This window comes from Capra hircus, chromosome 13, assembly GCF_001704415.2.
Source record: "Capra hircus breed San Clemente chromosome 13, ASM170441v1, whole genome shotgun sequence".
NCBI classification, from domain to species: domain Eukaryota; kingdom Metazoa; phylum Chordata; class Mammalia; order Artiodactyla; family Bovidae; genus Capra; species Capra hircus.
Genome location: NC_030820.1, coordinates 50,726,009 through 50,840,324, shown reverse-complemented (window position 1 = coordinate 50,840,324; position 114,316 = coordinate 50,726,009). Strand labels below are relative to the sequence as shown.

The 114,316-nt window shown below is 49.6% G+C and overlaps 6 protein-coding genes across 11 annotated transcripts; 3 read left to right on the top strand and 3 right to left on the bottom strand.

The window, feature by feature from the left end:
- Window positions 23,494–40,485, top strand: HSPA12B (heat shock protein family A (Hsp70) member 12B). 2 transcript variants are annotated; one of them, XM_005688200.3, is made up of 13 exons: window positions 23,494–23,645; window positions 27,849–27,908; window positions 29,663–29,760; window positions 30,740–30,864; window positions 33,079–33,265; window positions 33,585–33,689; window positions 33,993–34,109; window positions 35,970–36,144; window positions 36,658–36,744; window positions 37,166–37,270; window positions 37,377–37,635; window positions 38,330–38,433; window positions 39,029–40,485. In XM_005688200.3, exons 2-13 carry the CDS (start codon window positions 27,866–27,868, stop codon window positions 39,682–39,684), a joined length of 2,061 nt encoding a protein of 686 aa, XP_005688257.2. In that variant the 5' UTR covers window positions 23,494–23,645; window positions 27,849–27,865; the 3' UTR covers window positions 39,685–40,485. The 2 variants fall into 2 exon arrangements, with proteins under 2 accessions (XP_005688257.2, XP_017912887.1); XM_018057398.1 differs by lacking the exon at window positions 23,494–23,645 and adding an exon at window positions 23,849–23,869 and having other exon boundaries at window positions 39,029–39,786.
- C13H20orf27 (chromosome 13 C20orf27 homolog) lies at window positions 40,872–54,722 on the bottom strand. The gene is made up of 6 exons (XM_018057399.1): window positions 53,845–54,722; window positions 46,680–46,796; window positions 45,243–45,385; window positions 42,754–42,892; window positions 41,769–41,891; window positions 40,872–41,531 (listed from the first exon to the last, which is right to left on the bottom strand). The coding sequence occupies exons 2-6, from the start codon at window positions 46,696–46,698 to the stop codon at window positions 41,431–41,433; spliced, it is 525 nt and encodes a 174-aa protein (XP_017912888.1). The 5' UTR covers window positions 46,699–46,796; window positions 53,845–54,722; the 3' UTR covers window positions 40,872–41,430.
- SPEF1 (sperm flagellar 1) lies at window positions 59,115–65,219 on the bottom strand. Its single transcript, XM_005688196.3, has 7 exons — window positions 62,415–65,219; window positions 61,249–61,360; window positions 60,744–60,900; window positions 60,526–60,565; window positions 60,318–60,378; window positions 59,983–60,106; window positions 59,115–59,884 (listed from the first exon to the last, which is right to left on the bottom strand). The coding sequence occupies exons 1-7, from the start codon at window positions 62,521–62,523 to the stop codon at window positions 59,777–59,779; spliced, it is 711 nt and encodes a 236-aa protein (XP_005688253.2). The 5' UTR covers window positions 62,524–65,219; the 3' UTR covers window positions 59,115–59,776.
- CENPB (centromere protein B) lies at window positions 65,306–68,133 on the bottom strand. The gene has a single exon (XM_018057397.1). The coding sequence runs from the start codon at window positions 67,930–67,932 to the stop codon at window positions 66,130–66,132; it is 1,803 nt and encodes a 600-aa protein (XP_017912886.1). The 5' UTR covers window positions 67,933–68,133; the 3' UTR covers window positions 65,306–66,129.
- CDC25B (cell division cycle 25B) lies at window positions 79,315–89,309 on the top strand. 4 transcript variants are annotated; one of them, XM_018057396.1, is made up of 16 exons: window positions 79,315–79,333; window positions 80,903–81,009; window positions 81,655–81,706; window positions 83,469–83,510; window positions 83,666–83,702; window positions 83,967–84,089; window positions 84,193–84,315; window positions 84,514–84,648; window positions 85,091–85,171; window positions 85,290–85,469; window positions 85,648–85,743; window positions 86,446–86,508; window positions 86,651–86,749; window positions 86,940–87,073; window positions 87,774–87,885; window positions 88,041–88,269. In XM_018057396.1, the coding sequence occupies exons 3-16, from the start codon at window positions 81,663–81,665 to the stop codon at window positions 88,179–88,181; spliced, it is 1,410 nt and encodes a 469-aa protein (XP_017912885.1). In that variant the 5' UTR covers window positions 79,315–79,333; window positions 80,903–81,009; window positions 81,655–81,662; the 3' UTR covers window positions 88,182–88,269. The 4 variants fall into 4 exon arrangements, with proteins under 4 accessions (XP_017912885.1, XP_017912882.1, XP_017912883.1 ...); XM_005688191.3 differs by lacking the exon at window positions 79,315–79,333 and adding an exon at window positions 79,734–80,107 and having other exon boundaries at window positions 88,041–89,309; XM_018057394.1 differs by lacking the exons at window positions 79,315–79,333; window positions 80,903–81,009 and adding an exon at window positions 79,688–80,107 and having other exon boundaries at window positions 88,041–88,181.
- Window positions 102,031–105,892, top strand: AP5S1 (adaptor related protein complex 5 sigma 1 subunit). 2 transcript variants are annotated; one of them, XM_005688190.3, is made up of 3 exons: window positions 102,031–102,316; window positions 103,319–103,495; window positions 104,808–105,892. In XM_005688190.3, exons 1-3 carry the CDS (start codon window positions 102,195–102,197, stop codon window positions 105,235–105,237), a joined length of 729 nt encoding a protein of 242 aa, XP_005688247.2. In that variant the 5' UTR covers window positions 102,031–102,194; the 3' UTR covers window positions 105,238–105,892. The 2 variants fall into 2 exon arrangements, with proteins under 2 accessions (XP_005688247.2, XP_005688246.2); XM_005688189.3 differs by lacking the exon at window positions 102,031–102,316 and adding an exon at window positions 102,425–102,569.

The window sequence follows — 114,316 nt, the reverse complement described above, 5'->3', positions numbered from 1 at the left end:
ATCTGCAGTGATTTTGGAGCCCCCCAAAATAAATTCTGACACTGTTTCCACTGTTTCCCCATCTATTTCCCATGAAATAGATGGGCTCGATAAAGGACAGAAATGGTATGGACCTAACAGAAGCAGAAGATATTAAGAAGAGGTGGCAAGAATACACAGAAGAACTGTACAAAAAAGATCTTCACATTTTTGTACAAAAAAGATATTTCAAATCCTGGAAGATGATGCTGTGAAAGTGCTGCATTCAATATGCCAGCAAATTTGGAAAACTCAGCAGTGGCCACAGGACTGGAAAAGGTCAGTTTTCATTCCAGTCTCAAAGAAAGGCAATGCCAAAGAATGCTCAAACTACTGCACAGTTGCACTCATCTCACACACTAGTAAAGTAATGCTCAAAATTCTCCAAACCAGGCTTCAGCAATACATGAACCATGAACTTCCAGATGTTCAAGCTGGTTTTAGAAAAGGCAGAGGAACCAGAGATCAAATTGCCAACATCCGCTGGATCATGGAAAAAGCAAGAGAGTTCCAGAAAAACATCTATTTCTGCTTTATTGACTATGCCAAAGCCTTTGACTGTGTGGATCACAATAAACTGGAAAATTCTGAAAGAGATGGGAATACCAGAGCACCTGACCTGTCTCTTGAGAAACCTATATGCAGGTCAGGAAGCAACAGTTAGAACTGGACATGGAACAACAGACTGGTTCCAAATAGGAAAAGGAGTACATCAAGGCTGTATATTGTCACCCTGCTTATTTAACTTCTATGCAGAGTGCATCATGAGAAACGCTGGGCTGAAGGAAGCACAAGCTGGAACCAAGATTGCCGGGAAAAATATCAATAACCTCAGATATGCAGATGACACCACCCTTATGGCAGAAAGTGAAGAGGAACTAAAGAGCCTCTTGATGAAAGTGAAAGAAGAGAGTGAAAAAGTTGGCTTAAAGCTCAACATTCAGAAAATGAAGATCAGTAGTCATTAGGGAAAGGCAAATCAAAACCACAATGAGCTACCACTTCACACTGTAAAAAAACAAACAAAACCAGAAAATAACAAATATTGACAAGGCTGTGGAGAAACTGGAAGACTCATGTACCATTAGTAGAAATGTGAAATGGTGCAGCCCTTTTGGAAAGTTTTGTGTTTCCTCAAAAAGTCAGACACAGATTACCATATGACCCAGCAACTTCACCCCTAGGTATATACCCAAAAGAATCAAAAATAGGGCCTTAAATAGATATTTGCACACATATTCACAGCAGCGTTATTCATAATAGCCAAAAAGTAGAAGCAACCCAAGTGTCCATCAACAGATGAATGTGATATATCCATACAACAGAATAATATTCAGCCATAGGAAGGAATGAAATTCTGACACATGAAACAAGCTAAGCACAAAAGGACAAATATTATATGAGTCCACTTTTATGAGATACGTAGAATAGGCAAGTGAGTAGAAGGTAGGATAGAAGTTACCAAGGCCTGGGGATGAAGGAGTTAATGTTTAATAGGTACAAAGTCTCTATTTTGGATGATGAAAAAGTTCTGGAAATAGACAGTGATGATGGCTACACAGTAGTATGAACGTACTTAATGCCACTGAATCGCATACTTAAAAAATTGTTAAAACAGTAAACTTTACCACATACACAAACAAAACCCATATTGTCAACTTTGCAGTCTTCCTTGGCCCTAAATGCTGACCCTGCAGAGTCAGGGGAAGGGCCTGGGGAACCTGGAAGTGGGGACAGGAAACTCATGATATCTTCCGGTCCCAAGCCCATCTGTCTCAGGGATGGGGCCCAGCTGATTCTGGTGGCTACCAGAGGACACTCCTGGGGAGAGGCTGAACAGAGCCTGGAGAGGCGCTGAATTGCCTGTGAGGATGACTAGCCAAGTGCGAAGAGAGGAGGGATGTCCTTAGAGGGAACACAGCGCAGGCAAAACTGTGGAAAGAACAGGCAGAGCCCTGTTCCTCGGGAGACTGGGGCCCCTGGCTAGGCCGCTCCTGCAGAGAGGTCTGGTCATTTGCTGGGGCCCTGTGGCCTGTCCTCAGTCTTTGGGGCAGTCCTACTGCTGGTCCTCTCCATGGAAGATGTACCCACACCCTCCACACCTGGTCCTTGGCTCATGCTGGCCCAGGCTGGGCCACATGACCTGGGTGCAGTGTCCTGGAAGTTGGACTGAACAGCAGCCTGCTGGCTATGTTTGGGGGCAGATGTGGCCCTGGGCCACACTGAGCATCAGGATCGGCTCCTCTACAGCTGGGACACCACCAATGTTCACATTGTCCCTAGCTCCCCTGCTCTTCCCATCTGGGGCCCTGGAAAGAGGAACACTGAAGCTACAGGAGGAACGGTGGGATTTTAGACACACTGACCCCAGAATGGAGCAGGGGTTTTTGAGAGGACCCTTTATAGAACCACCCAAAGTCACACCTGTAGATGTCACCTATACTTAGCCCAGTCCCAATAACCAAGGGGTCAGTCCCATCAGAGTCCAGCTTATTGGCTCAGCTTGTTCTACCCCAAAGACCAGCCTCAGCCCCGAGAACTTTCCTGGAAAAAAAGGAAGGGCATGAAGAACTCCAGGAAGGTAGCTCCTGTCCCAGTGAAAAGTCTGGTGTTGACAGGGAGGTGCCCCTAGGGCTCGGGCTGAGTGGGGTGTCCTGCTGGGCACCTAGCACCTCCTGATGGTAGACAGATGATTGCAGTTCCTGGGAAGACAGTGGCTATACTGGGGACAGGAAGCACTGTAGCCCTCAGGCAATGACCATTTGGGAGAGCACAGTTCCAGGGTTCATCCTGGAATCTCCAAACCTTGGACCTTCTGAAGACAGGGTTTAAACCCCACTCCTCTGAACTGATAGACGCTGCCTCAGCACTGGGTTGGGGTGTATGGCATATGGGGGACACCCATATTTGCTCTCTGTGTTAGAGCAAGTGAGTGGGTAAATATAAGACCAAGTGTCCCAGGACATCTGGGAGGGCGACTAGGGCCACAAGTCCCTGATTTCTGATCCCAGAGGTCAAGTTTGGCCTGGGGAAGAAAGGGCAAATGCAGTTTCACTGTAGGCAGCTGTGCTTGGGTTCAGGATTCAGTTTCTATTTCCCAGTACCAGAGCTTCTCCCAACTTCCCTATTCAAGTTGGAGAAGGAGGGAAAGGGGGCTACCAAGCCAGCTTCAGCACTCTGCTCAACAGGTCAGAAAGCAGGTTCAGATGGGCGATTTCAGGGATACATTATCTTCATAATAATAGAAAGTCCCAAACATAGGCCATTTAACTCGGAAAACCACATTATCCATGAATGAGGTCTATCAGCTTTAAATGGGTAGCAGAGTGTCACATTTCTTTCCTTAATCTGGCTGCAAATGCTCTCAGCCCGAATGCCCATTCCACCAAGCTCTGCTGGACGGTGCAGGGGGCCTTCGCTCTGATGAATGAAGTGGTAATAAATGAAGAGAACTGAGGGGAAGGTGAGGGTCGGACTGCAGTTGGTTTGGGGTGAAAGTGATGGTTAGGCTGTGTTTTGGAATGGAATTAGTGTTGGTGTGGAGGAGAGAGTGATGGGGTTGGGTGAGGGTGCTGGTCAGGCCTGGGGCTAGATGGAGATGATGGTTACTAAATGGTTGGGGATGGGATGCAATAGAGGGTGAGGTAGGGGTAGAATAAGTACCAAGGCTGGGAGGGGCAGGAGTCAGGGTTAGATGGGGGTTGGGATGTGAGTTGGGGAAACTTTGGACTTGTGCAAGGTTTTGGGTTATGAGCGTATCTTTGTCTTGGGCTTGGACACCCAGGTGTCCTCCCCAGAATCCCAATCCAGCCCTGCTGCCAAGCCTCAGCTCATCCTCTAGGCCCGGGGATGAGAGTACCTGCTCCACAGAGGGAGGGGGCTGCAGGGCTGGTGAACCGCGTGTGAGGAGGATGTGGGGAGGGCCAGGAGCTCGAAGTGCCGCTGTCTCTCTGGGAAAGGAGACCCAGCTCGGGGTTCCTTCCTCTTTTTCCAAAGCCTCAGCTCCACTGCCTGCCCTGGAAGCTAGTCAGGGAGGAAGGCCAGTCTTGCACAACGTCAAGGCCGGAAAGACCTCTCAGGCAGGGGAAGGCTGCGGCAAGGCCTGCGACTCTGGGACTTGGGCGAGCAGACATGGGACTCTGGGCCCCTTTGCCTGAGAGGGGGCCTCCTCTCAGGCGAAGTGGGAACTTGGGGGTCCTGGTCACCAGCCATGGCCATGCTCCTCTCTTTGGGGACCCCTTGGCCTTTTTAGGGAATCTGAGAGGAGGAAGGGAGCATTCTGCACAGTTTTCCTCCTGACAACAGAGGAGACAAGTCCATCCTGGGATAGGGAGCGTGACAAGGCACCCAGACCACGGTGTTGATTTGCCAAGTCCTTTGGGACCTTCCCAGTACCCCCTTGCACCTGGCTACTCTGGAGACAACCTCTGTGAAGCAGGCTCTAGATGTGAGGGACACAGAGGCCCCAGTCTCAAGACAGAAGAGTATCTCTAATCCCTCTTCCCTTCCCCACTGTCCCTCCCCCCATGGGATTTCAGCAGCACCCCCACCCCTGCTAAAGCAGAAGAGGGAAGATCTTGCCATGGTTGTGATACTGTCATGATACTAGAGCCCGTTTTATTGAGCATCCACTATGTGCCAGGGCTTCCCTGGTAGCTAAGCTGGTAAAGAACCCGCCTGCAATGCAGGAGACCCTGGTTCAATTCCTGGGTTGGGAAGATCTGCTACAGAAGGGAAGGGCTACCCATTCCAATATTCTCAGGCTTCCCTGTTGGCTCATATGGTGAAGAATCTGCCTGTAATGCGGGAGACCTGGGTTGGGAAGATCCCCTGGAGAAGGGAACGGCTACCCACTCCAGTACGCTTGCCTGGAGAATCCCATGGACAGAGGAGCCTGGAGGGCTACAGTCTATGGGGTTGCAAAGAGTCAGACACAACTGAGTGACTTTCACTTCACTTTACTTCATGTGTCAGGCACTTAGGGTATAGGGCAAATGTTAATTGCTCCAAACAATCTTGGATACAAGTGACAATGCATTTCTGTTTCACAACTCAAATGTAATTCAGCTCAACCCTAGCCTATCTGTAGTGGTGGGGAGCCCAGCCAGATCAGGCTGTCTATACCCTGTGGGCAAACCCACACATGCAGATCAAAAGCGACATGAAACCTTGAATCAGGAGGGACCTAGGATCTCAGGTCTCAGTGGCCCAAAACAGACGTCTCCTGACATTCTACCCCAAAATCCTCAGGCCCAGAGAGACTGAACTCTATCACTCCATCCTCTTTGTAGTCCTTGTGTACCCCTTTAAAAAATGTATCTGTTTATTTGGCTGCACCATGTCTTAGCAGGTCGGATCTTTGATCTTTGTTGCAGCATGTGGATTCTAGCTTCCTGACCAAGGATTAAACCCAGGCCCCCTGATTTGGTAGCTTGGAGTCTTAACCACTGGACCACCAGGGAAGTCCTGGTCATTTCCTGTTTTTGACATTTTTTGAAGCAATCTCATTGCTTCCTTCTCCAACACCAACATAAGACTTGTGGGCCCAGAGACCCCCTAACTCTAGGACTGTGTGAGTGTGGCTTATCAGCCCCAATCCCTCAGTCCATTCTAGACTACACATATCTATCCCACAGCGCCATGGTGGGTAAAGCATTCTCCTTCACCCCTTGATTTTGGACTTAGCCATGTAACTCTAGCCGATAGATGTGAGTGAACACAACACAAACTGTAATGAAGTGTACTTGCATAGCTGGCCTTGCTGTCTTAGATTTCTGCCATTGCCAAGCAAAAGCTCCAGCTAACCTGCGAGTCCAAAGAGGATGAGAGACATGTGGAACAGACCTGAACCAAACCCACAGCCCGCGCATCCAGCCAGACCTCAGCCAACCTGCTCAGATCTGTGTATTTATTGCTGGGATCCACTGAGAATCCTGTGGTTGCGCGTTAGCTACAAGAATAAACTGATACAAGGCTTAAGTCTCAACAGCACAGATTACCTTTCCTTAGGGTAAGGAGAACAAAGACTTGTCTGCTTTGCCTGGTCAAGGAACATTGCCTTTCTGTGTTTTCCAAGTCAATCGTTGCCAAAACAAATTTTAAAATAAAAAATTCTTTGGTAATTTCTCAATAGGTCTCACTGTTACACATATTTTTAACTTTCACAAACACTCTGTGAGGTAGGCACTATTATTCTCATTCCAGATGTGAGAATCAAGACATGGGGATGTTGTATATTTGTCCAAGATATAATTTTTTGGCTACAAAAAAATAAGACCTCACCAAAGAGATAAACTTCTCTTTGTATAAAAATATAAGACCTCATCAAAGAGATATATTTCTCTTTGTATAAAGGGCTTCCCTATAGCTCAGATGGTAAAGAATCTGCCTGCAATTCAGGAGACCTGGGTTCGATTCCTGAGTCGGGAAGATCCCCTGGAGAAGGGAATTGCAACCCACACCAGTATTCTTGCCTGGAGAATCCCATGGACAGAGGAGCCTGGTGGGCTACAGTCCATGGGGTTGCAAAGGGTCGGACATGACTGAGTGACTAACACTACTACTACTAAGGAGATACATGGGCTTCCCAGGTGGCGCTAGTGGTAAAAAAGCTTCCTGTGATGCAGGAGTCCTGGGTTCCATCCCTGGGTTGGGAAGATCCCCTGGAGAAGGAAATGGCTACCCACTCCAGTATTCTTGCCTTAAGAATTCTGTGGACAGAGGACCTTGGCAGGCTACAGTCCATGGAGTTGCAAAAACAGCTGGGCAACTAACAAAGAGATATACAGATGGAAAATAAGCACATGAAAAGATGCTCCACATCAATGTCATCAGAGAAATGGAGATTAAAGCAAGAATGATGGGACTTCCCTGCTGGGCCACTGGTTAGGACTTTGCACTTTCACTGCCAAGGGCTAAGGTTCATTCTCTGGCCAGGAAACTGAGACCCCACAGACCATGTGTCTCCACCAAAAACAAACAAATTAACAAACAAAGACTCCCACAATGGGATACAACTGTTCTGTTCTGTTCTATCACTAATTCGTGTCTGACTCTTTGAACCCCTGGACCGTAGCATGCCAGGTTTCCCTGTCCTTCACTATCTCCCAGAGTTTGCTCAAACTTATGTCCTTTGAGTCAGTGATGCTATCCAACCATCTCATTCTCCATTGCCCCCCTCTCTTCCTGCCCTCAATCTTTCCCAGCATCAGGATCTTTTCCAATGAATCAGCTCTTTACATCAGGTGGCCAAAGTATTGGAGCTTCAGCATTAGTCCTTCCAATGAATACTTAGGGTTGATTTCTTTAGGATTGACTGGTTTGAACTCCTTGCAGTCCAAGAGCCTCTCTGAGTCTTCCCTAGCATCACAATTCGAAAGCATCAATTCTTTGGCACTTCGCCTTTTCCATGGTGCAACTCTCATATCCATACATGACTATTGGAAAAATCTTAGCTTTGACTAGATGGACATTTATCTGCAAAGTGCTGCCTCTGCTTTTTAACATGCTATCTAGGTTTGTCATAGCTCTCCTTCCAAGGAGCAAGCGTGTTTTTTTTTTTTTTTTTAATTTCATGGTTGCAGTCACCATCTGCAGTGATTTTAGAACCCAAGAAAATAAAATCTCTCACAGTTTGTACTTTTTCCCCTACAATTTCCCATGAAGTGATGGGACTGAATGCCATAGTCTTTGTTTTTTGAATGTTAAGTTTTAAGCCAGCTTTTTCACTCTCCTCTTTTACCCTCATCAAGAGGCTCTTTAGTTCCTCTTCATTTTCTGCCATTAGAGTGGTATCATCTGCACATCTGAGGTTATTGATATTTCTCCCAGCAATCTTGATTCCAGCTTGTGATTCATCCAGCCTGGCATTTTGCATGCTGTACTCTGCATTTTACATGAAGTTAAATAAGCTGAGTGACAATATCAAGCCTTATTGTATTCCTTTCCCAGTTGTGAACCAGTCAGTTGTTTCGTGTCTGGTTCTAACTGTTGCTTCTTGACCTGCATACATGTTTCTCAGGAGAGAGTTAAGGTAGTTTGGTGTTCCCATCTCTTGAGAATTTTCCACGGTTCATTGTGACCCACATAGTCCAAGGCTTTGTTGTTGTTGTTCAGTAGTTTAGCTGGGTCTGATTCTTTGAGATACCATGGACTGCAGCACCCTTTCGTGGATCACAGCCTTGTCATGGCAAAGGGACTTGCAATAACTCATTGTAGCCATGAGCCATGCTGTGCAGGGCCACCCAAGATGGACAGTCATAGTGGAGAGTCCTGGCAAAACATGGTCCACTGGAGGAGGGAATGACAAACCACACCAGCATTCTTGTCTCGAGAATCCCATGAACAGTATGAAAAGCCAGAAAGAGAGACCACTACATACCTATTAAAATGGACAAAATTCAGGACACTGACGACACCAGGTACTGGTAAAGATATGGAACAACAGAACTCTCATGCGTTACTGGTGGGAATGCACAATGGTCCCTACCACAGCCATTTTGGAAGACAGTTTGGCAGTTTCTTATAAAACAAAGCATACCCTTACCATACAATCCAGCAGTTGTGCCCCTTGGAACTTATAGAACTGAACTGAAACCTGCACACAGATATCTTTAGAAGTGTTATCCATAACTGTCCAAAGTTAGTAGCAACCAGAATATCCTTCAGTAGATGAATGGATAAATAAACTATAGCACATCAGACCATGCAATTTTCTTTGGAGAAATGAATTATCTATCAAGCCATGAAAAGACATAAAGTAATCTTAAAAATTCCACTTCATAACTAAACATATCACATCACAGACTATCCTAAGAATGGTAGATTCTAAAACAACAGAACACACCAGAATTGGGAAAGAACACAAGTAAAGACACCAAACAGTGTTTTTTCAGTGGCAATACTTGAGATATAAAATCTTGAATATGAAATTAAATTCTATTCAAAAATCCATTTATTCATAAACAAATGGCTATTAAGTGAATTCATTTCATGGCTTATGCTGCAGGCTTAGTAAAATTTTGATAATGCATTTTACTTTTGTTCTGGCATGAACAAGCTTAATTTTCTAAGTGAAAAGAAAAAAGCTTGGCTAAAAGTACAGAAAACGGAAAGTAACAGTGATTTAAATAAAATAGAAGCGTATCTCCCTCTCCTTCAAGTAAAGTGCTAGCATCCAAGGCTGATAGGGCAACTTCGTGATCATTCTGAAATTAGGTGGCTCAGATGATAAAGAGTCTGCCTACAATGGGGGAGACCCAGGTTCGATTCCTGGGTCGGGAAGATCCTCTGGAGAAGGAAATGGCAACCCACTCTAGTACTGGAAAATCCCATGGATGGATGAGCCTGGTAGGCTACAGTCCGTGGGGTCACAAAGAGTTGGAAAGGACTGAGTGACTTCACTTTCTTTCTTATGTTTTACTCTGCCCTCTTCAGTGGTTTGTTTTCACTCTTGGTTCAAAATGGCTGCTTGAGCTCATCATTATATCTGTATTCCAGGAAGTAGCTTGGAGGAAGGAACAAGGCAGGTCATGCCCCTTCATTTAAAGCTAATTTCTTACATTGTGCACTTCATTTCTGCTTGTGTTGCACTAGCCAGAAATTAGACACATAGCCTTATGTTTTTATTTCTATAGATGATGTGCCCAGGTAAATACTGGGGGCTCTTTACTAAGGAGTTGGGGAGGTAAAGTCCTGCTCTCATATAGAACAATCAGTACCCTAATTCAATCATTTATTTCGTGGACCTAGTTGGATCCCAAGCCCAGGCCCCTGACCACCTCCACTGCTGCAACTCTGCAGAGTCTCCTATCTCCCCCAGAGGGTGTCAGAGCTCTCTGCTTCCTTGCTTTTCTCCTTTGAGACCCAACTGCAACATCTGAGGTGTGGACAGCTCAGCCCAAGTGACCCATGAGAGATCCTTCAGACCTTGCTCTGGTCAGCTTTGGGGCAGATGGCAGTCATGTAACCCAGTAGTTGGGATCCAGGGCCCTGTGTGGATCTGAGTTCAAATCCATAACATATCCTTCAGCAGCTATGCAATCATGGAGAAGTCACTCAAACCACTCAGAATCCAGAGCCTCCCAAGAGCTTGTAGGAAAAGCTTCTGACAGGGCCTGGACTGTCGGAAGAGCTCTGTGAGTGCAGAGTAGGAGTGACTGAAGGCTGTGCTCCACTCCCCCAAGATGCCTTCCACTCTAATCATACACCCTGGACTTTCTTTCAGTCTTTTAAGCACCCCTCCAAGTCTGTTGTCTGTCCCTCTGGCTCTCCTCCCCAGTACATGCACCTTGTACTCACTCACTTCTATTCCCTGAGAGTTTGAAGTCTCTGGAGTTCTTAGGGAAACTGAAGGGCCACATTCCCTCCCCAAGCAGCCACAGGTCTGAGAGTCTGGCTTGGAGGTCAATAGGCCCATAGAGGCTTCACAAGAAAATTAGGAGACCCAAGTTATCTCTCCCTTTTTCCTTCCTGTGCAGGGTCTGGACATCCAGTGTGAATAATTGCAGGCCCCTAAGGACCCTATATGTTTAGAGTTGGATGGAGTTAGAAACATTTAAACTACTATACCAACTTCCAGTTCAAGATGGTGGGCTGAGAACACGTCCCTACCACTCTTAGTCCTTCAAATACAATCAAAAGCAGAGTGAGAAAGGGAAAAGGAAGCAAATCCATCAAAGGCCTGAGGACTGGTGGCTGGAAGTGGGAGATCAACTGTCTAGGGATTTTTATTTACTTCTGGAAGATAGAAGGGTAGATTGCAATAAGGCACAGATGGGGGCAGAGGAAAGTATAGTCAAAGCCTTTCTGAGAGAAAGCTGCCCCAAAGGAACAAGCAGGCACAGAAGCAGGAGTGGACCCACCATGGGAGACCTCATCCCTTAAAGGGATGGTGAGTGGCAAACGGATCACTCCCCATCACCCTGCCCACTGCTTATGCACCAGAGCAGGGGAAATACCCTACATCAATGCCAATACCGATCAGCTCTGCCCTTCGGTCATAAAGATGCACTGTATTACCAAGTATTACCAGACAACTGAGAAAAACCAACAAAAGGAGAAGGATTAACGAAGAATAGCACTGGGCAAAGAGCCCATTTTGAGCATGTATAATTTTAAGGTCTTGCACCGTCCCAAACCCTTATCCAGATATGGGCCATATATAAATATATGTATCCACTATATTTATCTACACATATACCCATCTTAATGAACTTGCAACTGGATCATTCAGTTCAGTTCAGTTCAGTCACTCAGTCGTGTGTGAGTCTTTGCGACCCCGTGAATTGCAGCACGCCAGGCCTCCCTGTCCATCACCAACTCCCAGACTTCATTCAAACTCATGTCCATCGAGTCGGTGATACCATCCAGCCATCTCATCCTCTGTCGTCCCCTTCTCCTCCTGCCCCCAATCCCTCCCAGCATCAGAGTCTTTTCCAATGAGTCAACCCTTCGCATGAGGTGGCCAAAGTACTAGAGTTTCAGCTTTAGCATCATTCCTTCCAAAGAACACCCAGGACTGATCTCCTTTAGGATGGACTGGTTGGATCTCCTTGCAGTCCAAGGGACTCTCAGGAGTCTTCTCCAACACCGCAGTTCAAAAGCATCAATTCTTTGGCACTCAGCCTTCTTCACAGTCCAACTCTCACATCTATACATGACTACTGGAAAAATCATAGCCTTGACTAGATGGACCTTTTTTGGCAAAGTAATGTCTCTGCTTTTGAATATGCTATCTAGGTTGGTCAAAACTTTCCTTCCAAGGAGTAAGCGTCTTTTAATTTCATGGCTGCAATCACCATCTGCAGTGATTTTGGACCCCCCAAAGATAAAGTCTGACACTGTTTCTACTGTTTCCCCATCTATTTCCCATGAAGTGATGGGACCGGATGCCTTGATCTTCGTTTTCCGAATGTTGAGCTTTAAGCCAACTTTTTCACTCTCCTCTTTCACTTTCATCAAGAGGCTTTTTAGTTCCTCTTCACTTTCTGCCATAAAGGTGGTGTCATCTGCATATCTGAGGTTATTGATATTTCTCCTGGTAGTCTTGATTCCAGCTTGTGCTTCTTCCAGCCCAGCGTTTCTCATGATGTACTTTGCATATAAGTTAAATAAGCAAGGTGACAATATATGGTCATAAAATGGACACATATCTGGGTGGAACCAACTGAATGTATTCTGTACTACCTGGCAGTTGTCATAAAAATATCAATAAGAGGGAGCAGAAGTGTATTTGACTGGAAGAAGAATTCTTGTTTCCTTGTCATTATTCTTAGTGAAAGGAGATGATGGTGGGGAGGGAAACAAAGAGAGATAAAGAAAAGAATAGTAAATACCTTTTCAGGGTTTATTGTGGACCTGTCCATGGTCTAAGCATTTTACATTTAGTATGCATGTAATGAGGCCTCCCAGGCAGCGCTAGTGGTAAAAAAACCCGCCAATGGAGATGGAAGAAAAACAGGTTCAATTCCTGGCCTGTGTTGGGAAGATTCCCTGGAGGAGAGCATGACAGTACACTCTAATATTCTTGCCTGGAGAACCCCATGGACAGAGGAGCCTGGCGGGCTGCAGTTCATATGGTCGCAAAGAGTTGGACAGGACTGAATCAACTTAGCATGCATGCATGCATGCAACTCATGTAACAACCCTCTGAGTTAGGTGCTATTATCACTTTCTGGGAAACTGAGTCACAAAAAGGCAATATAACTTGACTGAGGCTTACCTAGCTAGTAAAGGGCAGAGAGATAGAATCTGAATCCAGGCAGCCAGTTTCTTGCACTATACTCTGAATCATTCAACTGTTCTGCCTCTTTAATAAATTAAATAAAAGGTGAAAAACTGATCCCAGAGGAAATAGATAAGGAACAGAAGAAAATTTATAAAAAGATTCTAATGCTATTACATTTATAAACCAAAAAGGGGAAGCTGTGAAAATAAAGCAAGAAATAATAGTTGGAAATTTAAGCTAGAATCACTGAAATAAAAAGAAATTCAATCAAAAGAGTGTGAACATCTGTGGTTTGAGTGTACAAAATGAATTCATTCTCTTTTTGATTAAAAAACAAAAAAATACTGATTTCCCACCTGTATTCTCAAGTTCTGTGAATTGGATGAGATTGACTCCCCAACCCCCACATTCGCTACATGAGATAAACATGTTGCTCCTGGCAGACCACCTGGGAGCCAGGGAATGGCGAAAACATGAGAGCAGAAGAAAGATATACAGTGACTCTGGGCCCTTAATGACATCATTAGAGTTCCTGGGTCAAGCCCTACCTGAAGCTAAAGGGGTGAGTGCCTCTCATTCTCAATAGCCACTGACCAAGTTCCATTGGACTCCAGTTATTGTCACATTAGTTGTGTGTTCAACCCTCATCAGTCACCATAAAGGTGAACTGCCAGGCATTGGGTACAGCCCACCCTTGAAGGTACTGCAATTGGGGAAAAAACTCCAAGTCACACCATTGGAGTGGGGAGCAGCAGTTCACCAAAAGAAAGGAGAGGTGAATGGAATGCTGGATAAACTCAACAACAGCTACCACATCTCACTACCCAGATGAAGGATCTGGCATGGGACAGTGATTATGGCCAGTAGACTGTGGTAACGTAATGGAGACAACATCTGTTTCTTCCCTCAGAAAGAGAGAGAGAGGGAAAAAAAAGGCAATTAGAAAAACAGAAACAACAAAATCTATTCCAGGAATAAAATATGAAGCAAACGCATCTGAGGCATGATTTGAGGCAGCAAATATTCTGCTTCAAGCAGCAGAGGGTGGAGGAAATGGCAATACATTTCCTTCTCAGCAGAGTTATCTTATTACTTAAATCTGCAGTAAATAATGCTTATATAATCATAAAATTGGTTGGTTTTCAATTTAAGAATAAACAGTGGAAGATTTAGGTATAATTATAATACAGAATAGAAGTATTATAAACTTTGGCCATGGAAATGCAAAGACAAAACCGCGAGAAATTAGAAGGAGGCGGGAAGGAAGATGGCAGATGGCTTAGAGGGCAAGGCTCAAGAAATTCTGTCCGAAGTTGATGAGAAAGGAAATAAGTTTTAAACACAGAGTATTTAAAACTTGAATAATACAAAAAATAAGACTGCAGTAATAATATAGCTAACACAATTGAGAAAGCAGACATGGATAGATGAGAGATCAGTTCAGTTCAGTTGCTCAGTAGTGTCTGACTCTTTGCGACCCAATGAATCGCAGCACGCCAGGCCTCCCTGTCCATCACCAATTCCCGGAGTTCACTCAGACTCAGATGAGAGATAGTGTGATTTAAATTCTTGCTTTAATGATGAGGCATTATTAGATGTTCTCTGAGTTGCTAAACTGAGAAACCAAGGTAAAGTATACTATTTAAAACTATGATGTTAAAACTCTGGAATATCTAAAAATAGAAAAAGTTCTGAGGATTGGAACTGATTGTGGGAAATTTTGCTGTTCGATTTCTCCTATATCGGATCAGTTTCTTTACCTACAATTACTGCACCATAGCAGCAACCTGCCAACCACCCACCAGGCTCTATTTCCTGTATTTATGTGGAGGGTTCCCACTCTCCTCCCACCTCCTTCTGGTTTATTTTCCTGTACTGAAGAGGAAAGGCTAGAAAACTAAAGTTATATTTCTCAGATCCCCTTCCAGCTACCTTAAAGTCACCACACCATCCAGCCATAATTAATTTTCCACTTCACCAAACTGGTCAAATAACAGTCTCTCCCAAAAATCTGGAACTGGGACTAAGAGACACTATTTGGCACCTGCTTGTAGCTGAATTGAAGGCAAATAAATTCAGGAGCTGTGGAATGATCATATGCATGAAGGAAAAAAAGACATAAAGAAAAGGCAATCCATTGAGAGAATGAAAAGATAAGCACAGATACAGATATGTTTTATCAGATATGTTTGCAAAACATATCTGATAAAAGGTTGTATTTAAATACAAAAAGAACTCTTAAAACTCAACAATAAGAAATCAAACAGCTTCCCTGGTGGCCCATTGGTAAAGAATCTGCCTTGCAGTACAGGAGACACCTGTAGATCCCTGGTCTGGGACGAACTACACGCCCTGGAGCAACTAAGCCAGTGCTCCACATCTGCTGAGCCAGTGCTCCAGTCTGTGAGCCACAACTACTGAGCTCACGTCTTGCAACTGCTGAAGCTCGTGTGCCAACCACCGCAGTGAGAAACCCGCCACACATCGCAACTAGAGAAAGCCTGCATTCAGCAACAAAGACCCACCACAGCCAAAAACACAAAAATCATGAATAAATCCTTTAAAAAAAGGAAGAAATCAAACAACTCCATTTAGAAATGGGCAGAGAATTCTCTGGTGGTCCAGTGGTTAAGACTTCGGGCTCCCAATGCAGGTGGCCTGGGTTTGATCCCTGGCCAGGGAAATAAGACCCCGTGTTCTGTGAGGCATAGCCCCAAAAATAAAAATTAAAAAATTAATAAATAAAAATGGGCAAAACATCTGAACAGATACTTCACCAAAGAAGACATAGATGGCAAATAAGCATATGAAAAGATGTCGAACATCACATTTCATTGTGGTATTGTAAATTAAAACAACATGTGTGGTATTGCAAATTAAAACAACGAGATACCACTACACAACTATTAGAATGGTGAAAATCCAGAACACTGACAACGCCAAATGCTGACAAAGATGTGGAGCAACAACAACTCCCACGCACTGCTGGTGGGAATGCAAAAATGGTAGAGCCACTTTGGAATATAGTTTGGTGGCTTCTTACAAAGCTAAACATAGTCTTACCATATGATCTATAGTCACACTTCTAGATATATCCCCAATTAAGTTAAAAACTTATGTCTACACAAACCCCAGTACACAAATGTTTATAGACGCTTTATTTATAATTGCCAAAGCAACCAAGCTGCCCTTCAGTGGGTGAATGGATAAATAAACTGTGTTACATACGTAAAATGGAATAACATTATTCAGTACAAAAAAGAAATGAGCTGTCAATCCATGAAAAAACATGAAGGACTCTTAAATACATATTACTAAGTGAAAGAAGCCTAGTACTTGACATTCTGAAAGAGGCAAAACTATAGATAGGAAAAAGATCAGTGGTCACGAGGTGTTCAGCAGAAGAACAGGTAAAGCACAGGAAATTTTTAGGGCAGTGAAACTACTCTGCATGAAACTGTAATGGTGAATATGTGATATTACGTATTTGGCAAACCCCACAGATGCACAAGACAAAAAGTGAAATTTAATGTAAACTATGAACTGTAACAAATATATCACACTAATCCAAGATTTTATTAATAGAGGAAATTGTGTGAGAGAGGGGATAGATGGAAACTACCTACTATCTGATCAGTATTTTTATGAATCTCAAACTGGTTTTGAAAATGAAATCTACTAAACTGTTTTAAAGGACAGTCTGCTGCAAGGGAAGAATTGAGCAGATATACAGGGAGCAGCAGAAGGAGGAAAGTGGCCAGGGCGATAGCTCTCTGCTGCTGGCTTATTTCCAGTTCCTTGTTCCAGGCCCTTGTGGAGCCCAGCTGCACTCCTCTGCCCCCAGATTCTATAATATACAACCCCCCGTGTCTGTGATGTGAGCTTCTCCTTTACTTACACCACTTTAATGGACTTCTATTACTTGGGTGGCACTTCTTAAGCCATCATCCAGGTGGACCAGTCTCAGGTGATGCTATAACAGATGAGGTCCAGTCTAGCAACCAAAAAGTAATTTCAACACATTTCAAGTTGTGTGTTTCCTTGAACACCACAGAAGGGGTTTTTACAACAACACATTATAAGACTGCTTTTTTTCCTTCTCCAATCCACTTTGCCCCACACACCATAGCTGCTCTTTAAATTATCTCTCCAAAAACTCTTCAAAACAATTTCCCCTAATCCTAGTTCATACATTTCTTGTCTTCCCTCAGCCTCCTGCCATCCAGATTCTGTGTCATAAAAGCCAAGAAATCTGCTGAGGAGGCAGAACCCTCCTCATGCAGTGACATCTGTGTTGGAAGAGGGTGGGTGAAACTGAGCAACAGAGCCAGGACAGTCATTCTGGGCAAGAAGGGGGCGGACTGCTTCCTGGGAAGGCCTCGTTGGCTCTTCCACACAGCATACTTCTGCCTGGGTGATCTCATTACTCTGGTGGCTTCAATTCATAGCTCCATGAGAATGACTGCCAAATTTCTACCCTCAACTCCAGACTCTGCTTGTGCTTCAGATCCATTATCCACTGCCTAGTCAACATTTTTCCTTGGGGTCAAATCAGATAGGATTACATGCTGCTATGAGTAACAGAGGTTGAAAATCAGTTCAGTTCAGTCACTCAGTCATGTCTGACTCTTTGCTACCCCATGGACGGCAGCACGCCAGGCCTCCCTGTCCATCACCAACTCCTGGAACTTGCTCAGACTCATGTCCATTGAGTTGGTGATGCCATTCAACCATCTCATCCTCTGTCATCCCCTTCTCTTGCCTTCAATCTTTCCAGCATCAGGGTCTTTTCCAATGAGTCAGGTCTTCGCACCAGGTGGCCAAAGTATTGGAGCTTCAGCTTGAGCACTAGTCCTTCCAATGAATATTCAGGACTGATTTCCTTTAGGATGGACTGGTTTGATCTCCTTGCAGTCCAAGGGACTCTCAAGAGTCTTCTCCAACAGCACAGTTCAAAAGCATCAATTCTTCGGCGTTCAGCTTTCTTTATAGACCAGCTCTATAGACTGAAAATACAAGGTCCTAAACAAAAGAGTTTATTTCTTTCACCCTGAAACGTCTGCAGGTACACAGCCCTGGATGGGCACGGCCTACTGTTGAGTGCCAGTCTCCTTGCCAGTTGTTTTCTGCTATCACTGGGGTGTGACTCTCAACCTTACAGTCCAACGTGATGGTTAGAGCTCCATCATCCCATCAACATTCCAGGCAAGATGCAGAAAAGCGGGATAAAGAACATGGACAGTGGGGAGCCAACAGCAATGTTTAAAGGCTGGAAGGTGCCATGGAACATGTCTGCTTTTATCTCGTTAGTAAAAACTCAGTCACAAGGCCACATCTAGCAGCAAGAAAGGCTGGGAGATATATTCTTAATGCTGGGGCATGCGCATAGCTGAAAAAAGAAGATTCTATTATGAAGAAAAGGAGACTAGGTAATAGGGTAAGGGCCTCCAGCACTGCCTATGGCCTTCCCTCCAACTTGACATGGCTAAAATGAAAGTATTATCTCTCCCTCAACATCTTTTTTTCCCTTAGAGTCTTTGTCCTTTTCTATACCCCTATACTCTAGCAGAGAGGCTATTCTATGGGGCAGGGGTCGACAAGGGGAGGTGTCACTCAAGGAAAGTGAAGGGGTGAGCAGAGAAAGCTGAAGTTTGAACTCCCAGTGGTCAAAGATTCCAAACAGAGGATGTCCAAGTGGAGCAAGCGGGGTTGAGGTTCCTGAGCGAAGAACAAAGGTGCCTGCTGGGAAAGGAGACAAGGGAAGTCTCTCTGTACTTGAAAGCACCAGGGACACACACACCCAGCCCCATCCAGTGCTGAATCTGTTGATCCCCTTCTGTCTCCTGCTCACTCCACCCTCCATGCTTTCGTTTGCAGTTTCCTCCCCCTTGGAAGGCCCTTCCTGCTTCTCCACATCAAGAACTCTCTCAGTCATCCTTCAGGACACAGACCACCTCCAAGAAGTCTTTCCAAGGTCCCCGTTTGGAGCCCTAATGACATCACGCTGGAGAAGGGGCTGCAAATTGAGCCATGTCAGTGCAGAGTTCTGGGAGACCAGGCCCATTCTGGTGCTTTGGGGGTCATTTAGGGCAGGGTATTAGGGAGGCTCAGCATGAAGGGAGGACCCCAGGGCTCTCTTTTTATGTAGGAGAAAGTGCCAGCTGCCCATGCAACAGCAGAGGCCGAGCGCCACCAGGACTGAGATAGGAACACACTGGGCCTCCCATGCTCCCATTTCCAAAAAGGGAAATGATGCAGACGGAGGCAGCGGGCCACAGAGAGGAAGTCCAGCTGGGTGGGGCAGGCAAAGTCATTCCTGGAAGGAAGCTCACACCTCAGGAATCTTGTAGAGGAACACTCCAGAGCCCTCTGTCCCAGGAGCCACCCACCTTCCATCCCCAGGGAGGGGCAGGCAGGACTGGACAACTATTCAGGAAGCCTGACTCTGAGTGTCCAGATACGATCTTTCCTTCATCAGTCTCTTGCAACATGTGGCACTGGCAAGAGCACGAACTCTGAGACAGCCCACTGAATCAATCTGTGCCCTGAATCAACAGGGTTCTGAATTGGACAATGTCCTGTTTTCTCTAAGCCTCAGCTTTCTCCTCTGTAGAATGAGGATGGAGAGCCCTTCCCTACCAACGGTGTTGTGGCAGCATAAATGGCAGGTAGCACCAGCATACCACGAGGTGCAGTTAACAGGGTACTGGAGAAAAAAAAAAAAAAAAAAAAACCTCTGCCCACCTTCTACTCCCAAGGCAGGAACACCTTCCTTCCCCCTGGTATATGTGGTAAGTGCCGTGTCTGCATGTGTGTGTGTGGTGTGTCTGTCTGCCTTGCTCTGGGGTGGAGCAAGCAGCCAGACTTGGGCAAAAGGGAGGAGAGACAGAAGTTCTCTCCACAGCCCCTCAGTACACATAAGCTTAGGTGGGGAATGACATGTCCTAAAGACAGGCAGACATGCCCTCTGCCCTAAAACTGCCTGCTGGTTTGCATGTCAGACACCAGACAAGAGGAGCCTTGCTCTTGTCTTCCAAACCCAGAGAGTTTTCCTAAAAACCACTTGGTATTGAGGCAGAAGGTAGATGGGCCCCCCACCAGGATAAAGCAATTGGAGATTCCTTCCCTATTGACTGAAAGTCCAAAGGACAGTTAAAGGAGGAGACTGGCGCCTTCTTGGGCCCTCTCTGGTGGTGGCTCAGACGGTAAAGAACCTGCCTGCAATGCAGGAGACCCCGGGTTCAACTCCTGGGTTGGGAAGATTCCCTGGAGAAGAGAATGGCTACCCACTCCAGTATTCTTGCCTGGAGATTTTCACAGATAGAGGAGCCTAGAGGGCTAAGTCCATGGGTTTGCAAAGAGTCAGACGTGACTGAACGACTTTCACTTCACTGGGTCCTGCCCAGACCACATATTTCTCATTCTCAAAGTCAGGAGACCTCCTCGACTATACATACACAGAAAAGCTCCTTGGAGGTCAAAGGGGAATAATGCTAACTAATGCCAGGGTACCATACGTCTTTTCAGTAAAATCCATCTAGGCTAAGAGATGAGTGGGCACACATGGGAGGATCCTGAGATATCCCAAATATGGACTGTGAACCAGGTAAATCAACATGATTGGCCAAAGGGAACTGGGAAGAAATACCCCATAAAAGTAATTCAAACTATCACAAGAGCACAACTCAGGGATTCTCCCTTTAAGTCTGCCTGTGAATCTCTCCACACGTACTGTACTCTTTTTTCTCTTAATAAATACTTTACTTGCTTTGTTACTTTCTGTCTTTGTGGGAATTCTTTTCTGCAAAGCTGAAGGGCCAGGGCCCTTGTCACTGGCCACTGACCTAGTGGCTAGGAACTGGTGCATTCATTGCTGCAACCCAGCCCGATCTCTTGCTGGGAACCTAAGCCCTGTTTCAAGCCATTGCAGGCCAAGGCCACCCGAGATCGGTGTGGCCACGGCTGGGGGCTCTTTGAGCAGACACATGACCCACAAAAGTTTCCCAGGGGCCAGTTCTTCCCAAAGAGCCCAAGGGAGGAAGAGTGCTGCCTGCCGAGCACAGCAGGCTGGGGCTTGGCCCAGGTTTGGAAGCAGAGAAGGCAAGCTGGGCTTGAAGGGCAGCAGATGGGGTTGAACTTTAGGGCTGGAAAGGGAGCTCGAGAGGTCAGCCAACGGCAGTCCAAGCCTTGGATCACTGGCTCTTCTTCTGTAGGTAAGGGACGGTGTAGGAATGGTGAGGCACTGGAATCAGATTTGCACTTTTGAAAGTCTCCTCCAGTTGCAAGAAAGAGATGAACTGGAGGAGCAGGGCCGGGAACAGAATGGATAGAGGTGGAGAGAGGGAGATCCTGAGTGCAGGCCAGAGGAGGGAGGCAAGGCCTGGAGAGGGGCTGCTCCTGAGCGGATCCTTCCCCACTCCTCCCCAACCAGGGAGAAGCAGGAAGCCAGTGAGGTTACTGGGTGCATCTCCATGGCACTGGAGGGGAGAGGAGGGAATGCAAGGGCTCAGAGAGGTCCCTTGGGGGCTCTGTGGGACCCTCATTGATGCCTGCTGCTGCTGCTGCTAAGTCGCTTCAGTCGTGTCCGACTCTGTGCGACCCCATAGACAGCAGCCCACTAGGCTCCTCTGTCCCTGGGATTCTCCAGGCAAGAATACTGGAGTGGGTTGCCATTTCCTTCTCCAATGCATGAAAGTGAAAAGTGAAAGGGAAGTCGCTCAGTCGTGCCCGACTCTTAGCGACCCCATGGACTGCCGCCTACCAGGCTCCTCCGTCCATGGGATTTTCCAGGCAAGAGTACTGGAGTGGGGTGCCGTTGCCTTCTCGATTCCTATCTTGGTCCAAATCTTCTGGTGGCAATTGAATTGAATCTCCCAGTGGGCAAGGATTCACTGCGACTGTTTGCTGTCCTTCTCTTGTGTCTGACTGGAAGCTGCCCAAGGGTGACTGCAATAACTGAGGGGCCTAAAATAGAGGGGAACAGAAGACTGCTAAGCAGAAGGGCACCAGGAGCTAGCGACCCCCCACCCACGATTCTCCACTCCTGCTCAAAGCCTGCTGCCATGGCCCTTAGGAATGAGCCAGCCTGTGAAGCTGGGGGTGAGGGTGGAGGAACATCTAGAGCGGAGGAAAAAAAAAACCACGAAGCAGGTTGTTTAAGGGGCTAGACCCTGTGCCCCTTCCCACTAATGCACAGCCACACTTCAACCCTCCCTGGCTTTTCTCAGCCTCTGCAATGAGATGAAGGCCTGCCAGCCCCCATCACATACTTGTCACACACTCACAAACAGACAAATATGACAAATACATACACAAAAAGACGTAAGACACAGACATGCCCATATATAATACATACAGACACACAGGCATAGACACAGTCACACAGACATCCCAAGAGACATATGGACACATATATATATATACACACTCACAGACACACAAAGACACACTCATACACATAGACACACACACAGAGACACACCAACAGATACACACACTCTTACACATCTGGAGCAGCCAGTGGAGGCTGCTGATTGAATACCTTGCTGGCTTACTGGCCCAGTGCTAACATCAAAAACTGGTGCTGTACACCCCTCACCCCCAACCTCACTGCAGGGAGCCCTCTAGAGCAGTGGCCCTGACAATAGGGCCAAAAGTTTAGAAGAGATGATACCTTAGCTGAGGAGCCTTTCAGATGGACGGAGAGGAGGAAAGAAAGTATTCCAGGGAGAGAAAATAGGCCATGTCAAGGTTTGGGGTGGGTGGTGGCAACTGATACCTAAAGAACTATGGAAGCCTTCTTTGAGGAGGGGACTAAGGGAACAGACAAGAGGCCAGCGCCCCTAGCACAGAGAGACAAGCTAAGAAGCAACTCTTGGCCCTACTCCACCCACGCCAGCCTAAGCCTCTGTGGGGACACACTGGGCAGAAGGAAATGGGTCAGGCCCAGGTTCTACCAGAACCAGGAGGTGTGGGGGGTAGGGCATGGGAAGTTAGCTGCCTTAGAAGGGCCTAGCAACCAGATCTCCACTCTCAATCTTCTGTTTGGAGGCCAGGTCCCCAAACCCTCACGAAAGCATGGGCTAGGACAGAAGGCTAGCTTAGAAAGAAGGCCACCAGCCCTCACAGGAAAGGGGCCATGTGCTCCTTGTTGAAGCAGAATGAGTTCTGAGTGCTCCCTTTGCTAGGAGGGCGGACACAGATTGTGAGAATGCTTCCCTCTCTGCCCCAGACTTCAGCAGGGAAAGACCTAGGGCCTGGTCTGGGCTGGAAGGCCTGTGCTCATCCTCAGGTTGGCTTCTTTTCTCTGATCCTTGGAGACCAAGCTAGGGATCTTGGTGGGGATGTGGTGCGGGGGTAGGTGTCTGGGTGAACGGGCTCTGAGGGTATGGGGCAGGGCCCTCCCTCTAGGCAGGTGGGCTTTCTAGCTGGCTCATGGTGGCCTTGAGGTGAGCAGAGGGCCCGTCCGCAGCCGGCTGCAGGAAGCCTAGGGGGGCTCTGAAATTCCTCTCTTCTACCCTCTACCTCGCCTCCTCAACCTTCTTCCCTCAAGGCCCCCCGGGTGGCTGGGAAGTGGGAGGCGCAGGAGGGGCGCGGGGAGGGGCTGTGGACTGGAGCCGGGCGGGGCCCCTCGGCGGAGGCCCGCGCTGCCGGCCCCGCCCCGGCCTCGCACATCTGGGCTGGAGCGCTGGCCCACCCGGCGGCGCGGCGGCGCGGCCATCCGGCCTGGGGGAGGGGGAGGGGAAGGGAGAGGGGTCGGGGCGTTGCAGGGCGGAGAGCGGGGCCGGGGCTGGACGCACGTCGAGGGCTGTGGCCGCCGCGGCAGGGCACGGCCACCCCACCGGCTGCGGGCCCAGCTTCCAGGCGTCTGCACAGAGGTCGAGCTGTCGGGAGGGCAGAGGTGAGTCCTGGGCAGGGCGCTGCTGGGCTCCTAGAGAGAAAGGCGCCAAGATTTGCGGTTTCATCGCGGGCTGGCGGCTGAGACCCCACCACAAACTTCCTGACCCTCGGGAACGGGACTGGCACAGAGCTGCAAGCCCCTGTCTCCAGCAGGGCTCTGGGGTTCAGGAAGGCAACTGGGGCAGCGACTGAGGGCTCCCATCCGAGCTTTGGGACCCTACACTGGTGAGGGTGGGGCTCGAGAGACTTCTGTGTCTGGGCGTCTGCTGTGGGGCTGGGGGCTGCTCCAGGGGAGCAAGTTTGTGGAGGGACGCGGTGCTTAGGCCAGAAGGTGGAGACCCTGGGGTTGAATATGTGTGTACTTTGGGGGTGCCTGCAGGGGGAGTTCCTAGGGCCTGTGGGCTCAGAAGTTCAAGAGTGGCTGGGGTGCCACAGTGCCAGACTGTGGGCTGGCCTCATGAACAGGGACCTCTGGTTTCTCTCTGTGAGGCCAGCGTGGGGATCCAGGTGGAGTGGGGTCTGGGCTCCCTGTGGGGGCTGTGGAGCCAGGAGGCAAAGCTAGCTCGTATGGGAGAGAGGGACCGGGAGGGAGGAAGCTCTAAAATATGGACTCCCTGCCAGAGTGAAGGCAGCCCTGGATCCCCAGAAGGTAAGAGAGGTGATGAGGGACCGCAGGAGAGGGTGGGAGGGGCTTAGGCCCTAGGCTCTGCGGGACAGAGGTTGTTTGTGAGCTGGCTGCTCCCTTGATGGGGACCCATGGGGGTGGGGCAGGATGTATGGAAAGAAAAGCGGAGGACAGGGAGGGGATGCAGGAGGCCTTTTCTGTCACTCCCTGCCCCAGCCCAGGAGAAGGCAGCTTCCTCACCCCGCAGCCTCCCTCTGGTCCCTCACCTTGAGGGCACCTCTCCAGAGACAGACGGGGGCAGCCCTTTGGGTGCCATTTCTGATCTGTCCCTTGGGCCCAGGTTGGCTCAGTCTCTGGTTTGGGAAAAATGCCTGTGGCTTCTCTTTGTTTGCTGAATGGCAGGATGATGAGAGAGAGCAGTGGATAGAAGAGGCAGGGTGCAGGGAAAAGGCCTGTGGGGGTATGGAGGTGAGCTGTAAAGTTGGGTGGGCTCTTTGCCTTCATGGGCAGAAGATGGGTATGTGTGGAGCCCAGCAACACCAGCAACACCACATGTCCAAGTGCTCTGGTGGGGGATGGGAAGGGACACAAGGACCCAGCCTCATCACGCCCAACTGAGGAAAAGATCGTTGGAGATTTCTCTCCATTGGACAGAAAGTCCTGGGCTTTTGTAGTCTGGGGAACACTGTGGGTTGGGAATCTCTGGTTTCAACTCCCTACTCAGCCACACCCTGTCCTAGTCCCCAGTCAGGCCTGTTGGGTCAGGGTAAAGCTGAAGATCAGAGGTCAATATGAGGCTAAGGGCTATGGGTCAGTCCATGGGTGAGGTTAAGGGACAGACCGGAGGTGGGATTAAGTGTCTGTGGGTAGGGCAGGGGTCAGGCTGGGGCCAGGGTTTAGCCTGCTCTTGTAGCCAGGAAATGGTTACTTTCTGTGTAAGCCAAACTGGCCCATTCAATTATTCTCAAACCCATAAGCATCACCAGTCTGAAATTAGTGGACCCCTGGGGCAGGGTTCTAGCTCCCCCCATTTCCAGCTGCAGACCCTGCCCAGATGTAGCTTTCGGGAGTGGAGGTTGTCCTGAGTCCCATGATCAGCATTCTCCCTACATGTTTCTGGTAAACGGGTGTGTATGCATGGTAAGGATGTCCCAAAGAAATATGGGGCATGTATGCATACTTGTATGGCTGCCACCTGCTTCTAACTCCGTCTCTCAGAGAATCAGCAGGATCCTCCTTTTTTAACACAAATTGATTCAGAGCCTCCCTCCTTCTCTAAAGAACTCAGAATGACTAAATAAAAGTCTCAATAAAACCAAAAATTCTGACAAGAAAAACTTCAGAATCCATATCATGAAGGGAAAGAACACCGCTCACATCTGCCTTTTTACCAACCACCTTCCATCCTTGGACTTGATCCTCACAAGCGCCTGCATGATCTGTTTTACAGGAAAGGGCACTGAGGCGCAGAGAGGCAACAGGATGCACTCCAGCCAGGTGTCCTTAAGGTGCCTAATAGGCCCTTGTCAGCCCTGAGTATCAGAGCACTCAGTGTATCACAGGCTCAGAGATAAGAGCTGGGGTAATTATAGACAGTGGTTTGGACAAGGAATCAACTTAGAATGACAACCCCTGAGTCTTTTTTTCTTGGTTATTCTAGATTGTTTCTGCTCCAAATACAATATCCTTGGTTGAGAAAATCCATTCATTGAGCAGTATTTCCCCAGCACTTAGTTGTAGAACCTGGCTGGAAGAAGTGTTCAATGTTTTTGCTGATGAATTGAAACGACTTATAAGTACTGCTGCCATCATCTCTCCTGTGGACTTGATCCAGCCTTTGTTGGTAAATGTTTTTCAGTCTGCTCCCCAAGAGGGAGAAAAACCTGATTTGCAGTTTGCCAACTTGTGTGGTATAATCACCACGGCTGATTTCAAACTATCAATGTGATGTCAATAAATTCAAAATTGAGAAGAGATGCACAGAATCAGCTCTTGGGAGCTGGCGGACAGAAGCTCAAGTTCCTCTCATCTTAGAAAACAAAATCCTGTCCTCCCCTCCTCAAGCTTTATTTTCTTCCAGGTAAGATGCACATCACCTCCTGATCTCAGCTGCACTAGCGGGAAGTGCTAGCTCTGTTCTCTCATCCTCTGCTCCCTCCTTGCCTACCAGACTCCCACCCCACTCCTTCATTCCACCAAAATGCCCTGGGCCTTTAAAACATTAAATCTGGTGTTTCCAGTTTCATCTAAAAATCTCTGAAGGATCTAGCTTCGCGGCCTTCTCTTATCGAGATCTTCATGAAACCATAGCAGGCATCCCTGTCTCCCTGGCCAGCCAACCTTCCTCCTGTCAACCTTTATTCAGAGCTTCTCCTCTCTTCCCTTCCCCCACGCTACTCTCCACCAAACTTCCTGTGACAATGACACCAAACACAAATCTCCACCTTGGAATTCTCCCTGACCTCTAGGTCATATGTCACCTGACTCCTTGGTCTGTTTTCCCAGCAGTTTCAAAAACTGCACCCGGAACACTGCCCCTTTCCCCCTGCCAGCTTGCACTGCTCCAGGATTCTCCATCTGACCATCCATCTCCTTGCTTGGGTCAGTCAGTCTAAGAAGAACACCTTCTTCCTAATCTCCCAAGTCCAATCCAGCCAACTTCTGTCAGGCTTGTTGATTTTAACTTCTAACGTAAATGTGTGCACTTATGTCTCAAGATACGCAGTCAGCATCTGTTGCCTGGAGCACTGTTGGCCCCTGTTTCATGTTGTCCTGCTGCAGTCCATACTTCCATGCAGCCAGGTGGGATTTTTAAAACAGATTTAGTCATGCGCCTGTCTCCACTTTGCCACTACAAACCCTGCAGGATTTGCTCGTCCTTCATATAAAACCAGGTTTAAAATTGAGTCCACCAGGATCTGTCTGCACGATAAGCCAAGCCCAACCCCTTTCTCCAGCTTTGCCATGCTACCCTTTCTGCCCTGCTTGTATCCGTCATAGCACCATTTGTAATCTCAGATTCAGGTACATGATTATCTGATTAGGAACAATTTCTCCACCATGCTATGGGCCCCCAGGACAGGAACAGTGTCCCACAGCATCTGGCAGAGAATGGGCACCTGAAAACACTTAGGAGCATCCTGCTTCCAACAAAGCAACTGTTAAAAAAAGACATTTCTGAGGGGCTTCCCTGCAGTCCCATGGTTAGGACTCTGCTTCCACTGCAGCAGGCCCTGGTTCATTCCCTGCTCGGGGAACTAAAATTCTGCAAGCCAGGTAGTGCAGCCAAAAAAAAAAAAAAAAAAAACATTTTTGAGACAAGCTAGGACTGTGGGATTGAGCACTGGATGAGATTAAGGAATTACTATTGATTTTGTTGGACATGATAGTGGTTTTGTGGCAATGTCTTTTTAAAAATCTGTATCTGTTGAAGAGACATGTTAAAGAATTTATAGGTCAAGCAACATGACGTCTGGGACTTGCTTCAAAGGACTCCAGCTGAAAGTAAATAAATAATTATTCAGTAAGGGAACAAAGGAGCAAATAAATGCCATTCTGCTTGTCCATTCTTGTTCACAGCTATAGGGCCTGCAAGGATGCTGGCTGTCCCGGAGATGGACCTACAGGGGCTGTACATTGGTAAGACCTGCCCCCTCACCTCCATCTAGGCCCATTGCCCCTGTCACCCCAGCACTCAGACCGACCCCTAGTCTGTCCACATGCCTCTCTCAGCAGAGGCTCCTGAGAGCCGTTCTGTGTGTGTGTGCACAGGGTGGGTTAGTGCAACAGGACTATGTATGTGAGTGTGTGTGTGTGTGCACACTCTGCAAGCCTGTTCATGGGACCCCCGAGTGTCTACAAGTAAGTGTATGCAGGGCAGGCCTGTGTGCACAGGGCTGTATGGGTGTGCATGTGTTTTGTGCAGGGTGTGTATATAGTATGTGTGAGTGTGTGTCCCTGCCTGTCTGCCTAAGGGCAGGTCTCTGGGCACAGGGTCTCAAGTGAGAGTGTGTGTATATCTGCACAGAACTCTGTGCATGCATGTCTGGCCTGGTCTGGGAGCAGGCTCTGGGTTTTGTGCAGGGGTGGGAGGCCAGGCAGCAGGACAGACACGCCTCAGGAAGTCCACTCACAAAGACCTGGTGGGCTGGGCCTTCCTTCCTGCCTCCCTTCCCAGGCTCAAGCCACAGCAGCTTGGCCCAAGCCTGAACCGGTTGGCTAAGAAAAAGGGCCTCTGGAAGTGTGACCACCATGTCCTTGCCCCTCCAGCACTGCAAGACAGATGCCAGCCCTGTGCAGGCACTTCCTAAAGTCCCCTTCATGCCCCGCCCCTCACATATGTTCCAAGGATACCCCAAGGCCAGGGTGGCCTGGGACTTGTCAGGGCCCCATGGCTGTGGCTGAGGGAGTCGAGGCCCCAGCCCTGGCTCAGCCTAAAGCTAGACAGGTCTGTTTGATTTTCCAGTGTGTCTAAATGCCAGACCCCACCAATCTCCCTGGCCAGCCTCCCGTCCCCACACACAGAACCCAGGGCAGCCCCAGTGCTCCACACAGGGGCCTCAGCAAAGCCCAGTGTGGTGGTGTTGAGCCATAAGCCCACACCTGGGGGATGTCCAGCCAGGCAGGCCCTCCTGCCTCCTGAACTGCCTGAGCCTCCAAGCCAGCTGCCTTCTGCGGGCTGCACTGCTTCCTCCCACCAAAGGTCCAGCTCCATCCTGGGCCTGTGAGAGGGTCTCAAGGGAGCCTCCTTACACAAATGCTGGCTTCAGGTCTGTGGGTGTTGTGGGGGACGGGAGCTTGCAATCTGCCTTCCTCCTGTGGTTAGACACCTCTCAGCTCAGGGCTGCTCAGGGCAGGGCTGGGCCTGTCCATGACCCTTGGGGGCAGAGGGTTGGTAGGAGAGGCAGTTCCCCCAGGTCCTGATTAGAACATGAGGCTGAACTTACCGGGAGAAGAGCAGCTGTCCACCTCCCACTCAGGTCTGTAGTTCCCCCACCTCTTCTGGTTTCTCCATCCTCACCCAGGAGCTCACCTACCCCTCTCTCCTGCCCTTCTATCTTTGGACTCAGTCCTTCCCACCCCCACAATGCTTCTCTATCCCTCCCCTTCCCCACCATGCCTGACGGGTGCTGAGGAAGACAGTGAGTCCCTAGGTGAAGTATGAGTCACCCTTCAGGAATAGGTCGCCTCTAACTGATAATGGGCCCTGAGCCCAAGTATCCCCCACCCCCACCTCAGTCCTGTCCTTCCTACCTTCCCTCCCTAGTCCTTCTTCCCCAGCAGGGTACTGCTCACCTTGGCCCGGCAGTGACTGATGGGGAACCCCCACATCTGGGACCTAGCCACAGCCCCTTACCCTAATTGTACCAGAGTGATTTATCCTCTCTTTGCAGGCTCCAGCCCACAGCGGTCTCCAGTGCCCAGCCCACCTGCCTCCCCAAGGACCCAGGAAAGCTGTGGCATTGCCCCTCTCACACCCTCACAGTCTCCAGTAAGCCTAGGGCAGGGCTCGGGGTGGTGGGGGCCCGGGTGGTGGGGAGGGTTGCATTGGTGTCTAGAAGAGCCCGCAGGTCTGGGCTGGGAGTATCACCATGCCTCCTGCCCCTGTACACTCATGTTCTCCCCAGATGGGTTAGCCTTAGGTGACCTTGGACTATAGGAGTGACAGGTTTACTGAGATGAGCCCCCTCCAGGATGACATCCAGGAACCGTTGCAACTAGCCTGCCTGGGCAGGTGTACTTCTGAGCAACTAGTTTGGTAGGTCCTCAGTGCACTGGGCCTCCCAGACTTGCTCCCCTCCTGTCAACCACAGCCCTACCTTATTAAAAGATATATCTAGGGAAGAGGAGACACATGGCTAAAAAATAGTTTGGTAACTGCTAGCTTGAAATATCTAAGACATAACCATCACCCCCAAATTTCCTAAGTCACCCTACCCGGGGTGGCCTCACCCTAGTGATCCAACCTGGGGACCCCATTGTTCTCAGGGAGCCCAGGCCTAGCTTGGGAGAAGGTAAGGACCACTCTGAGGCACATGCATGGGGTTCTCTTCTCTGCCACAAACCTGGACAGAGTTGGGCTATTTCACTGTGGCCACAAAGAGCAAAAGGGTCTCATATACACAGGTCCATGTGCTATGAAGCTGCTCAGAGCAGCAGAACTGCTTCCAGCTGGGCCCAGGCTGGAAATGATGTAAGATGGGGGTGGGGCTAAGGCAGCCCAGGCAGAAGGGCAGGGAGTTAGGAACTTGAGCTCAAAACTTCATGGGGCTACCTGAGAGGCCTTGGGCTTTCTGAGCAGTTAGCATCTCAAGGGCTCAGTCAGGAGCTTAGGAGGGGAGAGAAATCAGGCAGGAGGTAGGTGGGGGTGGGCCAGGGCTGGTCTGGACCACAGCCAGGGGTGGGGAGGACCTCCACACGCAGTCAGCCTAGCCCTCTGGCCGCTCCCTGACTAGCTCTTGCACTTGCAGAAGCCCGAGGCCCGAGGCCCTCAGCAGGCCCCCTTCTCCGTGGTGGTGGCTATCGACTTTGGCACCACATCCAGTGGCTATGCCTTCAGCTTTGCCAGTGACCCTGAGGCCATCCACATGATGAGGTGAGAGTGGCTGGACTGGGAGATTGGTTGCGGGGAGGTCTACACCCTGGGAGAGACCTAGTCCCGGAAGTAGTGTCACTCACGAGACATGGGGTCTTCTCAGAGAAGCTTTCCAGCCCTAGTCTGGGCTCCCTACTGGGGCAAAAGTTTGGAGGATGGGACCCAGGTCTGGGCCCTCAGCCCCAGTTGGGGCAGCCCTTTGACCTCTGCAAGAAAATGTTGGGCTTCATTTTTTATTGTAAATTTTCTATTATTTTTTTCTGGGCTAGTCATAGGGACACACATGTATGCACAAATACGTGGTTTTAAAATAAAATATACAACTTGCTTTAAGCTTTCAGCACTATTTTGTAGATGTTTCATGTGAATATGGAGAGAGCCACCATTTTCTTTACATTGTTGCATAGTATTCCACAGTTCGGATGTATCATAATGTATTCATTCTATTGATAGTTTTGAGGAAGTTTTTCCTTTTAAGTTTTCACCATTACAAAAAGTGTTGCAATGAATACTCTTCCTTGGAAACTTGTGCTGGAATTTCTATGTGGTAGGTTCCTAGAGGCAGTCCTAGGTTCAACATCTCAAATGAAATACAAGGAAATGAAGGACTAGAGAGGTTAGCTGAATTGACAAGTCACACAGTTGTCATGAAAGAGCTGTTTGAAAAAATCCATTCTGATGAAGTTTGTTGAGTTTTGTTTGAACAAAACATTTGTTTGATACCTCCCTTCAGGCCTCAAGACCCTGATCCTTTGAATGTATCTTAGTGAGACTGTAGCCGTAGGTGGAAGATGCCAAAGCTCCCAACTCAGACTGGGATGGAGGATCGGCAGGCTTCACCAGGGCCTGGGAGGCTATATGGAAAGACAGCCAAGGGTCACTGCCCCAAAGATACAGGGGACTTGACCTGCATGAATGTGGACTGTCCTTCCCCTTTCTCTGTTCCCTCCACATCCATCTGAGGCCACAAAGGCCCTAGGACCTTAGAGCTTTCTAGGAGCTGAATGGCATTCCAGCTTGTCAGCACACACAGCTGAGGCCACGCTGGGCCTGTTGCTAGGGCTGAGGACACGTGAAGGGATACTATGGAGATAACAGTCACAGGAGTGACTGGGGGACATTCTGGCCTCCTCCCAAGCCCTTTCTACTCCCACTAGCCACCAAGCCCCATCATTTCTATCTCCCTGATATCTCTGTAATACCCATCTACTTCTCTCCCCGACTCATACCCCTGAGTTCAGCCCCACCCTCTCTCACTTGAATGGCTGCAATATCCTCCCTGGTTTTCCTTCTCCACCCTCCCTCTCCTCCACTCTGTTGCTACATGGGAACCAAAGACATTTCTAAAGGCAAATGTGGTCATGCTTCTTCACTCCCTTAAAACCCACCAAGACAGAATTCTGATATGACATTTGATACTCCTTAGTTGATCTTAACATTGCTACTTTGAGCCAACTTATATCTAGTTCTCCCCACTCTTTGACACCTCTATAAACTTGCACATGCTCTTCCTTCTTCCTGGATTCCTAGTTCCTTCCCCCAAATGGATGCAGTGGTGAGCTTGGCCTAGAGTAGTCAGGGCATCAGAAAAGGCAGAGAAAGGGGAAGAAGGATTTGCCAGGCCAATGGCCTGGGCAGTGAGTTGTGGGTAGAGGTCCAGATGATGACTGCATACAGGGAAGTTTGGAATCTCAGGGTTTGGGGGCCTGTTGAAGGTGCAGTCAGCTGGGGTGTAGCTGCTGAGGTGGGCCAGACAGGAATGATCGTAGAGCTTAGCTATGTGGAACGTGGCCTAGAGGAGGACAACCAGCCAGCTGGGAGAAGGCCTCTGCCAGGGTCCTGGAGAGACTCATCAGAAGGCCAGACAAGGCAGATGGATGATGGCTTGCTGCTACTTGTTAAAAGGACAGGGAGGTGAAGTCAAATGGTGTACTTCATGGGAGGGAGCAGAAGCTGAGGATGTCGAATGGGACCCATGGCTCCATGGATAGAGATGATCCCATGAGCAACATTTATGGAGATTTAAGTGGATGCCAAGCACCATATTCACAAGAACCCTAAAAGGTAGGTACCGTTATCATTCCTGTTTTACATATGGAGCCTGGGGAAGCCAAGTGAGCTGCCCCAAGTCACACAGCTGGTCCCAGAGCCAGCACCCAACCCCATGAAGGGAAGATTACTGCGGACCACACTGACAGCCTCCTGCCTCCACAGGAAATGGGAAGGTGGGGACCCAGGTGTGGCCCACCAGAAGACCCCTACCTGCCTGCTGCTGACCCCAGAGGGTGCCTTTCACAGCTTTGGCTATACAGCCCGCGATTATTACCATGATCTGGACCCTGAGGAGGCTCGTGACTGGCTCTACTTTGAGAAGTTCAAGATGAAGATCCACAGTACCACCGTGAGTCACATTCTGGCTCAGGGCCCAGCTCCAGCCAGGAAAGCAGGGCTAGGAGGGAAAGCAGGGAGGGCGGCCTCATGGAGGGTGGGCAAAGCTGAAAGGTGAGGGGGCCCTGGAGGCGGAGTTTGCACATGAGGGATGGAGGCCTGACCACGGGGTATGATAGGGTAAGGGAAGGGCTGGGGGGAACTGACCTAAGATTAGAGCCAGAGTGGGACAGTAGCAAAGAGGGGAGCGCAGGAAATGGGGGTAAATAGAAGCGGTTGTCAGGAAATGGAGAGCTGTGGCCTCCTATAGAGTTGCCCTATGTCCCTCGCAGGATCTCACTTTGAAGACCCAGCTAGAGGCAGTAAACGGAAAGAAAATGCCTGCCCTGGAGGTGTTTGCTCATGCCTTGCGCTTCTTCAAGGAGCATGCCCTTCAGGTGTGCTGTGACCCTATCTCTGCTTACTGGGGTGGACAACCCCCAGGCCTATCCTTTCCCCTCAGCCCATCCACTGAGTAGCCACTGTCAGAAGACAGAGGTCATCTTTTCCAGTCCTCTGCCTTCCTATCTGGTAGCCCTGCGTCAGGGGTTGGGGAGGTGGTGGTGGTGGGAAAGGGGGTGTTAAGATTCTCCCAAGTCAGCTGGGAAGTTCCTCAGGCCTGATTAGCTCCTCCAGCTCCTATAAAGACACGCCCCCCAGACCAAGCCAGCCCTCCCCTTCACTGCCCCATCGTGCTCCAGGAGCTGAGGGAGCAGTGCCCGTCACTGCTGGAGGAGGACAGTGTGCGCTGGGTGTTGACCGTGCCTGCCATCTGGAAGCAACCAGCCAAGCAGTTCATGCGGGAGGCTGCCTACCTGGTGAGAACATGCAGGCAGAGCGTGGGTGTTGCTCGGAAGGGCCCCGGGCGTGGCTCCATACCCTCATTCGTACACCACCCTTGGGACCACAGAGCCCTTGTGTAAGGACTGCCAGCCCCACCCTGCTGGGTATTTTCGAGGGTTGTTGCCACCAAGAGAGGGGGTGGGCCTGTAGGAACAGAGAGCTGAGGGACAAGGGACAGCCCAGGCCCGCTTAACCACTGTCTTAATGCAGGTTTCCTAGAAGCAGAGTCCGAGATGGGAATTCTTGTGCATGTGGTGTATTGAAGAAGGACTCTCAGGTGAAAGGGGAGTGAGGAAAGCAGGACAGGAGAAACAGCTGCACGGGGATGGGTCTCATCTGGAGTCTAGCCTCAGCCTGATCCCACGGAGAGCTCTGGAGGGAGACTGTACCCTAGTGTTAGCCACAGGGAGGCAAGAGGGTTGGCTTTTTGTCCATCGTTATCAGTTTGTCATTGGTAACTGGTTGGAGTAAGCCCCGCCAAGTGAGTAGTTCTCATTCAGTTGAAGGCAGTTCTCCAGAGCAGGGGCAATGGGAAGCTGATAGCAGGTAACACTGACAGTAGCAGGGCAGGACGCCAAGAACGTCCACTTGAGCCAGCATCAGCATTTTCACCACAGCTCCAACCAGTTTAAGTTCTTGAGCAGAGGAAATAAGACTATGAAACTATGAAGGGAGGTGATTTTGGCCTATGTTTGCTGATCTTCCTACCATAAGAGAAGCCCAAAGTTCTGGAGAAAGGGAGACTGCAGCTCAGGCACCCTCCCCACCCCCCGCCCCACCCCCAGTGGAGATGGGAAGGTTGGAAAAGCAGTCTCAGGAATTCCAGTGCACCCTCCCCTGGAAGAAACCAGAACCTTCAACCCCCCAGAAACATACCTTTTCCTAGGTGTCAAATCCACAGGTGCCCTCACTTGTCTCTGGAAGGAGCTAACCCCAAGGTCAGTGGGCATCCATCCCCCTTTCAGAGACCAGAATGAAAGCATGGCCTCTCCCAGCCAAAATAAACGCCCCCACCCCAGTAGCCCCCTGCTTGTTTACCCACCCTGCTTCCTCCCACACTGTTCCCTGGCTGTCAGTTCAGAAAGGGCTGGCCCTGGGCAGGAAGTCTTGATACCCATCCATCCCCATCCCCCCACCTGGTCAGAATCTGAGGAATCCCACAAAACCATAAAGTACTTCCTATGGGGATCCCCTGTCCTGATGCAGGAAGTAACAGAAAGTGTTTTTCCCCCCTAGCTTGCTTGCCTTGGTACCTGAAATTTCTCTGTTAAAGTGTCTTTTCTTCTATATCACATTGCTTGAGAACAAAGTTCTCAAGAGAGTGGGGAAGCCCATGGCCACTGTCCATTACCAGTGAAGAAAGGGAGTTGAGTAAGCTAAAGGGGACTCCCCCACCATCCCTTCTGATTGATGGTCTGGCCATTATACCCTCTAATACACTATTCTGGAGTCTCCACTAACCCCCTCAGCCAGTGGTCAGCTGCCAACCCAGGACTTATGAAGGGGACCTTCCTGCAGCCCAGGCCACATTGGGCAGCCTGGGGCAGATCCCGGGTGCTCTAGGTTTTCACTCAGTCTAAGGTCCCTCCCTGCTGGGCAACCCCATGGCATCCTTGGCCACAGCCATCCCTCCCACCCCAAGCCTGGTCATAGGGTGGCTCTGAGACAGCTCCAAATCTGTGCAGCATGGAAGGGCCTTGAGAGGCCTAGCATGGCTGCAGTATAATGGGGAGGAGATAGGAGCCCCACAAGCCCTGGTTGCCCGCACTGAGGTGCCATTTCAGTGTGATGCCTGGTCCACGATGCTCCCCAACCCTGCCAACCACCGTCCTCAGGCTGGACTAGTGTCGAGAGAGGATGCAGAGCAATTACTCATCGCCCTGGAGCCTGAGGCTGCCTCTGTCTACTGCCGCAAGCTGCGTCTGCACCAGCTCGTGGATCTGAGTAGCCGAGCTCCAGGCAGAGGGTGCCTGGGCGAACGCCGCTCCATTGACTCCAGCTTCCGTCAGGGTGAGCCAACCCCAGGGGTGCTGCCTAGTGGTGACCTTGGAGGCAGGCACTGAAGACTATACCGTGCCCTGGAGTAGCACTGTCTGAGGATGGTAGGACTCAATCCAACCCTGAATCTGAGGTGGGGAGCAGGGGTGGGGGTGGGGCTAGGGGTGGTAGTGGGGGTGACAGCCTACCCTAGGAAGAGGTGCTGGGGTTACTGACAAAGATACTCTAAGCTGAAGGTGGAGGTCTTCAGCTTTCCCTTAAACAGCACTGAATCAGTTTTCCCTCCCCTCCTGGAATGTCAGCTGTCCCCCGACCCCCACCAGCCCCAGGCTCCTGCTGCCAGGACTAGGCACTGAGACTGCTGTGTCAACCTTCTATGATAGGGACAGGCCTCAGGATCTCCCCTCCTCCCCAGTTCCTCTAGACCTTCCTAATTCTGACTTTGCCATGGCCTGAGCCCCTCTATATTAAGGCAAGGTTTTGCAGCCTCCTGACCTGACTGTCCTGCTGTCCCTCAACACTCAGCCCGAGAGCAGCTTCGAAGATCCCGCCACAGCCGGACATTCCTGGTGGAGTCGGGTGTTGGAGAGCTGTGGGCTGATATGCAAGCAGGTGGGGGAGGGAGGGGCGATGGAGGGATATTCCTTGGGCCCTGCGGGTGCCAGATACTGAGGGTGGGAAAACAGTCCCAAAGTCAGCTCTAGCCTCTAGGAACCCTGCCCTTTCCAACTCCATCAGCTGTACCTAAGCTGGTAGTCCCCCTCACCATCACCTGCACTCCAACCCCCACTCACAGCCATGCCACCAACCCCCTTCCTCCAGGGGATTCTCTGCAGGTGAAGCTGCAGAGCCCTGGGATAATTTTCCCTCACACCTTGTGCCCCTACCCAGTGACCTGAAGCCCCTTTCAACCGTAACTCCCATAGCCCTGCGGACAGGGCTCAGGACCTGGGGCAGGGCTGAAGACTGGTTGAGTCTCCAGAGGGTCTAGAGCTAAACTGCCACAAGTGTGTGCTCATGCTTGCCCCCACAGGAGATCGCTATGTGGTGGCAGACTGTGGGGGAGGCACAGTGGACCTGACTGTGCACCAGCTGGAGCAGCCCCATGGCACCCTCAAGGAGCTCTACAAGGCATCTGGTGAGTAGCCAGGCAGTGCCCTTGGTGCCCAGAGCCCTTGCCCTGCCAATACCTCCTGGCAGCGGAATGAGCACTGTTGCCCTCTTCCTTCTCTGCTGGACACCAGGCGGCCCCTGTGGCGCGGTGGGCGTGGACCTGGCTTTCGAGCAGCTGCTGGGCCGCATCTTCGGTGAGGACTTCATCACCACCTTCAAAAGGCAACGTCCAGCAGCCTGGGTGGATCTGACTATAGCCTTCGAGGCCCGCAAACGCACTGCAGGCCCGCACCGTACAGGGGCGGTCAACATCTCCCTACCATTCTCCTTTATTGACTTCTACCGTAAGCAGGGAGGCCACAATGTGGAGACGGCCCTGCGCAAGAGCAGGTGAGCGGGGTACCGCCCCTATAGGGAAAGGTGTGGGCTCCAGGAGGCAGTAGAGGATCCACTTGATCTGGCCCAGGCACAAGTCATGCCAGCCCAGGTGGAGGCAGGGGGAGGGGCATGAGTACCCCAGCTGAAATCTGCAGCCCAAACGGAAGCAAGAGAATCTTGAGCCCCCAGGGAAAGGCCAATGCTGCTGCTGCTGCTAAGTTGCTTCAGTCGTGTCCAACTCTGTGCGACCCCATAGATGGCAGCCCACCAGGCAAGAACACTGGAGTGGGTTGCCATTGCCTTCTCCGGAAAGGCCAATATCTATCTCATATTCCCTGCAGCCATACCTACTCACACACACACACACACACACACCACACACACACACCACACACACACACACCACACACACACCACACACACACACACCACACACACACACCACACACACACACACACACAGACACACACACACAGACACACACACACACACACCCCTGCCAGCCAACCGGTCTGTATTCCTCTGCTTGAGGCAAAAGGAGGCTCCTCTCCTGGGACCTCATGTTTGGACCTGGAACAGACTTGAGTCTAAAGCCCCTAGAAGTGTGGTTGGCACAATACAGAATGTGCCCAGGTACTCTGGCCTGGAATAGAGGTAGGACCTGGACCCTGACCCATCGGCCTGTGCCTCCTTCACCATCTACAGCGTGAACTTCGTGAAGTGGTCCTCACATGGGATGCTCAGGATGTCTTGTGAGGCCATGAACGAACTCTTTCAGCCCACCGTCAGCGGGATCATCCAGCATATAGGTGAGCACCTAAGCTTGGGTCATTCATTCACCTTAGCATACACACCCATATGCGAGAGTATTTCCCCCGATTAGTACCTGGAAACCTCCCCAAATCCATACACTGGAATGTATGAGACCCAGAATCATTGGGAATACCTGGAGGATGTAGTGCCATGGGGATTAAGAAATAGGATGACGTGTAGTCTTGCCAGGTTAAAGAAACCCTAGTGGCTGACTCCCCAGGTAGTATTAGGTCCCCCCCAAACTGTTATCACAGTGACTTAAATGAGTTTAAGTATCTAGAGAGTGAACACAATGTCTTACACGCAGTAGGCATTTAATCCGTGAAAATTCACACCCTTACTCAAGCCCTCCACAGTGTAGTGGGAAAGCAAGATAGTGTTGAGGAAGCAGAGACTATGAGGATGGCAGAGTCCCTCATGAAAGTGCTCTGTGTTCTTCATCCAAGCCAGGCTAAGGTTTTATAGTGAAATGGCTAGTTGCCCCAGGGATACGGGAGGGCAGAGGGGAAGCACCACTAGCTGCGCAGCGGTAGCCTCAGTGGCCCACTCCCCGTCCGTTCTCCTTACCCGCTCCCCGACCCGTCCCCGCAGAAGCACTGCTGGACCGTCCTGAGGTGCAGGGTGTCAAGCTGTTGTTCCTGGTGGGCGGCTTCGCCGAGTCGGCTATGCTGCAGCACGCGGTGCAGGCAGCTCTGGGCACCCGTGGCCTGCGTGTGGTGGTTCCGCACGACGTAGCCCTCACCATCCTCAAAGGCGCAGTGCTTTTTGGGCAGGCGCCAGGAGTGGTTCGGGTGCGTAGATCACCGCTCACATACGGCGTGGGTGTGCTCAACCGCTTCGTGGCTGGTGTTCACCCGCCTGACAAGCTGCTGGTTCGCGACGGTCGCCGCTGGTGCACCGACGTTTTTGAGCGCTTCGTGGCCGCCGAACAATCGGTGGCCTTGGGCGAGGAGGTGCGGCGCAGCTACTGCCCAGCACGCCCAGGACAGCGGCGAGTGCTCATCAACCTGTACTGCTGCGCCGCAGAGGACGCGCGCTTCATCACCGACCCAGGAGTGCGCAAGTGTGGCGCGCTCAGCCTCGAGCTCGAGCCAGCCGAGGGAGGCCCCGACGCCGCCGGAGCACCCCCCGGCCGCCGCGAGATCCGCGCTGCCATGCAGTTTGGTGACACTGAGATTAAGGTCACCGCCATCGATGTCAGCACCAATCGCTCTGTGCGCGCCGCCATCGACTTTCTTTCCAACTGAGGGCACAGTGCCAGCACCCCCCCACCCCCAGCCCAACAGAACTCTTTGCCCAGGGCTGGGGCAGATAAATCCACCCTGTTTCCTGCCATCCTGCCCGGGGAGGTGAGGTCGCAGGAGGAATGGGTGGGGACACATCCAGAAACTCAGGCTTTGGGATTGGGCCTCAGTTCTCTGACTGAAAGGCTGAAGGGCACGTCCAAGAAGACTTAAAAGGTTTGCAAAGGCTTCCCCATAGGGAGCACGTGGTCCTGAAAGCAGACTGCATCAGAAGGCTTGACCCTTGGTCTGAAGTAGGGGCCAGGGTGGGAGTTGGGGGATGAGGGTGGGGGTACAGCTGCAGGCAGGGCAGCAAGAGCGAGGAGGTTGTGCAGGGTCTGGAGCCGAAGGGCAGAGTGCACAGACTGACTGGCTCAGCCTGTATAGGGAGCCAGGCAGGACAAGGACTGGAGCTGACAGGAGAGGGACAGAAGCAGCAGGACCTTCCTGCGTGTGGTACTGACCACCCAAGTATGAATGCTAATTGTAGAAAGGGCAGTAGCAGGCTATGAGAAGGGTACAGGCGAGGGGGATGTGGGATAACATGCTGAGGGGGGCTTTCCTTTCCATCTGAGAAGGCCCCAGGGGCAGCTTGGGAATGACCCACATATTGATCCAACCATGGAGAGGGAAGAGGGTAGGGAGGACAGAAAGAGCACTGGTCCCAGCTCTGTCATCAATTTAGTGTACCTGCCCTCCCATGACATGCAGCAGCCCCACCTGCCTGAGAACCCGAAGGTGACAATAAAACTCAAGGTGAAACCATACCCTTCTGGTACCTCACAGGGGAGACTCCAATAGTGGAGTAGTGGAAGGGTTAGGGTGGCTAGGTTCTACAAAGGGAGGTTTTCAGCTGTGCATGGGGCTGGGAACTGACTAGAAAGGAGTGCTGCTGCCTCTGGTCAAGCCTCCCAAACTGAACACCCATTCCACAAGACCTCTCTGACCTGGGTGGAAGGCCCCTCCCCGTGCAGACTCATTTTGGCAGGCCTAAAACGCCACCACCCGCACATACCTTTTTTGGGGCTAGGTGCTGTAATACCACAAAGTAGCCCTGCTTCCAAAAAGAGTAAGTAGCCAAAACTGTTCCTTGGCCCATTTGCAAGGACTGGGCATTCTCAGGGCCCTGGAGAACAAACACCCTGCTAGCCTCTGGTATCCACTGGAAGTTTTATTTCTTCAGGACTTTATCCCAACCAGTCATTTAAAAACAACACAGACCTAGGGGGTAGGGATTGGGAACTGCATCTCCCTCCTCACCGTGGACAGCAGTGGAAAAAACGGAGTAGACAAGAGAGGTGGCTAAAGCGAGACAGCAGCAGTAGTAACGGGCAGCTCCACCACAGAGCCAGCTCCCTCCTCTCCTAGGCTCTGACTGGAGCCCTTATGGCTGGGGTGGGGGTGGTACAAGCCACCCCAGGCCCTCCCCTGGCCCTCCTCAGATAGCCTCCTTGGGGGCTCAATCCATTTCTTCCAGCAGGAGGCTGAGGCACACAGGAGAAAGTGGGAGAAGAGGACGTTGGAGGGGCAGGGAGGTGGCACATTAAATGAGGTGAGAGGCGTGGGCAAGGCTCTAGCGTAGAGGCCCATGGACCCTCCGCCTGCACACCCACCCTGGGGAAGGGGGAGGAAGCCGCACCATCATGCAGCATCTGGGGGATGAGGCTGGGTTTAAGGCCGAGGGCCCTGAGGCAGGTGGCACCGAGGGCCTCAGTCGAAGCCGCGCCAGTCACTATGCTCGGAGTCGTATTCTAGCTCAGCACCCACGCACCTGACGCCGTCTAGCAGCATGGGTGTGCCGTGGTGTCGGTCTGCAAGACAGGCGACAAGTCAGTATGCCAGGGTAGACCCTGGCCCCACCTACTCCAAGGAGACTCCTCTACCTTCCCTCCCAGCTCTGCTAGAGGATGGGGAGAAAGGCACCCATCAAGGAGACTGGGAATGGGCCAAAACAAGGATCCCTTTTTCAGGCTCAAGGAGGGTGGAAACTCCTTGTAGCCAAGCTGGTGCCTCCCTCCTCTAGCCAGACCTAGGCCTCAAGCTCTCACCCATGACGCGTGCCTGCACCATCACGCGCACGCAGGTGTCGGGGCCACCTTCACAGGCTAGCAGCATCTCCTCCTTGAGGACGCCCTCCTTGTGCGCTGAGTACTCACACTTGACGCTGTAACCTGCCCGGGGCGATCAGCACCTCTGTGGCCTCCTGCCCCCCAGCACTCACTGGTTCCCCACCCACCACCAAGACCTCTAGAGGAGCAAGGATGGCCCAAACTCCCCTCCACCCCTGCCCCCAGGGCTGGGTACACAGGCCTCTGGAACTTGCCATTCTTCAATGAGCTCTACATGTAGGCCAGAAGTCAAACTCAGGCTTGCAAGAGGTGGGATTCCCCAAAAACACAGGCAGGGAGAGAGGGTGATGGGGGAGGGAGGGAGGAGCAGGGCAGGGACTGAGCAGATCAGGTGGCAAGAGGCAAAGACCTGAGGAGGCTTGCTCAACCCACTTAAGGGCAAAGTCATGAAGTGGAGGTAGGGGAGACATGAAACTGAAGCTGGGGTTTCTGTAAACGGTGAAACTGATTCGCTAGCCTTTGGGAGGAGGGGTGCTGAAGGTGGCAGGGTATGGAAAAGCAACTTCAGGTCTGGTGGGAGCTGGGAGGCAGCTGCCCAAAGTTCCTGAGGTTCCAGTAGGTTTCCCCTGGCAAAGGAAGGGCTAGAGGCCCAGAGCAGTTCCTCAGAGGGCTCCCACCATCCCCCTGAAGTAACCATCAGGCGGTGAGCAGACATAGGTCAATTGTGAACAGACATAGGTCAATTGTGTGCGCCCGTGGACTTCTGTCCAGGAGTGAGGGCTGGGGCATGGGACCTGCCAAGTTGCCACACAGCAGGCCTATAAAGAGGCATCATGTCTCCTGGTTTCTGAGCCACCCATCAGCCCTTGATAGGGGGAAGGAAGTACCCATGCTGTCACTCCTACTCACACCCAGGCTCTACTAGAGGAGGGCAAGCTTCCAGCACCCCAAGCAGGGGACGCACCTTCTGGGATGGGCATGACGCTGAGGAGCTTGAGGTGCAGGCTGGGGACAGGTGTCTCTCGGACGTCCTTGCTCAGCCTGTGCACTGGGGGTAGAGTGAAGGTAATCTCATACCTGTGCAGGATCTTCAGGAAGCCAACCTGCAGCAGGAGGGGTAGGGGATGGAGCCACCTTCACTTACAGTCTCCCCCAGGGTCCGCCCGGGTTGTACCACTGGTGATCCTGTGGGCCCTCCACTTGCGTCCTTGACAATCCCAGGGGATTCTGACTCCCTCCATCATTCTAGCTGGTTCACACCCCTGGCCTGGCAGCTCCAGGCCCTTTCCTCAAGGACCCCACCCCTATCACTTGTCCCATATCTGTCTCATGGGCCCTGAAGTTCCTTGGTGGCCCATTCTATAGATGATTAAATAGAAGCCAGGAAATGGCTGGCTGAAGGCCACAGTGTGGTTGAGCTACAGTCCTCCCTGTACCTCTTGGCTACTTCTGCCACACAGCAAGGCACCAGCCACTGCCCACAGGGAAGGCTCAAAACCCCACTACACAGGCTATCCACTTGCCCCCACCACTATCAGCATGTGCCCAGGGACACTGGTCCTCTGGTCACTCATGGTGGGGCCACCAGGCAACATAGATAGCACAAGATGCAGGGTGGGTCAGAATCATAAAAACAGACTCTAGACGAGCTTTGTCAGTCCAGGGCTGGCCCACAAGACTGGCACCAGTCATGGAACCTGGAATCCAGCCTGCCCTGCTGGGACATGAACATGGATGCCTGTCCATTCAAAGGCTCACTGTGTCCAACAGCCCTGATTCACAGCCTGGGAAACTTCTGTTGTTCATACACACAGCTCTGCCATCCTCAGAAACTCCAGTCATGTGACGGGTCACAGGCCAGGGTAGCTATTGGGCAGGTAGGCTGACTGGAGTGCCAGTCCAGGAAGGGCAATGTGGGTGCTGTATCCACAGCTCACAGGGCATACGCTCTCCTGCTCAGTTTCAGGAAATGGATGGCCCTGTCCTTTGAGGGAGCATTTAGCCTTTCAGTAGGATCAGGATGATGTCACTGTGTGATAAAGCTCAGTCCCTATGGCTCCAACACTCTGCTAAAAGAGGGCACACCTCTCAAGAGGGCTTTCTGGCTGTACTTGCTAATCACTGGCTGTACCCTGTGATCCAGCTGCACCACTTGCAGTATTTCCCTGGAGAAATACTCAGATGTAAAAAAAACAAAACAAAACTCATCACTGCCCTGTTTATAACAGTACAAAATAGAAATAACTGTTAACACCAGGAACAGGGAACCAGCTAAATCAATGATGACAGATATAGTGGAATATCAGGCAGTTGTAAAATCTCATGGAAAATTATTTACTGAAACAAACAGGAGACGGATCACAACAGAAGCAACCAAAAAACAGTGTGTACACTGGTATACCAGCTTTTCATTTTTGGAAAGAAAGCTAGAAAGGAAACTGGAATAACATAAAAATATTAACCATGGTTATTTCTTGATAGTATGATTGCAGATACTTTTAAATTTCTTTATAGTTTTCTCTATCTTCCAAATTTTCTCTACCATGGACATGAATAGATTTTGCAATGGGAGGCAGGGAGCTATTTTTGAAAGTTTGGGTTCATTCTGTTTGCTCCCTTGGGGAAACTGTCAGCTCTTGGAGAAAGAGCAAGGGTTTTAGACTTGGACAGAAATGGTTATGACTCTGGGCCCCTCCTCAGGGTGGTCCCAATAGGTCAGACACCAACCACCATGCTCACCTCCATGCCTTCTGGGGCTCAACATGGGAGCCCTGGTATACTGTCCAACCTTAAGGCCTCACTCCCTGTTTCCCTCCAATCCATCCCCTCCAGAGAATTCTTCCAGCCCCTCCCAAATGGATGTGGGATCTAACAGTGTCCCAGCAGCTGGAGGAGCCAAGGGTGTACGAGGTATGGACACTAGAAGAGAGGGAGAAGGGAAAATCACAGGGGTGATAAATACTACTGCCAAGAGCTTCAATCAGCCAGAGGTTTGGCAAAGCAGAGTAAATAAAGTCACACCATGTTATCAATATAATTAGCCTCACATACATACACCCTTCCATTTCCAGTTCTTTGGGGTGTCACTTGTCTCTACTTCAGAGAAGGAAAACCGAGGTGACCTGCCCAAGGTCACAGAGCCAAAATAGGAGGCCCAGAACTGAACCCAGCCCTGTGACACCAAAGCCTGGACATCTGCCTTCCAATTGCAATGGCTGGGGTGATGCTGATGATAACAGCAGCTCCACTCCCATTCAAGTAATATCCTAAGTGCACTCATCTCATCACAGTCTCACACTTCCCATTTTACAGATGGGGAAACCAAGGCCCAGGGAAGGACAAAGATGGAGCCAGCTTAGAGGAAATGGAAGAGGCCCAGGAAGCTGGGCAGGGCCAGGGAGAAGGTAGAGGGAATAAGGCTGATGATTATGATGAGGGGAGGTATGCACATACCTTGACCAGAAAGCTGCTGTCGCTCTCCTGGGTGACCATGACCACAGAGTCATGCAGCTTCTCATCAAAGTGGACGTGACTCTGGGAGCTTTCTGCATCGTGGCTTGCTGCGAAGCGGATACTCCGGACTCTGGACTTGCTGCCTACAAGAGAGTGGGAGAGAGCTCCCGCGGTGTTGCCTTCTCCTAGCCCCAGGAAACTACTCCACCATGTCGCTGCCCTGCCCCTGTGACTGCCCCTTCATATCAGTCAACATCCACTGCTGAGCAAGGCCACATCCTACTGGACAATGGAGATCGTAAGGCTTGAGATTCTCATCTGCCCCTGCCTGCTTAGTCTTCCCACAGAAAATGCACACCCTCAAAGAGGGTATGGGGGGATTTAGGGATTAGCTAATATGACCCTTCACTTAAAGGGAATGGGGCTGACAGGGAAGAGACAGTCCTGACGCTAACCAAACCCTGGGCAATGCAGGACTCAGCCCCAGTGCTCAGGATACCCTGCCCTCTGCTCTCCTTCACATTTCCAAGCTCCCCATCTCTCAGGCCTTCTCTTCTAGGTCTGCCAGTCCTGAGGCCCTCTGCCTGCCCCTCCTGCTAACCCCCTTGAGAGGGGAAAAGGGCAGAGACAGGAATAGGCTTGGGCTCTATGGGACCTGCCTGGGGGTGGGAGAAACAAAGAGGGTCAAAAACTACACTCAGCCCTCCTAGAAGGGGCTGCAGCTTCCTCTAAACCTCACTACTGATCATTGGCAGGTAAGAAGAACCCAGGGGAGGCTCCAGGACCCCTCCCAGAGACACCTTTCCTTCCTCCGCTTAACTCCTCACATGGAGCTGTCCCTCACTGGATCAGGTTTTCCAAGGCCAGGCAGTCAGGGAGTTAAGGCAGGCAGATTAGTGGGAGCTTGGTGAGGGCCTGGGCCAGTCCTTGCCTGGGTTTTTGCACACAGTGAAGACTCAATGGAGGCCCAAGGGGTCAACCTGGCATTTCCACATTTCCCTGCTGAGTCCCTCAGATTTAACCCTCATATCCTACCTCACCTAAAACCTTCTATGAGTCTTTCTGGACTCTGAATGAAACCCCAATTCCTTTCCACAACCTACTGTAGCCCTACCCACTTCAGAGCCTCAGTGCTTACACCAAGCCCCTTGTGCCACCAACCTCCACAGTGGAACCGGGAGACTGGGACATGGGGCCACGAGGGCAGCACACCTCCACAGGTCAGCAAACCAAGGTTCCCTGCTAGGGCCTGGGCGTCCCCAGCACAAACACTGGTGTAATTACTGATGTAATATAATTCATACCTCACATTCAGACAGACAGACAGACAGACACACACACACACAGCCAACACAGATCCCACATGCAACAATACCCCTTCCCACCAGGGTGCACTGTAAGACTCTACAAACCCCAGCAGACCAGGCAGGCACTCACCCTTGTTGGCTGCAGCCATGGACGCCCTCCCTGCCACAGGGTGAGACACGCAGCTCCTGCCGGACACCACCGGTCACACTCAGCAGCCTCCCATGCTCCAGGGACACCAGCAGGAGCCTGACAGGTGGGGAGTGCAGAAGGGAGGGCAAGGGTCAGGGCCACTGATGGGCCTGTGGCTGGTGGGAGAGCAGAGGTTTCCCTTTAGGAAGGACCCAAACCCCTGCAGCTCTCAGTAGCCCAAGTGGTACCTGTGCCCCTTACTCCTCCACCCACTCCACATTTGCCAAGAGCCCTCACCCTTGCCTGACACACTACTGACCCACAGCCCGGCCAGCATGTACTGAGCTGCAGTTTCTGGGTGTCAAAGCACGAGCCCAGAACTCTAGTGCCCAGCAGACCTGAGGCTGGTGGGAAGAGGCAGCCAGCAAAGGAAGGGGACTTCACTGGCACTTTCCAGGGGCCAGTTCTGGCACTGGTGACCCAAGAGTTGGCCCAGCCCAGACACACAGGTTGTACCATCATACATCCAGAGGTCACAGTATTCTTGCTGCACAAGTTAATCCAGGTTAGAATTAACAGTAGGTTTCGAGGGGGTGAAATACGGGGGCCTATATGCCCTGAGGGTTCAGAGGTTAAAGCAGCTGCCTGCAATGCAGGAGACCTGGGTTCAATCCCTGGGTCCGGACGATCCCCTGGAGAAGGAAATGGCAACCCAATCCAGTATTCTTGCCTGGAGAATCCCATGGACAGAGGAGCCTGGTGGGCTACAGTCCACGGGGTCACAGAGTCGGACACGACTGAGCAATTTCACTATTCACTATATAATAAGACATGTTCTTAGAGCTTTCCCTCCTGGTGATCACACAGGGCCATAAACAGAACAGGCACCTATGAGAGGGTTGCCACCCATCAGAACTCACAGTTCAGACTCTGGCTTGATTGGCAGGCCCTCCAGTTCAGCTCCCCAAGGACAGCCTCAGGGCAGAGGCAATGGCAAGTACCCCCAGGAAGCCTGTGTAAGCAGCACAGCTCTGAAACACTGGGCTGGGACCATCTCAGCATCAAAGAGAATATTAACAGATGGAACTATATAAAATCAGAGCATTCACAGTGATTATGAAAAAAGGAAGAAAGCAAAACAAATCGAAACCCTCATTTGTCACTACCGACAACAGCAACACCCTAACTCTCTGCTCTGAAAACTGGCAATCTTAAAGAGAATTAATTCAGTTTGTCTCTTGGTCTTTCTTGTAGCCAAATTGCCCTGGTGTTAAAGGATAGCTCTTCCTTAACAAAGGAATGACTGAATGCTAAATAATTCTGCAACCCCCCCAAAAACAAATGTTGGAAGCAACACCAATCAGTGGGTGCTAAGCCAGGAAGGCATGGATGCTCACAGATGCACAAGTACCACTGACAGATGACCCAGGTTAAAGGGAACAAGTGTGCCATGGAGCAAAGTGGTACTAGCCAGTCTTGCACTGGTCAGTCTCCTCTCACTCAGAATGGGACACCGGCACAAGTAAGCCTACTGAAGTGAAGTGGCACCAAGCCACAGCACCGCCTGACTGGGCAGTTCTGCCCCAAATGTCTAGCCTGCAAGCAGAACCAATTAAATGGCTCCACAAAAAAGCAAGGAGACAAACCCAGAGGGCCAGATATTCTGCAAGACAAGTGACCTAATTTTAATAAAAGAAGGAAGTTGCTTTAGATAGGAGATGGGCCAGCTGCAGCCTGTCGGGCTGCCACTGTTTCCTGTTTTTTTTGTAAAGTTTTACTGGCACACAACCAAGTGCTCATTTGTTTAATGTTGTCTAAAACTGCTTTTATTTGTTTGTTTTGCTGTGCCCTCACGGCTTACACGATCTTAATTCCCTGACCCAGGGATTAAAGCCTGGCAGTGAAAGTCCTAACCACTGGACTGCCACCTAAAATTGCTTTTGCACTAAAGCAATCCCTGGTTCAGGAAGATCTCCTGGAGGAGAAAATGGCAACCAACTCCAGTATTTTTACTTGGAAAAAAACTCCATGGACAGAGGAGTCTGGCAGGCTACAGTCCACAGGGCTGCAAAGAGTCGGACATGACTGAGCACACACATTAAAACTACTGTGAGTAGTTGCCACAGAGGCCACATAGCCTGCAAAGTCTAAAATATTTACTGTCTTGCCCTTCACAGTAGAAGTTTGCCAAATGCTCTGCTAAATTAATACACAAAGAGACTAAGAAGGCAGGATACTCAATGGGACAACTGACCTGGTTTTTCCCACCACATCAGTTTCAAAAAGAAAAATATATGTAGAAGGGCATTTCTCAGTTCAGTGCAGTTCAGTTCAATCGCTCAGTCATGAGAGATAATCGGGAAATGTTAATAAACAGGACTGGATCTTAGACGACATTAAGAAATAAGAGTTGATCAGCTAGGTGAGATAATGGAATTCGATTATGTAGAGAAGTATGTCCTTATTTCCCCTGGAGGAGGAAATGGGAGCCCACTCCAGTGTTCTTGCCTGGAGAATGCCATGGACAGAGGAGGCTGGTGGGCTACAGTCCATGGGGTCGCAAAGAGTTGGACACAACAGACTGAGCGCCCATGCACACACGTGTCCTTATCTGTCAGAGATAGACACTAAAGTAGAGATGAGTGATGCATGAATGACCTCTGCTGGTCCAGGGAATGAGGAAAAACCATTGAGTAGCCTCAGAGTTGGCGCTGGGCCTGTGGAGGGCATGACCTCAAGGCCCCTCAGGTTCTGAGCTACCCTGGCAGCAGGCCTTACCTCCCTCCCCATTTCCCAATACCAAAGCCCACCAAGGCTCAAGCCCCACCTCAAAGGCAGGGCTAACAGCTTGGGTATGAGGAGCACCCCCAACTGGAAGCCTCAGGAGGTACAGGGAAGGGCAAAGCTAGAGTCTCAGGAATGCAGGAACAGCCCCAGGCCAGCACTCTGGGTCAGTCCCAGAAGGGCAGCCCCTAAGGCTGTCTCCAGAAAGTCTGGCCCTTGGAGAGAAGCCTGCCCTACCTACCCACTCCAGCCATCCCCTGAAGCTGTGGACTCAGAGCCTGTGAAACACAGCCAAGAGCAAGGGGACCAGGCCTTCCCCTTACCTAGCACAGAGGCTGCTCCAGCCACATCTCTATACCAGAGGAAAAATGACAAGCTCCCCCCATTTCCTGGGCTTCCCAGGTGGCTCAGCGGTAGAGAATCCGCCTGCAGTGCAGGAGACACGGGAGAGGTGGGTTCAATCCCTGGATCAGGAAGATCCTCTGGAGAAGGAAATGGCAACTCCTTTGAGTATTCCTGCCTGGGAAATCCCATGGACAGAGGAACTGGTGGGCTACAGTCCATGGGGTCATACAAGAGTCGGACATGACTTAGTGACTACACAACAACAATCATGATTTTGTGGCTTCTCAGGTGGCGCAGTGGTAAAGAATCCACCTGCCAATGCAGGAGACTCAGAAGATGTGGGTTCGATTCCTGGGTTGGGAAGATCCCTGGAGTAGGAAACAGCTTCCTTCCCAGGACACTTCCTGGGAAGCCTGGATGAAACTGGCTGGTGAGCAAAGGCTCCTAGGGCTTTTATATGCAGGGTCCTGTACCTGTCTTCCTCCCCTGTCCGCTGCCTGCTGCCTGCCTGCCTGCCTTCACCCAGGCCATCTGCCTGGAATAATTCTGTTCTCCCATCCACATCTCAGCATGGGGACCCTTTTCAAGGCAGCACAACCCATTCTCAACCCTCCCATTCCAGGATAGGCCTGAAAATCTTCAAAAAGAATTCCTTCTCACTTCTGGGATCACTTAATATCTCTGTCTCCCACCTTACAAGAGTAGCGACTGTGCTTTTGCCAAACCCTGTATCCCCAGCACCCAGCCCAGCATCTGGCAGGGAGCAGCTGTGTTAGGTTTATATTCATTAAATGAATGAATGACCAAACTAAACAGAGCCCAAGAATGGGCCTCAGTGGGCCCTTTAGGCAGACGTAGCACATCAGGGCCCAGAGGTTCTCAGAAGAGCTCCCCACCCTGCTCTCTTAGCAACCCCTGCGCTGGAAGGCATTCCCCTTCCCCCATCTCAGAGTGGTGCTTCCCACAGGGCATCTTCTAGCCTGGCCACAATCAGCTGTTACCTCCCCACTGCCACCACCAACCTTGAAATGGAAGGTCACTGAGGGCAGGACCTGTGTCTCTTGCACTGCCCAGAGCCCAGTATAGAGCAAGCACTCAGGCACTGCCTTGTAACCCTTGAGCACTGAGAACAGAGAATGAGAAGGCCCAGAGAAGGCTGGAAAAGCTCCTTTCCCAGCAGAAAGACTCATTGGTTGCTGTCCCCTGTGAGCCAGACCCTGAGCTACACACAATTCTTCATCAGAATCGGCATCAGGCCTCTTCCTGCAGCAGCTGTTCCCAAAGAGAAACACCAGGCATGCTTGAAGCCCCAGGCCTCCTCTTGCGCCAGCCAAATCTTGATCGTGGCCCAAGCAGCTCAGCCCCCAAGAGGCAGCAGAGCCCCAAAGACCTGGTTTAAATTCAGGTTGCATGGCAAAGTTACTTCATGCCTCAGTGCCTCAGTTTCCTCACCTGCAGCATAGGAATAAATCAGCAATGACCTCTTCCTCCGTGGGTCTGGTGCAGCTGGTGCCTGAAGCTCTGTGACAGCACTCGCCACTCTGCCCCCACCTTTGTAGAACAAATCACCCAAAGGACTGCCTTCTGAAGCAACAGCAATTTCAGCATCAAAGAAGCACTTCAAGCCAATCCTGAACAGTCAGGAATGGCCCTCAGGGCAGGCCCGAGGCTCTAGCCTTCTTAGAAAACAGCTCAAGGGTTGAGGGGCCTCTCTCTCCCTTTCATCATCTGCCTTCCCCCTCCCCCACTCTCAGGCCAGCAAGTTCTCCAGGGATTGCCAGAGAGCAGACTGTTGGGAGCTCACTGTCCACCTCCCTCAACCGGAAGGACTTACAAAGAAAATGTGAAGAATATATATCCTGGGAAATTCCCCCCATTCCAGCAAAAAAAAAAAAAAGACACCCCCTCTTTAAATGAGCTGTCAGAGGTGGTACCACGGAGAGTCATGGGATGGGGAGGGTTGAGAAGCTGGAATAAGGGCCTTGGGGGTCTTCTTCAGCTCTCAGTTACTCTCTCAGGGACTGTTAGAACCTTCTCTCTGGGAAATAGAGAGCTCCTAGCTCAGGTCCCTCTCAGCTTTAGAGAGAAAAGCTGCTTCGAGGTTATCCTACCCAGAGTAAGGCTCAGCCAGGTCCACTGGTGCCTCTGGCATGAGGAACAGAAACAAGGAAATGGCAGCTAGGCAGAGAGACAGTTACACAGAAACTCAGCCCCCTAGATTACCGCTGTGCACACAGGGTGCTAGCTGCTACTCCAAACTGTCCCACACTTGGTGCCCAAGGCTGGAGAGGGGGCCAAAGACAGTCTGTCCACGGCAAAGTAGAGCTCCAGGACCTGCCACCCTCTTGCCCTATACACCACAGCTTCATGCTCACAGCACCTCTCTGCAGCCCCCAAGTCCCAGGCATCACAGGACCAGCCCCAGCTTGTCCTCTGCTTTGTGGTTAGGGACATGCTTCTTGGGCCCTTGTTTCTCATTCATTCTTCAATTCCCATTCTCAACCTGTTCAAGTATTTTCTGAGCCAGGAACTGTACAAGTCCTACCCTCCCCACCCCAACTCTGGGCTCAATCCTGGCTTAAGCACCCAATCCCACAGAAGCTGTTCCTCAAAGCTCAAGCATGGGGCTTCCCTGGTGGCTCAGTGGTAAAGAATCTGCCTGCCAATGCAGGAGACACAGGTTTGATTCCTGGTCAGGGAAGATCCCACTTGTTGAGGAGCAACTGTGAGGCACAACTACTGAGTCCATGCTCTATAGAGCCCAAAGGCAGCAACTACTGAGCCTTCGTGCTACAACTACTACAGCCGATGTGCCTAGAGCCTATGCTCTGCAACAAGAGAGCAGCCCCAGCTCACTAGGGCCTGCATACCTAGAACAAGGCCTGGAAAGGCAAGGCTGGAGGTCAGGAGTGGTTGTGGCAGTTTTACAGCAACTCAGTCTGGATGTGACTCCGTTTCCTCCTTCTCCAGCAGGCCAGTTGCAAGGGTTAAGTATGGGTGTTCTCTCTCTCAAAAATGGGTGGAGTGGGGCTGAACTGAGGAAAGGACCCCCACCATCTCACATCCTGTCTCCCCAAGAAATGCTGCCTTTCTCTCCCCAGCATCTCCTCCCCACAATCCCTCTAGCCTGAGAGTGCTCAGACACCTCTAGCCTCCAGACTGAATCCCCACCCAGGCAAGGCCAGGTCCAGGGGGCAACAGCTGCCTCTGACCTGCTTCAGCTCCCTGGGCAGAGAAACGCCTTACCCACACTTCCCAAAGCCAAGATTCAACAGGAAAAGCAACTGAATGTCTCCCTTTTCAGTCCACCAGGATCCCTGCTCACTAAAAGAAACACTGGTCCAGAACCTAAACGAAGGCCTCCTGCTCTGTGACAATAGGGTGGTAATCGCCAAGCTCCCAGAGACATCAGGGGCCTGGGTATATGAATCTGTATCCTCTCCACCCTCCATCCCCATCCTATCCTCATCTTCTAAGGGGACAAATGAGTCTGGACACCGCCCCCACCCCACCCACCCCAATCACATCCCTCCCGGGCTGCGAGACGGCGGCTCTGTCCCTCAGAGATAATCCTCTCTGTCCCACTATCACCTCTGCTGACGCAGTAGTTTCGCGAGCCCATACTCCCCAACATCACTGCCCTCCTCCCTGAAGGTGCCGAGCCACACGACGTCAGAGCGAGACTACTCGTCCAAGGTCACCAGCGAGGCGATGACAATGCGGGGGAGGGGTGCTGGGAGTTGCTGGCGGCGCTGACCCTACGCCCCCACCCTCACTGTGTCACACGTGCCCTCGACAGCGCCCCGCGGAAAACACTTCAACTCTACCACCCAACGGTCACCTGCGGCCCTGGGGCCTAATACCTCCCCAGCTCGGGTGCCAAGGAGCCCTCCCTGGCCCGGCCCCGACAGCAGAGCCCTCTAGCTCCAGCCGGAGGGGTCCCAGGCACCGACTACCTAGAACAGTGGCTCGATTGGGAGGGGATCTCTGTGAGCGGGATGAAACTGGGAGGTGGCAGAAGGAAGAGCAGTCTCACCGTGCGGGAAGCACCCTGAGGCCGCGACGGTCAGGGACGACCGCAGCGGCGGCAGCTCTGGAGACCGCGGCAGCTGCCGGGGCTCAACGCCGAACATGAGAGAGCCCCGCGCCGCCGCCACCCGCCACCAGGGCACGCCCCTTCCCCGCCCATTGGTCGACGGGGGGGTGGGGCGAGGGCGCTTCGAACCAATAAGCGGGCGCCAGAGAACCGCCAACGGGTGATGCGCCTCTGCGTCAGGAGGCCCTGCGGCTGCGCCGTAAGAGCCCACGCCCCAGGGGCCGAGAAGTTCTCGCGATGAGGTTAGCCCTCGAGCTCGCCGTAACCAAAGACCGGAATCGCTCAGAAGCCAGAGAAGGAAGAAGCAACTTTGAATGGGCTGAACGCGCGTCCACTCTCAGCGTTGGGGTTTGCACTTTCCGTCTCCGCCCAACTGGAAGGGGCGTCCCGCGGGTTCTGCCCCCTGGAGCGGCCATAAGGTGGGGCTCAGAGCTAGGTGGGGCACCTGAAGGTTGCCTTTTCCCCTAGGCTTCCAAGCCCGCCTGGCCGTTGATACGGGTATCGCTGGGTCCTGTCCTGGAGCGGAAGAACCCTCCATTCTCGCTCTGCGATCTCTGGTTTCGGCATCTTCCTCTTCCGTCTCATCTCCCTGCCTCGGAGGAAATGCCCCCTTGAGGATCTGAGACACATCTTGGGCGCCCGGCTGGCCCTGAAATGCATCAGAACAAAGAAGGCCTCACGGGGTGGGGGTTGGGAGAACCTCTGCAGGCGGCTGCGGGGACCACAGCCTCTGCTGTCTCTATGGAGGCAGTCGCAATGTCAGAAGGATGCGCCTAGCTCTGCGTCCCAGGGTGCGGGCCTGCACAGAACCTTCGGAGCAGAAACGTAGCCGTCGGATCTTTAAGGGTTTTAGCCACTGCTCCGCCTACAGGTCCTTGAACAAACAACCCCCCCTCCCCATTTCGCTGGCTGGATCAGGGTCCCTAAAGTACCCGAGGGGATTGAACCCTTCTAACAGCATAACTAGGAGAGAGATGGTATGGGCGGCTGAAGGCCAGCTTTTCAGAAAGACCGCGGTCACTGCCTCTGGGGAACCTCCAAGGCTCCTACCCTCTGCTGGATCCCTGTGACCCCTAACCTTTCTTCTGGTCCCTGGTTAACACATTGTTGACAGATCTTCCTGAGCTATCATTTCCAGTGAATCCTACCCTGCTTCAAAGCGCTCAGTGCTCTGGGAGTGTCCAGAAAAACCTCAAACTTCTTAGCATCATTTTGGGTGAAACGTGAACCCTCTGGTGTTTGAGATCACCGATCATCGGGAGATTTCCACATTCTGATCTCAGCCCATCTACTCTTGCCAGATGCTTTCTCTTTACCCAACCCCACCAGTCCATGTGTCCCACTTGTCCCGCCTTCAGTTGCAGTCCTATGTCTGTTCTTCAAGGTGGCAGACGATGTGTAAGCTATAGATATTTTGTTTAGTCCATATGTGCTGGTGGCGGAATGAAACACCAACACTGCAGAGTGGTTTGAATCTTTATATTTTAACACTTGCTTCTTAACAGCTGCTTTATTTTATATCCCTTGCACAACAACCTACAGGGCAAGTTGCCAAGCACTATGATTCAGAGACTATACAGTGCGCAGGCGCAGGGCGAGATAACCTTTACCTTGACTTATTTACTGCTGCTAAGACTTTGTTTTGGGGAACTTCCTTATCAACTTAGAATCCGTTTTGTCCCTGGGTCTGTTCCTTTTGAGGAATCAGAGAAACATCCTTGTGTGCAAGAAATGTTCTTTTCCCATGGGAACAAACAGGATTCTTAGCTGAACATCTCGTTTGCAAGAATGTTCAGCCCTGGTTGAGAGTCTCGTTTGCAAGCACTTCTCAACCTTCCTTATACCTAGTTCCCTACACATATGGGCTTTAAAAAATTCTAATTCAGACTTCCCTGGTGGTCCAGTGGTTAAGAACCCACCTGCCAATGCAGGGGACACAGTTCGATTCCTGGTCTGGGAAGATTCCACATGCCTCAAGGCAACTGAGCCTGGGCCACAGCTACTGAGCCTGGGTGCTGCAACTACTAAAGCCCCTACACCTAGAGCCTGTGCTGCTCCGCAACAACAGAAGCCACTGCAGTGAGAAACCCTTGCACCACTAGTAGCCCCTGCTCAGGGCAACTAAAAGCCTACACACAGGAGGGAAGACCCAATGCAGCCATACATTAATTAAAAAAAAACTAAACTCTTGAAAAAAAGTCTAATTCTTCCTCCTTCTCTGCTTCCTCTTCCTCTTATTGACTGAACAACATGGATTCAATTCTAGCCTGGCACCAAAGGCTGACACCTCGATTTACCATAGTCCTCACCAGTCCCTATTTTCTGACATTTTACCTCTGGGTCTGTGTAGACATCTGAATTTATGATCCCCTCCTTATACTACCTTCCCTCCTCTCATAGGCAAAACTACCCTCCCTTCAAGACCAGGTTAAGGCCTTCCTGTTTTATATTTTTCTAGTCAGCTTCTGAAAATCATCCCTGGTATGGACTCTTTCAGACATATAGACTAACACCTAACTGTATTATTTCTTTTCTTTCCCTTGGGACTTTTAATTGTCACCTCCTTTCAATAACTATTTACTAAGTGTATGTGACTAGCAAGTTACTGTGCAAGGCTCTGGAATTAAAGGCACTTACAGTTTAGGGTGGGAGATAAAAGACAAAAAGAACTGTGATCTCCTGTCCCTGCCAAACATTCCTCACATTCCCAGGCACTAGGCAGTCTGGCTAACTGGTCAGTTGGGAGGACCTGCAATACAGAGCTTTCCATATCTGGGGATGTTACACGCTCCCAGGGAAGGCCGCAAAACCACAGTGCAAGTGCAGACGGTTCCAGAAAGCCTCCAGGAGGAAATGAGATTCTTCATGCCAGGAGGAAGTCAGGGTAGAAGGTACCCAACTGCCCCCCCTCAAAGTCCAACAGCCTGTGTACGAAGAATAGGGTGAGCCAGCAAGGGAGGATTTATGAGCAACTCCAGGTTAGGAGAACAGATTGAGCATATGTAAAGCATCCACTCCAGCTTCAAACACATGGTTTTCTGGACTCCATTTTTTTTTTTTCCTTTTTCTTTTTTTGGCTGTACAGCCCAGCTTGTGGGATCTTGGTTCCCCCAAGCAGGGGCTGAAGCTGCACCCTTGTCAGTGAAAACCTGGAGTCCTAACCACTGGGCTGCCAGGGAATTCCTTGGACTTCATTCCTTTTAATAAAAATTAAACAATTATAACCTCATTGGAAAACTGCTTGGCAGTATCTAATAGAGCTGATAAATGCCAACCCTGTGACCCACCAATTCCACTCTTAATTACACATCAAAAGACATGTATACAGATCTTTGTGGGAGCATCATTTGTAATAGCCCCCAACTGGAAACCACCCAGTTGTCCATCAACAATAGAATAAGTCTTCTGCTTTCTCTCAGAAATAACACTATTATCGACTTTATCCTTTCATTGTTTCTTCATCTTCATGGTCACGAGCTTCTAAATAGCTCCCAGTTATCCCTGCCTCTTGATTTTCACACCTATGTGTACCTCTCCCCTTGAAAGTGGGCTGGACTTAATGAATTATTTATTTTGCTGCCTTGGATCTTAGATGCAGCCCATAGGATCTTTGTTGCAGAGTACGGGCTCTCTAGTTGTGGCACCCAGGCTTAGTTGCTCTGCAGCTTGTGGGCTCCGTCCCTGACCAGGGATTGAACCTGAGTCCCCTGCATTGAAAGGTGGATTCTTAACCACTGGACCACCAGGGAAGTCAGTCTAATGATTTTTAATAAATGGACTACCACAAATGTGATGGATGTCACTTCTGCGATTACATTAGATAAGATTATAACTTCCCTCTTGCTAACAGACTCCATTAACTCCCTTGTTGGCTTTGATAAAGTAGGCTATCATACTGGAGATGGTCACGTGGCAAGGAAATGCGGGCAGCCACCAGTCAATAGCCAGTAAAAAACAAATCCTCAGTCTGTCAGCCCACAAAGAACTTAACTGTCGACAACCAACTGAACTCAGAAGTCAATCTTTCCCCAGTTTTCAGATGAGACGGTAGCTCTGGCCAACACTTTGACTGCAGCCTTGTGAGAAACCCTGAACCAGAGGCTCCAACTAAGCCATGCCTGGACTCTTCTCTCACAGAAAATATGAGGTAATAAATGTGTGCTGTTCAAGTCACTAAGTTTGTAATGGTAGAATTAATAGGAGTTCTTTTCAGTTCTGCTATTACAAGGAGTGTTGATATGAACATCGCAGTACACATGTCACAAAACACAGGAACTTAAGTTTTCCCTGGATATGCTGAATATGCTGGATATGCTGGATATGGAGAAGACTTTTGAGAGTCCCTTGTGCTGCAAGGAGATCAAACCAGTCAATCCTAAAGGAAATCAACCCTGAATATTCATTGGGAGGACTGATGCTGAAGCTGAAGCTCCAATACTTTGGCTACCTGGTGTGAAGAACTGACTCACTGGAAAAGACCCCGATGCTGGGAAAGATTGAAGGCAGGAGGAGAAGGGGATGACAGAGGATGAGAGGTTGGATGGGATCACCGACTTGATGGACATGAGTTTGAGCAAACTCCAGGAGTTATGGATGGACAGGGAGGCCTGGTGTGCTACAGTCCATGGGGTCACAAAGAGTCGGACACGACTGAGCAACTGAACTGAAGTGATGCTGAATATATACCTAGGAATAGAATTGTGGGATCTCAGGATATTCAAATGTTCAATGTTACTGGCAGTGTAATGATCAAAGTTAAGGTCACACCAAGGCCATGGTATCTTGGTCAGGGTTGGGAGTCAAGCTTGGTCTTGGTCCACAGAACTTGGGGTCAGTCTGTGGGCAGGGTCAGAAGTCATACACATTTAGGGGTGAGTCCATAAGCAAGGTTGAGGGTGACTCTGTGGCTACATTTGGGAAGAATCGGAAGCCTGGATTTGTGCTTGGGTTTGGGCAATGTTGGAAGACAGAGTAAGTCTGGGGGTCAGTCTAAGGCCTGACTTAGTTAAGAGTTAGACTTCTAAGAGTTAGAAGTCAGGCAGTCCTAGTGCACAAAACCAACCTCCTACCAAGAAGTGGCCACTGCAGGGTCCAGCTCCCCAAGAGTTGAGCCCCAGCCTGGGCCCACAAGGCTCTTTCACTTAAGGGGTGGGGATAACACAAGGGGGACAGGAACTCACTTCCCTCAGAGAAGAGAAAGCAGGCACAGGAAGGATACCATAACTTTAATGGGAACAACTCAGCTCCACATCCCCCAAACATTCTCAACATATGCTGTGGGAGGGGAGGGCAACTGGAAGGCACAGTCTATGGCTGAGCTCACACCTCACCCCTTCCTCTTCAGCTGCTGTGTTCTCCAGCCTTCAGCTGGGTCCCAGGTGAGTGCCCAGGAAGGGCAAGGAAGCCCCTCAGCTGTCTTGGACAGCCTCCCCTTTGACCCATGGTACAGAGAACTAGCCTGGATGTAGACACTGCTGTCACCAGAGCTGGGTGGGGACCCGGTTCTAGGGGTGTGGACCAAGCTAGAGGACCACCCCCTAGGGCCCAGCACTGGGAGCACCAAGGCAGACTCCCTGGTGTCAAGCACTGATTTGGGGTGCATGCCAGGTCTCTGCATGTGGCTTCTGGGTTCTGGAAAGCGGTCCATTCTCCTGACCCAGATGGAGTGGAAGGAGTGGCTCAGTTCCTGGGCTCTGCTTGGAGGGTTCCTGTCCCACTGCCCCCCCAAGCTCACTCACACCCCAAGGGGGCGCTTGTGTCCCAGGAGGCTCACTGGAGCAGCTGGCTCCGCCCGCCCATTCGTCTGCCCTTCGAGGTGGATGCGTCAGTTGCTACATCTGGGCTCTGGCGGATAAGGGGGCATCTCTCAGGCTCACCGCTGCTTACGCTCTGCCTGCTGGAGCCTCCGGGAGAGGTCTTCTATGCGCACGTTCTTGAGCTGGAGCAAGTGCTCCAAGCGTCTCACCTTCATCTGCAGGACCTAGGCCAAGCCACACAGAAGTCAAGTCCAGTGGCCTGCTGCCCCCTGCCCATCTTCCCAGGCCTCAATTCCCCGGCTCCCTCCCAGTGCGCCTTCACCTGCACGGTCTCCTGCGAGGCCAACAGCTCCTGCTCCTTTTCAGCGATCTGGAGGACGAAGCTCGGGTCGCTCTGCAGCGCCTGGCTGTCCCCTGGAGGCCGGGGCACAGGCAGTCGGCCCTCCCTGGGGTGAGAGGCAGCTTAGCTGAGGCTTGGATCTCAGACCCCACCATCACCCTTTCAGTGTCCCTCAACCAAGCCTTCCCTCTCTCCCACTGTCCCTGAAATCCCTTCATCCCTGACTTCCCTACCTTTCCAGATGCAACCCTCACCCTCCCCTCCCAGGTAGAGAGAATATCAGGCTTGGTAAGGTCAGGAGCTCCCAGCTTCCTTACCTGAGTTGCCCCCGTCCCTGGGGGTCTGGGACACCTTCCCCTCGGGCCTTCTGGGACAAACCTGAGACAAGGCAAGTATAGGAATAACCCTGAAGGAGTCCTATTTTCCTGTCTTGCCCCTCCCCATAGTTCCACCCCTTACCCCGCAGGAAGGAAGGACAGGAGAAAAGCTCTTCCTGGAAGGGAAGGCAAGTAAAGGCTACCTTACCCATATCTATGTAGTCAGTGCCATCCTGGGGAGCCAGCTCCTGTAAGAACGGCCCAGAGTCTGCAGTGAACTTGGGCTGCCCACTCCCAAGGACATCCCTCCCGCTGTGGGCTCCCTTTAGCCAGGCACCCTTCTCCCACACTTGTCACTGAGGCAGAGCTTTCTGCTGCCTGGGAAACTCCACTAGAACAGTGCAAGAAGCTGGAGTAAGGAGGCACCTGTAAGGAGCCGATGCCCTGCTTCCTACGTCTCTGACGCTCCTCCAGGCGCTGCCTCAGTGGAATGAGCACCAGCTCCACCACACCTGGGGCACACTGTGCTATCTTGCGCATCACGTCCTCTGGTACAGAGAAATTCAGTTTGTTCAGCACCTTCCTGGGGGTAGACACAGGGATGGTGGACTGATTCCTGGGTGGATGATGTGAGGGGTTGGGGGAAGGAAGGAGATGCAGCAGTGGTAGCCCTTCAGTGCACAGCCCTGGGGGAATGGAAGGGCACCCAACCTGAGCCCAGAGCATGTATGGCTCAAGGATCCTTGTCACCTCCCCCAAAGAAGAGTCCCTTGATATTGTTACCAGATAGATTCTGTCTGCATTGTCCTCCCCACCCCAGCCACCAGCCTGGACTGTGGAGACCATAGGAGATCGAAGGGCTGGGCAACCCTTCCTCAGATCCTAGGCTAGGGGCTAGAGATCCCACTAGTGTGCCCAGGTATTCTGTTACCTGTTCAGGTGACTCCAGTTGCTCAGTTTCTGCTGGAGAGAGTTGGCAGGGACATAATTGTGCATCTCCACCATCTTGGGGAAGTAAAACTTGATGACCTCTGCTACCAGGACTGAGAGAGAGGAGGTGGGAGCAGACATGGAAGGTGTAGAGATGGGTAAGGAAGAAGGAAGAGGGAGAAGGAATGGGTGGGGTGGGAGAATCAGGGGTGGCAGAGTGGTGGGGCCAAGAGAAGAGGTAGAAATGTGGAAAGGGTAAGGATATATGGAGGGGAGGTAAGAGACCAAGAACAGTGATCAGCCAGAGACAAATTCTCCAGAGGAGCTTCATCTCTTTGCCATTAACTCAGGGCATCTGAAAACTAAGGTCTCTAGTCCCCTATTAGAGAATGAGTCTCCAAGAAAACCTTCAGGAGCCTGGGGCCTCATCCTAGGAATTGACATAAACACACACACACACACACAATGATACAGAGATGTAGAAACACACACAGACACATAGGGCCATCACCAGAGTCCCAAGAGACAGTTACCAACACATGTATACATGGAAACACAAAGTGTCACATATGCATCAATATACACACAGGGAAATGCATACTTCTGTCATTAAAATCCCAGGAGAGGGTCTTCAACACACAGACACCTAAACAATCACAAAGAAACAGGCACACAACACCCCCATTCTTACATATAGGACAGAACATATCAACTTGCATATGAACAAACACATGCTCAGACTCCCACAAGACATATAAAATTCAGGAATAAGCACGCGCACACACACACACAGATGCACAAATACACGTCTTAGTCATTAAAGTCCAGGGAAGGAGTCATAGACACATACACAGACACAACACACCCCACACACGTAAACATGAACATGAACATAAACACAGAACATGTATACATAAATATGGACATACACATGTTCACATTCCCACAGATGCACACGTCCACAATTGAAATCTCAGGAGATAGTTGGACACCCCTCTCACTAACCCACATCTAACCCCTCTGCCACAAGCACACAAACACCAAGAGACATGTATTCACATAGACCCTGTACACACGTACATACAGGACAGAAGGCGTTGACACAAAGACATGCAGGACATACCCAGGCGTGCGTGCGGACACACTTACACACGTTGGAGCACACACCTCCATCACTGAAGTCCCGGGACAGATTTCGCTTGGGCCGGGACAGAGGGATGTTGTCTACCCACAGATACAGTTGGTGCAGTGCTTCCTCATCCACGCTGCCCGCCATTGGCGCCCTCGGAAAGGTCAAGCCGTTCCAGCTGTATAGCGTCCAGGGCCAACCTCACGAGCCCTCAAGACCCTCTTCTCTCGTCACTGCTGCGACCCAGATCCGCCGCCGCGTCTCTAACCCAGACTCACGTCCCAGCTGGGAGCGGCCATATTGTTTTCTGAAACCATGGCAACCGAAACTGACTCGCCGGGGAGCAGGGACTTCTGGGAGTTGTAGTTCCCTCCCCCCCGCCCTCGCCGCTACCTCCTTTCAGGCCTCACTTTGAAAAGGCGGTTTCTCTTCCCCGCCTCCCAAGAAACCACTTCTGCCAAATGCTGACCAGACACTGGCCCACTCTGGGAACTGCCGAAGACAACCAGGCCTCCAGAATCCTTGCATCAGTGTCTTCAGAACAAGGATCCCCTTCAGGGTCCTTCAGCAGTTAGTCCCAAGTGAAGGCAGCAGCCCAGTGTTTTGTCAGCTTTATCTGGGGGTCCATTGTTAGTCACCAGCTGGTTCACATCTGGACTGTGGAAGGCTGTGTGACAGTCCTTGCCAGGTCCCTCCTTAAAGCTCTGTGCTCATAGGGCCATCTCCATACCACTGCCCCTTACACCCCCACCCCCAGTAGTGTCCTGGTGGGGCATTTAACATGTAACCCAGATTCCCAGGGAGAGAACCAGACCTCAAGATCAGTGTCTTTGCAGGTCATTTAAACCCTTAACCCTATTTCTTTCTTCATCAAATGGATATGGTTCTCATCTATTTGTCCCAAAGGAGTAATAGGGAGAATGGGAAGGATATTTACAGATCTGTATTTTGGGACTGGCGGAACAGGAGTTAGTTGTAAGAACGGGAGCTTCAGCTCCTGTAGACACTTCTACACCGTTCATCTCCAAGAGCTATTATTCTACAAGTTAGAAACTGAGTCAGTAACCAGTTCCTTTAGGAAAACAGGGCTAGGAATGTCTTAGTGAAGGGACACTTAAATCAGCCTGGGGAAGAGAGCTTGCTTCTGCCACAGACTAGTGATTTGGCTTTGGGCACTTTTCTGTACATGTTTTCTCATGGTTTTACCTACCTCATATGGGTTTCTTTTCTAAAGAATATTTTATTTATTTGGACGTGTCGGGTCTTAGTTGCAGCCTGGGGGGATCTTCTATCTTCGTTGAGGCAAGCAGGATCTTTAGTTGCAGCATGAAACTTAGTTGCAGCCTGTAGGATCTAGTTCCCTGACCAGAGACCTGCTCTCAGCCACTGGACCACCAGGGAAGTAAGTCCCCTCACAGGAGCTTTGTGAGTATTTAAAGTGTTTAGCACAGAGCCTGGCACACAGGAAGAGCCCTATTCATGTTGATTGGTGTTATCATTAAAGACATGATCTCAGTTCCAGCAAGAGGCATTCTTGTTGGCAGCAGACAAATGGAGGAATTTGCCTTGTTGGTATTTGAGGTGAGGGACTTGGATGGGCCAGTGGCACCTAGGGAGAAGGCTACTGCTCCCGCCCATTTACTCCAGAGCAGGCGAGGGGGTAGACTGGGCTTCTTTTTCTCATCCTCCAGACCTCAGATGGGGACTAGACGTGGGCCAGGGTGGGGATGAGAATCCCAGATGCTTTTTGCTCTCACTTAGTTCTGAAGCCTTCAAGGCCTGGAAGGAATCCCTGAGTGCCAGAGGTGTGGAAGGGAAAGTGTGGAACACCCCCTCCACCTTCTGGTTTAAAAAGATGATGTGGATAAGTGCCCCCCACCCCCCACATTCCAGGGTGGAGAGAGGAGGAACTGCAACGAGGTGGGGGCAGGGAAACAGAGGGGTGATGTGCCAGCCTCAGGAAAGGTGGGAAAACCGGTTTGGGGCCCAGAGCTGCCAGCCTGCTCAAGCTCAGGCCCTCCCCTCACTGGAACCACTGGGGCCTGAGGGCCTCAGTGAAGAAGGGCCTGGGAGGGGTGAGAAGAGAAAAGGCAGGTAGGATCAGCAGAGCAGGCTGTCTTACCAGTGGATGGGGGGCCCTCTAGAGGGTACCACACAGGGAGTGGTTGACATCCTCAACCTCTTCAGGGTGCAAAGTGTCCCCAGCAATTTCACCTCTACCCTGCCACTGTTCCCAAGGATAGCCACCAGGACTGGAGATGCCAAACACTGAAAGGTGCAGAGGACTCCCCTCTTAAGGCACCATACAAGGGATACCCCTGCAACTCCAACCTGTACCACAGGGGCTGCCCCCAACTTTCTTTTCTTTCTGCCCTCCTGCCCCTCTCCTGCAAGGATCTTCTTTAATGGGCCTTGATAAGCCTAGTTCCCAGGCACCTAGCTTAATTTGGCCCTCCAGGGACTGTTGGCTCCCTCCCTTCTATCCTAGCCAACTGACCCAAAGCTTCTAAGTACTGCAAGGCCCAGCTTCCTCAAACCCACCCTCAGGCATTGGTGCATTGAAGATCCCTCCTGCCCCCAAGCCTGTGCTCACTCAGTCATGTCCGCCTCTTTGTGACTCTATGGACTGCAGCATGACAGGCTCCTCTGTCCATGGGATTCTCCTGGCAAGAATACTGGAGTGGGGTGCCATTGCCTCTTCCAGGGGATCTTCTCGACCCAGGGATTGAACCCGACTCTAAGTCTCCTGCACTTAAGGAGGCAGGCAGATTAGGCAACGTTTAAATACAGATGTTGTCCCTCACCCTGGTCAGGGCCTGGGCTATAGCCACTCTCTCAACATTTGTCCCACCAGAGCAAGGATCAAACGGAACAGGGAAACGAAGTGTCCCCAAGACAGACGCAAGCCCAGACCATGAAGGATGCACCCTTGGCTGTTAAAACGTCCACTCCCACAAAAGGGGGGCAGACAGATTTATTGAATTCAGACTGGGAAAGGAGCAGCTGGATGGCTGGACTCTGGGCCCAGCCCCAGGCCCCCTGCCCAGGATAGGGCCCTGCCAGAGAGGGAGGAGAGGCATGGGGCCTGCAGCTGCCCACAAGGGAAGTGCCCATTATCACTCCTCTGGAGGGCCTCTTGAGAACCTCCAATCTGAAAGAAAATCAAGGGCCAAAGTAACATGGACTGGGCCAGAGGAAGGGGTTGGGAAGTGGGGAAGCAGGCTGAGGCAGGCCTAGGAGCCTGTGGTTAGACTGTGCTTCTCAAGGTGGCCTGGGGACAGGGATGTGGGGCTGCCAGCCTTGTGGGGTCCTAGGCTGGACTTTTCTCTGGAGCCCTTCCCAGAATGGCTTTGGGGTCCCCCCCACCACCAAAGACCTGGTGTGGATGGCAGAGGGGAGAGGCACTCTCTGGCCAGGAGCTTCCAGGGTCCATCCCTGGCTGCTACTGTGGCCTAGTCCACTGATGGCACGGTGTGGTAGCACCGGACAGCTCCCCATCCTCCCCACCTAGTCCCCCATGCCCAGGGGCAACTGGGGAGGAAAGAGGATTCTGAAAAAGAGGCAAAAAGCAGGCAGTGAGGCTGATGCCAGCCCCAGGCCCTACAGAGGTGACTGGGCCTGTCACAGGGCCAGGAGAATATCACTAAAGGATGTGGGGTTCCCCACTCTGGCTCCATCCACAGCAGCTGCCCAGAGAGTCCTCTGCCCTGGTGCTGCCACATCCAGGTCAGGGGCATGGCTAAGCTCAGTGGTTCAGCTTTGATGTCCAAGACCCCTAACTCCTGCCTGCCTGGCATGGTTCTTTCTGGTCACGTGAACCAGATCATGTTCCAAGTGGAGGATGTGGCTTTGCACACGGTCATCAATGGGGAAGGAGGTGAGGTACCTCTTGACCATAGCAAAGTAAGCCATGGCTTCCCCAAAGCTGGGTACAGGCACCTCATCATCCTCCTCCTCATCATCTTCATCATCTTCATCCTCATCATCATCTTCCTCTTCTTCCTCACTGTCTGACTCAGAGTCCTCCTCACCTTCCAGGAAATGGAGGGTAGGGCACTGGGCCTCCTCCTGGGCACCATAACCTCCGAAGCTGCCACCAGCCTCCACTACACCCTGGGCCCAGTCCTCAGCCTCCAAGCCCTCAGAGGAGCTCTCTTCCTCCTCTTCCTCTTCCTCTTCCTCACTGTCATCAACATCACCCTCCTCTTCTACCTCCTCTTCCTCCCCGAGCTCCTCTCCTTCCCCCGCTTCCTCCTCCTCCTCACCATCTTCCTCCTCCTCCTCCTCCTCCCCTTCACCCTCCTCTTCCTCTTCTTCCTCCTCCTCCTCCTCCTCTTCCTCTCCCTCACTCTTGAGGGCAGTAGTGATGGTAGCATTAGGGCCACCCCCAAAGCCAGCCTCACGAAAGCAGGCAGCTATGTCCGAAGGTTCCACAGCCTGCCAAGCCGCAGCAACGAAGTGCAGGGCCTCCATGAGGCCCAGCTGCAGGCCTGAGCGATCCTGGCCCTCTAGCGCTGCCATGGCCTTGAGCAGCATAGCCTGGCGGTAGTGGCCCTTCACCTGTTGGACCACGCCACGCTCCAGCGGCTGCACCGTGCCTGGTGGGAAGAAGGCCAGCTGCACATGCCGCAGGCCCGAGGTATCCAGGGACTGGGCAGCCAGGCGGCCAGCCAGCAGCAGGACTCGGCGAGATTCTGCAGCCATGCGGGTGTCCAGGGCCTTCAGGTACTTGGCCAGAGCCTGGGTGGTGACACCACCCTTAGAGTTGGCGGTATAGTCACAGGGCAGGCCAGCTTGGCCTGCACGGGGTTTGGCCGACTTGCCAGCCACAAGTGGGGGCAGCTTCTCACTACCATCGGCGTTGGCACACAGCAGGACACTCAGGCGCTGGGTGGCCCTGCGTGCCCGTCCATCACTGCCACACAGCCCCGCCGCTTGGTCGGGCAGGAAGTCGTACCACAGACTGGTCTCAGTGGCGCTGAACACGTCCTGGGAAGCGTAGCCCTCGGCCACCGACGGTGGCTGCTCCTCCCGAGCGCGCCAGCCCGTGGTACCCCCACCGCTGCCCTCCGAGGGCACTGCGGGAGGGCTGGCGGGCGCCGCTGGGGTCCGGGGGGCAGCGCTGCGCGACCTGGCGCGGGCCACCCCGCTGCAGGACACTACCCCGTGGCGCCGGCGGAAGCGGTCCAGCCAGCCGTTGGAGGCAGTGAAATCGTCCATGCCCAGCTCCTCGGCTATACGCAGCGCCTTCTCCTTGAGGATGATGCCCTTGACCGGCAGGCCAGCGGCGCGGATTTGCTGGAACCAGGCGATGAGCAGCCCCTCGAGCTTGTCGTAAGGGGACAGTTTGTTGGTCTTGCGACAGGTGGAGGCTACACCGTACTTGCGCTCCGACGCCAGGATGGCGCGCTTGTTCTTCAGGATGGTGCTCAACGTGGACGGTGGGATGTTGAAGCGCCGCGCGATCTCGCCCTTGCGCAGGTCCGGGTTCTCCTCTACCTCCTGGATGATCCGCGACTTCTCCCGGAACGTCAGCTGCCGCCTCTTGGGGCCCATCCCGGCGCGCCCCCCGCCCCGGGGCCCGGCGCCACCGCCGCCACCCCGGGGCGGGGGGCCCGGGCCCGCGGCGGGGGGCACCTGGCGGCCTCTCCCGCGCGCCCCGCCCGAGACAAAGCGGCTCGCGGGGCGGCGGGCGGGGCGGCGACCCGGCCTGGCCGGGGGCACCTTCGGGGGCGCCGGCGGGCGCGGCGCCGGGCGGTGGGCGGCAGGCGGCAGGCGCGGGCGCGGGCGCGGGCGGGCGGCGCGGGAGCTGAAGACAGGAAGTGTCGCGGCGCGGGGAGCGGGGAGCCGGGAGCGCGGCGAGCAGGGCGGAGCGGGCGGAGCGGGCGGAGCGGGATCTCGCGGGAAGCGCGGGGACGCCGGGCACCGCCTCCAGCCCTCCGCGCCCACCCCTCTCCCCGCCGCCCGGGACAGACCGCGCGGGGGCGCTTCGGCCTGCCGGAAAGGCCAGCGCTGTGGCGTCTGGTGACCCGTTGGCTGCAGTGAGGGCTGCGGCTGTGTGCCCGGCCTTTGCGCCGAGTGGGCAGAGATTTGCAGCTTACAAAGAATAACAACTGTATTTTGTCTTTTTTTATTTTATTAAGGTAGAAATAGCCCGCCTTTTTTTTTTTTTTTCGGAAACTGAAAAATAATGGAAACTAAAAAAGCACCTTTCATCCCAACACCTGAAGAGATGCACAGCTCACGGTTGGATACCTTTTCTTCCAGTCTTATCTCTAGGCACATGTAGTTTTCTTTTAAAAAATTTATCGCATAAAATGAATCGTAGGCATATATTGGCATCTTCTGTTGCTTTTTTGTTGTTCAGTCATTGAGTCGCTCAGCCCTTTGCGACCGCATGGACAGCACACCAGGCTTCCCTGTCCTTCACTGTTTCCCCCAAGTTTGCTCAAACTTATGTCCATCGAGTCGGTGATGCCATCCAACCATCTTCTCCTCTGTCTTCCCGCTGCTCCTGCCTTCATCTTTCCCAGCATCAGGGTCTTTTCCAATGAGTCAGCTCTTTGCATCAGGTAGCCAAAGTATTAGAGCTTCAGATTTGGCATCATTCATTTAACTTCCAATAAATATTCAGGGTTGATTTCCTTTAGGATTGACTGGTTTGATCTTGCAGTCCAAGGGACTCTCTTAAGAGTCTTCACCAAGGCCACCATACCAAAGCATCAGTTCTTTTGCACTAACCCTTCTTTATGGTCCAACTGTCACATCTGTGCATGACTACTGGAAAAAACCATAGCTTTGACTATACACATCTTTGTCAGCAAAGTCACTGCTTTTTAAGACGCTTGAAGAGTCTTTGTCTCTGCTTTTTAATACACTGTCTAGGTTTGTCATAGCTTTCCTTCCAAGGAGCAAGTGTCTTAATTTCACGGCTGCAGTCACCATCTGCAGTGATTTTGGAGCCCAAGAAAATAAAGTCTATCACTGTTCCATTGTTACCCCATCCAGTTGCCGTGAAATGATGGGACCTGATGCCATGATTTTTGTTTTTTGAATGTTGAGTGTTAAGCCAGCTTTTTTGCTCTCCTTTTATACCTTCATCAAGAGCCTCTTTAGTTCCTCTTCTCTTTCTGCCATAAGGGTAGTGTCGTCTGCATATCTGAGGTTATTGATATTTCTCCCAGAAATATTGATTCCAGCTTGTGCTTCATCCAGCCTGGCATTTCGCATGATGTACTCTGCGAAATTAAGTTATATAAGCAGGGTCTTCTTTCCCAATTTTGAACCAGTCCACTGTTCCATATTCAGTTCTAACTTGCTACTTGACCTGTGTACAGGTTTCTCAGGAAGCAGGTAAGATGGTCTGGTATTCCCATCTTCTTTAAGAATTTTCCAGTTTGTTGTGATCACACAGTCAAAGGCTTTAGCATAGTCAATGAAGCAGAAGTAGATGTTTTTCTGTAATTCTCTTGCTTTTTCTATGATCCAACAGATGGTAGCAATTTGATCTCTGGTTCTCTGCCTTTTCTAAATCCAACCTGTACATCTGGAAGTTGTTGGTTCACATACTGTTGAAGCCTAGCTTAAAGGATTTTGAACATTACCTTGCTATCATGTGAAATGAGTGCAATTGTGGTGTAGTTTGAACATTCTTTGGCATTGCCCTTCTTGGGGTTGGAATGAAAAGTGACCTTTTCCAGTCAAGTGGCCACTGCTGAATTTTCTAAATGCTTCTTTACCTGGCATCAAGTGATGAGAATTTTGCCTTATTGATAAAGTACTGCAAACTTTTTAATGGTTGTATATTGTCCCAACTATGGTTGAATATTAATCAGTGAAGCCTATTGGTACACATTTAGGTTATTTTTATAAGCAACACTATAGTTTTAAATGTTTGATGGTAATCCTACAATCCATATATAAACACTGATAACATCTCAGGGGGTCACTTTCTGTGCTGTTCCATGCATTTAGCCATAAATGTATATGTTTGCACTTACAGAAATAATGTCATGTATGTACATAAGCATACATACATATATACATACATACAAATCCCTGAAACCTCTTCCTCCACCAAATGCATAAAAATGACAAGTTCTTAAAACAATGAATTGTAGTGGGTTTTTTTTTTTTTTCAATCTTAAAGTACCATGAGGAGTAGGCAGAGAGGAAGGCTGTGACCCAGAGGGACAGGCTGAGGATCTGGAGCTCTAAGGAAATGGGTGTAGACAAAACAGAAAGGAGGACCAAAGACAGTGCCCTGGGTTCTCCAAGGTTAAGGGCTCAAGAAAGGCTAACAAGCAATTTGGTAGGAACAGCTAAAACAGTAGGAGGAAATTCACTCTTGTATGCTGTGTGTTGTTTTAGTGTGCATTTCTCTTTTCATATGTATCTTGGCCATCTGAAGCCTGAGAATTTTCTAGTCATGTCTTTTGCCTATTTTCTCTTGTATTTGTCATTTTGTTGACTTTTGGGAACTCTTCATATGCTCTGAACATAAAATCTTTTTGTATATTGAAAATACTTTCTCCCAATCTGGTGCTGTCCTTTAACTTAGCCTAAGAAATCTCACAACTGAGCCACTGAGCAACAAATAAGGAATCTCAGATATGAGAATTTAAAAAAATCTTTTCAAATAGGCAGGTCTGTCAGTTTTTTCCTTTATTGCTTCTGGATTTGATGTCTTACTTAGAGAGGGTTTCTCTCCCTGCCCCCCTCCTCCCATCTCAACATAAAAAATATCCTTCTAATTGCAAGGTCCAGAAGAAAACTTGGGAGACTTTTTCTCATAAGAGCCAGATCAGTGCTTGGCCCATAATGGGTTTGTGGTCCCTATGCAGAAGTAAATGTAGGTACACCTAGCTGAGGATGTGCGTGCTCAGTTGCTTCAGTCATGTCTGATTCTTTGCATCCCCATGGACTGTAGCTTGCCAGGTTCCTCTGTCCGTAGGATTCTCCAGGCAAGAACACTGGAGGGGATAGCAGGGATCTTCCCGACCCAGGGATTGAACCTGCATCTCTTATGTCTCCTGCATTGGCAGGTGGTTTCTTTACCACTAGCGCCACCAGCACTCTTTCCCATAAATCCTCAGGAAACCAAGTCGACATTTTGGAAGGTTCTTCCATGTGCACTTATGTCCTCCTACCCCCTCACCTATCCTGGCTTATAATCAATGGATGTTTGGGTGAAATCACTGTGGCTGAGCTTTTTTCTTATTTTCTACTTTGCTGAATTTTCCAAGTTTTCTTCAATAGCAAATACTATAGGCTCTTGAAAATGAAAATGAAAAGTTTGCTGAGAGGCACAAAGAATAGTGATGAGCTAAGAGGAATGGGTATAGGCCTGGTGGGCAACGTTGAACAGCCTGGGCCAAAAGAAAGGAAGGTGGACTGTGGACTTCCCTAAGGTGGAAAATTGGAAAGATGGCACATTTTTGTCACTTTATAAAGGAATCTCATACTCTAGCTATTATCTCCCTATCCACTCCCTATCCTTTGCCTAGCCCTAAACAACCACTCATTTACTTTCCATCTATAAATTTCCCTGTTCTGAACCTTTCATATGAATAGAATCATATAATATGTATCTTTTATGACTGGCTTCTTTCACTTAGTTTCATGTTTCAAAATTCATCCATTATGTAGCATCTATTAAGATTTCATTATTTTTTTATGGCTGAATAATATTCTGTTGTACAGATTTGTGACATTTTGCTTATCAAAATGTCAGCTTGATGGGCATTTATGTTGTTTCTACCTTTTGGCAATCATAAATAACTGCTATAAATACTTATTTGCAAGAATATATGTTTTCATTTCTCTTGGGTTATATGAGTGGTATTTCTGGGTCTCATGGTATTTCAGTTCAGTCGCTCAGGCGTGTCTGACTATTTGTGACCACATAAACTGCAGCATGCCAGGCCTCCCTGTCTATCACCAACTTCCGGAGTTCCCTCAAATTCATGTCCATTGAGTCGGTGATGCCATCCAACCATCTCATCCTCTGTCATCCCCTTCTCCTGCCCTCAATCTTTCCCAGCATCAGGGTCTTTTCAAACGAGTCAGCTCTTTGCATCAGGTGGCCAAAGTATTGGAGTTTCAGCTTCGACATCAGTCCCTCCAATGAACACCTGGGACTGATCTCCTTTAGGATGGACTGGTTGGATCTCCTTGCAGTCCAAGGGACTCTCAAGAGTCTTCTCCTACACCACAGTTCAAAAGCATCAATTCTTCGGCACTCAGTTTTCTTTATAGTCCAACTCTCATGTCCATACATGACCACTGGAAGAACCATAGCCTTGACTAGACGGACCTTAGTCGGCAAAGTAATGTCTCTGCTTTTCAATATGCTGTCTAGGTTGGTCACAACTTCCTTTCCAAGGAGTAAGCATCTTTTAATTTCATGGCTGCAATCACCATCTGCAGTGATTTTGGAGCCCAGAAAAATAAAGTCAGCCACTGTTTCCACTGTTTCCTCATCTATTTGCCATGAACTGATGGGACTGGATGCCATGATCTTAGTTTTCTGAATGTTGAGCTTTAAGCCAACTTTTTCACTCTCCTCTTTCACTTTCATCAAGAGGCTTTTTAGTTCTTCTTCCCTTTCTGCCATAAGGGTGGTGTCATCTGCATATCTGAGGTTATTGATATTTCTCCTGGCAATCTTGATTCCAAGATTGGAATCAAGCTGATTCCAGCTTGTGCTTCTTCCAGCCCAGTGTTTCTCATGATGTACTCTGCATATAAGTTAAATAAGCAGGGTGACAATATACATCCTTGACGTACTCCTTTTCCTATTTGGAACCAGTCCGTTGTTCCATGTCCAGTTCTAACTGTTGCTTCCTGACCTGCATACAGATTTCTCAAGAGGCAGGTCAGGTGGTTTGATATGCCTATCTCTTTCAGAATTTTCCACAGTTTATTGTGCTCCACACAGTCAAAAGCTTTGGCATAATCAATAAAGCAGAAGTAGATGTTTTTCTGGAACTATCTTGCTTTTTCTGTGATCCAGCAGATGTTGGCAATTTGATCTCTGGTTCCTCTGCCTTTTCTAAAACCAGCTTGAACATCTGGAAGTTCATGGTTCACGTATTGCTGAAGTCTGGCTTGGAGAATTTTAAGCATTACTATACTAGTGTGTGAGATGAGTGCAATTGTGCGGTAGTTTGAGCATTCTTTGGCATTGCCTTTCTTTGGGATTGGAATGGAATTGGAATGGAATGAAAACTGACCTTTTCCAGTCCTGTGGCCACTGCTGAGTTTTCCACATTTGCTGGCATAGTGAGTGCAGCACTTTCATAGCATCATCTTTCAGGATTTGAAATAGCTCAACTGGAATTCCATCACCTCCACTAGCTTTGTTCGTAGTGATGGTTTCTAAGGCCCACTTGACTTCACATTCCAGGATGTCTGGCCTAGGTGAGTGATCACACCATCGTGATTATCTTGGTCGTGAAGATCTTTTTTGTACAGTTCTTCTGTGTATTCTTGCCACCTCTTCTTAATATCTTCTGTTTCTGTTGGGTCCCTACCATTTCTGTCCTTTATCGAGCCCATCTTTGCATGAAATGTTCCCTTGGTATCTCTAATTTTCTTGAAGAGATCTCTAGTCTTTCCCATTCTATTGTTTTCGTATATTTCTTTGCATTGATCGCTGAGGAAGGCTTTCTTATCTCTCCTTACTATTCTTTGGAACTCTGCATTCAAATGGGTATATCTTTCCTTTTCTCCTTTTCTCATGGTAACTTTATGTTTAATCATTTGAGGAATGGCCAGATGGAGATCATGTTCTTTTCCGTTCTTTTTTGGTGGCATTGGGTCTTCCTTGTGGTGAGCAAGTTGGGCTCTTCGTTGAGGCATGTGCACTTCTGTAGCTGAGGCCTGTGAGCTCAGTAGTTGTGTTGCTGCATGTGGAATCTTCATTCCCTGAGCGGAGATTGAACCCTAATCCCCTGCATTGGAAGGCAGATTAAGTACTTCTTGATTTTTTAAAAATTTATTTGTTTATTTTTGGTTGCTGCCTGTGGGATTTCTCTAGTTGCAGCACATGGTGTCTACTCTTCATCGCAGTGCACGGGCTTCCAGTTGGGGTGGCTTCTCTTCTTGCATAGCATGAGCTTCAGTAGTTGCTGAGTGTGGGCTCTAGAGCACAGGGCCTCAGTAGTTGTGTTGTGTGGGCTTAGTTGCTCCATGGCATGTGGAATCTTCTGGGACCAGGGATAGAACCTGTGTTCCCTGTGTTGGCTGGAAGATTCTAATCCACTGTACTACCATGTTCTTTTAATTAGTCTAAAAATTATACCTGTTCTTTGGAAGATATTTTAAAATACAGAAAAATTTTAAGGTAAACCATTTAATTACCATTCATTCCACCGCTCAGAGAATACCCTTGTAGGATACTTATCTGTGCATATTGTTTTTAATGGGACCACACTTGGCATAATATTTTAGCCCATATTATAAATATTTTCTCATATCAATAAATATGTGCATCAATGAGATTCAAAATTCTTTTAGTCTAGGAACCCTTTCTGTAAGAGACTATTTTCCAAAGCCCAATGAGTAATTATTCCATAATCAGTGGAAAATTCTTAAAGAGATGGGAATACCAGACCACCTTACCTTCCTCCTAAGAAACTTGTATGCAGGGCAAGAAACAACAGAACTGGACATGGAACAACAGACTGGTTCCAAACTGAGAAAGGAGTACATCACAGCTGTATATTGTCACCCTGCTTATTTAACTTACATGGAGAGTACATCATGTGAAATGCTGGGCTGGATGAAGCGCAAGCTGTAATCAAGATTTCTGGGAGAAATATCAATAACCTCAGATATGCAGATGACACAACCCTTATGGCAGAAAGCAAAGAAGAACTGAAAAGCCTCTTGATGAAGGTAAAAGAGGAGAGTGAAAAAGCTGGCTTGACACTCAACATTTAAACAAACTAAAAACAAAGATCATGGCATCCAGTCCCATCACTTCATGGCAAATGGATAGGGTAACAATGGAAACAGTGACAGACTTTATTTTCTTGGGCTCCAAAATCACTGTGGATGGTGACTGCAGCCTTGAAATTAAAAGATGCTTGCTCCTTGGAAGAAAAGCTATGACAAACCTAGACAGCATATTAAAAAGCAGAGATGTTATTTTGCAGACAAAGGTCTGTCTAGTCAAAGCTATGATTTTTCCAGTAGTCATGTATGGATGTGAGAGTTGGACTATAAAGAAAGCTAAGCACCGAAGAACTGATACTTTGAAACGGTGGTATTGGAGAAGACTCTTGAGAGTCCCTTGGACTGCAAGGAGATCAAACCAGTCAATCCTAAAGGAAATCAACCCTGAATTTACATTGGAAGGACTGATGCTGAAGCTGAAGTTCCAATATTTTGGCTTCCTGATACAAGGAGCTGACATATTGGAAAAGACCCTGATGCTGGGAAAGATTGAAGGGAGGAGGAGAAGGGCACGACAGAGGAGGACATAGTTGGATGGCATCACCGACTCCATGGACATGAATTCCAGTGAGCTCCAGGAGATGGTGAAGGACAGGGAAGCCTAGCATGCTGCAGTCCATGGGGTCACCGAGTCAGACATGACTGAGTGACTGAACAACAAGAATTATTGGGCCTGCCAGGTTTCAAGCATCCCTACTCTCCCAATGCCTGTTCTCTTTAGATGCTTCAGGTATTGCACAGTGTACGGGAACCACCCTCATTGCCCTAGGCCCCTATTGAAGGACACTCAGCTTACTCTTCATTTTTCATTGTTATTCAATGTTATAAACATGCATCTGTATGTACTTTTATCATCTTAAAAGAAATTTCTAGAAGTAGGATATTGAGGTTAGAGAGACCAACCTTGGGCTCGGGCCTATTTGAGGTACTAGGAGACAGGGGAGAGGTAAATGATCTGCTACCTGTTCTTCAAAAACTCAGTCAGCTTCAGAAAATGAGATTTAGGAAAAGGAGAAGAAGATTTCAATAAAGCCCATTCTGTCCAGCAATTTCTCTTTAGGAATTCATTCTGTGCATATCTGTTGCATCACTTAAAAGCTAATAAATGTACAGCATTAGGGAATTGAGTAAATATATCTTCAAATAAAAGAAAGCAAGGTATAAAACATTGTTTTATATACTGTTTGTAGATTTATAAAAATATGGGCATACAATTGAATATATAGATACACACTGTCCACTAGAGTAGCCATACTGAGCACTTGAAATATGGCAGTTCCAAACTGAGATGTGCTGTGTGTATAAGATGCACAATGGACTTTGAAGGCTTAGTATCAGGAAAAAAGTATGTAAAACATTTCATTAATAATTTTTATATTGATAACATGTTGAAATGATAACTTTAAAAATCCATTACATTAGGGACTTCCCTGGTTGTCACTAGCAAAGTAATGCTCAAAATTATCCAAGTGAGGCTTCAACAGTACATGAACTGAAAACTTCCAAATATTCAAGCTGGATTTAGAAAAGGCAGAGGAACCAAAGATCAAATTGTCAACTTCTGTGGAATCATAGAAAAAGCAAGAGAATTCCAGAAAAACATCTACTTCTGCTTTATTGACTATGCCAAAGCCTTTGACTGTGTGGATCACAACAAACTGTGGAAAATTCTTAAACAGATGGGAATTCCAGACCACCTTACCTGCCTCCTGAGAAATCTGTATGCAGGTCAAGAAGCAACAGTTAGAACTGGACATGGAACAATGGACTGGTTCCAAACTGGAAAGGAGTATGTCAAGGCTGTGTATATAACATATACACCCTGCTTATATAACATATGCAGAGTACATCATGCGAAATGCCAGACTGGATGAAGCACAAGCTGGAATCAAGATTGCTAGGAAAAATATCAGTAACCTCAGATACACAAATGACACCACCCTTATGGCAGAAAGTGAAGAGCAAGTAAAGAGCCTCTTGATGAAAATGAAAGAGGAGAGTGAAAAAGCTGGCTTAACACTCAACATTCAAAAAACAAAGATCATGGCATCCAGTCCCATCACTTCATGGCAAATAAATGGAGTAACAATGGAAACAGTGACAGACTTTATTTTCTTGGGCTCCAAAATCACTGCAGACGGTGACTGCAGCCATGAAATTAAGACGCTTGCTCCTTGGAAGAAAAGCTATGACAAACCTTGAGAGCCTATTAAAAAGCAGAGACATTACTTTGTGGACAAAGGTCCGTCTAGTCAAAACTATGGTTTTTCCAGTAGTCAGGTATGGATGTGAGAGTTGGACCATAACAAAAGCTGAGTGCAAAGAATTGATGCCTTTGAACTGTGGTGTTGGAGAACACTCTTGAGAGTCCCTTGGATTGCAAGCAGATCAAACTAGTCAATCCTAAAGGAAATCAACCCTGAATATTCATTGGAAGAACTGATGCTGAAGTGGAAGCTCCAATACTTTGGCCATCTCATGAGAAGAACTGACTCATTGGAAAAGACCCTGATGCTGGGAAAGATGGAAGGCAGGCGGAGAAGGCGATGACAGAGGATGAGATGATTGGAAGGCATCACTGACTCAATGGACATGAGTTTGAGCAGGCTCTGGGAGATGGTGATGGACAGGGAAGCCTGGCGTGCTGCAGTCCATGGGGTCACAAAGAGTTGGACATGGCTGAGCGATTGAAGTGACTGGTGGTCCCTGTGGCTGGGACTCCATGCTCCCAATGTGTAGAGGTGATAGGTTTGGTCCCTGGTTGGGGACCTGGATCCTACATGCCATGGCTGAAGATCCTGCATGCCACAGCAAAGATCCAAGATCCCACGTGCTCCAATTGAGAGCTTGCATAACCAAATAAATAAAAATATTAAAAAGTTCTCAAGCTGAAATTAAAAATATATTAGGTTAAATAAAATATTAAAGTTTCATCTGTTTCTTGTTGTTTTTAAATTTGCCTACTGCTGCTGCTAGAAAATTTTAAATTACCTATGTGTCACCCATTTTGTTTCTATTGCCTAAGACTGTTCAGACTAAACTCAGGAATAATATGCAACACATTCACTACAGTGACTGGGGAAGGGTCCTGAAGATTTATCTGGGGTTCAGGATCTACTTTTGTCACATCCCCACCCTCTTCATCCCTCTCAGATGGGACTGGGGTCTTCTCATTCCCTTCTTCCTTGTTTCTCCTGGCCTGCCCCAGCCCTCAGTGCCCAGTTCTCCTTTCTGCCACCCCCCTCCCACCCCCCGCTACTGCTCCTTGGCCTGAAGGATTGGAGTTGTATGGGAAGGGGCTCAAGGCTGCAGTGCCAGCATTCTTGAGCTGTGACATGATAAGCTGGAGGCCACTTCTTCCCTGGAAAGATGGGGTGCAAAAACAGCTTACTCCCCACTAGCTTTTGAGTGCAGCCTTCCCACCACAGTCAAGGACAGTGAGCTCACTAGCAGGTAATCAGATAATTAGAAGATGCTCAGTTAAAACCAGTGACAAATTCAGCCTCCCTGATCAAAGAAACACCAATTAAACATTGGCACCAAATTAGCCAAACCATCAATAGGCATTCTATAACTGGGTTCGGAGATTGCTGACACCCTCCTTTGTCCTCACTGCCAAAACTCACGACTAGACCAATCATTAGAGCCTCCTCTGGAGCTGCCGGGAAAAACTGGGCGGCTTGGGATCACATCTAACCGGGGACCCCTGGAAAGACTGGCTAGTTATGTGTCGGCCCCCACCGCAGGTCCACCTCCAGCACTGGCGGCTCCACGTCCCCAGGAGCTGCCAGTCGCGGGGTCAGGGAAGCTGGGAGAGTAGATGTATCTAGGGTGAATCTCAGCTCTATCTTCTGCACAGTCATGTGACCTTGAACGAGTTAATGAACTTCTCTACGCCTCATCGTCTCTGTCGGTAAAGTGGACCGGCGAGCACAGACCGCACTGCACAGCTGTATTCCGCAGATTCCTGGAACGGAGGCTCTCATGATGCCAGCAGGTACTTGTAAGTGATGTTAAACGGTGGGGTCCCTCTGAGGCTACTCTACGGAGTTGTTGCATCTCCTGAGGCCCTCTTCCCTGCGAGGGTGGGTAGCTCCAAACCACATACTGAGAATCGGAATTTGAGAAGCCCGGCTCCTTGAACCCTGGCTGGGAGGGCGTGCCGGGGTTAATTCCTTGGTTCCTTCACTCGACCCAAAGCCTGGAACTGGGCGAGGCCGGGCTGGTTCAGCCTCGGCGCCTTCCAACATACTAGCCCCGCCCTCCGTCCCGCCTCTCTTCTTTACTGCGCCCCCATTGGTGGCGTCCGGCGGCGCGGCCGCTGTTATTTTTCGAATATATAAGGAGGTGGAGGTGGCAGCCTCTGCTAGAGGCTTCCTGGGCTGGTGGCTTGTCCCCGTGTCCCTCCTCCCTTCCCCACCCTCCCCACTTCCCTCTCCTCTCTCTCTCCTGCCCCGCTGCTCTTCCTCCCTCCCTTCCCCTCCACCCCGGGCCGGCTCCCTACCTCGCCCAGGCCAGCTGTGCCCGGCGTCTGTCGGTCGCCCTACGCCAGGCCCGCCCGCCCCAGCGCGATGGAGCTGCCCCAGCCGGAGCCCGTGGCAGGCTCGGCTCTCAGTCCGGCCGGCATGCGCGGTGGCGCCCAGCGTCCTGACCACCTCCCGGGCCTCCGGCTGGGGGCTCATGGCCTCCTGGGGTCTCCGGAGCGCGCGGCCGCTTCCTCGCCGGTCACCACCCTCACCCAGACTATGCACCATCTCGCTGGGCTCGGCAGGTAGGGGGCCCCAGGGATGCTCGGTGTGGGGTGGGAGGCCTGCACTAGGGTTTGGTCCCAGGCCTCTCTGGAACCCGGCATGGGTGCCAAACGGAGAGGCATCCCAGACACAGCCTGCTTCAAGGCTCAGGACCGAGCTGTGCTGCTCACACCCTCCAGGTGACTTGTTCTTGGCTGCCACAATTCTCTGGAGACCCTCTTCCCTACCTCTACCATGCTGCCTCCCTAATCTTGGCTCAGATCTCCACCATTTTGCCCCAGGCAGGGGATCCTGAGCCTGGAGGGGGAATTTGAGGGTGGTCCTGTTCCCTCCACCCTCAGTTCTTTCCTGGGGTAAAGGGGTTAAACACTGGTCCTGTTCCCTGAGCAAGTCTGCAGCTCCAGGCTGGGTTGTCCTTGAAGCAGTAAAGGCCAAAGCCTTGGCCACTCCTCCAGAAAGGCTTGTGGGTGGGTGGGGACCTTTAGAGTTTAGGGGATGGCCCTCTAGGCCTGTCTGCTGCCCCACCATTCCCCAGGATGGTCCCAGCCCACCTCCTTGCTCTTGCTCTGGGTTCACCTTCCCTGCACCCAGGAGACCCTTTAATCAACCAACAAAGAGAAGACACTAGGGCCTCTGTAGAAGGCCTGAGAAGAGGGTAGATCCTTGATGCCATCACTTCCTTGAGACAGTGCAGGACTGGAAGGGCCTTTCAGAGGTTGGGGGGCGGGGTGCGGTGTTGGTGGGAACATGGGCCAGCCAGCCCTTGAGCCCCACATTTACCTTTCTCCTTCCCTGGGTCCCTGCTCCCTTCTCAGCGAGACCCCAAAGAGTCAGGTAGGCAGCCTGCTCACATGCCTATCCCTGTCCCGTCGGGCGTCTGAATCCTCCCTGTCGTCTGAGTCCTCTGAATCTTCTGATGCAGGTGAGGCCCAGGGGTGCCAGGGGAGTTTGGGGGGCTACCCGAGCCTCCCCACTTCCCTGCTGATCAGACTAACATCCTCACCACAACCTGATGGGACCCCAGCAGGCTCCCCCTGCTCACTTCTGGTGGGGAATACCACACCCAGCATAGACTGGCTGAGTGATGGGGTGCTGGGTGGGGTCCTCCAAGTGAGATGAGATCTTACTATTTAAAACTAGGTGCCGAAGTCCTAACCCAAGCCCCACCTGGGAGGCAATTAGGCTGAAAGTCTGTCATTTTATAACATTCACTTGCCTTCAGCTTTAACTTTCATTAAAAGCTGTAATCTCTTCTAGGACAAATTATTTTAAATCAGTTCAAGAAAAATGCTTAGCAGAATTTTGGTTTAAAGCCTAAACTTTAGGCTTTAAAGTTTCCATAGTAATAGGCGATTCCAGAGAGAATGGTAAATAGGGAATGGAGCCCTGTGTAACTTGGCAGTGTGTCAGCCCTTGGGGTTTATAGGTGGATTTTGTTTCAGGTTTTAATGTGTCAAGACCTAAGATAAAACAGGTTTTCCCCCTTCTCTGAATAGGGTTGGGACATGGTAAGGAAAAGTGTGCAGGAAATGCCACCACTTTCAAACCAAGGCACTCTGTCTCTCAGGTCTGTGCATGGACTCTCCCAGCCCTATGGACCCCAACATGGCAGAGCAGACGTGAGTAGAGAAGAGGGACCACACGGTCAAGGAGGGGAACCTGCCCTTGGAACCTGCCCTTAGTTCCACCCTAAACTCACTAGGGGAGCTTGGGAGAGCAAACAGACCTCCCTGAACCCCTGTGTAGGGGCGATAATTGACCTTCCCGTGTCCTGGCATTCTGCTTGTCTCAGGGAAGGGTCTACTATCATGGGAGCAGCTTAGAATGGGTTCAAGACCAGGGTGGAAGGAACAGTAGCCACAGGGAGCCTCTTGCAGGAATACAGGACTGTATGTGCCCTTTCTGCCTATACACATATTTTTCTTTCCTGTGAATTATCACAATTTAAAAATATGGTCCAACTGATTCAAAGTTTTTAATTTACTCTAGGCCAAACAATACAGTTGCTGCAAGCTGGTTTGGCCCTTGGCCCTCCTATCAGTAACCACTGGTTTCAGTGACATTTCACCTTCTGGCCAACCCTTGGAACAGGCCCTTTGTGAAGGAGAGTGGAGAAGTTTGGGGGCTCTGCTCAACACAGTTCTCTGCTTCTTGGTTGTGGGGCATGAGTAGTACCTTCCAGAGCACAGCTGTTCCCATCCAGCTGTTCAGGCCCCAGCATGGAGAGCAGCTGTCAGGCATTACTGGGAACAATGGGCATCCCCGGCCTGGGCTGAAGGACTGTGGATTTGGGTTTAGGGCGGTGGCTGTCTTTCCTCCCATTGCCTTTGATCAGACTGGGCTGGGCTGCAGGTTTGTTCATAAACAGGAAATGGGGAGAGCATTGGGTGGTGGTGTGGGGACTGCAGGTTGGGTTTTGATGAAACACAGAGCTGAACCTGCTTTACCCCTAGGGCCCAGGTGCAGACTGAAAACCAAGCGAGTTAAATTGGTCATCCTGGTGCCAGGTTGGCTGCATACAGCCACCCTGCCCGACCTGGGTCGGGGGTTGGGGGGCGGTGGGTTATCCTCCAGACACTTTAGCCCTCAGTTTCCCACCACCAACACTGCACCTGTCTTAACGGTTACACAGAAAGAGGTGTGTGTGTGTGTGTGTACACAGACACACAAAAGCCCTTCCTGGCAGGTGGTCCCTGGTAACATAGCTAGGCTCAAAAGGAACATCTGTTGGAATTCTTTGCCTGCTGGTCTCTTCTAAGGCAGGAGGAGGGGGTGGGACAGAGGCTGGGTTCTAAAATTCCACAGGAGGGAGGAGAGGTTATGACCTTGGACATTTGTCACTAGGGGGTCTGACATGGCAGACCAGGGCTGATCCAGGGGCACACTGAACCAGGCCCCTGTTTTGGAGGAACCAGGACTATCCCACGCAAGGGGAGGGAAGCCCTGCCTTACTGGTATCCAGGCCCTGGAGACACCCACATTTTCAGGACAAGGCTTGTCATGGGATGGATGGATGCCTTTCCTGGCAGCCATATGGCCCTGCTGAGGTGATTTGCATACAGGTGGAAGGCCTGTGGGCAGGCTGGTGAGACCGTTGCCTTGGTAACTCCTCAGCTACCCCAGGACCTACCCCAGCTGTCTCTGTCACTGCCATTCTTCAGGCCTCTTCCATTCAGGGCAGCTTTTAAAATCCCAGGCTGCCTCTTATCTCCCTCTTCCCCTATACCTGGGCTCATGATAGGTACTGCTTTCTTCTTACTTCCTCTTTCCCCTGGCCTGAGCTCTGGCTCCCCTGGGCCTTGTGGACTGAGGACCCAAGGCTGGGGATAGGCAATGGGCTGTGAGGAGACCTAGGTTGAATGGGACCCTTCTCTGTCCTAGGTTCGAACAGGCCATCCAGGCAGCCAGCCGAGTTATTCAAAAGTAAGTGCTCTGGCCTTTGTTGCACAGGCTCCCCTGCCCCGTGTGGGTGGAGTAGGCCCCAGGATGTACAGGGCTCTGTGGTGGAGGGGCACCTGGCATGTTCTCCGGCACAGCCTGACTCTCCAGCCCTGAGGTGTCCCCATTTCCTTCTGCAGTGAGCAGTTTGCCATCCGACGTTTCCAGTCCTTGCCGGTGAGTGTCCTCTGAGGCCACTCAGGTCTCCATTGGGAGACTTGGGCCTGCTGGCCAGGATTGTAGAGGGCAGGAGGGACCTGGATTGGTTCTCAGAGGGTGGACTTGAAGCAGTTGGGTGTCCCTTGTCTGGCTATGGGAGACGGGGCTTTGGAGGTGGACCGGGGATCTGGGGGAGTTGGAGCAGGGATGGGAGAAGGTAGGGCCTGGGCTGGCACTAGAGGAATGCAGCCTTCTGTATCTACTGCCCTCCTGGCTGTCTAGGGGAGGCTTCTGGGCCACAGTCCTGTGCTACGGAACATCACCAACTCCCAAGCGTCTGGCACCTGGAGGAAGACTGAGGCATGTGACCAAGCTGCCCACGGCTCTGGGGAGGACAAAGAGAATGTACGTTTCCAGAAGGCCAGAGTCGAAGCACTTCAGGGAGAGGGGGGCTTACTGGAGTGGTTTTTCTGGCATCTGATCATGCACCCCCCTGTATTGCCCACAGGATGGATCTGTCTTCAAGATGCCGGGGAAACCCACACATCCCAGCCACTCCTGTGCTCTTGGGGAGTGGGCCAGCCGCAGAGAAGCCTTTGCCCAGAGGCCAAGCTCAGCTCCCGACCTGATGGTATACCAGGAGAGCTGACCCATGCAGGGCAGGCAGGCACGCAGGGCAGGTGCCTGTGAAGGCAGCCCGGGAAATGGGGGTGATCCTGAGCCCTGAGGCAGTGGGAACCTGATTTCTCAGAAGGTTAGGATGGAGACTTGTCTCGGGGCCCCATGTTGAGTCTCCTCTGTCTCCTCTCCTTCTTCGTCACCCGTGCAGTGTCTCACCCCTGAGCGGAAGATGGAAGTAGAGGAACTGATCCCCCTGGCCCGATGCCACTTCTCCCTGACCCCCTCCACAGGGGCTGTTGAGGAAGACGATGGATTTGTGGATATCCTGGAGACTGACTTAAAGGTAAACAGGCTTGCCTTGTCAGGCCCCCTACCTCTCCCTTCCTGAGATCTGAAAGAGGTAAGCTCTGAGCTCCTACAAGACTATGACCTCATTTCAATGTCAGAAGAACTGGAGGTAACTGAGTCACAGCCTGATCTCTGGCCAATCAGAGAAGAGGAAGTGGCTGGTGCTGCAGTGGAGGGTGGATGGACAGGGCAAAGGGAAGCCTGGTCTTCCTGTATCACCATGCTTCTCATATCTATGCAAGTCCCTCTGGCGAGTGGGGCCCCACAGTTTCCTGGTCCTGGGGGCTGCCCTGTGTGGAGGTGTGAGCATGGTCACCAAGGGCTGCTGGCCTGCAATTTTGCTGGGAGAACTGGGAAAACCGCCCTGGAGGACTTGGGGCCTTAGGTGTTGGATCTGTGCCTACGGTGTGACCATACCCTTGCTGATCTGGCCTCAGGAGAATGATGTAGTTCCCCCAGGCATGGAGAGCCTCATCAGTGCCCCACTGGTCAAGACCTCAGAAAAGGAAGAGGAACAGGTGAGCCCCTGGAGAGACCCCTCAAAACTTGGGAGTGGTGGGGCCCTACCCTCTGAGTGAGACTGGTATGGAAAGCAGGGGCTAGGAACGCTGACCCTAGACCTGCTGCCTCTGCCAGGACCTCATCATGTACAGCAAGTGCCAGCGGCTCTTCCGCTCTCCGTCCATGCCCTGCGGTGTGATCCGGCCCATCCTCAAGAGGCTGGAGCGCCCGCAGGACCAGGATCTGCCTGTACAGAACAAGCGGAAAAGGAGCGTGACCCCTCCAGAGGAGGAGCTGCGGGAGGCTGAGGAACCTGTGAGTACCCCACTCGTGGGCTGGGACTGGGCTGGACTGCCACCCTCCAAGTCTACCCTGTAAGCCCTTCTCAGCTGGGTTTGTAGAGGGGGGCAGGGTGCAAGGAAGGGGGATACTAACCAGACAGGGCACTGAGGGACAGCCTCACCCCTGACCCTGGCTGCTACTTGCCTCACAGAAAGCCCGCATTCTCCGCTCAAAGTCTCTGTGTCATGATGAGATTGAGAATATCCTGGACAGTGACCACCGAGAACTGATCGGGGATTACTCCAAGGTACCAGCAGTGGGACCCTCTGGAGGCTCGGTCCCATGTGGCCCCTGAGCCCAGCAACTGCTTCAGTGACTCCCATTCTCCCAGAAGCCCCTTATTTGGTCCTTTGCATCTTATCCTGTAGTCTCACCCAGACTCCTCTCTCTAGGCTCTCTTTGATCTCCTATCTCAAATCTGTCCAGGGCATCAGTGGTATCTCCACCTTGGAGAAGATTTCCATCTTGCTTGGGGCCTCCTGGGGCCTGCTTGGCAAAGCATGGGGACAGGAGGCATGGAGGGTTCATATCCTTTGCTTCCCATCTTCATTTCCCCTTGGAAGGTTGTTTTCTGGGGATCAGACCCTAGAGGCACCTCTTGGTTGCAATGGGAACCAGAGCTTAATTTGAAAGTCAAAGCAGACACTTCCCTAGTGGTCCAGTGGCTAAGACTCCACGCTGCCAATGCAGGGGGCCCCGGTTGGATTCCTGGTTAGGGAACTAGATCCCGCATGGCACAACTAAGAGTTCACGTGCTGCAAAAAATCCCACATGCAGTGGTGAAGATCAAAGATCCCATGCAACTAAGCCTGGATGCAGCCAAACAAAACAAGTAAATATTAAAAAAAGGGAAAGTCAAGCAAGTTTGGCTTTCAGACTTGAGGAAAAATTCATTTTTCTCAGGTTCCTAGTTTTGCCAATGTCACTGTCTCTCTCCGCTTCCCTTCAGGCCTTCCTCCTACAAACTGTGGATGGAAAGCACCAAGATCTCAAGTACATCTCACCAGAAACGGTATGCAGGGATGAGCTGTTTTTGGGTTCCTTTGGGACTTCTGTTTGCTTGTTAACCTCCCCTGGAGTCAGGCTACAAGTACTGGGTCAGCCCCTGCCTGCCAGCCTGAACCACTGGGACCCACCTCTGCGGCCTCCTGCAGGTGGTGGCTCTGCTGACAGGCAAGTTCAGCCACATTGTGGAGAAGTTTGTGATTGTCGACTGCAGATACCCCTATGAGTATGAAGGCGGTCACATCAAGGTGAGGCAGGGTGATGGGAGAGGCCCTGAAGACTCATCCAGTTCTGTCCTTCCTCTGCCCAAAGGATGCACCCTCTCATGGGGTAGGATCTGCCCTTCAAGAGGCGGAGTCACTCACCTGAAAGATGGGGGCCGCACAGGGCAGGGTCAGCCACGCACATCTGTGGCCTGACCTCTGGCTTCTCTGGCAGACTGCTGTGAACCTGCCTCTGGAACGGGATGCTGAGACCTTCCTGCTACAGAGCCCCATCACACCCTGCAGCCTGGATAAGAGAATCATCCTCATTTTCCACTGTGAATTTTCATCTGAGCGGGGCCCCCGCATGTGAGTCCCAGCTTTGCCCAGCCAGCTAGTGCTGCTCGTCACCTTCCCTTCTTAGGCTTTCAGGTGCTAGAACCATCCAGTGGCCAAGAGGCGTGAGCCAAGCCCTGGCCCCTCCTTGATCTGGGCCTCTTATCTCACCTTGGAGCTTGGAGCAGACCATATCCCTGCTTCCCTGTGCATGACACTGTCCTCCTGTCTCCTCTCATCCCTTCCGTCAGGCCTCCCATCTTCCCTTTGTCCATTGCTGCCATCCCCACAAAACCTAATTCTAACTCTCCAGCAGTGTCCTTAAAATCCAAAGGCCCTGTCCCAGTCCTCAGTGATGCTGACCTTCCAGGGTTCGATTGTTCTTTCCTCTCTCCATCTCCTCACCAAGCCTTGTCCAGACCTTCTGACTCTTACCTCTTGAACTTTGTTCACTTGTCTCCCTTCTGCCTTCACTTTCCTGGCCCAGAAGAAATGTCTCGGACAGAGATTGTGTAACTCTCTTCTGAACATAGAGCCCCTTTGATTTGCTTTTGTCTGTCTCTCCAACCTCTTGTGAACCCAGTTAGTTAGACTGAAGTAAAAGTGTTCTTGTGGCTGACATTCCTGCACTCAAGCCTTCTGTGGTTCCCAGAGGAGTGGGTGCAGGGAGCAGGTCCCCTGATACCTCCCACTGCACACCCAGCTCTCACCCCCACACCCCTTCTGGTCCCAGGTGCCGTTTCATCAGGGAACGAGACAGAGCCTCCAATGACTACCCCAGCCTCTACTATCCTGAGATGTATATACTCAAAGGCGGCTACAAGGACTTCTTCCCACAGCACCCGGTACGTCGGGTGGGGGTGGCCATAGCCTCCGTGGGAGGGTTGGGCTACAGGGAAAGGGGTTGACCCAGGCAGTAGCCCTCGGATAAAGGAGGACAGGGTCCTCCCTGAAGTTGCCCAGTTCCCCATGTTGATTGCCCCATCCCGTCCTGCCCTAGACCTTCTGTGAGCCTCAAGACTACCGGCCCATGAATCATGAGGACTTCAAAGATGAAATGAAGACCTTCCGCCTCAAGACACGCAGCTGGGCTGGCGAGCGGAGCCGGCGAGAGCTCTGCAGCCGCCTGCAGGACCAGTGAAGGGCCAGCAACTGTCCCACCCACCTTCCTTGCTTTGTGCGGCCTGGGCATCAGCCACCCTGTGGCCTCCGGGGCTGAGGGTCTGCTGTCCAGGGAAAAGACGGTGAGGGTGTCCTGTCTGCCTGCACCAGCCCTGATCCACTCTCTCACTCCAGTCATGTTCCATATCCTGGTGACACCCCCACCCTCACTCCAGCAGAGCCCAGCCTGCTGACTAAGTGAGATTGGATTAAGTCTAGCTCAAAGGAAGTATTTGTGTCTAACAGGAGCCTTTTTGGTGTCTTTTTCTTCCTTGTTTGGGTTAACCCTTTGTCTTGCTGTATTCAGAAAAGCCTCTTTTTTCCTAAGAGCCTTGTTTATATGTACGTGGCTGAGAGAAAGCTCCAGCCTCCTAGGAGGAGCCACCGCTACCCTCGGAGTTAGCACCGTGTCCCAGGTGCTAACACACTCCTAAGTATGCGTGCCACACTCCCCTTTCTCCTTCCCGTCTCTCCATGTGAACATCTCCAGCACAGGCATGAGCTCTTCCTCTTTCCTGTTTCAGTGTTGTTTGTATGCTTGATCTCTTTTTTTTCCATCTCAGGATAGTTACAGGCTAAGGTTTAGGTTTTCCCTGTCCAGTTGTTAAAGATACAAATATTCATAACCCACTTGGCCCTGGCTTCTGTGGCTCGGAAAGGGATGTTATTATCCATGGAGGCCCCTGGGTGAGGGTTAAGGCCTGCATCCTGAGCCCACTGGAAACCTAGCCCTCACTGCTGTGAACCCATGTCAGAACTTGCTACTGTCTTGTCACGGACGGACAGATGGACGAATGGAAATGTGGATGGATGGTGGATGTATGGATGGCCATAGACCCACAATGCCTTGTCCACAAACCACTGAACTGAAGCCATTTTGGTGAGTGTGACTGCCTGCAGCAGGAGTATACATGTGCCTGTCTGTAACAAAATCTTTACACTTTAAGATTTGGAGATATTCAAAAGGAAATGTTATGGAAGCAGCTAAACTAATGCCAACCACCTCTGGATTCTGAATCTCGGGATGTGGGCAGGGCTTCTTGAAGGCTCTGCTGAGTCATCTGGAAGGGTCTTGGTTCAATAAAGCACTGAGCAAGTTGAGTAAGTAGCATTGTGTCCTGTGGAGCCCTTAATAAGACTATGGCAGACCCTGATGGTGTAATACAGCAGAGGCAAGTCACCGGATTGGGGCCGGAAGACTCCTGGGGAGGTGGCCTCATACCCTCTTCCCAAGTCTTGCCAAGATTTTGGATTCAGCTTCCCTGTTTCCCTCATCTGGCTTCTCAAGCACTTCTGGGGTCCACCTTCCTAAACTAGCTCTCCATTCTTAAATTCTGCACCAAGAAGGCAAGAATGATGTCATCAAGTCTGTTCTCTAGAACTGTCAGTGGCTTACCATTGCCTTCAGAAACCTAAAAGTCTCATAGCCTTTAGGACCTAGACCCTCTCCTGCCTCATTCCTCACCTCTCGCTGAATTAAATCCCCCATAGTTGCTGTTCACATTTCCTTGTCCTTTGAATCTGCAATATTATGCTCAGGAGTGCTCTCCTCAAGCTGCTATTTCTCTTAAGATTCAATTTCAAATGTTAATGCCTCCAAGAAGCCTCCCTGCTCTATTAGGGAAATGACTTTCATTATCCCCAGCACTCCAGCAAAGGTTCCACCACTTAGGAGATGCCAAGGTCAAGGTAAAAGAGTGGGAAAGGGCCGATCTGGGAGAACCAGAAACCTGGATGTGTCAGGAAATCCCCCTGGAATACCACAGCAAATGACTCTCTCCGACACCAGCCCAAATATGAGCTATGATGGTAGGGGCTCCTTTGCAAATGTACAACTAAGACACTGCCTGATACAGAGTGCTCACGCAACATGTCAAGTGTCATCCCCACTTTTTGTTAAAGTTCTACCTTGCTGTGATTATTTGCTCCATTCTGCAGTGGGAAAACAGGCTGTTTCTTGCCAGAGCAATAAGACTTGAGAGTCCTAGGCTGAGTCTAAAGGACACTTACCCTGTCTCTAGCTTGTCCCCTCGACCCCAAGTTTCTTAAGCTCCTTGGTCTTCAATCTTGGTCTTGAGCCTGCTGCAAGGGCACAATAGGTAGGAGGGATGATATTGGCCAGGGGGTGGGGGCAGCGGGGCTGGGCTTCTACTCAAGAAGTGTAGCCCAGAATCCCCCTCCACTGAGCAGGCAGCTGGCACCAAGCCAGACTTATCTGGGTGAGGGGATTTACCCCAGAAAAGGGAAAATACTTGTGCAGACCCCTGAGAAAGAGGAAGAAGGAGAGGGAGAGGAGAGGGAGAGCCCTGGGCACAGTTCTGAGATTTGCCTGCACCACCCTGAATGCTCAAGTGGTCTGGTTTTATGAGGAAGAAGGCCCCTGGATACTCAAAGGGCACTCACCTGCCCCAGGCCACACAGCAGATACAAGCAGAGTAGATATTCCAGCTGCCCAGGACTCCCACTCTTCACCTTCCCACCTCCGAAAGAGGCAAGAAGGTGGGGCTAGGCTGCCTAACTTCTGCTCTAAGAGTCCTCTTCCCACCCTGGCCATGTGGATCAGATCACATGGGGAGGAGAAAGCAATGGGGGCTGAGTGTCCTAACACCATCCAGACTGAGCTAGGTGCTGACAGCTGTGGCTACCTCTGCCCCACTCATAACCCATCATAGTCAGTTGTGATCACTTAGTCTGCCCTAAACACTTACCTAGTGTCTCCTAACCACACCAGGTCACACATTTAGCTCATTTTGCAGGGGAAACAAAAGAAAGGGACCTTGATCAAGTGAGGACAAGAGTCTTCCCTGAGAGAAGGCCTTGGTGCCTGGGCCCGGTAGAGAGGGTGCTAGGGTTCACCTCTCCAATTTGGGTTGGGCCAAGACCTCCCTGTCCTGGGAATTTCAGAGGATAGGGCAGAGGTGCTGCAGTCCCTACCAGGAAGAGAAGATATAACTTTATTCCTGGATGATCAAAAAGAGGGGTGGATCAGGCAAGGAAGCGGTTTAAAATTCTGGGCTGTCAGCCAGTTTTAAAGGTTGTTTTGCTTATGCCAAGTCAGGGCAGGAATTCCCACCTCTGGCTAGGAGCCTGGGAGCAGCCACATGCAGCCTACTCACATGGTTTAAGAGTCGCACAGGATCCTGACAGAGTCAGGGGGCTGGGGATCACTGGATTTGCTTGCTATTTGTCACTTGCAATGACAATTTAAAAAATGTTTTCTTTTTAAATTGGGGAAAGACTGACATTTCCTCAAAGGTACATATCTTAAACATAGGGCACAGATGTGAGAAGGCACCACACAGCTCAACGTGTTGACATGTCTAGCATCGCAGAAGCTTTCCTCCTGCTCTCTCCCAGTTACCTACACTCTGGAGTCACCACTGCTGATGCTGCTGCTGCTAAGTCGCTTCAGTTGTGTCCGACTCTGTGCGACCCCATAGACGGCAGCCCACCAGGCTCCCCCATCCCTGGGATTCTCCAGGCAAGAACACTGGAGTGGGTTGCCATTTCCTTCTCCAATGCATGAAAGTGAAAAGTGAAAGTGAAGTCGCTCAGTTGTGCCTGACTCTTATCGACTAGTTGACCTCAACTGTAGTAGATTAGTTTTACCTGTTCTCGAGCTTCACACAGTTTTGTGTCTGACTGTTTTCACTCAGCATAATGATTCGAGGTCCATCCTGTTTCTTTTACCAATAGTTTATTCTCACTATATGGATATATTCCTAAATTAAATTGTTCATTCTACTTTTTTCTTCTGGCCTTTAAATTTTGGGGGGTTGGAGGCTTGCCATGCAGGATCTTAGTTACCCAACCAGGAATTGAACCTGAGCCATGGCAGTGAAAGAGCAGAGTCCTAATCACTGGATGCCAGGGAATTCCCTGGCATTTATTTGTTTACTTATTTGGCTGCACCAGGTCTTAGTTGTGGCCTGTGAGATCTAGTTTCCTGACCAGGGATTGAACCTGGGCCCCCTGCATTGGGAACATGGAGTCAGTCACTGGACCACCAGGGAAGTCCCTCCCTAGTCTTTAAATCTTTTAAAAATTAAAGCAAAATAATAATAATAATAATAAAGCAAAGATTCACTCTTTTGTGTATATATTTCTGTGAGTTTTGATGGATGTACAGTTTGGTAACTGCCACAACAGTTAAGAGATAGAACATTTTCATTCTGCCCTTAGATTATCTCAGACTATTTCAAGATGGAACTATACCAGGGGTGGAACTGTTGGATCATAGCGTGCGTATTTTCCACATAGATCTCCAAGGTTGCTATACCAACTTAGCTCCCACCGGCTGTGTCTGAGAGCTGTTGTTGCTCCATATTTTCATTAGGATTGGTAAATTTTAATTTCTCTCTTGACCAGAAAATGTGATTGTTTATAGCAAAGAGCTCTGTTCACTGTCCAGTGCTGCATGCATCTACATGCCGTGGTATGGCAGTTGCAGGAATTTCAGCCTGTTTTCTGACTCTCCTATGTTGAAATGCTAATATTAATCTTAATTTTTTCTCAAGTCAGATTCTTTAAAAAGTTAAAGTGACTCTTTAGGTCACTGGTTTGTAGGTCACTGGCTTGAGTCCATCCAGTGACCACAGCTCACAGCCATCTAGAAGACTTCATGATTTTTTAGACGTTTTTATCCCTGGGATTGAACACACAAGCACCCTACTTTCCAGAAGCAATAAAACTGTTGGTACAGAAAGGAAGGATATTTAGACAAGGTCTGTAGTCATGTGGAATCTGGAAACAATCAGGAGAGGGAAGTTGAGCAATGATGGAGAAGTCGCTGTTCTGCAGCCTTGAAATTCGTGCCTTGAGAGAATGTTGGATAATATGAAGTTACTCAGCCTATTGTTCAAAAGAGACAGTTGGTTCTGAGACAGAAGCTAAGAAGCATTCCCACCCAACAGGAGCTTGTGTGGATGCCAAGCAGTGCTGCTAGGATTGCCTCCTCCCCCACCCTGCCCATACCAGCACTCACACCCCGGGGAAGGGTGGTGACCGCAGCTGCCAGGCTCTGAGTCATCGGGGCCTGGGGCAGCGGGAAGGGAAGGGGCCTCACGTGGCTGGGTCTGAGCTGCCTCGTGGGGCCTCCTGGCTCTCAGCCCTGCAGGAAGAGCAGCCTTTGAAAGGACAAATCACAGACTGCCTAGTCCTCCTGGAGCCTAGCCAAACATAGGGTCTGGGGCTCCCTGAGGGGAGGGTTCTGGAAGGGGCCTTCTGGGTTGGGGTTGGGAATACCAGGGAAGGAGGTTATCCAAACCGGGTGGGAAGGGAGCTCCCAGGGTTAGATTATTGTGGGTAAGCAGGGCTGGGGTTATGGCCTCTAGGAGTTGGAGGTGGGGGCTGCCAGTCTCTGTGGTGACCCTGAGGGGATGGGGGAGAAGGGGACACATGGGGAGAGCATGAAACACACTGAAATGTATGGACAAGGACACCTCACTCAATACATGTGTGGTATCAGGAATGTTTCTTGATCTCAGTGCCTCAATTTCCTCATCTGCAAAATGGAGATAGTAAAGCCCCACCATCAAAGGCTTGTGAATTGGATCAAATGAGTTGGTGTATATAAAGCACTGAGAACAGGGCTTGCCTACTCCAAGTGCCATACAAGAGTCTGCTATGGCTGCTATTACTTAGAGCCAACATGGGGATTACAAGACCAGATGGGTAAAAAGGATAATCCTAAAAATGTTTAATTAAAAGAAAGGGGCCAACTTGAGGCTTTGAGCCTTTTCTGCACATGGACATGCCCTTAGGTGATGGATTACAAAGGAAAAGCCCAGCTGCTCCGTGTAGGAGACTGTTGTCCTACTGCATCAGAGAAGCAGTTAGGAGGCGGTGGATGGGATTTGGTACAGAGGCAGAGGGAGCTATCTGGTGACCCACATAGGGCACGTCATCTCTGAGATGGCCCTGGGAGGTGAAGGGGGATAGAAGTATAAGGCTTGTCTTACTTTGGTCTTCTTTATTCTAGGGCAGCCATATCTACTCAATCTCAGCCTACCTGAACTCTCAGCAAATCTCTTCCTCTTAGTTTCCTTCTCTACAATTTGAGAAACAGCTAAAAATTCTTGAAAGTGAAAGTGTAGTCACTAAGTTGTGTCCGATTCTTTGTAACCCCATGGGCTGTAGCCTGCCAGGCTCCTCTGTCCATGGAGTTCTCTAGGCAAGAATACTGGAATGGATTGCCATTCCCTTCTCCAGGGGATCTCCTAGACCCAGGGATCAAACCCAGGTTTCCCATACTGCAGGCAGATTCTTTACTGTCTGAGCCATCAGGGACATTATTATCAAACATTAAAAAAATCTACTGCCTGGGGCTGGCAGAATCCATGGAATTGCCCTCCCCTCATCCAGATGTAGGTGATGGCTCAACTGGTCTGGCCTGAGGTCTCAGGCTTTGTAAGCATTCCCAGCTGTCTTGGGGGTGGGTTTCCTCTGTTCCTGGAGGTGTGTAAGCAGAACCTGGGGGTTGGTCCTGATGTCTGGGAGAAGCAGTATAGCTTTCTAAGCCAGGCTGCCCATCAGTGTTTCAGGACCCTGCAGTGGCTTGGGTGAGTGGGGAATGGAGACTGCTGTCCAAATTGAGTATCAGTCACCATGTGCATCCTGGTGTGGGTGTCAAGGGGGATGGGAAGGGGAAAACACAAGGCTGCCTGCCACTGTGGGGCAGGCCTCACCCAGAAGTAGGCAGAGAGCAATGGAGAGTTAGAGCGTGGGGAAGGGACTTGAGGCAAATCCCCAACTCGGAGGGCCACTGAGAAGAGCAGAGCTGGGGATCAGGGTAATGGGCATCTCTGCCCACAGCCAGAGTAGGGGAAACGGAAATGATGGGAAAGTGTAGCCCCTGGTTGCTGCTAGGCAGGTAAGTGAGGCCTCAAATCCAGCTAGCTGCTTCCTTCAAGTTCCTCTAATTTTTTTATAGTGCTTTATTTATTTCAGTTTTTTTATAATTGATTTACAATGTTGTGTTAGTTTCTGGTATACAGCAAAATGATCCAGTTATGTATATAATATATATATACACACATATATGTATACACAATATATATACATATATATGTACACATACATACATATTCATAAAAAATATACATATACTCTTTTTCATTCTATTCCATTGTGGTTTATTACAGGATATGAATTGTAGTATTTTATTTCACTTTTCTTCTTCTGAAACTGCCTCCAGACCAGAAGGTTCCACCTGCTTTCCAGTACTGACCAAGGCCTTTCTGACACCTTCTCCTATCCTGCCTCTGCGTTAATGTTTGTCAGCATTTACTGAGTGCTGACTATGTGTCAGGCTCTACTTTGTCCACTTCACATGTTGCCTCACTTAACTCATTTGAGTTAGGCTGTACCTAACAGACTGCTTAACAGATCACAGTCTTGTTGTGGTAAATAAGTAAGTAAGTGTTAGCCGCTCAGTCGTGCCTGACTCTTTGCAACCCCATGGTCCGGAGCCCAGCAGGCTTCTGCGTCCATGAGATTTTCCAGGCAAGGATACTGGAGTGGGTTGCCATTTCCTTCTCCAGGGGATCTTCCCGACCCAGGGATTGAACCCGGGTCTCCTGTATTGCAGGCAGTTTCTTTACCGACTGAGCTACAAGGGAAGCCCTGTTGTGGTAAAGGGATTTGCGTAACTCAGTGAAGCTATAGGCCATGCCAGGCAGGACAACCCAAGATGGATGAGTTACCGAGAAGAGTTCTGACAAGATGCGGTCCACTGGAGGAGGAAATGGCAACCCACTCTAGTATTCTTACTGTGAGAATCCCATGAACAATATGAAAAGGCAAAAAGATATGATACTGGAAGATGAGCCCCCTAGACTGGAAGGTGTCCAATATGCTACTAGAGAAAAGCAGACGACAATTACTAATAGCTTCAGAAAGAAAGAAGTGGCTGGGCCAAAGGGGAAATGACGCTTAGTTGTGGATGTGCCTGGTGATGAAAGGAAAATCTGATGCTCTAAAGGACAGTATTGCATAGGAACCTGGAATGTTAGATCCATGAATCAAAGTAAATTGGAGGTGGTCAAGCAGGAGATGGCAAGATTGAACATTGACATCTTAGTGAACTATAAGTAAAATGGATGAGAACAGGCATATTTAATTCAGATGACCATTATATCTACCACTGTGGGCATGAATCCCTTAGAAGAAATGGAGTGGCCCTCATAGTTAATAAAAGAGTACAAAATGCAGTATTTGGGTGCAGTCTCAAAAATGATGGAGTGGTCTCAGTTTGTTTCCAATGCAAATCATTCAACTTCACAGTAACTCAAGTCTTTGCCCCAACCACTAATGCTGAGGAAGCTGATGCTGAACAGTTCTATGAAGACCTATAAGACCCTCTAGAACTAACACCAAAAAAAGATGTCCTTTTCATCATAGGAGATTGAAATACAAAAGTAGGAAGTCAAGAGATGCCTGGAAAAATAGACAAGTTTGGCCTTAGAGTAAAAAATGAAGCAGAGAAAAGGTTAACAGAGTTTTGTCAAGAGAACACACTGGTCATTGCAAACACTCTCTTCCAACAACATAAGAGACAACTCTACACATGGACATCACCAGATGGTCAACACCAAAATCAGACTGATTATGTTCTTTGCAGCTGAAGATGGAGAGGCTCTATACAGTCAGCAAAAACAAGACCTGGAGTTGACTGTCACTCAGGTCATAAGCTCCATGTTGCAAAATTCAGGCTTAAACTGAAGAAAGTAGGGAAAACCACTAGGCCATTCAGTTCAGTTCAGTTCAGTTCAGTTCAGTTCAGTTGCTCAGTCGTGTCCAACTCTTTGCAAACCCATGAATCACAGCACACCAGGCCTCCCTGTCCATCACCAACTCCCAGACTTCACTCAAACTCATGTCCATCGAGTCGGTGATGCCATCCAGCCATCTCATCCTCAGTCGTCCCCTTCTCCTCCTGCCCCCAATCCCTCCCAGCATCAGAGTCTTTTCCAATGAGTCAACTCTTCACATGAGGTGGCCAAAGTACTAGAGTTTCAGCTTTAGCATCATTCCTTCCAAAGAACACCCAGGACCGATCTCCTTTAGAATGGACTGGTTGGATCTCCTTGCAGTCCAAGGGACTCTCAAGAGTCTTCTCCAACACCACAGTTCAAAAGCATCAATTCTTCGGCACTCAGCTTTCTTCACAGTCCAACTTTCACATCCATACATGACCACTGGAAAAACCATAGCCTTGACTAGATGGACCTTTTTTGGCAAAGTAATGTCTCTGCTTTTGAATGTGCTATCTAGGTTGGTCATAACTTTCCTTCTAAGGAGTAAGCGTCTTTTAATTTCATGGCCGCAATCACCAACTGAAGTGATTTTGGCCATTCAGGTATGACCTAAATCTAATTCCTTATGATTATACAGTAGAGACGACGAATAGATTCAAGGGATTAGACCCAGTAGAGAGAGTGCTTGAACTATGGACAGGAAGTTCATAACATTGTACAGGAGGCAGTGACCAAAACCATCCAAAAGGAAAAGGAATACTAGAAGGCAAAATGGTTGTCTGAGGAGGATTTACAAATAGCAGAGGAAAGAAGAGAAGTGAAAGGCAAAGGAAAAAGGGAAAGATATACCAAACAATGCAAAATTTCAGAGAATAGAAAAGGAGAGATAAGAAGGCCTTCTTAAATGAACAATACAAAGAAATAGAGGGAAATAATAGAATGGGAAAGACTAGAGCTCTCTTCAAGAAAATTGGAGATATTAAGGAAACATTTCATGCAAGGATGGGCATGATAAAGGACAGAAATGGTAAGGAAGGACCTAACAGAAGCAGAAGAGATTAAGAAGAGGCAGCAAGAATATACAAAACCATGCAGAATGAATATACAGAAGAATATACAGAATATAAGACCAAAAGGGTCTTAATGACCTGGATAACCACAATGGTGTGGTCACTCACCTAGAGCCAGACATCCTGGGGTGTGAAGTCAAGTGGGCCTTAGGAAGGATTCAGTTCAGTTCAGTTCAGCCGCTCAGTCATGTCTGACTCTTTACGACCCCATGGACTGCAGCAACACCAGGCTTCCCTGTTCACCAGCAACTCCTGGAACTTGCTCAAACTCATGTCCATTGAGTCGGTGATGCCATCCAACCATTTCATCCTTTGTCATCCCCTTCTGCCTTCAGTGTTTCCCAGCGTCAGGGTCTTTTCCAGTGAGTCAGTTCTTCGCATCAGGTGGCCACAGTATTGGAGCTTCAGCTTCAACATCAGTCCTTCCAATGATTGAATATTCAGGACTGATTTCCTTTAGGATTGACTGGTAGAAAGCATTAAACAAACAAAGCTAGCAGAGGTGACAGAATTCCAGCTGAGCTATTTCAAATCTTAAAAGATGATGCTGTTAAAGTGCTGCACTCAGTATACCTGCAAATTTGGAAAACTCAGCAGTGGCCATAAGACTGGAAAAAATTTTCATTCCAATCCCAAAGAAGGACAATGGCAAAGAATGATCAAACTGCTGCACAACTGTGTGCATTTCACAAGCTGGCAAGGTTATACTCAACATCCTTCAAGCTAGGCTTCAGCAGTATATGAACTGAGAATTTCCAGATGTACAAGCTGGGTTTAGAAAAGGCAGGGGAACCAGAGATAAAATTTCCAGCATTCACTGGATCGTGCAGAAAGCAAAGCAATTCCAGAAAAATATCTACTTCTGCTTCATTCATTACGCTATCGTCTTTGACTTTGTGGATCACAACAAACTGGAAAATTCTCAGAGAGATTAGAGTACCAGATCACCTCACCTGTCTCCTGAGAACCTGTATTCAGGTCAATAAGTAACAGAACTGGACATGGACAAATGGACTGGTTCAAAGTTTGAAAAGTATTATGACAAGGCTGTATATTATCAGCTTGCTTATTTAATTTATATGCAGAGTACATCATACAAAATGCCAGGCTGGATGAATCATAAGCTAGAATCAAGATTGCCAGCAGAAATAGCAAAAACCTCAGGTATGCAAGTGATATCACTCTAATGGTAGAAAGCAAAAAGGAACTAAGGAGCCTCTTGATGAAAGTGAAAAAGGAGAGTGAAAAAGCTGGCTTGAAATGCAACATTCAAAAAACTAAGATCATGGCATCCAGTCCCATAACTTCATGGTAAATAGGAAGGGAAAAAGTGGAAACAGTGACAGACTTTTATTTTCTTGGGCTCCAAAATCACTGCGGACGGTGACTGCAGTTATGAAATTAAAAGATGCTTACTCCTTGGAAGGAAAGGACAAACCTAGACAGCTATTAAAAAGCAGAGACATCACTTTGCCAACAAAGGTCCGTATGTTCAAAGCTATGGTTCTTCCAGTAGTCATGTATGGATGTAAAAGTTGGACCATAAAGAAAGCTGAGCGCTGAAGAAGTTGTGCTTTTGAACTGTGGTGTTGGAGAAGGTTCTTGAGAGTTCCTTGGACAGCAAGATCAAACTAGTCAACCCTAAAGGAAATAAACCCTGAATATTCATTGGAAGGACTGATGCTGAAGCTGAAGCTCCAATACTTTGGCTACGTGATGTGAAGAGCTGACTCACTGGAAAAAATCCTGATGCTGGGAAAGATTGAAGGCAGGAGGAGAAGGGGAACACAGAGGATGAGATAGTTAGATAGCATTGCTGATTCAGTAGACATGAATTTGAGCAACTCACAGAGATAATGGAGGACAGAGTAGCCTGGAGTGCTGCAGTCCATGGGATGGCAAAGATTCATCCACAACTTAGCAACTGAACAACAGCAGCATCTAATAGAAACCCCACACAGCAGTTGAACAAATAAATATATGTGCTCTTCATTCAGCAAGAAGTTTCTGCAGTCTTTGGGGACCCAGGCCCCTTACTGTCTCACTGTCTCAGCACCTTGCTTTGACCTTGGGAGCACAAGTTGGCCTATGACACAAGTTACCAAAAGTTGAAAATGGCATCTGAGCCTGCTATACTTACCTTGACACCACCTCCATCTTGGTCACCCCTGACCTCCAGAAGCTCAGGCCAGCTTCTCACTGCTGTCTCCTCCATGTACCTCACACTAGCCTGGGACCTGAGTGGACTCACTCCCTGAGGAGTGGACTGAGGCCAGAATAGTGTGTTCCGGATGTCAGTGGGCCCCCAGCAAACAGTGCCCTCGGTCAGCTCTTTGCTGTAATCAGCTGGCAGACATGAGTCCTGGCTGAGAGTGATAGGGACCAGGAACTGAGCCAACATCCTCCCAGTCTATTGGCTGAGGCCCCACTATCTCTGGGATTGTCCCTCCACATACACAAATATTTACACATTGCATCTGTGACCAGAATGCCCACATGCTCTGGCCAGCACCCAGGCCATCTCCTCTAGCTTCCCTTCCCTGCCTCTTTGCCTGAATCCTATGGCCAGAGGAGGCCTGTCTGCACACCAGGTTCTCTGCCTGAGCTGCACTGCCCTTCTTTCTTCAGTCACCAAGGAGTGTGTTTGGGTTGCCTGCAGGTCGACCTTGTGTTTGGCCCTGGTGACTGAAACTGGGGATCACAGCCAGGGTGTGTCCCATAGGAGACATCAGCACCCTAGGCAGACCCTCACAGTGGGTGTAAACGGGACAGCAGACCGCTAATGGGCAGTCTGGAAGGAAGGCTTCCCCTAAGTTTTGGTCTGAGTACCTTCTGAAGGGCTAATAAAGGGGAGGAAAGGGCAGGCCAGGCAGAGGGAATCACCAGTGTCGGGTTCTGAGGCACAGAGCACATCTGGGTAGGTTGCAGCCATTGACCTGCCGAGAAGTAAAATGCTTATGTGTCGGGAGGTAGGGGGCTGGGGAGACCAGGGCAAGACACGTGGCCCAGAGAAGTCTTCCAGGGCCCCAAACACTTCTAAGCCAAGACTCCAATAGGGAAGTACTTACACACACACACACGTGCACACACGCCTTTTAACATACATTTATTTGGCTTCACCAGGGCTTAGCTGCGGCACACAGGATCTTCCAATGCTTTGGCATGTCCACTCAGTTGGAGCATATGAGATCTAGTTTCCTAACCAGGGATGGAACCCAGCCCCACGCATTAGGAGCACCGAGTCTTGGCCACTAGACCACCAGAGAAGTCCCTTATATATACTTTTGATAGCCTCCCTCAAAGAGGGGGCAAGGAAGAAGCTTGATAGAGGCAGGAGTGTGAAAGGAAAAATTAATCGGTCTATAAAATCCTATGGGGCTTCACTGGGGCCCAGTAAATCGACTGAACTGTCAGTGACAGATAGCTGGAGACGGGATTGGGACCAGTTTTAACCGGCCCACTCCAAGCCAAACCCTAATCTTCCCGCCCCCGCACCCCCCACCCCAAGCCCTAGTCTTAACCCATCAGAGGAACACACAACACAGAAGCCCTGCTCCCTCAACTTCCTAAATATGCTTATTTTCCCCCAAGGCTTCATTCTCTGGGCCAAAGTCCAGCAACCTGAATTTTAACAGGTGCCCCCAAGATTCACTGGGGCTTCCCTAGTGGCTCAGACGGTAAAGAATCTGCCTGCAACGCGGGAGTCCTGGTTTCGATCCCTGGGTTGGCAAGATCCCCTGGAGGAGGACATGACAACCCACTCCAGTATTCTTGCCAGAAGACTCCCAATGGACAGAGGAGTCTGGCAGGCTACAGTCCATGGGGTCGCAAAGAGTCGGACAGGACTGAGCGACTAAGCACACACACATCGCGGATTCCCACGCACGTGGGCCAGTTAGAGATCCACTGCCCTGCACCTTCAGACCCTGCCTCTTCCGGAAGCTCCACGAGCCGGGTCGCTACGCCCCCTTGCGGCCGCCGGGGAAAATGGCCTGGGACTCGGCTGGTGTAGGACTACCAGTGGGAGCCTCGCGTACTCAGTCAGCGAGTGACCAGCATAGGCCGCACAGTGAACTCGGGGCTAGGGGTCTTTGTCAGACGGTGCAAGTCGCCCACACCCCGCCCTCGGAGCGCATCTCCGGAAATGAGACCTCGCACACCCTAAGAATGTCACGCTCTGACGCGCGCCCGCTATTGGCGTGCGCAGGCGCCCAGGTGCAGCCGCCATTTTGCCCCTTTACCCGAGGGACTTGGCCCGTTATTAGAAGTTTGCAGGCACGAAAGGAAAGGTGAGTACCACGCTTTGAGGACAGCGGCCCGGGGTTGCGGTGCACACTCAGTCCGCTCCACCCCGCCCCACACAGTTGGTTAGCTGGGGGCAAGCAACTACAACCCCCCAGATGCACTGCGCCTCGGGGTTGCGCGAGGCCCGTGGCGAAGGTTGATGACGTAAGCTTCTCGTGGCTAGAGGGTCATGGGAGGTCAGCTCAGGTCTTCGGGCTCCGGTTTTAAAGCGCCTTCTGGAACCTTCATTTTTAACAGGTTTAAACTGACGATCTATTTACCCTTAGTCACAGATCCCTGCTACCTTTCAATCCCGGGCTGGTCACTTAGCCAGTCAGACATCATTATTTCTATTTCATGGTCTTTGTTTTGACGTGATCTCAGGCTTACAAATTTCAAGACTGAAAGAAACTTTTTATAAAATTTCTTTTATAAACTTTTTATAAAGAAGTCCTGTATACGTAATATTCTAATTCAGTTTTTTGAAGATATGATGCTCCTTCACCTGTGTATTTAGAAGTATTTAAGTGTGTATTTTCTAAAAACAAGGATATTCCCCTACATTCAAAACCAGGTATTATTGATCAAGACGATTCTTTAACCTGTAATCCATATTTAAATGCTTCCAGGTATCCTGATAATGCTGTAATTTGAAGCTACCTATTTCTCTGCCAGGGTTGTATTCTTCTGTCTTGTGTCTTTGGCCTTCTTCAGTCTGGAGCATCTCTTCAGTGTCCCTTTACTCTGATAACTTAACAGTTTTAAAAATTCCTGGCCAGCAGTTTGTAGATTTGACTTTGGGGTTGTCCAGGATATCTTAGCCACTAGACTCTGTTGTGGGCAGAGGTGCTGGCCAGAGCTGGGCATGTGTCTTGGGTGGCTAAGGAGGACCAGTGACCAGCCGCACTGCCCTCCAGACGGAGCTAGGCCAAATGCTTTCTGTGCATTTGCTGGGGTCATACACTCATCTCACTGAAGTGTCTGACTTCTCTGTGTCATCATCCCAGAGCCATGGTCCACGCCTTCCTCATCCACACCCTGCGGGCCGCCAAGGCTGAGGAGGGCCTTTGCCGAGTGCTCTACTCCTGCTTCTTCGGTGCCGAGAATTCACCCAATGACCCACAGCCACACGGTGCTGAGAGGGACAGACTTCTCCGAAAGGAGCAGATTTTGGCAGTGGCCAGGTAACCACACCATCCAGCCCAGGCCTAGGGCTTCCTGGTCAGTGATTATGATAGTTTTTCTGGGAAGGCAGAGAAACAGGAGGACTAAGAAGCAGAGAGAAAGTTTTTAGAATAGTGCTTTCAAAGAGTCTTCCCTGTTGTTCACAAGTATTACATGAAAAGGGGTTAAAGAAATAATGCTATTATCATGATTATTTATTATAGTTATTTAGCATTTACTATAACTTTTTTGTAGTTAATATTATTTAGCCTGTATGTAGTAAGCATTTTATGTTCTGAGTATTTCATGTATATGAACTCATTTTATCTTTGAAACAGTAATTTGAGGTAGATATATTATTCACATTTTACAGATGAGTATATAGTGAGTTAAAGGAATTTGAAGATTACAGATGAGCTATAGAGAGTCTAGAAAGTGAAAGAGTTGGGATTTGAGTGTAAACAGTACAGATTAAACATGCTTTGAGTGCAGGACTTTACAGGGCCCTTAGTGTGCCTTTAAGCTTTATGAATCCCTAAAGAGGAGAGAGAATGTAGTTTGTGGGAATCTGCACCAAAGGCCTCCTGAAAGCCTGGGATCCAGAGAGTATACAGTTGGGAAACACTGTTCCAGATTGGCTAGCTGGCCTGGGACCTTTTCCTCCCAGACCCAGACTGAACCAACAGGTGCCAGAGTCTCCTGGCCCCTCTGCATTTTGGGTGGAGGGTTAACACTGGGGCAACCCTGGGCCAGCCTCTTGTTACCTCTTTGTTTCTCTGGGCCTCCTCCCCTTTATGTGGCACAGAAAACCGAACAGATGTCTTTAAGAGCAGCCTATACATGGCCCAGATTGAAAGGTGATTTCATGAAAGGTCAGAGGGTGATTTCAAAAGCCTGGATGTCCAAGGGGAAGGTATTTCTTTTCTATTTGGAGAAGGCTTCAGGATGGAGTGACGGTGCGGAGTTTACAGAAATCCTGGGTTGGATGTAGCTTACACTCCACTTCTCATCTCTTGTTGAGATGTTGAGGAGGTCTCTGTGAATCAGTTAGGGGAGGGATCTTCTTCCCCTGATGCCCCTTCCCAGCCCAAGGAGCTGTATTCAGTGCCTGCCTTCTCTTGGCTGCATAGAGTGAAATGGTTCAGGACCTGGAGGCTGGAGCCTAAATTCCTATCTAGGCTCATGCTTTCTGTACTGTGGCCCTGGGCAGGGTCACTGCACTTAGTCTTTCCAGGGCTCAGTCTCTACATCTAGTTAGGGGGATAATGGCAGCTCTTAGCTCCAGGGGTGATCCTGAGGATGACAAGTCCATGACCCACCTGTTTTCCATAGGCAGGTGGAGTCCATGTTCCAGCTGCAGCAGCAGGCGTGTGGCCGGCATGCTGTGGACCTGCAGCCCCAGTCCTCAGATGACCCGGTTGCCCTTCATGAGGCCCCATGTGGGGTCTTCCGCCTGGCGCCAGGGGACCCTTTCCAGGAGCCTCGGATAGTGGTGTGGCTAGGCGTGCTCTCTATAGGCTTTGCCCTGGTGCTGGATACTCACGAGAACCTGCTGCTGGTGGAGAGCACTCTTCGACTGCTCGCTCGCCTTCTCCTTGACCACCTCCGACTGCTGGTTCCAGGAGGTGCCAACCTCTTGCTGAGGGCTGACCTCGTCGAGGGCATCCTCACCCGCTTCTTGCCCCATGGTCAGCTCCTCTTCCTCAATGACCAGTTTGTCCAGGGTCTAGAGAAAGAATTCAGTGCTGCCTGGTCCCACTGACCCACACCGGGATGGGAGTCCTCACAAGGTCAAGGAGATGGTGTTAAAGGGACGCACAGTCAGGTAAAGTTTGGCATCTGCCTCCTCCTTCCCAGCCTGCTCTCAGCCCTGGCGTACTGCCACACTCGGAACAAATGGATGGGACAAGCTGGCAGAAAAGGGGTCTGGGGAGAGGGTAGAGAGGTGGAATCACAGAACATCCTGTGCCTGGAGCTACCTTGTGACTTCTTCAGACCTCCGCATTGGGCCAGCCCTGTTTGTCCTTGACCCCATTTTTCCCCATCCCTGCCAGCCAGCCCCCAGTCCACGAGTCCCTAGTGCTGGGGTAGTAAGGAAGAGCTACTTGGAATTCAGCCCACTTTCTTCTTCCAAACCCATTGTCATCACAGTGCAAAAGGAGTCTCTTGAGACTTTCAGAGTTGCGGAGCTGGCCTCTGCCTTTGCACCTACTTAGGCACCATCATGGGTGTCCAGCCCTGCTGCAGTTCACAGAGGTGTGAGTTGTTCAGCAGAGAGGCTCCATAACTCCTTTAGAGCCCAGCCCATGCCCACCAGCAGTCTATGGGAAGAGAAGGTGGTGTCAGGTGGATGTTAGAGATCTGATGATGTTGTTTTCATTTTGAATTAAAAACACCGAGTGTGTGATTTCACCTTCTGTTTGTGTGAGTTTGATCAATGCACGTCTCCTGTACTACCCTGAGTTGGGTGTCTGAGCCTTTGTGGTCAAGTATGTCCTCAGGAGGCTTCTTGGGAGGTCTCCACCTCTTGTCCTTCTTATCACCTCTGTCTCCTTATATGCCTCCTTTGGATGGTAGCACTTGCTTCCTCTACTACAATATGGTGAGTTGGTGTGGATCCCTGAGGAGGAGCTCCTGAGACAGGATTAGGTACAAGCAGTTTATGTTGGAGGTGATCACAGAAAGCCCTGGAAGGGGAGGCAGATTATGTGTTAAGAAGAGTAGTTAGGGGGCTTAGTGCATCAAGTGCTTCTGGGGCCCAGTGCACAACAGTTGCCTCTGAATGACCTCACCTAAGGGTTGAAGGACTGTGGTTGTTTGCCTGGAGTTCCCTTCCATTTGATTGTGAGGTGCTCCCAGGGCAAATTCCCTGGTTCTTTCTATACCAACAAAAAGCCACTGGGCCTACCCTATGGTCAGGCCCAAAAAGTTAAGGGGGGAGGCTACCCAGCTGCTGTAAGGGAGACTTTACTCAGCAGTTCCTAGTGATGGTTTAAGATGATTCAGTGGAGGTCTTCCTTGGTGGTCCAGTGTTTAAGACTCCTTCCTCTTAAGGGTTCAATCCTTGGTCAGGGAACTAGATCCCACATGCCACAGCTAAGACCCAGCACAGCCAAATAAATAATTTTTTTTTAAAGAGTATGAACATTATCTCTCAACTTAATGAACACCTATTACACAAATGATTCAATTGGACAAAACTTCAGTTACATCTATTTTCTTTTTTTTTTTTTTAGTTACATCTATTTTCATGATCTACTTGTGACCTGTGAGGTTTGGCTTTCCTACATGGGCAGAATGGGCCCCTCTAACGTGGTCAGTCTGCAGGTGTGGGCCCAGTCTCATGTTTACCAAATGTCAGTTGCCCTTTGGCACCCAGGAAGGACCCACCAATATTCATTTAGGAGGCAGCATTTGTAGTTGGAGTTTTGCCCTTCCAAGTGGAGCCAAGGCCATCAGCCATGCCATGCCTTCCACTACCACCATCACTGTTGGGACAAGGCCATGTTCTCTACCCTAGGGTGCCACAAATTATGTTCTGACCTTGAAGCCCTAAAGGGATCCCAGTATGTATCTGCGGCAAGCTATGCCATTGGAAATGTCTCAGAGGCCCCTGTTATGACACCCCTGCCCCTCCCCTCCAAGCTGGTGGTCCTGGTGGAGTGGCTATATTCTTACAAAAACAGGCCCTTTCGACTTTGGTTTAGGGCTCAAGCTTGGCTGGCCTGAAACTTTTCTGCCTATTTTTCAAACTGAACTTGAGGATGAGTTGTTGTTTAGTTGCTAAGTCATATCTGGCTCTTTTGTCATCCACGGTCTGCAGCATGCCAGGCTTCTCTGTCCTCCATTGTCTCCTGGAGTTTGCTCAAACTCATCTCCATTGTGTTGATGATGCTGTCTAACCATCTCATCCTCTGTCGCCCCTTCTCCTGCCCTAAGTCTTTCCCAGCATCCATTCCATGAGTCAGCTCTTCACATCACATAGCCAAAATATTGGAGCTTCAGCATCAGTCCTTCCAATGAATATTCAGGGTTGATTTCTTTAGGACTGACTGGTTTGATATCCTTGCTGTCCAAGGGACTCTCAAGAGTCTTCTCCAGCACCACAGTTTGAAAGCATCAATTTTTCAGTGCTCATCCTTCTTTATGGTCCAACTCACATCTGTACATGACTACTGGAAGAACCATAGCTTTGAACATACGGACCTTTGTTGGCAAAGTGATGTCTCTGCTTTTTAATAGCTGTCCAGGTTTGTCATAGCTTTCCTTCCAAGGAGTAAGCATGTTGAGTTTTAAGCCAGCTTTTACACTCTCCTCTTTCACCTTCATCAAGAGGCTCTTTAGTTCTTTTCTGCTTTCTGCCATTAGGGTGCTATCATCTGCATATCTGAGGTTGTTTATATTTCTGCTGGCAATCTTGATTCCAGCTTATGATTCATCCAGCCTGGCATTTCACATAATGTACTCTGCATATAAGTTAAATAAGCAAGGTGACAGAGTACAGCCTTAACTTACTCCTTTCCCAAATTTGAACCAGTCCTTTATTCTATGTTGGGTTCTAACTGTTGCGTCTTGACCTACATACAGGTTTCTCAGGAGGCAGGTAAGGTGGTCTGGTATTCTCATCTTTAAGAATTTTTTACAGTTTGTTGTGATCCACACAGTCAAAAGCTTTAGTCATAGTCAATGAAGCAGAAGTAGATGTTTTTCTCGAACTCTCTTACTTTTTCTATAATCCAGCAGATGTTGGCAATTTGATCTCTGGTTCCTCTGCCTTTTCTAAATCCAGCTTGTACATCTGTAAGTTCTAGGTTCATGTACTGTTGAAGCCTAGCTTGAAGGATTTTGAGCATTACCTTGCTAGCATGTGAAATGAGTGCAGTTGTACAGTAGTTTGAATATTTTTTGCCATTCCCCTTCTTTGGGATTGTAATGAAAGCTGAAATAAAAACCTTTTCCAGTCCTATGGTCATTGCTGAGTTTTCCAAGTTTGCTGGCATATTGAGTACAGAACTTTAACAGCATCATTTTTTTTTTAGGATTTGAAATAGCTCAGTTGGAATTCCATCATCTCCACTAGCTTTGTTCATAGTAATGCTTCCCAAGGCCCACTTGACTTCACACTCCAGGATGTCTGGCTCTTAAGTGAGTGACCTCACCATGAGGATGAGAGTGAGACCTTCTTCTCCAAGAAGCTGTGGGAAGTTGGGGTTAGGTGAGGCTTGTGGTGTTGGTTCCCATCAGGTAGAGGAAACTGATATACAGAGAACGACAGAGGTGAGACACATCTGTAAGGTCACTGAGTCCTTGGTTTCTGTTCAAGATGTCCAGTTAGTATTAGGATTTTCTTAATCATGCGAGTTTGTCCAGCGCACTTTCTGTATATTCCCACTTTTACCCCAGGACTTCTGAGCTGGGTTTCCACCACAACTTTTGCTTACTTCACTTTCATCGAGCCTACCTTGGACCTGACACTCTGCTAGGTGCTATGCAAGGTGAAAGATGACTGGCTTAGATTTTGATTTGGATTGCCTTGAATAGAGGTGGATGAAGCTGGGAAGAACTGAGATCTTGACGGCATTGAGTCTTTTATCCGTGAATAGGGAATATCTCACTACTTATTTACTTCTTAGATTAAAAAAAAAAATTACTTGGCTAAATTATTTGACTGTCAGATCTTTGTTGCGGGACACAGGATCTTCGTTTCATCATGAGGGATCTTTCTTTTCGGTGCATGGACTCCAGCTGTGATGTGTAGGCTCTCTAGTTGTGTTGAATGGGCTCAGTAATTGCAGTGTATGGGTTTAGTTGCTCTCTGACATGTGGGATCTTAGTTCCCTGGTCAGGGATTGAACCCACATCCCCTGCATTGCAACTGAACTACCAGGGAAGTCCCAGGTCTTTGATTCTGTCATCATAGTTTTCTTCAAGGAGATCTTGTACATATTTTGTTAGACTTATACTTAAGTATTTCATTTTGGAGTGTTAATGTAAATGGTAATTATTCATTTAAAAAATATTATTGAAGACCCTATTACCTGAGAAGCTGTGGGAAGTTGGGGTATTAGATGAGGCTTGTGGTGTTGGTTCCCATCAGGTTGATTTACAGTGTTGCATTAGTTTCTGGTGTACACCAAAGTGGTTCAGTTATATATATCTGTTCATAGATATTTAGGTTGCTTCCATGTCTTGGCAATTGTAAATAGTGCTGCTGGGAACATAGGGGTACATGTTTCTTTTCACACTAAGTTTTCTCTGGATATACACCCAGGAGTGGGATTGCTGGATCATATGGTAATGCTGTTTTTAGTGTTTAGGGGAACTTCCACACTGTTTTCCATTTGTGTGTGCTCAGTTGCGTACGACTCTTGGTGACCCCACAGACTGTAGCCCGTAAGGCTCCTCTATCGATGGTTACAACTTTGCTGTGATTGTTTATTAGTTCCAAGAGTCTTTTGGTTGATTCTTACAGATTTTCTTCATAGACAATCACATCAAATGCTAACAAATACAGTTTTATTTCTTCCTTCCCAGTTTACTTTGGGGTCCCCCGGTGGCTCAGTCGGTAAAAAATCCCCTGCAATGCAGGAGCCACAGGAGATGCAGGTTCAGTGGCTCAGTCAGGAAGATCCCCTGGAAGAGGGCATGGCAACCCGCTCTGGTACTCTTGTCAGGAAACTTTCATAGTCCATAAGGTCGCAAAGAGTCGGACATGACGGAAGCGACTGAGCACACACTATTTACTTACCTTTTATTTCCTTTTCTTATCTTATTGCATTCCTTGCCTTGTTCCTGATCTTAGTGGGAAAGCTGGTTTCTCACCATTAGGTATGATGTTTCTTGTAGGTTTTTGTAGACATTCTTTATCAGATTGAGGAAGTTCCCCTCTGTTTCTGGTTTGGTGAGAGTTTTTATCATGAATGGATGTTGAATTTTGTAAAATGTTTTTCTCTTGTCTATTGGTATGATCATGTGATTTTTCAGTCTGTTGATATGATGCCATTAATTAATTTTCAAATGTTGAGCCAGCTTTGCATACCTGGGATAAATCCCACGTGACCATGGTGTATAATTCTTTATACATTGTTGGATTCTATTTACTAGTATCTTGTTGAGGAGTTTTGCGTCTGTGTTCACGAGTGATATTGGTCTGCAGTTTTCTTGTCTGCTCTTGTCAGGTTGTGGTATTATGGTAATGCTGGTTTCATAGAATGAGTTAGGAAGTGTTTCCTCTGCTTTTCCATCTTCAGGAGCAGATGTTAACAAATTGGTGTGTTTTCTTTCCTAAACGTTTGGCAGACTACTAGGGGACCCATTTTGGCCAGCCTTGAATTTAAAAAAAAAAATTTTTTTTTAAATTAAATTCTGTGGGATTTGCTTGGTGGTTCAGTGGCTAAGACTCTGCACTCCCAATGCAGGGGGCCTGGTTCAATCCCTGCTCAGGGAACTAGATCCCACATGCCTCAACTAAAAAAGAAAATCCCACATGCTGTAACCAAGACCTGGTGCAGCCAAATAAATAAATATTAAAAAAAATTAAATTTTGTTTTCTAAATAGGTAACATGGTTTAGAAATCAAAATGATAAAAACATTTTTATTGAAAAACTTTGTCCTGCCTCCTCATCTACCTTGTTTCACTCTCTGCTTTGTTGGATAATAGCCTTCTAGGTTTCCTGCATATGTTTCTGTTTCTCTTTATACAAATATAAGCAAATGTGTACATTATGTACATATGCACAAGTATGTGTTTTTATTCAATTTAATACTTCCTGCAGTGTTTTCTTACACAGTCGGTTACCTGCTGTATATAGGATTCTGCACTTGTTTGTTTGCCTTAACAGTATATCCTGGTGATGTTTTCATAGTAGTGCATAACATTCTTATTCTTATCCATTGTGTGGATCCCTCGAGAAGGGCATGGCAACCCACTCCAGTATTGTTGCCTGGAGAATCCCCATGGAGCCTGGTTGGCCTACAGTGCGTGGGGTCACAGAGTCAGACATCACTGAGCGAATAACACACACATTGTGTGGATATATTGTAGTTCATTTATTTAACAAGCTAAAAATTACTGTGAAATAGTTCAGGTTTAAAAAAAAGTGCAGAGGGGGACTTCCCAGGTAGTCCAGTTGTTAAGACTGTGCTTCTGCTGTAGGGGGTGTGGGTTCGATCCCTGGTTGGAGAACTAGGATTCCACATATTGCACAGCACAAGCCAAAAAAAAAAAAAATTTGATATTAGTTTTTAAGTTTTGAATTTTCCTCTCACTGATGCTTCCCTCTCACAAACATCAGAACATTTGGTGTTTTCACTGTTGATATTTTCTAGAAAATCCACATCTTAAAAAAAAAAATTTCTTTTTTTTCCTTCCTCTGATTCCCTATTTCTGTACGATTTGTTAAGAACACTATTCCTGAATTCTTGTATGTTCAAAAGCAGTTTTTTTGGAGCCTTTATATTTGTTCTTTTTGCCTGAATACCTCAAGGATTCTTTGTTTTCTAGTATTTTTTTTTCGGTATTTGTAATATTTTTAAAAAATTTTCAAATTGTGTTTTATTTTTAATTGGAGGATAATTACTTTACAATATCGGGATGGTTTCATCAGCATGAATCAGGGAACCCAAAGCCTGTGCTCTGTGACAACCTAGAGGGGTGGGATGGGGAGGGAGGTTCAAGAGGAAGGGGACGTATGTTTATCTATAGAATATGTCTTTTAATATAAATATTATTGTGATTTTTTTCAAATGTAGATTGAAATCCTTTATTATTTCAGAAACATTTTCCTAAATTATATTTTTAAATGGCTATTGTATTTGATTGTTTTTGTTCCTTTCAGGCATTTCAGTTAGGCACTACTTGGCTCTCCTTTGCCTGTCATGCATAACTATCTTTTTTCTCCATAATCCTGTTAACATGGCAGATCCCAGAAAGCACAAAAAAGAAAGAATACTTCCTGAAGATGAATCTCATGTTTCAGTGAGGCAGGAACTATATCACAGTGGCCTCAGTGGACTCAGTTTAGCTTAACCTAGGAGAGAGCCTGCATACTATGAAGTTCATGAGGCTCATTCATGTGACTCAGATCTCTGCCTTCTGGGTGGTTCCAGGTCTTCCAGCCCTGTGGAACTGGTCTGTCCCTTAGTATTCCAATACCAATTGCTTGACGTACTCCTTTCCCAATTTTGAACTAGTCCATTGTTCCACGTCTGGTTCTAACTGTTGCTTCTTGACCTGCATACAGGTATCTTAGGAGGCAAGTAGGGTGGTCTGGTATTCCCATCTCTTAAGAATTTTCCACAGTTTGTTATGATCCACACAGTCAAAGGCTTTAGCATAGTCAGTGGAGCAGTAGATGTTTTTCTGGAACTCTCTTCCTTTTTCTCTGATCCAGTGGATGTTGGGAATTTGATCACTGGTTCCTCTGCCTTTTCTAAATCCAGCTTGAACATCTGGAAGTTCTCAGTTCATGTACTTTTGAAGCTTCCCTTGGAGAATTTTGAACATTACTAGCATGTGAAATGAGTGCAGTTGTACGGTAGTGTGAACATTCTTTAGCATCTCCTTTCTTTGGGATTGGAATGAAAACTGACCTTTTCCAGTCCTGTGGCCACTGCTGAGTTTTCCACATTTGCTGGCATATTGAGTGCAGCACTTTCACAGCATCATCTTTTAGGATTTGAAACAGCTCAGCTGGAATTTCATCACCTCCACTAGCTTTGTTCTTAGTGATGCTTCCTAAGGCCCACTTAACATCGCATTCCAGGATGTCTGGCTCTAGATGAGTGATCACACCATCATGGTTATCTGGGTCATTAAGATCTTTTTTTGTACAGTTCTTCTGTGTATTCTTGCCACCTCTTCTTAATATCTTCTGCTTCTGTTAGGTCCATACTGTTTCTGTCCTTTATTGTGCCCATCTTTGCATGAGATTTTCCCTTGGTATCTCTAATTTTCTTGAAGAGATCTCTAGTCTTTCCCATTCTATTGTTTTCCTCTATTTCTTTGCATGTTCACTAAGGGCTTCCCTGGTAGCTCAGTTGATAAAGAATCTGTGTGCAATTCAGGAGACCTGGGTTCAATCCCTGGGTTAGGAAGATCCCCTGGAGATGGGAATAGCAATCCACTCCAGTATTCTTACCTGGAGAATCCCATGGACAGAGGAGCCTGGAAGGCTACAGTCCATGGGATCGCAAAGAGTTGGACAGACTGAGTGACTAACACTTTCACTTTCACTTAGGAAGGGTTTCTTATCTCTCCTTGCTATTCTTTGGAACTCTGCATTCAGATGGTTATATCTTTCCTTTTCTCCTTTGCCTTTCGCTTCTCTTCTTTTCTCAGGTATTTGTAAGGCCTCCTCAGACAACCATTTTGCCTTTTTGCATTTCTTTTTCTTGGGGATGGTTTTGATCACTCCTTGGGGAAAGGAGTACATCAAGGCTGTATATTGTCACCTTGCTTATTTAGCTTATATGCAGAGTATATCACGAGCAATGCTGGCCTGGATGAAGCAGAAGCTGGAATCAAGATTGCTGGGAGAAATATCAGTAACCTCATATACACAGATGACACCACCCATATGGCAGAAAACAAGGAGGAACTAAAGAACCTCTTGATGAAGGTGAAAGAGGTGAAAAAGCTGGCTTAAAACTCAATATTCAAAAAACTAAGATCATGGCATCCAATCCCATCACTTCATGGCAAATAGACAGCGAAACAGTGGAAACAGTGACAGACTTTATTTTCTTGGGCTCCAAAATCACTGCAGATGGTGACTGCAGCCAGGAAATTAAAAGATGCTTGCTCCTTGGAAGAAAAGCTATGACAAACCTTGAGAGCCTA

Coding starts and splice junctions, on each gene's coding strand:
- CENPB (XM_018057397.1), bottom strand. CDS start 67,932: ATGGGCCCCAAGAGGCGGCAGCTGACGTTCCGGGAGAAGTCGCGGATC.
- C13H20orf27 (XM_018057399.1), bottom strand. Junction 41,892..42,753: donor CGTCATGCCCATCCCAGAAG/GTGCGTCCCCTG, acceptor CGCCCCGGGCAG/GTTACAGCGTCAAGTGTGAG. Junction 41,532..41,768: donor GGTGCAGGCACGCGTCATGG/GTGAGAGCTTGA, acceptor CCTGTCTTGCAG/ACCGACACCACGGCACACCC.
- SPEF1 (XM_005688196.3), bottom strand. CDS start 62,523: ATGGCGGGCAGCGTGGATGAGGAAGCACTGCACCAACTGTATCTGTGG. Junction 60,379..60,525: donor CACTGACTACATAGATATGG/GTAAGGTAGCCT, acceptor GCCTTGTCTCAG/GTTTGTCCCAGAAGGCCCGA. Junction 59,885..59,982: donor CCTCGCAGGAGACCGTGCAG/GTGAAGGCGCAC, acceptor GGCTTGGCCTAG/GTCCTGCAGATGAAGGTGAG.
- AP5S1 (XM_005688190.3), top strand. CDS start 102,195: ATGTCACGCTCTGACGCGCGCCCGCTATTGGCGTGCGCAGGCGCCCAG. Junction 102,317..103,318: donor TTGCAGGCACGAAAGGAAAG/GTGAGTACCACG, acceptor TCATCATCCCAG/AGCCATGGTCCACGCCTTCC. Junction 103,496..104,807: donor CAGATTTTGGCAGTGGCCAG/GTAACCACACCA, acceptor TGTTTTCCATAG/GCAGGTGGAGTCCATGTTCC.
- HSPA12B (XM_005688200.3), top strand. CDS start 27,866: ATGCTGGCTGTCCCGGAGATGGACCTACAGGGGCTGTACATTG. Junction 36,745..37,165: donor GTGGGCTGATATGCAAGCAG/GTGGGGGAGGGA, acceptor TTGCCCCCACAG/GAGATCGCTATGTGGTGGCA. Junction 37,636..38,329: donor ACGGCCCTGCGCAAGAGCAG/GTGAGCGGGGTA, acceptor CACCATCTACAG/CGTGAACTTCGTGAAGTGGT.
- CDC25B (XM_005688191.3), top strand. CDS start 79,908: ATGGAGCTGCCCCAGCCGGAGCCCGTGGCAGGCTCGGCTCTCAGTCCG. Junction 85,172..85,289: donor CAGAAAAGGAAGAGGAACAG/GTGAGCCCCTGG, acceptor TGCCTCTGCCAG/GACCTCATCATGTACAGCAA. Junction 86,509..86,650: donor AGTACATCTCACCAGAAACG/GTATGCAGGGAT, acceptor GGCCTCCTGCAG/GTGGTGGCTCTGCTGACAGG.